A 144,179-nucleotide genomic window follows, 5' to 3' on the forward strand; every position below is an offset into this window, starting at 1 on the left:
ATTTTTAGCAGAGAATCTAGAGAAAAAAAATGGCGATTGTTGCAATATTTTATGTCACACAGTCTTTGTGCAGTGGTCTTTCAAACGCAATTTTTTGGGGAAAAGACACTTTCAAGAATTTAAAGAAAAATAAACAGTAAAATTAGCCCAATTTTTTTGTATAGTGTGGAAGATGATGTTATGCCGAGTAAATAGATACCTAACATGTCACACTTTGAAATTGCGCACACTGCGTACGTATTTAGGAGGCGCAGCGCGACCCCGGATGTGAAACCACAAGCTGTCACAGCCGGGTGCCCACACTTGCAATGTCGACGCCGGGGAGAGAACTAAGGGTTCAGGTGGCCGCATCGCTGAACCAAGGGACAGGTAAGTGTCTGTTTATTAAAAGCCAGCAGCTACACTTTTTGTAGCTGCTGACTTTTATTAAACACAAAAATTGTCTGGAACTCCCCTTTAAGTATGCTTTAACTGCTTGCCGACCAGCCGCCCCAGTTGTACGGCGGCAGGTCGGCTCTGCTGGGCGAGATCATGTAGATCTACGTCATCTCACCGTTCAGCCAATAGGGGCGCCCCTGACGCCAACGCACGTGCCCGGTGGGCGCAATCACCGCCGGGCACCCGCCATCGCTCATTACAGAGCGAGAACCAGGAGCTGTGTGTGTAAACACACAGCTCCCGGTCCTGTCAGGGGGAGAAATGCCTGATCGTCATACATGAATGTATGAACAGCGATCAGTCATTTCCCCAAGTCAGTCCACCCCCCCTTCAGTTAGAACACACCCAGTGAACATACTTAACTCCTTCCTCGCCCCCTAGTGTTAACCCCTTCCTTGCCAGTGCCATTTTTATAATAATCAATGCATTTTTATAGCACTGATAGCTATAAAAATGACAATGGTCCCAAAAATGTGTCAAAAGTGTCCAAAGTGTCTGCCATAATGTCGCAGTACCGATAAAAATCGCTGATCGCCGCCATTACTAGTAAAAAAAACTATCCCCTATTTTGTAAACGCTATAACATTTGCGCAAACCAATCAATAAACGCTTATTGCGTTTTTTTTTTACGGAAAATATGTAGAAGAATACTTATCGGCCTAAACTGAGGAAAAAAATGTTTTATATATATTTTTGGGGGATATTTATTATAGCAAAAAGTAAAAAATATTATTTTTTAAAAAAAATTGTGCTCTATTTTTGTTTATAGCGCAAAAACTAAAAACCGCAGAGGTGATCAAATACCACCAAAAGAAAACTCTATTTGTGGGAAAAAAAAGACACCAATTTCGTTTGGGAGCCACGTGGCACAACCGCGCAATTGTCAGTTAAAGCGACGCAGTGCCGAATCGCCCGGTGGCCCGGTCATTGACCAGCAATATGGTCCGGGGCTTAAGTGGTTAATGGAGAGAAGCAGTGTAGCTTTCTGATTGGCTCTCACAGTGATCACATAACGGAAAACTCATCCTATGCCTCCTGATCAGAAGCCTTGACAGAGAGCCGTCATCGAATGCTAAGCCAGTGTACTGACCCCGCATTCTCATAACACAACCAAATAAATACACGTTCACCAGCACACCATGGATCTTGAATTGCAGTGCAAAACTTTTATTGCAGAAAGATCAAATTACAACAGGATAAGTGCAACGTTTCGGAGCCAGGCAGGACACAAAATGTTGGCTACGAATTGTTGCACTTATCCTGTTGTGATGCGATCTTTCTGCGAATCTGCAATAAACATTTTGGACTGCAATTGAAGATCCATGGCGTGCTGGCGAATGTGTACTTATCTGTGATATATCCAGTGTCCAGCTTGTGATTGCTGCAGTACACACTACAGAGGAGCCTTTAATCCAGGAATGTGTGTGATGTAGGGTGACCACATTTCCAAACTACCATTCAGGGACACCCCCCTTCCCAAAAATAAGCTTGTGGTGTAACGAATCACAGCACAGTGATTGGACACAAGAGGAGGGATTTATGATTTCTCCAATCACAAGCAGGGGGTGGGGACTGTGCTCCTCCAGGCATTCCCGGCCAGGACAACTACTGTCAGTGAGTAAAACGGTGATGTGGCGGCCTTTTTTGGGGGCATTTGTTTGGCTTGGGGGGTGGCTGTGTCAGTTTCATTCCGGGACACTGTATTGTCCTGGAATGAAGTTGCCCGGGACAGACCTGTAATGCAGGACTGTCCCGGGCAATCCGGGACACGTGGTCACCCTAGTGTGATGAGAATATAAAGATGGATGCTAAGGCCCACCCTACCTTTTGCAGTATACATGCGTTATGCGGTCTGGGAAGAAGGTAAAAAGACACCTGTAAACACATTGCCCGAAAAAAAATATATATATATTTATAAATAAAATGGCCTGATGCTTTTGAGAGGCACAGGCAGGGCTGCTGTTAGAAATCATGGGGCCCCCTAGCTGAAAGTGACTGGGGACATCGATTTATCAGTACCTTTCTCTGCAAGCTCAGCTGCACAGATGAAACAATAGGAAGCCCTCTAAGGCTTCCTGCTCATTCATAGACTGAAGCATAGTAATTAGTAAATACAATTTACTATGCATCAGTAATAAATGGACACAGGGGTGATTGGTAACAATCGCTTGCTGTGTTCGTTTAGGAAAGAAAGGGGACAGAAAATTACATATTTATCGGTCCCTTCCTACGCTCTCCATCCTCAAATATCAATCTGTGTGCCTGCAGTAGCTGCCAGCAGGAAAGGAGAGCAGGGAAGCTGGCAGCGCTGCAAAGGGGCACAGACAGCAGACGGACGTGTGCTAGAACAAATCCCCCCGCAGTGCAGCCAGAGGGAGAAAGAGGAGGAGAAGCTGACAGTGCAATAAGACAGTACAGACAGCCATCCTGGTCAGCAGGTACCCGGGCCCCGCTTTTAAACTGATGGGGCCTGGTCCCAGCACAGAAGGGCTGGCTGTACTGCCTGATCAGCGTCCCTGGGCACAGGTGACATCACAATGTATTCCTGCAGAGATGAGAGATCCAAATGCACAGGAATGCATTCCAGCTCACAACAAGAGTGCATTCTAATGGAATTGAGGTCTCTTTCACAGGTGTTTTAGCGCTAAAAATAGCGCCTAAATACCGCCTGAAAAACTCCTGTCCTGCAGTCTCATTGTGAAAGCCCACATGCTTTCACACTGAGGCAATGTGCTGGCAGGAAGAGAAAAAAAGTCCTGCTAGCCGCATCTTTGGGGCGGTGAAGGAGCAGTGTGTATACCGCTCCTTTACCACTACTGCCCATTGAAATCAATGAGACAGCGCGGCCAAACCACCCGCACACCGCTGCGGTTTTAACCCTTTCACAGCCGCTAGCAGGGGTTAAAACCGTACCGCTACCGCCCAAAATGCGCCGCAAATCCACCCATAGCATCGGCGGTAAAAATATTGCTGTTTTACCACCGACTCTATGGGCGCCCCAGTGTGAAAGGGGCCTAAGTGCTCAGCTATCCTGGAAGCGTCACACCCCAGGGCCAAGCTTCTTTTTTTCTTTTAGAGATCTGTTTACAATCCATTTTTGCTGGGAGGACTGGAGGCTTGCAAAAAAGTATAAGACCTTTTTGTTTGGCATGGAAGGTCTGGAGTAAAGTACAGAATAACAAAGGCTGAGTCCCACTTTAGTGATCAATTACTTCTTCAAACGAACACGCAATGTGAGAGATGTCACCAGGGGCGGACTGACAACTCATGGGGCCCCCGGGCAATAGAAGATTATGGGGCCCCTGGGCTTACAGATGGCCACCACGCCAGGAGGCAGTGCAGAGGCGGGGCAGCTAAAATCTTGGGATTTTCACATCAAAAGCATGTCGTGTCGCACATATCAGGGACAGATGTAAAAAAAACATAGATTTTTACATCTTGTCCCTGGTTTTACTGAGCATGGCAACCCTGATGGGGCCCCCTAGTGGCATGGGGCCCTCGGGCAGTGCCCGAGTGACTCAATGGTCAGTCCACCCCTGGTTGTCGGTAACAGGCCCTTGTTCTCATCAACATGGGGGCAAGGTGCTTTGGGGTGGGGGCGCTTGCTCATCCCCACCCCCTTTCCTGACCAGTTGGGCTCTATGCTCGGATAAGGGTTTGGTATAGATTTTGGGGGGTTACCCTTAAAATCATGTCAGACAGAAGGGCCTGGTATGCTCTTGGAGGGGGAACCCATTCCGTTTTTTTTTTTTATTTGGTATAGAGTTCCCCTTCAAGATCATCGGAGCACAAGTCGCATGCCAAAGTTGAATAAGTTAAGACGGCGATCCGACTTTAGTGATATTCAATTGGCTGAAGTAGAATCAAAGTCAAACCAAAGTAGAGCAGGGAGAATTTTCTACGTTGGACCAACCTGTGTCAGACCCGCTAAGACAGCTTTCATAGGGAAACACTGATTTCCACACGTCATGCGACATGAGCTCCCAATGTCAGAGCGTTTTTTGTACCAGTGTGAACCCCCCCTTATAGAGTATCATTGTAAGTGCTCACAGATTGCAGATCCCAGTGCTCACACAAATAACCATTGTTAAAGGGGTTGTAAAGGTTTGTTTTTTATTTTCTAAATACGTTCCTTTAAGCTAGTGCATTGTTGATTCACTTACCTTCTCCTTCGATTTCCCTTCTAAACGTTTTTTTTTTCTTTGTCTGAATTTCTCACTTCCTGTTCCTCCTCAGTAAGATGTTCAGTAAGCTGTTCTAAATGACTTTCCACAAGCTCAGATGATGGTGGAAAGCTTACTGAGGAGAAACAGGAAGTGAGAAATTCAAACAAAGAAAAAAAACCTTTAGAAGGTAAATGGAAGGAAAAGGTAAGTGAACCAACAATGCACTAGCTTAACCACTTAAGACCCGGACCTTTAGGCAGCTAAAGGACCTGGCCAGTTTTATTGCTCGGTCGTGCGACGTGGCTCCCATACAAAATTGGCGTCCTTTTTTTCCCACAAATAGAGCTTTCTTTTGGTGGTATTTGATCACCTCTGCGGTTTTTATTTTTTGCGCTATAAACAAAAATAGAGCTATAATAAATATCCCCCAAAAATATATTTAAAAAAAAAATTTCCTCAGTTTAGGCCGATACGTATTCTTTTACCTATTTTTGGTAAAAAAAAAAATCGCGATAAGCGTTTATCGATTGGTTTGCACAAAATTTATAGTGTTTACAAAATAGGGGATAGTTTTATTGCATTTTTATTAATTATTTATTTTTTACTACTAATGGCGGCGATCAGCGATTTTTTCATGACTGCGACATTATGGCGGACACTTCGGACAATTTTTGGGACCATTGTCATTTTCACAGCAAAAGATGCATTAAAAATGCATTGTACTGTTATTCTTTGCCATGCCTGTATATATTTCAATGGGAATTATCCGCAAATGTAGTGCCTGTTGCACTAGATATCCATTTGTCCGTATATTTTCTATGCTCAATAAACGTTGTTTTGATTAAAGTTGATTTACTAAAGGAAAATATGCTGTACACTACAAGTGCATTTGCTCTAAATCTTAGTAAAGGAGGGGAAGCTCTGCTGATTGTTATCATCCAATCATGTGCAAGCAAAAATTATGTTTATTTTTTTCCTTGCATGTGATTGAGTATTCTTTGCAAAGTGAATCTTTACATTTACTAAGCTCTGGAACAAGTGCACTTGCAGTGCACAGTATATTTGCCTTTAGTAAATCAACCTCAATGTTTATATGTTAAATATTTTGTTTTTTTCATACAAACATAATCTACAATTAAAACTCATGATTGGATCTTTTAAAATAGCAAGGAGCTTACCTCTTTCATTCTTTGGATTTGATCTACTAAAGGCAAACAGGCTGTTACTTTGCAAGAAAATTTGCTCTAGAGTTCAGTAAATGAGGTGAAACTCTGGGGACTTTCATCAACCAATCAAATGCAAGCAAAAATGCATTTTTTTTCCCCTTGCATGTGAATTGGTATTCTTTGCAAACTGAAACTTTGCCACATTTACTAAGCTCTTGGGAAAATTCGGACAGCCTATGCTCTTTAGTAAATCAACCCCTGTTATTGCTCACTCTTGTGTTCTTCGACGTTAGATAAGCAATCAGGTTCATGCTTTTAATGCACAAAAATCTTGAAAAGTTTCAGCAAAATGTTTATTTAAAAAAGGTTACAAATTTTCTGATACAAAATCACGTGTTTGTGAAAAGCTCTTGTTTTTTTAAATGGCTTCTCCTCGAGTGATTTGATGTTTACAAAATTATAACTAAACTAAGAATGCATATGTCTTCTTGCTTGTAAGTATATGGTCAAATGTAAGGGTACCATCTGATGAAAAACACAATTTGTTTATCTTTTAATTTCCATTGCTAATCCCTGAATCAACAGGATATCCCACAATTGAAGGGGAAATGACTGGTTTTGACCTAACCAGTCTTGATAATCTGATGCCAGCTCCTGTGTTCTGCCGAATAAGTTCTGCCTGGCGATAAGCATACCCCTGTACTGCGCAGGCGCAACGCTTGTGCAGTACAAACCTCAAATGAGCTGAACATGTAGAGCTGAGAGTCAGCTCTACACGGCGCCTGCGCGATGAGTATGACACATGCCGCACGCTCCCGATGCTAGTGCTACTCTGCAAGGGGCGGGGATGATTTTACTAATAAATTACACGTCTTAGCGGAGGGTGTTAAAACAAAAGATTTTACAATGTTTCCCGTTAAGACGGGTACTTTATTGGTAAACCCACGCCCGCCCCTTGCAGAGTAGCACTAGCATCGGGAGCGTGCGGCATTAGTCCTAGTCATTGCGCCGCGTAGAGCCAACTTTTAGCTCTACATGTTCGGAGGCTCAGTTAAGGTTCGTACTGCGCAAGCGCGGCGCAGTACAGAGGGGTCCTAATCCGCCGGAGGAACATATTCGGCAGGACACCGGTTCTTCAGTCCTCCCTCTGTCTTCATAGGAACTGCTTGTAACCCTTTTAAAGCCAAACTTGCATGCCTGTAGAGTGCCTTACTGCAGTTCAGTGCTCCGATGATGGATCATGCCTTCACGTTTGACCTTCTATTGTATATGGCAGGGGTGGGTAACTGCGGCCCCCCCAGCTTTTACAAAACTACAAGTCTCATTATGCCTCTGGGAATAACTGTCTTCCCATAATGCCTCATGACTCGAGGAGTCAATGATTGTAGCCGTCGTGTTGCAATGCATCATGGGACATGTAGTTCCACAACTAGAGGGCCGTAGTTGTCCACCACTTGTCTAAGGAATATTACAAGAAAATCTACAGGCATGATCTGACTACTAGACATGTGTGTTTCATTATTTGGATGAAAATGTAATTGTTGGAAGTTGAGATATACAGTATCTCACAAAAGTGACGACACACCTCACATTTATGTAAATATTTTATTATATCTTTTCATGTGACAACACTAAAGAAGTTACACTGTGCTACAATGTAAAGTAGTGAGTGTACAGCTTGTATAACAGTGTAGATTTGCTGTCCCCTCAAAATAACACACAGCTATTAATGTCTAAACTGCTGGCAACAAAGGTGAGTACACCCCTAAGTGAAAATGTCTAAATTTGGCCCAAAGTGTAAGTATTTTGTGTGGCCACAATTATTTTCCAGCACTACCTTAACCCTCTTGGGCAGGGAGTTCACCAGAGCTTCATAGGTTGCCACTGGAGTCCTCTTTCACTCCTCCATGAGGACTTCACGGAGCTGGTGGATGTTAGCGACCTTGCACTCCTCCACCTTCCATTTGAGGATGCTCCACAGATGCTCAATAGGGTTTAGGTCTGGAGACATACTTGGTCAGTCCATCACCTTTACCCTCAGCTTCTTTAGCAAGGCAGTGGTCATCTTGGAGGTGTGTTTTGGGTCGTTATCATGTTGGAAAACTGCCCAGCAGCCCAGTCTCTGAAGGGAGAGGATCATGCTCTGCTTCAAATTTGTCCCAGTACATGCTGGCTTTCATGGTTCCCTCAATGAACTGTAGCTCCCCAGTGCCGGAAGCACTCGTGCAGCCCCAGACCATGACACTCCCGCCACCATGCTTGACTATAGGCAAGACACACTTGCCTTTCTACCCCTCACCTGGTTGCCACCACACACATTTGACACCATCTGAACCAGGGGTCAAGTCCTAGGAAAAAAAGTGCGGGAACTCACTCAAGATTCCCCACCTCCAAAAATACAAAAAAAGTGTGCGTGTGTATATATATATATATATATATCAGGGCCGGTGCATTGCCATGAAATGAGATTTGCCATGGAATGAGATGGTCCGCCTCCATCTCATCCTATTGGCTTACTCATGTCACGTGACAAAACATCAGTCACAGCTAGGCTATCATAGGGAGAGGATCTCCTCTCCCTGTGATAGCCCGATAGCACTGTCAGCAGCGTGCCTCCCGCCAGCAAAATAAACTTAAATATTGCCAGCGCTAAGTACACCCCGCAGCTCTACTCCCCGTCCCCCACAGCTCTACTCCCGTCCCCCGTTAAGGCTCAGGGAACGGGGCGAGTCTACGCTATTAGCGTAGGCTACGTTAGTAGCGTAACGTAGCCAACGCTAGGTCTACGCTAATAGCGTAGACTCGCTCCGTTCCCTGAGCCTTAACGGGGGACGGGGAGTAGAGGCGCGGGGTGCGGGGGACGGGGAGTAGAGCTGCGGGCACGGGGTGTACTTAATCGGGGAGTAGAGCTGCGGGCGCGGGGTGTACTTAGCGGTGGCGGGTGGCATGCTGCTGACAGTGCCATCGGGCTATCACAGGGAGAGGGGATCCTTTCCCTATGATAGCCTAGCTGTGACTGATGTTTTGTCACGTGACATGAGTGAGCCAATAGGATGAGATGGAGGCGGACCATCTCATTCCATGGCAAATCTCATTTCATGGCAATGCACCGGCCCAAGACATTGTACTGCCTGGGCCCAGGAATGAAGTGCTGCCCCCCTCCAAAAAAAAATCTTGGCCACCAAAAGGCCCCCACATTAATTATTTTATATCATTACAAATAAAACCTGAATTCAATTTATCAGTAAGTCAGATTTACATGCAACAATGATAGTGGGGTTCAGACACAGGCAGCAGTGGTGGTGGTGGGGGGGGGTTCAGACACAGGCAGCGGTGGTGGGGGGTTCAGACACAGGCAGCGGTGGTGGTGGGGGGTTCAGACACAGGCAGCGGCGGTAGGGAGGGTGTAAGACACAGGCAGGGGTGGTAGGGAGGGTGTAAGACACAGGCAGGGGTGCTAGGGAGGGGATAAGACAGGGGTTGTAGGGGGTGTTAGACAGAGGCAGGGGTAGTAGGGAGGGGTTAGACACAGCCAGGGGTGGTGGGGGGCTAGACACAGCCAGGGGTGGTAGGGAGGGGGGTTAGACACAGCCAGGGGTGGTAGGGAAGGGGTTAGACCGAGGCAGGGATTGTAGGGAAGGGGTTAGACCGAGGCAGGGATGGTAGGGAAGGGGGTAGACCGAGGCAGGGATGGTAGGGAAGGGGGTAGACCGAGGCAGGGATGGTAGGGAAGGGGGTAGACCGAGGCAGGGATGGTAGGGAAGGGGGTAGACCGAGGCAGGGATGGTAGGGAAGGGGGTTAGACACAGCCAGGGGTGGTAGAGGAGGGGTTAGACACAGCCAGGGATGGTATTGAGGGGGGTTAGGGGGGCAGTGTGTCAGGTGGAGGGGAGCAGTGTGACAGCTGGGGGAGTAGTGTTCAGGGGGAGCAGTGTGACAGGTGGGGGGAGCAGTGTGACAGGTGGGGGGGAGCGGTGTGACAGCTGGGGGGGAGCGGTGTGGCAGGTGGGGGGGGAGCGGTGTGACAGGTGGGAGGGGAGCGGTGTGACAGGTGGGAGGGAGCGGTGTGACAGGTGGGGGGAGCAGTGTGACAAGTGGGGGGGAGCAGTGTGACAGGTGGGGGGGAGCAGTGTGACCAGTAACATATAATGAAAAAGCTGCACTCAGCTCACCCCACATCACACACAGCTCTCTGTGCACCAGCCTCACCTTCCCCCCAGCAGCTGCAGCACTGCCTCGCACAGCTCTCCCTCCACCTCTTCACAGCTCGGGCTCAGCCTCCCGTTCTGTCATCTTGGGTGTCCCTCTGGGGCAGCCAGGTCCCGCAGCACCACCACCAGCAGATTCCTCCCTGCCAGTGACCTCCTGCTCCAGCCGACCACAGTGTGAGGAAACCCGGAAGTAGCGCTGAGAGAGGAGGAAGATGTTCACCACCAGCAGATTCCTCCCTGCCACCTCCTGCTCCAGCCGACCACAGTGTGAGGAAACCCACGGAGCTGGGCGCTGAAAGAGGAGGAAGGTGTCGCATACATGCCAGTCTAGACTCTGATCGGCACGGGCGGCTCTAGTCCTGCAACGGGAACGACGTTCCTGCTGTGAAAAAAGTGCAGGGACGTCGTTCCCACGCGTTCCCGCAGGACTCGAGCCCTGATCTGAACCAAATACGTTTATCTTGGTCTCATCACACCACAGGACATGGTTTCAGTATTCCATGTCCTTAGTCTGCTTGTTTTCAGGAAACTGTTTGTGGGCTTTCTTGTGGATCATCTATAGAAGACGCTTCCTTCTGGGACAACAGCCATGCAGACCAATTTGATGCAGTGTGCAGCGTATGGTCTGAACACTGACAGACTGACTCCCCACCCCTTCAACCTCTGCAGCAATGCTGGCAGCACTCATCTATTTCCTAAAGACAACCTCTGGATAGGAGGTTAAGCATGTGTACTCAACTTCCTTGGTCGACCATGTCGAGGCCTGTTCTGAGAGGAACCTGTCCTGTTAAACAGCTGTAGGGTCTTCGCCACAGTGCTGCAGTTCAGTTTCAGGGTCTTGGCAATCTTCTTATAGCCTAGGCCATCTTTATGTAGAGCAGCAATTCTTTTTTTCAGACCCTTAGAGAGTTATTTGCCATAAGGTGCCATGTTGAACTTCCAGTGACCAGTATGAGAGAGTGAGAGTGATAACACCAAATTTAACACACCTGCTCCCCATTCACATCTGAGATCTTGTAACACTAATGAGTCACATGACACCAGGGAGGGAAAATGGCTAATTGGGCCCAATTTGGACATTTTCACTTAGGGGTGTACTCACTTTTGTTGCCAGTTTAGACATTAATGGCTGTGTGTTGAGTTATTTTCAGGGGACAGAAAATGTACAGTTAACAAGCTGTACACTCACTACTTTACATTGTAGCAGTGTGTCGTTTCTTCAGGGTTATCACATGGAAAGATATAATAAAATATTTACAAAAATGTGAGGGGTGCACTCACTTATGTGAGATACTGTATACACATTTCCAAATCACAATAGTAACGAATTTCAATGAATCTGAAAAAAATAAATAAGCAAAAGAACAAATTTGAATATGGAAAATATGAAAAATGTAAAATGGGAACATATTGCAATAAATACAGTAAGGTATAAAAGTAAAATAAGACGATGACAAGAATAGAACAAAATTGAATAGATTATAACAGTATAGTATAGAATAAAACAAATATAGTGTTCTTCTGAAATTCAAATCAATTTGAAAAAATTACTGGATTATACTAACCAAATCCGAATATATGAAACAAATTCCAAAAAGGAATAATTCTAATATAATGAATATGACTAAACTAAATGATTAAACGTAATAAACGGATCCTAAATGAAACAAATGTTTCCGTTGTGCACATGTCTACTCTACTACGATATCCAACTTGGCCATGCATTCATGTTTATGCCTCACAAAGCGAGGAGAGGTAGAATGTGCAGGTAGACAGCAGCTTTAATAATAAAAGCAATCAGAACGAGATTAATAAACCTGCCCAATTAACAATTTTGTAGTGGAATAGTTAGCCATAGGAAGTCTGCGTGATTTTTGGACATGTAATCAGGTGATGTGATCAGCACAAAATTGCTAATCGGTCATTTCAAATCCATGTCTACTTCAAATTTGCCCTTTGAAGAGTCAGATTCTAAATATGTTAGCAATTTCTTTTACCATAGTGAAGATTATTGAACTGTGAATGACATTTAAAGTACTGGACTCGTCTGAAGATAGAAAAGTATTTATCTTCTTTCTCTTTAGTGTGTAAGTCGTTCTTGAATGGTTCCAGATCACTTCTCATAGCCATAATACAAATATGGCTCTTCTCCAGTATGAAACTTCTGGTGAGAGATCAGCTTTACTTCGGTAACAAAATATCTATGGCATTTGGAGCACAAATATGAATTTTCTCCTGCTTGAACCAACTGATTTATTAGATTTGCTCTGTGCGAGAAGCCCTCGTTACATTGTGGACAAATAAAAAGCTTCTCTCTTGTATGAATCATACAATGTTTCGTGAGTGCAGAGTTTGTGGTAAAGGACTTGTCACATTCTAAACATCTAAATGGCTTTTCCCCTGTATGAGTCATACAATGTTTTGTGAGTGCAGAATTTGTTGTAAAAGACTTGCCACATTCAGAACATGAAAATGGTCTTAGTCCCGTGTGAATCCTCTCGTGGTCTAAAAGTTCTTGCTTGCTTCTAAAAAATTTGTCACACTCAAGACACAGGTATGGTTTCTCACCTGTATGAGTCTTTTGGTGTCTCATCAGATTTGATTTGGCTTTAAAACTCATTTCACATTCGGAACATGGATAAGGCTTCTCCCCCGTGTGGACTCTTTGGTGTCGAATAAGATTTATCTTTTGCGAGAAGCACTTGTCACATTCTGAACATCTGAATGGCTTCTCACCTGTGTGAGTTCTTAGATGACAAATGAGGTGTTCTTTATATACAAAAGACTTGTCACACTCAAAGCATGAAAATGGTTTCAGTCCTATGTGACCTGCCTCGTGTCTAATGAGCAATGTTTTACTAGAAAATCCTCTGTCACATTCAGAGCATGAAAATGGCTTCTCTCCTGTGTGAGTCCTCTGGTGAATTGCAAGCTGTGACTTATAAGCAAAAACTCTTTCACACTCAGGGCATGAATATGTCTTGTCTTCTGTGTGACTCATCATCATGTGTTGATGAAGACCAGTGTGGAACATTTTAACACTTTGTATTTAGCAAGAATTCCGCTTATTATTCCACCTGTGAGAAAAATAAAGAAATATAAATATTTCATAGAATAATTTTAGCAGAAAGATGTACTTGTAAGGACAAGTTTATGAACCCTCTACCAAATCTCATCATCTATGAGGAAGATATCTGCAGCCCAGCTTCAAAAACCCTAACTGTGTGGTACTAACCAAGATAGGCCATGCTACTACAACACAATTATGCCATAAAGCTGTATAGGCTTTTCTACAAAGCAGTCAAAGATAGGCCATGCTACTGCAATGCCATAATCCCTGTTCATATTCAAGGCTCTGAACTCCATTTGCAGAATCATTGCGTATACATCCACAGAATAGAAAAGGGACCACAACGGTTGCAGGACCTGGATAAACTGTTTTCAAGAACAAAAACTTGAAGAGCATTACTGTGCCCATATCTCAAAAAAAATAAAAATCATTCAAAGACAGATGGAGAGTCAAATAGCCATAGTTACCTAGTATGATGTAGTATTGGTCGCTTACTATACTAATGACTATGCTCTAATACCGCTCATGTTATATTTACTTCACTACCATCCAAATCAAGTGACATTGCCTAGCTTGAAACTATGCCTAGTCTACTCCAGGGGGAAGCAATTTTGTAACCAGTCACAAGATGATTGGCTGGAGCAGGGACTATTTTATGCTAGACATTTGTAAACACTGCCATGAACTGCACAGGCACTAGGATTTAATGATGGTGGCATCACTGTGGTGATAGCTCAACCAGTAAGTAGATTATGACCCTGGATTACACTTGAAAAAAGATGGCTCCATTATTCAGGAAAGGAAGAATTGCAGGGGGAGTTCCGTGATCTCAGTGAGAAGTAATACATACCTGTAAATGTTAAACTTACACAGTACTAAGCATGCATGAACTTAACAAACTCTTTATTACTTTAGTCTTCATTCACTACTTGGAGATACAGTATATTGACCTGGAATAAGAATGTGCATATCAAGGGTCAGCTCATGATGTGAATGTGCGAGTTTCTGGGTCAACGATTTACCAAATTTGTAAAAACAAGAAAAAATATCCAATTTAAAAACCTTAAAATTGCACCTTTTTAAAAACAGAAACCATTGGCAGCTTCCATACTGAGAGATTTGCCTTAAATATTATGTGTTGAGGAAACTGGAAAAATAGACCCATAAAGGCTATTCTTATTCGTATCGTTTTTTTTTTAAATAAAGCATAGATGTTTGGCAGCCAAACCAGCTCCTGAAATGGCATTATACTTAAAGAAACAAAAGGTCCAGCTCACTTCTAGTTCATTTGCATTGTGTTCAATCGAGCCTTGATTAGGGTGGGCATTTTTGGACCACCAAAATGCATTGAATACTCTTTAGATTGACCCCCTGACTTTTATTGGTATAAAGTTGTATCTGGACATCTTAGCATTGATGCGGCTCTTCAATTTTCATTTGTTACATTAAATATTGTGGTATTGTTAAAAGAATGAATACAGATTTTATTTGTGACATGTACGTCATTTAGCTTTAAAGTGGTTGTACCTGGGATGATGACTGCAGCTACAGGCATTATCCTGGTATCTTTTAAAGCCGACGGCCAGCTTTTATGTAAAAGCCATCATAGCAGCTAATGAGCCGATAAAATTTTACAGGCAAGGAGAGGGGTGTTCCTCTCTGGGAGCTTCCATCCCAGCGGCGAGCCCGGAATGAAAGGAAGCAATTCTACCGGCTTACCATAGAAACCATGGATGACCAGAAGGTCCTTGATGATCTCTGTGGTACAGGAAACGTCACTTCTGATTTCCGGGATATAAACACCACCATTTTTAGAAGGGCAAAACATCTCAGTTTTTGCAGAGGATACAAAAATAAGCATTGTAATAACTTTACAGCAGGATATAGAAATTTTACAGAAAGACCTGAACAAAATAATGGAGTGGACAACTACATGAGAGAGAACGGGGAGAAGGGTGACCGCTCCGATAGACCAAAAGAAAACTCTCACTAAATCCAAAACCCTGGGTGCTGGCAATGCAATAGCATGCAAAATTTGTTGAAGAAGATGAGGACAGCCGCACTCCAAAAAAGCGTTTATTTTTAATAAAATAAGTCACAAAACGGACATGTCACAGCAAAAATCAGAAAGACCCAGCTGACGCGTTTCACACTGTCATACAGTGCTTAATCATGATTAAGCACTGTATGACAGTGTGAAACGTGTCAGCTGTGTCTTTCCGATTTTTGCTGTGACATGTCAGTTTTGTGACTTATTTTATTAAAAATAAACGCTTTTTTGGAGTGCGGCTGTCCTCATCTTCTTCAACAAATTTTGCATACATGAGAGAGAACGTGGAACTCTCTTCCACAAGTGGTGGGGTCAGCGGGGAGCATTGATATTTTTAAAAGACTCTTGGACATGCATCTTGCATCTTCACTCATTGGTCAAAGCGACATTACCTTGCGTTGCTTCGACTTTTGGCCACTAGGAACGCGTGTGGCTCGCCGCCGATGCAAGTGCCTGCCGGGCACACGGGATCCCTCGTGACAGAGTGAGAACTAGGATCTGTGTGTGTAAACACATAGATCCCGATTCTTTCAGGGGAAAAGAGACTGATCGTGTGTTCATACAAACGTATGAACACCGATCTCTCTCTTCCCCTAGTTAGTCCCATCCCACCTACAGTACGTTTAGTTGTACCCTGAAGTGGCTGTTTATTGTGCCTATTTTATGTACACCTTGCAAGGTTTGTTGGCATCTCGGATGTGACTTATGTTTTTTTTTTGTAATCTGTTGCTATACATATGAAGCCTATATTACATTGTATCTCAGGGGTTGACAAATTTGCTTGGAATCTAGGAGCCAGGTAAAAAAGTTAGGAGCCAGAAAACGCGCCCCGTCCCGACGAGCTTGCGCGCAGAAGCGAACACATACGTGAGCAGCGCCCGCATATGTAAACGGTGTTCAAACCACATGTGAGGTATCGCTGCGATTGGTAGAGCGAGAGCAATAATTCTAGCCCTAGACCTCCTCTGTAACTCAAAACATGCAAACTGTAGATTTTTTTTAAACGTCGCCTATGAAGATTTTAAAGGGTAAAAGTTTGTCGGCATTCCACGAGCGGACGCAATTTTGAAGCGTGACATGTTGGGTATGAATTTACTCGGCGTAACATTATCTTTCATAATATATAAAAAAAAAAATGGGGATAACTTTACTGGTGTCTTTTTTTTTAATTAAATTTTAAATTGTAATTTTTTCACAAAAAAAGTGCGCTTGTAAGACCGCTGCGCAAATACGGCGTGACAGAAAGTATTGCAACGATTGCCATTTTATTCTCTAGGGTGTTAGGATAAAAAATATATATAATGTTTGGGGGTTCTAATTAGAGGGAAGAAGATGGCAGTGAAAATAGTGAAAAACAACATTAGAATTGCTGTTTAACTTGTAATGCTTAACTTGTAATACCAACGGCCACCACCAGATGGCGCCAGCTCACATCTGGTGGTAATAACTTGTAATACCAACGGCTCACCACCAGATGGCCCCAGCTCAAAAAAAAAAAAAAAAAAAATTTTTTTTTTTTTTGCCCCCTTCCAATTCAAGTCGCCAGGACCCTATTTCTAGTCGCCATGGCGACCTGGCGCCCGGGATTTGTCGAGCCCTGGTATCTGATGCATACCATAAATAAATAAAAAAAAAATATGCAAGATTTCATTTTTACAAAACATAAAAGATATATTTTTTATAATAAATTATAAACTATACAAACAATGCCACCTAACTGTACATTTCCTTTAAATAAGCTATTGAAAACACTTGGCATTTTTATATTAATACACACAAATATTGACTTTTAGATCTTTCTCAAAACGGTTTGCTTTTCATGTCCTGACATCAAATTGAGATGGAAAAGCTTGTCACATTTTGAACATCTAAATAAAATCATCTGTTTTGTTTGTTGAAAAAGCATTATTACTGTACATTCAGAACAAATATGTGGCTTCTCTCATGTGCATTTTGCGGGGGTCCTCTGTTCAGAAGGGAGAGTTGTCTTCCTTGAGATGAACTTATGATCTGAGCATCTAATTGGTTTCTGTATGAGTCCTCTCATGAAAAGCGTGTTGTGAACGAAAATGAAAACATTCTATGCATTAAGAGCATGAAAATGGTCTTTCCCTTGTGTGAATCCTCTGGTGTTTAAGCAATTCTTGTTTGGTTCAAAATCATATACAACACTTAAGACACTGAAATGGCTTCTCTTCTGTGGATCAAGTGTTTGTTGAGATTTCCCTTCATTGAGAAGCATTTAGAACATACCAAAAATCTAAGGGCCAGATCCACAAAGAACCGGCGTAACCTAAAAATTACCATTTAAGTTACACTGCCTTAAAATTTCTACCTAAGTGCCCGATCCACAAAGCACTTACCTAGAAATTTTCGGCTGTGTAACTTAAATTCCGCCAGCGCAAGGCGTTCCTCTTCAAATGGGGGCGATTCCCATTTAAATTAGGCGCGCTCCCGCGCCGGCCGTACTGCGCATGCTCGTGACGTCATTTTCCCGACGTGCATAGCGCGAAATTACGTTACGCCGAGCTTTGTGGATCGCGACGGGTCAATAAAGTTGCGTCGAAAAAAAAAAAAAGATACGGCGAAAAAAAAAAAATGTAAAACAAAAAAAAAAAACGCGTCGCTGGACAGAAGGGTCTGCTTTTACAAGGTGTAAACAGTTTACACTTTGTAAAAGCAGCCCTAATTTTACGATTGCAAACTAAAACTTACGGAGAAAAAACGAAGCTGAAAAGCTTCGTAGATCTCCGTAAGTGCTAATTTGCATACCCGAGGCGGCATTTTGACGCAAAATGCCCCCCAGCGGCAGATGTGGAACTGCATCCTAAGATCCGGCAGTGTAAGTCCCTTACACATGTCGGATCTTCTGTCTATCTCTTGGAAACTGATTCTGTGGATCAGTTCCAAAGATAGAAACAGGGATACGACGGCGTATCAGTAGATACGCCGGCGTATCCCTTTTGAGGATCTGGCCCTAAATGTGTTCTCATCTGTGTGGGTTCTCTGATGGATAACCAGGTGTGCTTCAGTTCTAAAAGATTTGGTACACTCGGAACATGAATATTGTCTCTCTCCTGTGTGAATCCTCTGATGCCGAGTAAGATTTGCCACTTGTGTGAAGCAACATTCACATTCTAAACAGATAAATGTATTTTCTCCTGTGTGAGTCCTCTGATGATACCATTGTAAATGACTTGTGGCACAATATGGTTTTTCCCTAGTGCGATTCTTCTGGCGTTGATGTCTCTTGTATGTAAAGTACTTGTCACATTCTGAACATATAAATTGTTTCTCTCTCTACGGCGGCGCAGCGTATCGTATTTACGCTACTCCGCCGTAAATTAGAGAGGCAAGTGCTGTATTCACAAAGCACTTGCCTTCTAAGTTACGGCGGCGTAGCGTAAATGGGGCCGGCGTAAACGCGCGTAATTCAAATGAGGATGAGGGGGCGTGTTTTATGTTCATTCTTGGTGACCCGACGTGATTGACGTTTTTCCCGAACGGCGCATGTGCCTTCCGTGGAATTTCCCAGTGTGCATTGCTCCAAAGTACGCCGCAAGGACATCATTAGTTTTGACGTGAACGTAAATTACGTCCAGCCCCATTCACAGACGAGTTACGCAAACAACGTAAATTTTTCAAATTTCGACGCGGGAACGACGGCCATACTTAACATTGCGTGCGCCTCCTAATAGCAGGAGTAACCTTACCCCGAAAAAGCCTAACGTAAACGACGTAAAAAAATAGCGCCGGGCGTACGTAATTTTGTGAATCGGCGTATCTAGGTCATTTGCATATTCTACGCCGAAAACGACGGAAGCGCCACCTAGTGGCCAGCGTAAATATGCACCCTAAGATACGACGTGTAAGAGACTTATGCCAGTCGGATCTTAGGCTAATGTCGGCGTATCTTGCTTTCTGAATACAGAAAAAAGATACGCCCGCGCAGCTTTGAATTTACGTGGCGTATCTATAGATACGCCGGCGTAAATCAATGCTGAATCTAGCCCCTTGTTATCTCTCGCCTTGACTATTGCAACTCCCTTCTTATTGGCCTGCCTCTCTATAGGCTATACCCTCTTCAGTCTATTATGAATTCTGCTGCCAGACTTATCCACCTTACCAACCGCTCAGTATCTGCCAAACCTCTCCTCCAATCCCTACACTGGCTTCCCATCACCCAGCGAATTAAATTCAAAATACTAACCACAACCTACAAAGCCATCCACAACTCTGCCCCAAGCTACATTACCAATCTTGTCTCTAAACATATCCCAAACTGTCCTCTCCGCTCTTCTCAAGACCTCCTACTGTCAAGCTCTCTTGTTTCTTCCTCCCATGCTCATCTCCAGGATTTCTCCAGAGCCTCTCCCATCCTCTGGAACTCACTACCTCAACCTGTCCAGCTATCCCCTACTCTTGCTACCTTCAGGCGATCCCTGAAAACTCAACTCTTCAGAGAAGCCTATCACGTCTCCAACTAATCTTTTACCACTTCCATCAGCTCATTCCCCACAGTTACAAACTTTTGTACCACCTGCCCCACCCTATTATATTGTAAGCTCTTCTGAGCAGGGCCCTCTGAATCCTCTTGTATGTTATTGTATTGTAACTGTATTGTCTCCCTTTTATATTGTAAAGCGATGCGTAAACTGTTGGCACTATATAAATCCTGTATAATAATAATAATAATAATATTATTGCAACTACTTAGTGGATTATACCCATTTTTTTCAGGCGAGATTGGGCTTTGCGTTGGTGGGAAATGTTAAGGAATACCTCCTGATTTTGTTTGATCATAAAAAGAAAAACTGACCAAAAATAGTAAAAAAGAGACTTAGTTAGACTTAACAATGACGGTATTTCTAAGAGCCTTTTAGAACAACCTTGGAAAGAGAGCACAGCTCCGCCCATTATCCAGAAAACACATGCACCCTTTAAATCCCTCCTCTTCCACCTACGGCTGACAGCCAGTCCAACCTATAATGTCGGAGTAATGTCGAGTAGTTGGACCAAGCGTCAGCCTTGCAAATTTGTTCAGGCGTAGTACCGGCCCTTTTGGCCCAGAAAAATGCTGTTGATATCGTAAGAATGAGCAGCAATACCTTAGGAGGTATTTATCCCTTAGCTTTGTAGGCCTCCGTGATTGCCGATCTAAGCCACCTGCCCAGCGTACTTTTGGAAGCTTTCTCCCCTTTATGTGAGCCCAAGAATAATACAAAGAGAGCATTTGACTTTCTGAACTCTTTGGTGACTGTTAAAAAGTGTAGCAGACACCTCACATCTAATGCGTGGAAAGCATCTTCTGGATTGTCAGGAGCTGAGGAGAAAGTGGGCAGGACTGTTTCCTGTGAACAGTGAACAGTCGAAGAAACCTCGGGTAGAAACGCTGGGTCTGTTTGAAGGATCACTCTGTCTGAAAAAAACTTTAGAAAGGGTTATGTAATTGCCAGGGCCTGAAGCTCGCTGACCGAGAAACAATTTCCTTCAGTTCCCACCAATTTGAGGACTTTTGGGCTTCCACTTAGGAGCAGGCCCCCTGAGAGGTCTGACCGTCCAGGTGGGCTCCCCGGCCCCAGGAACTCACGTCTATTGTTAGATGCTTGTCTAGGGGAAAAACCCAGGAAAGACCTTTTGCCAGGTTGGTTGAATTCCTCCACCACCAGAGTGCCCGTTTTACATTTGAGGTAAGTTTTATCTGTTTTTCTAGCAACTCCTGGTGCGCTAGAAAAACAGATAAAACTTACCTCAAATGTAAAACGGGCACTCTGATGGTGGAGAAATTCAATTGATTAATCCCTCTTGGCTTCAGAGGTTGTAGGGCTTACGCCATTATCTTTGTAAAGATTCTGGGGGAGGATGAAAGTCAGAACTGCAGGGCTCTGAATTGGAGATGCCAGACTGAAGTCCCCAAGTTGAGAGCCAGACGTAGAAAGCATTGTGTAGCCTGAGTTATCGGGACATGTAAATAAGCATCCCTTAGATTTAGGGATGCCATGAAACAGTCTGGAGTCAGTAATTTTGTGATTGAATGGATGCTGTCCATACTAAAATGTTTGTAGCGGATCGATCTGTTCAGGATCTTTAAGTTCAGAATCAACCGATACTTCCCTGAAGGCTTTTTCACCAAAAAGATATGGGAATAGAAGCCTCAGCCTTTCTGATTTTTTAGAACCTGGATAATTCCTGTTGAATCAGATCATGCAGCAGGCTCATCATTGCGGAAGCTTTTTCCTGATCCCTTGCCAGGGCCATAACATAGAATCTACTCGGGGTGGGGAGGGGGCTCTGAAGACTTCAGACTGTATCCCTGGGAGATGATGTTTTTCAAGAACAGGCTTGAAGTTGTTTTGTTCCACTGTAGGTGAAAGGCAGACAGTCTTCCCAGAAAGAGAGTCACCGCTCTAGGTGGGTCTGCTATATGGTCACACACTTAAAACAGGATTCCAAGGGTGCTGGCAGTGCACTGGGCAAGCATGAAAAGTAGATGAAAGATGGATAGCCTCACTCCAAAAAATAAAAAAAAACGTGCAGGTTGTCTTTTATTTAAATGAATAGCAAATACATCACCAAATCATAAAACAGGAACAGGGGAACAGCCGACATTTCGCACAAGATTAGTGCTTATTCATGGCTTACTGGGGGTAAGGCTGTCATTTGTTTATAGGGGGCTGGTCTAGGGGAGATCTGAAGAGAACTCCTCTTCCCTTTCCTCTTTGGGAGACCCAGCGGCTCTTGTGGTCTTGATCCCTATTTTTATGGTGCTGTTCAACAGCACAAAAACTCTTTTTGATTGGTTGTTTCATCTTGGAGGGGAAAGCCTTTTTCTTGTCGGCTGTCCTGTCCAAGACTGTTTCAAGGTCTGGACCAAAAAGAAGATCACTGGCAAAAGGTAGGCCACACAGCTTTATCTTGGAAACTGTGTCACCAGATCAAATTTTTAACCAGACAGCACATCTGGCTGAATTCACCAGCGCTAATGACCTTGCTGACATCTTAACCGATTCGGCAGATGCATTATACATGTACTTTACTGCCTTCAGTATCAATAGAAAGCACACCAAAAGATCTTTCTGCGACGTGCCTGCCTCTACGTGGCTTTTCAGCTTCCCTAGCCAGCATTCAAGGTTCCTTGTGACAACTGTGGAAGTCATATCGGGTATGAGGCTGGCCGATGTGGAATCCCACTTTTTTAGGAGGGAGTCTGCTCTTTTGTCCATCACATCCTTCAGCTCCCCCATATCCTTGAATGCTAGGTCTGTGCGACGGGAAACCTGTGAGAATGCGGCATCTACCTGTGGTTTCTTATTCCATACCTCTGACTCCTTATCTTCGAAGGGAAACCTTCTCCTAAGGTTTTTTGAAAAGAAGGGGCCTCTCTCAGGGTCCTTCCATTCTTTCTTTACCTTCTCTGAGACGATTCTATGGACTGGCAACACTCTGTTTAGTATCATCTAGTCCTTGTTACATTTTGTCGTGAACCGACAATTGCACCTTTTCTTCCTGGATTTCGAGGGTAGTGTAGATCGCTCTCAAAAGGTTGTCCACTTCCTCCAAGCATAGCTTGTACCTAGAGGCTCGGCTATAGTCTTCCTCCTCGTCTTAATCTCTGAGGGAAGGAAGAGTACTTGCCCCCTCATCCCCTGAGTCCACAACCTCTACTGCTCTAGAGGTGGATGCCCTCGGGCTGGATGGTGGCTTCTGGGGCTCAACCTGGACTGCCGGGCTCTGTATTAGCATGGACTTGACTGAACTCATGAACTAGATCGGCAATCACTGAGGCCTACAAAGTTATTGTTGGGATGTTGCCTCTTCAACCAAGTCCTTAATGCAGGACCTGCACATTGCCTTCTGACATGAATCTCTAAGAGGGTTCTTGCAGGAGGGCCATTTTTACTGACTTGGGGGATTTGAATGCTTGGAATTTCCTAAAGCCTCGAGCAATACAATCCCCCCAGAAACCACCCAGTCCACACTGTAGGGTCTAAGCAGAGTAACCTCTGACCGTGCAGTCACAGGCTCCCTGCAGGGAGGATCCAACAAAATAGCCAAGACATAAGCCTATATGGAGAAGAATAAAGGCACCACTGTACCCCTCTTTCCTGGGCCTGACCGGTGCTTGGGGCGCTTACATCCGCCGCAGCTGTCGGTCTCTCCTCCATCTTGGCAGAGAACACAGCAGGGAACAGAGAAAAACCATCTGGTTTTTAAATTACCCAGTCCCAGCATCATCGAGGGCCAGAGGCGCTGGTCGACAGACCCACCCCCTAGCCTCTGTGTTCCAGACGCTTGGAACCACTTGCGCTACGCCCCCACAGGAAAGCTGTGTCACTGGACATGCCGTCACCTGCCGCCTGGGACCCAGAACCGACATGTGGGACCAGCAGCGGCACCCGCCCGGCTACCAAAGCCATGCCAGCAGACCGTGGGCACACAGACACCACCGCCTCCTGCGGGTGCTTGCATCCCTTGAACTGGAGAGACCGGGGGCTTATACTGGGATGGTCACTTGCAAAAAAACACAGAGGTAAGTCTACCCACTCCACCTTGGAGAGGGCGCAAAAAAACAAAAGAACAAAAGCTGGACAGCGGCACTTCAAAATTTTCTTTAAAAGAGATGTCTTTATTTTCAACTGTGCATACAGTCACTGCAAGCCCACAAAAATCAGTATGGCCAACGTTTCGCACTGGCGTCAGTGCTTAGTCATGACTAAGCACTGACGCCAGTGCGAAACGTTGGCCATACTGATTTTTGTGGGCTTGCAGTGACTGTATGCACAGTTGAAAATAAAGACATCTCTTTTAAAGAAAATTTTGGAGTGCGGCTGTCCAGCTTTTGTTCTTTTGTTTTTTTGCTATTACCGCATTGCCAGCACCCTGGTGGTTCAACAACCCCTGATCATCACGAGGCTCACCTGGAGCGGTGAGAATTCTGTCCTTGGAGAGGGCGCAGCTCCCTGGTCCCAGCATGCGCTTCCACTATGGTGGAGGAAACACAATAACCAAGGCCATGGAGGAAGAGGAGGAATTTAAAGGCTGCATGTGTTTCCTGGAAAATGGGCGGAGCTGCGCTGTCTCCAAGGTTGTCCTGAAAGGCGATTTGAGAAAATATAATTTGTAAAACTGTAGCTGTATTTTTTTTGCAATTACTGTGACCCAGTGCTTAAAAAAACCCCCACAAATTCTTCTACTCCTGATGATTGCAGGGATACCACATACATAGAATGTGTGCATTATTCATTATTTTTACTAGTAGTAGGGCCAAGAGACAATAGTATATATTTTGCATGTTTTTTTTGTGCTACCTAAACATACTGATATAGGGGTCCATTAACTAAAACAATAGAGTGCAAAATCTGGTGCAGCTCTGCATAGAAACCAATCAGCTTTCAGGTTTTTTGTCAAAGCTTAATTGAAGAAGCTGAAGTTAGAAGCAGGCTACAATGCACAGCTGCACCAGATTCTGTGTGCTCCAGTTTTAGTAAATCTCCACCAATGCATCTTTTCCTCTTCACAGAGAACCGGTACTGGGGAGGGTCTTCACTGTAAGGATCACTGTAATTGGCTAATTGCAATGATCACATGATCAAAAGCCATTTCTCCTGGCTCCTGATAGTTAGAATAAGACCCAGGGCTTCTGGTAACAGTTTGGCCTCAGTGTTGGGAGCGTGCGATCAAATGAGCTTCCAGCATAAACACAGGAACGGAGCACATGTATGCAGCACCCAAGATTAATCACTTGCAGGCAGACCTATAGCACTGTTAGCCGGGGTTCACACTGTAGTGATGTCAGACATTGCATGTGATTCGCACCCACACTGCCGTGCCGATCACATGCAAAGTCTGTGCAGTGCAAGTTCAGCTGTATGGATAAACTCGCATTGGATTTGCATTAAAAAAAAAAACGAAGAAGGTGCAGTAACTCCCCCTCCCGCAATGGAATTGGATCCAATGGGTGTTCTCACCCATGCAGTCCGAATCCACAGTTTGCACTGCGATCTGCGAACCGATCTGGGGAGATATGCGGTAACCCGCACTTGAATCACGCTGGTTCCCACATTGCTACAGTGTGAACCCAGGCTTAATGCTACAGGGCAGCAGCTGTGCGCATGATCACGTAAATATACGCGATCCTGAACTTTCGCCTGCAGGGGTCTTGTGCATGCTGCCAACAGGCCTCTTCTGATGTGATGATTCTCAGCAGAAGCTGATCTGCGGGTGCCTTGCACTCAATGTCCTCTGGCACCCAGCAATCTTCAGTAAAACACAGAGAACTGAGATATGCCTAATGTAAACAAGGCATAACTCAGTTCTGACAGGGTGGGGAGCAATATATTATGTGTCTCTGCAAAGCAAGGAATAGAATTGATCTCTTTCTTTTGTGAAAACACCACACAGTGTACACAAAAACACAGACTAGGCACACAGTTAACCCTTTGATTGCCTTAGATGTTTAACCCCCTTCCCAGTCAGTGTCATTAGTACAGTGACAGTGCATATTTTTAGCACTGATCACTGTATTAGCACTGTATTAGCAGCACTTCCTGCAAAGTGTCTAAAGTGTCAGTTAGGGTCCAATTGTCCGCCACAATATTGCAGTCGCGGTAGAAGTTGCTGATTGCCGCCATTACTAGTAGGGGTGCGCATCTTCACTGACCTCACGATTCGATTCGATTATCCTGTCCACGATTCGATTCGATTCCGCGATGCATCACGATGCATCAAGATTATTGCGCTCGGTTTTCATCCAAAAAATTCAAGCCGTCAGAAGAACTCAATTTTTTGTAATTTAATCTGTTATTAAAAAAAAAAAAAACACAACACTCCTTGCATGTAGCAAAGCGTAAACACAGCAGACAACTTAAAGAGGAGCAGACTGCCCCAAAACACTACAAGAGAGGGTCAGAGACGGCAGACATGATACAAGAGAGGGTCAGAGCCTGCTAATATGATACAAGAGAGGGTCAGAGCCTGCAGACATGATACAGGAGATGGTCAGAGACTGCAGACATGATACAGGAGAGGGTCAGAGCCTGCAGACATGATACAAGAGAGGGTCAGAGCCTGCTAATATGATACAAGAGATGGTCAGAGACTGCAGACATGATACAGGAGATGGTCAGAGACTGCAGACATGATACAGGAGATGGTCAGAGACTGCAGACATGATACAGGAGAGGGTCAGAGCCTGCAGACATGATACAGGAGAGGGTCAGAGCCTGCAGACATGATACAGGAGAGGGTCAAAGCCTGCAGACATGATACAGGAGAGGGTCAGAGCCTGCAGACGTGATACAAGAGAGGGCCAGAGACTGCAGGCAATGTCCCCATAAAATCCCCCCAAACGATAATGTATGCCATTTCATTAATTATGGTTTATGTATGTCTTATTGATTGATTCACATAACAACTTTATTAATACCTTTTTTTTTTGGAATGATTTATGGTTTCGCTCATCACAGATCCCACACATGCAGCCAGCAAGGTATTAATGAAGTTGTAATGTGAATCAATCACTAAGACAATAAGACATACATAAACCATAATTAATGAAATGGCATGGTTACTTGTTAGGTCCGACATCAAGTTTAATTGTTTTAAAGTAATTTACTTGTGCATACAGTAACTAACGATTTCTGCAGAAGCACACAGGAGCCAGAGAAGACTACCTGCCTCCAATGGGGGGAAAACAATGCCAGTGGAGTGGCAGAACCTGGGGGTGCTCAGGGAAGTAGCATTGGATCCAAGTGTCAACCAGCCCCCAGCCTCACAGTACAGAACGCCAGGAAATGGAACAAGGGGGGCCAACCATGTAGCATTGATACTATCTGGGGAGAGCGGCAGCAGTGGCTTCACTAGAGTTGGTGTCACCTGGTTGCGGAAAAGATTGGAGACACCCCCCTCCACCAAGTATAGTCACCCCTCAGTACAGACCTCCCTCCACTAACTACAGACCCCCCTCACTAAGAACAGACCCCCCCTCCGTTAGTATAGACCCCCTCAGTATTGACCCCCTCCCTCAGTAAAGACACCCCCATCAGTGTAGAATCCCCCCTCTTAGTAAAGACCCCTGCATTATACACCCCCCCCTTAGTACAGACCCCCGCAGTATAGACACCCCCCAATTTAGTGCAGACCACCACAGTATAAACGGACACCCCCCATGAGTATAGACTCCCCCCTTAATACAGACCCCTGCATTATACACCCCCGCAGCATAGATACCCCCCATCCCACTTGGTGAAGACCCCAATCGGCATAGGCACCCCTCTCCCACACGTTCATCTACATAAAGTTTTGTTTATGGTACAGACCTCAGACCAGCGGTGTGTGTCCCTAGGGCTCCTCCTCCTCACTGGATGTAAACAGAGAGGAGAAGGAGGAGGCATTGGCGGCTTCAGGACCCAATGACTTGAGCGAGGTGTAGGGCAGTGGGCGGTTTTAGCTGTGCTGCGACACCACTGCCGTTGGCCAGGGAGAGCGGAGGAAACATCTTGCGGCTCGACTTCCGGATTACGGGAGCTACGGTCACCTGACCACAGCCGCGTCACACCCTCACACATGCTTCAGCGAACACTGGCTGGGCATGAACTCAGCCAGAAAAGAGGGCGCGGCTAACACCCACGTCTCAGTGTGGAGACGGAGGCACGGCTAAGCTCTTTCAGCTCCGTTCGGAGGGGCGGGGCATAGCGTGGCGCTCAGGAAAAGAAACAAATAATCGATTTTTAGCAGTCGCAGCATCGATGCCGAATCGCGATGCATCGATGCTGCGATTATATTCAACACCCCTAATTACTAGTTTACAAAGTAAAACAAATCTATCCCATAGTTTGTAGACGCTATAACATGTGCGTAAACCAATCAGTATACGCTTATTAGGATTTATTTTTTTTACCAAAAATATGTAGCAGAATACATATTGGCCTAAGTTTAAAAAAAAAATTTGATTTTTTACATTTTTGATTGGATACGTTTTATAGCAGAAAGTAAAAAATAATTTTTTTCAAATTGTCAGTTTTTTTTGGTTAATAGCGCATAAAACAAAAAAACAAAACAAAAAAAAAAGCAGATGTGATCAAATACCACGAAAGAAAGCTCTATTTGTAGGAAAAAAGAACATCAATTTTATTAGGGTACAGTGTTGCATGACTACGCAACAAAAGTCAGTTAAAGTAACGCAATCCCCTATCGCAAAAAATGGCCTGGTCATGAAGGGGGTAAATCTTGTGGAGGGCAAGTGGTTAAAACCCATTTCCTGGATGGTGTTAGGTGGTGGTAAATGGGTTAAAGAGGTTGTAAAGGTAATTTTTTCCCCTAAATAGCTTCCTTTACCTTAGTGCAGTCCTCCTTCACTTACCTCATCCTTACATTTTGCTTTTAAATGTCCTTATTTCTTCTGAGAAATCCTCACTTCCTGTTCTTCTGTCTGTAACTCCACACAGTAATGCAAGGCTTTCTCCCTGGTGTGGAGTGTTGTGCTCACCCCCTCCCTTGGACTACAGGAGAGTCAGGACGCCCACTAACACACAGCTCCTTTCTCTATCTGCAACGTAGAGAGCGTCCTGACTCTCCTGTAGTCCAAGAGAGGGGGCAGGCACGACACTCCAGGGAGAAAGCCTTGCATTACTGTGTGGAGTTACAGACAGAAGAACAGGAAGTGAGGATTTCTCAGAAGGAGGATAAGTCACAGTAAGATACGTCGTTTACGTAAGGCGTTTTCAAGCGTAAAGATAAACCACCAAAAAGATGGCGCAGCCAATCTTAAGTATGTACGTCGGGACAGCCGTCGAATTTCACGCAGTTTACGACGTTTACGTCGTTTGCGTAAGCCGATTCAGAATGGTGCTGGGCGTAGGTTACGTTCACTTCGAAAGCATTGACTATTTGCGACGTGATTTTGAGCATGCGCACTTCGTTAGGCGCGTCATTTACGTGAGGTCACAATTCATTACCATACAACACGCCCACTACAGCCTACTTTGAATTACGCGCACACTTACGCCGGACCATTTACACTACGCCGTCGTAACTTAGGACGCAAGTTCTTTGTGAATACTGTACTTGCCTCTCTGACTTACAGCGGCGTAGCGTATATGAGATGCGCTACGCCCGCCTAAAGTTAGACACATCTACGTGAATCTGGCTATTTATATTTTAGCAGAGACCCTAGAGAATAAAATGGTGGTTGGACTGCAAAATCGCATGACAAGTCATTCTCCATGATTTTGAATGACTACCATTCATATTGGCATGACTTTAAGTCGTGCCGACTTCAAAAGTAGTTCCTGCACTACTTTTTTACTGAAGTCGGATTCCGTATTAACAGATCCGACTTTGGCATGCGACTTGTGCACAACTTGTTCATGAAGGGGAACTCCACACCAATTTAAAAAAAAAAAAAAAAATGGAATGGGTTACCCCTTCATGAGCATTTCGGGCCCATCGGTTTGGTAAGGAGCAGCAATTAAATACCACCAAAAGAAATCTCTATTTGTGTGAATTCTTTTCTTTCTCCACACCAGGAAGAAAACCTCGCATTACTGTGTGGAGTTACAGACAGAAGAACAGGAAGTGAGGATTTCTCAGAAGAAATAAGGACATTTAAAAGCAAAATGGAAGGATGAGGTAAGTGAAGGAGGACTGCACTAAGGTAAAGGAAGCTATTTAGAGAAAAAATAAATTTACCTTTACAACCCCTTTAAGTGCCCAGTAAGCAAGTTGTTAAACATCGGTTTCTAGCTGTCAAGTAAAATCGTTCAGGAGAGGCTTCAAAACGTCCCGTGTACATTAAGAATTAAAAGGCAATTACCGGTACTGTCAAATGTAGTCAAAATGCAGCTAAATGCGAGTTACGGCGTTTACAAGCCGTTACAGGCGTTTGGGGTTTCAAATGCCTCTGAGCATCTGTCCTGAACTCATTTTTTTGGGGCTTTAAAAAAAAAAAAAAGCTTCTAAACTGCCTAAAACAACTATTAACGACCCTGTGTACATGTACTGATAAGATAACCTAGAGTAGAGTTCAGGGGCACCTGAAAAACAAACACCCAACTGCTCCTAAAATGTCCGTTTACCAGCAGTAGTGTACAACACAACAGGGATTCCACTCTAAAACAAAAAAAAACGTTTTGCCTTTAGTTATACTTTAACCGAATGCAAACATGCAGGACAGAGCACGCAGGCGAATGCAAACATAAATTGTGTCACACAGGTATTGCAGCGAATGTCAGAGTGAGAGAAATTATTTTAGGGCAATAAATCAATAAAGTGAAACTTAGTCAGAAAATTAAGTCCTGCTTGACCACTGCAGGTATAGCTATGTAAAAAAAAAAGTTTCCATGCTGTTTAAAAACCAATAATACACTGTTTCACCCTGCTCTGTACATGCTCAGTTGCTTTCTATTTTTAGGCACTGTGCAGAAAACGTAGAGGTTGATCTGCTCACAGCCGAAAGATTTACTGCTGTTCAGGGGCTCTGGGCTTCAGCAAAATGGCAGAATAATGGCAGAATCCAAGAAGAAACAGGAGCAATTTTGGCAGAATAATTATTAAAGCAGTAGTAAAGTCTTCTTTTTCACTTTTACCTACAGGTAAGCCTATAATAAAGCTTACCTGTAGGTAAAACGAATATCTCCTAAAACCTGTATGGTTTAGGAGATATTCCCTTTTCATGCAGCCACTGACTTCAGCGGCGCATTCGCGCTGAGTGCCAGGTTGAAGTTCCAGCAGATGCTGCCGGACCTTGCAGGAAAGAAGTCTCCGGTGCAGCACCGGAGCCGCAATACCAAAAAAACACACCAAGGGAAAATGTCAGCTCCCTCGGCGTGGACTGAGATCACCTGCCGACGCCTCGTTCTAAGGTAAGTATTTCATAATGAGCTAGTACACTGCGCCTTACGGAGGCGCAGTGTACCCTTTTTACCCTGCGCCTACGCAAATTATTTGTGCTACGCTTCATTCATGAAGCAGTAGCCACGGAATTTGCGTGGGCGCTCTTCAAAAATGCCCTGAGTAAGGGCGCCTAATGTAAATGATCCCGTAGGGGGCGGGAATCATTTAAATTAGGCGCGTTCCCGCGCCGAGCGTAGAGCGCATGCTCCGTCGGGAAACTTTCCCGACGTGCATTGCGGTAAATGACGTCGCAAGTACGTCATTTGCTTCAAAGTGAACGTGAATGGCGTCCAGCGCCATTCACGATTCACTTACGCAAACAACGTAAAATTTAAACCTCGCGACGCGGGAACGACGGGTATCCTTAGCATTGGCTGCCCCTGCTTTTAGCATGTGCAGCCTTACGCGAAACCCGACGTACGCAAACGACGTAAACTGCGTACGCAGGGCTCGCGTAACGTTGTGAATCGGCGTAAGTATGCAATTTGCATACTATACGCTGAGCACAACGGGAACACCACCTAGCGGCCTGCGTAAGAATGCAGCCAAAGATATGAGGGCATAAGAGCCTTATGCCACGCATATCTTAGGCTGCAGTCGGCGTAACGAGCTCTCTGAATCAGGAGAAGTCGTTACGCCGGAGCAAGTAAGCAATTGCGCTGCGTAACTATGGTTACGCAGACGCAATTGCTTCTTGAATCTGGGCCAGTATTTTTATGAAGTTGTTATGGGTAAAGTTCCATTAAGGCTTTTAAAGGGTTGCCTATGGATTTTAAGTATCACAGTTTTTTTTTTACAATTTCATAGACACGCGCAATTTTAAAACTTGACATATTGGGTATCTATTTACTCAAATCCATCTTTTCTATTTTACCAAAAATTGGGCATTTTGAGTCTGTGGGCACAAAAATAAGTTTTAGTGTAATTTTTATAACCGAATATTTGCATTTGAAAAATAGTTGCACAGAAAATATATAATGGCTGGGAGTCCTCACACTTTACAAGAGGAGAGATTAGTGAACAGAATACTTTTATTAATCCCAAAGGGAAATTGTTACGACACAGACACACTTAACAAAGACAACACAAGATCACAACAATAAACTGAACAAGATGCAAAAACACGACAAACAACACTGGAATCCCCCTCCCCCATCTCTGAGCGTCCTCCTCTGTAGAAGGAACATTTTACATACCAAGCACAGGACGGTCTGCACTGATTATAACAGGACAAGATGTCACTTCCTGCCTTTCTCTGCTGCTGTGCACTCCGGAAATCACTCCCCACTATCCTGACCTCCCAGGTTCCTCTTCTCTAAAGTTCCTAACTTCCTGTTTAAAAATAAATAAATAAATAAAAAATAAAAAGATATCCTCCTGTTCAAATCCAAATAGCTTATACATATTTAAATGTTTGCAAAGGAAAAGCGATACCAACTGCGGATAAGGATGCTGCACAAACCTAATAGAACTTGGAAAAAGGAAAAATAACCCTAGGGGCTTTGAATTGCAGCAGTAGATGAAAATCATAATAAAGATGAAATTTATAAAAAAAAGTATACATTTTATTGAAAGCCTATCAGTCACCTCATCAGTGCATCACATCAGTGCCAACTAGTGCATCACATCAGTCCCATCTTATCAGTGCCCACCAGTACAGCTCATCAGTGCCCACCAGTGCCACCTCATTAGTGCCCACCAGTGCAGCCTGTCAGTGCATCCTCATCAGTACCCACCAGTGCAGCCCATCAGTGCCACCTCATTAGTGCCCACCAGTGCAACCTATCAGTGTCCATCAGTGCCACCTCATCAGTGCCCACCAGTGCATCACATCAGTGCCAACCAGTGCATCACATCAGTCCCATCTCATCCTTCCCATCTCACCAGTACAGCTCATCAGTGCCCGCCCATCAGCGCCCACCAGTCCAGTACATCAGGGCCCACCAGTCCAGTACAGCTCATCAGTGCCCACCAGTCCAGTACAGCTCATCAGTGCCCACCAGTACAGTACATCAGTTCCCACCAGTCCAGTACAGCTCATCAGTGCAGTAACAGCCAATCGGCGGCCGCGCTGCAGACTTCCTTTACTGGGGAAAAAAAAATCAGCAGGCAGTGGCCGTTTAGAATAGACGGTGGGTGGTCGGGGGGGGGGGGGATTTCCACCCAGCACACCCCTGCCTCAGATCCCTCATAAAATCTGCCTTTTTTCACATAATAATTTGGCTGATGCCAGTTTCTTTAAAAAGGCGAAATATCGGTCGACCTCTATATTATTCTTGCTCATCTGTGGAAGCCTTTTATGCCTACTGTACCTGCTACCGACTTCCTTTGCCTATATATTCATGTACAGTATCTCACAAAAGTGAGTACACCCCTCACATTTTTGTAAATATTTTATTCTATCTTTTCACGTGACAACACTGAAGAAATGACACTTTGCTACAATGTAAAGTAGTGAGTGTACAGCTTGTATAGCAGTCTAGATTTGCTGTCCCCTCAAAATAACTCAACACACAACCATTAATGTCTAAACCGCTGGCAACAAAAGTGAGTACACCCCTAAGTGAAAATCTCCAAATTGGGGCCAACCGCGCAATTGTCAGTTAAAGCGACGCAGTGCCGAATCGCAAAAAATGCTCTGGTCATTGAGCAGCCAATTCCTATAGGGGTTAAGTGGCTAAGAGGTACAGTGAGTCTTTTTAAACAAAGTTCCACTCATCTACAAGTGGCAACAAAATAATTATCTTTGTTCACACACTTTACAAACTGATTGAAAAAAACAAGCAGATTTGACTTGCATAAGTTTGCTCACACTGTGCAAAGACGTGCATATTTATTACGTAGGTCTCTGCAACTACACAAAGAAAATCATTGTTTTTCTATGAGGCCTGTTCATGCCACAACACTGCTGTCATATGAGTTTTTTTCTATGCAGAGACATGTAATACAAAATTGTTCTCCGTTTGCACCACACCATTAGGCCGCGTACACACGGTCGGACAAAACCGATGAGAATGGACCGAGGTTCAGTTTCATCGGTCCAAACCGACCGTGTGTATAGCCCATCGATCTGTTTTCCTTCAGTCCAAAATTTTAAAACATGCTTCAAAACCGAACCGATGGACCGCTGCCCGATCGGTCCAAACCGATGGTTAGCACAGAAAAGCATCGGTTCAAAACCCGCGCATGCTCAGAATCAAGTCGACGCATGCTTTGAAGCATTGAACTTCTTTTTATTCAGCACGTCGTGTGTTTGACGTCACCGTGTTCTGACCCGATCGTTTTTTGGAACGATGGTGTGTACGCACATCAGACCATTAGGCCACTTCAGCGGGGCCCGTCGGACCATTCTCATCGGTTTGGAACGACCGTGTGTACGCGGCCTCAGTGTCAGTTAGGAAATACACATTGCAGATTTCTGTACATGATACCAGTGTTGTGGCGTGAACAGGACACAGAGAGCAATTGTTTTCTTTATGTCTTCCCAGAAACAAATGTAAAAAAAACTCGCATCTCTGCACATGTGTGAACGAGGCCTACAAAACGATCTCCATAATGACAGACGAACCTAAAAAAAAAATCTGTATGATAAGCTGGCAAAATCTTTTTTTTTCCCCTTAATTTCTTCAAAGGATGTACATCCACTGTCAAGCAGTTACAGAACAAGTATCCTCACTGAAAGATTTACCATCTATGCATGTTCTGTTGCCAGCTCAATATTTTGCATTTTCCCTACTTACAGAGACCATAGTAGCCAGTGAATCTCCCCAGCAGGGGATAGACAGCAAAAAAAAAATCCAAAAAATGTCAAGCATATCAAATGATATGCAGTATCCTTATAGAATTTTAACTGACAGTGCACCCCCTCCTCAAATGACACCACCATGCTACCCCAAGTTTGCACCCCCTATCCTTTGCTTGCTAGGACACTGGTATAGCAACTGATGATGCTGTGGCCTGACCAGCGGCCTATGCATCGATTGCTTGGACACACTGAACTGTTGGTTTCCAGGATACCGATACAGCAACCAATGGTGCTGCAGCCCAGCAGCAAGTGTCCTAGCAACCAGCACAGTAAAGCTGGTCATAGATTGATTAAATCTTGGTCGGTTTAGCACTGACCAGTCAAAGGTTTATCACTATGGGCAGGCTATGCGATCACTTCCAGCAGCTATAGTCTCCAGCAGTGATCATTGTGTTCCCCTGGCAAGGAAGGCTCCCCGCCGGCAGAAGATAAAAGTGCTTCCTCCATCAACGCTGACTGTGTTGATTGGGGAATTGAGATGGGCTGCGTTAGGCCTTGTACACACGGCCGAACATGTCCGATGAAAACGGTCCGCGGACCGTTTTCATCGGACATGTCTGCTGGGAGGTTTTGGTCTGATGTGTGTGCACACCATCAGACCAAAATCCCAGCGGACAGAGAACGCGGTGACGTATACGACGTTCTCTAACACGGAAGTACAATGCTTCCACGCATACGTCAAATCAATTAGACGCATGCGCGGGAATTCGGGCCGCTGGTTATACGTCATAACCAGCGGAAATGTCCGATGAGTCATACTAACCATCGGACATGTCCGACGGACAGCTTTCCAGCGGACAAGTTTCTTAGCATGCTAAGAAACTTTTGTCTGCTGGAAACCTGTCTGCTCGGCCGGACAACTGTCCGCTAGGCCCTACACACGGTCGGACATGTCAGCGGACATGTTCGGTCGTGTGTACGAGGCCTCACTCTGCTCTGTATATACAGGGAAATGTTACTGAACCGGATGGAGTGTCCAGGATGGATATTCTAGCTTCAATGCTGCCCCCTCCACCAAGTGTTGCCTGAAGTGGTCTCCTTGCTTTGACTCATTGGAGGCACGCCCCTGTGTTTATTTAGCAGTCTATGTTGTGTGCCTGGAGTACAACATTAATTAGGTGTTGCTAGACCTGCATGATTCTGGCTAAAATAAGAAATTACTATTTTTTTGCTTAGAATAAAGATCACGATTCTCGCAGTGCAACATCATCTTTCACATTATACAAAAAAAATTGGGTTTCTTTTTTTTCTTTTTATTCATTAACCACTTGAGGACCGCCGCACGACGATATACGTCGACAGAATGGCACGGCTGGGCACAAGGGCGTACAGGTATGTCCCCTTTAAGAACCCAAACCGGTCCGAAGCTCCATGATGGTGCCCGCGGGAACTGATCGCCGCCGGTATCCTGTGATCGGGTCACAGAGCTGAAGAACGTGGAGAGGTAAGTGTAAACAAACCTTTCCCCATTCTTCCTAGTGGCTTGTCAGTGATCGCTGTATAAATGACAATGATCCCAAAAATTTGTCAAAAGTGTCTGATGTGTCCGCCATAATGTCGCAGTCACGATAAAAATCGCTGATCGCCGCCATTAGTAGTAAAAAAATAATAATAATAATTATCACCTATTTTGTAGACGCTATAACTTTTGCGCAAACCAATCAATAAACGCTTATTGCGATTTTTTTTAACAAAAATATGTAGAAGAATACGTATCGGCCTAAACTGAGGAAATAATTTTTTTTTAAATATAATATTGGGGGATATTTATTATAGCAAAAAGTAAAAAATAATGATTTTTTACTTGTAAGCAACAAATGTCAGAAAAGATTTGGGGCTAGATTCACATACAATGGCGGATCTTTATGCCGGCGTAGTGCATCTTTTTTCCGCTGCACCGGACCAGCGCGGAGAGGCCTGTACATGATTCACAAAAAAAATTCTCACCCAGATGCACCAGCGGGGCGTATTTTAGACGGCGTAACTGTAAGTGGGCGTCACCCTATGCTAATGAAGCTCCGACGGTGGCGCAGGGAGATACGTCGGGCGCAACTTTTACCGCACATGCTCAGTGACATCGACAGGCTGACTGCCCCCATCTGCACATGCTCAGAACTGCGCCCCGGCGTGACCCCTAAGATACGCCGGCCCACTGCCTCCGCCCAGTCCATAAATACACCCAGACATGCGCCCTACAAGTGCAAAAGTACCCAAGCATTTTTGGTTCCTGCTAGGTCTTTTGCACTTGTTTTTTGGGGGAATTATGGCTGCTGGAGATCCTCTCCCGTGCCCTTCTACGTGCCCGTCGACGCAGTAGTGCTATGACCACGGCTGCCCCTGGCATGTTGGCACACAGATGTGTTGTCCAGCAAGTGTGGTTGCTCAGGTCGTCTGTAATGCCGCATACACACCATCACTTTATGTGATGAAAAAAAACGACACTTTCTGTGAAGTAAAAAATGACGTTTTTGAAACTTCAATTTTCAAAGACGAAGTTGCCTACACACCATCGTTTTTCTCACAATGTTCTTGCAAAGTGAGGTTAAGTTCCACCACGTTTTACCATTGAAGCTTGCTTCTGGGCTTGCGTGGATGAAAAAACGTCTTAGAAAACGACGTTTTTTGCTACACACGGTCAATTTCTGTGAAGTAAAAAGTGCACTTTTGAAAAACGACACATAAAATTGAAGCATGCTTGTATTTTTTTGGGTCGTTTTTTACAAGACATAAAATGACGTTTTCCCCCACACACAGTCAATTAAAGTGACGTTTTTGAAAACGTCATTTTTTTCCATCACATAAAGTGATGGTGTGTACGCGGCATAACAGTGCTGCTGCAGCTGCTCTCCAGCTGACCTGTGCAAGTCTGGTGCAAAGTTACCCCTGCTTTATGAGGGGTAACTTTGCGCCGGAATTTCCAGTTACACGCACCGGGAGTAGCCTGCGCCGGCCAAACGTACTTTTCTGAATCGGCGTATCTCCCTCATTTGCATATTTAAAACCAAAAAACCATGGCCGCGCCAGATCCGTCCAGCATAAATATGCGCCAACGCCGCTCCGGCGTAGAAAAGTTACGCCGGTAGGAAGAAGTCTATTTTGAGGCGTATCTGGTTCTGTGGGTACGGCGCAGAGATACGACGGGGCACATTTAGACTTACGCCACGCATCTCGAGATACGCCGGCGTAAGTGCTACATGAATCTGGCCCTTGGTCTTTAACTACTTAATCCCCGGACCATTTTGCTTGTCAATGACCAGGCCACTTTTTGCGATTCGGCACTGTGTCGCTTTAACTGACAATTGCGCTGTTGTGCCACATAGCTCCCAAACAAAATTGACGTCTTTTTTTTCCACAAATAGAGCTTTCTTTTGGTGGTATTTGATCACCTATGCGTTTTTTATTTTTTGCGCTATAAACAAAAATATAGCAACAATTTTGAAAACAATGCAATATTTTTTACGTTTTGCTATAATAAATATCCCCCAAAAATATATAAAAACATATTTTTTCCTCAGTTTTGGCCGATTTGTATTCTTCTACCTATTTTTGGTAAAAATGAAAAATAAATCGCAATAAGTGTATATTGATTGGTTTGCGCAAAAGTTATAGCATCTACAAAATAGTGGATAGAATTATGGCATGTTTATTATTTATTTTTTTACTAGTAATGGCGGTGATCTGCGATTTTTATCGTGACTGCGACTTTATGGCGGACACATCGGACACTTTTGACCATTTTTGGGACCATTGTCATTTTGCTATAAAAATGCACTGATTACGGTGAAAATGGCACTGGCAGTGAAGGGGTTAACCACTAGGTGGCACTGAAGGGGTTAAGTGTGCCTAGGGATGTGTTCTAACTGTAGGGGGGATGGGCTTACTGTAACACGACTGTGACCACAGCTTTTGATTACAGGAAGCTGTGTACACTGTCCTGTCCCTAGAAAGACTGGGGAAATGCTTGTTTACATAAGCATTTCCCCCCTTCTTTCTCATCGTGACACGATCGCGGGTATGCCCGCGGACATCAAGTCTGCGGGACCCGCGGTCGGAGTCATGGAGCTCCCGCCAGCGTGTGCACGCCCACAATGTCGGCTTCTTAGGCCTCGTACACTCGACGGGACATGTCCGATGAAAATGGTCCGTGGACCGTTTTCATCGGACATGCCCGCTGGCGGATTTTGGTCTGATGGCTGTACACACCATCAGACCAAATTTCCCACGGACAGCGAACGCGGTGACGTGGCCGCGACGATGACGCGGCGACGTGCACGACCCTGGAAGTTCAATGCTTCCACGCATGCGTCGAATCACTTTGACGCATGCGAGGGCTTTCGGCCGAGAGGACATGTCCGGTGAGTCGTACAGACGACCGAACAGGCTTCCAGCGGACATGTTTCTTAGCATGCTAAGAAACATTTGTCCGCTGGAAACCTGTCCGATCCGCCAGAAAATTGTCCGGTTGGCTGTACAGACGACCGAACATGTCCGCGGAAACTGGTCCGACGGACCAGTTTCAGCAGACATGTTCGGTCGTGTGTACGAGGCCTTAAAGGGGATGTATATATATGTCCTTCTGCCTGTCCGTGTCATGCTGTTGACGTAAATAGTCGTGCGCTGGTCGGCAAGCAGGTAAATGGTTAAACTTCCTTCAGCTACATGCCAGAGTTCTTTCCTTTAATGAAAGAACAAAAAGATACTTTGTTTCTACTTATTCGCGTGTTGTAATAAAACTTGTCAGGCTGCCTGGATTTTGTTTTTTTCAACTCTCTGCACTTGTTAGAAAGATCGTGACATGCTGGTTTGAAGATCGGGAAGGGAAAAAGATCGAGATTTTGATTCTCAACGATTAATCGTGCAGCTCTAGGCGTTGCCTAAATTTAGGTGAAATTCATAACATATAAACAGATTCTGTCCTGTGTGAATGTTCTGCTGAAAAATTATATTGCGTCTCTCCCATGTGACTCTTTTGGTGTCTAGTAAGATTTCCCTTTTCTGTGAAGCACTTGTCACAATCTAAACATCTAAATGGCTTCTCCCCTGTGTGAACCCTCTGGTGTTTGATCAGATCCGATTTGGCTATAAAACATTTATCACACACAGAACACAGGAACGGTTTCTCTCCTGTGTGAATCATCTGGTGTTTAGCAAGATTAGCTTTTTCTGTGAAGTACTTGTCACATTCTGAACATCTAAATGGCTTCTGTCCTTTGTGGGTCCTCTGGTGTTTGGTCAGATTTGATTTGAACCTAAAACGTTTATCACATTCAGGGCACACATATGGCTTCTCTTCTGTGTGAATCTTCTGGTGTATAGTAAGATGTGATTTTTCTTTGAAGCTCTTGTTACACGCTAAACAACTATATGGTCTCTCCCCTGTGTGAATCCTCTGGTGTTGAGTAAGATTTCCTTTTTCCGCAAAGCTTTTGTCACATTCTGAGCATTTAAATGGTTTCTCCCCTGTGTGAATTCTCAGGTGACCAATAAGAATTTGCTTTTTTGCAAAACACTTGCCACATATCACACATTTATATGGGTTTACCCCTGTGTGAGCCCGCTGGTGTTGGGTTAGCTCAGATTTGGACCTAAAATATTTATCACACTCGGAGCATAAATATGGCTTCTCGCCGGTGTGAATCCTCAGATGATTAGTTAGACTTCCCTTCTCCGGAAAGCACTTGTCACATTCTGGACATCTAAAAAGCTTCTCCCCTGTGTGGATCTTCTGGTGTTTTCTAAGACCTGACTTATCGGTGAAGCTCTTGTCACATTCTGAACATTTAAATGGCTTCTCTCCATTATGATTTCTCTGACGATTAATTAAATGCTCCATAATTCTAAAGGACTGCTCACAATCCGTAGAAGAAAATGGCTTTTCACTTGTGGAGCTCATCATTTGGCGAGATACTGCCTCACTCTAAATCCTTTTCACAATTCAGTTTATTAATCCACCTGTAGGAAACAACATGTTTTGTAGAATCACAGAGTGTGGACAGTATCAAAGTTGAGGTAGAAATGTAAAAATGTATATTCTAAATAGGAAGTAACCATGTTTTGTAGATTTAGTATTTTACCACAATTGACTAAATAAAATGTGAGTTTAACCTCCCTGGCGGTACGATAATGTCAGACTTTAGGTGCTGAAAGCAGTAAAATGTTTTGCATGGAAATTTGGCGTTTTATATTGTAGGCCTATAATTCTTAGGAATAACTCACTTAAATCTGTCCAAACAAGAGTCTAGTAGACATCCCAGGTATGATAAAGTTTGAAACACAAAATCATAAATTATAATAAATAACTATAAATAATTATAACAATTAATATAATATTAATAACAATTATTCAATATATGTAATCAAATACAAATAAAAAAACACTGAGATTTGCTCAGTTGCAGAATTGTCGCTGTCATTACTTTCAGTGTTTGATGATGAATTTCCCCACAAATCGCTATCGCTCAATTCTGCAAGTGATTATAATTTATCATCGCTGTTTTCTAGCTGATCTAAAAGCACTTTTGACCTAAAGGGACACTTTTTGTTTGCTATGGAAAATCTCCAGTTTCCAGGCAGAAAGTGCAGTATTGATAATATAAAATTGAATACAAGGCACTGGACACACCACTAGGGACAAAAGGGAGGTGAAACTATTTGATACAGTAATGTAATCTGTAAGATTACAGTGTACTGTATGTGTTGTGTGTTTTTAACTTTTTGGATTTGGTGCCGATCTCTGCCACCGTGCGTTGGAAAGCTCGCAGAGAATTGAGCTCGGCATTGTGAATGGGTTGCAGACACAGCGAGGAGACACAGCAGGATCCAGGGGACAAGGTAAGTAAGCTTGTACATGGATCCTGTAATGCAATCCCGAGTGTGGCTCGGGGTTGGTTACCGCTTTCGGTACTGAAAATTCACCCTGAGCCACACTTGGGAATACCACTAAGGAAGTTAAAGAATAATTCTAGGCATGGCTATACTGGACCAATATTGTGCTTTCTTCTTTCTCCTGCAGCGGCTGCTGACTGATACAGGGGATCATGTACACGAACCAGAACGGGCTGAAAATAGTATTATTACACAGGATTTATAAAGCGCCAACCGTTTATACAGCGCTTTTCAACATGAGGGTGGACAGTACAAATACAATACACTTAATTACAGGAGGAATCAGAGGGCCCTACTCATTAGAGCCTACAATCTAAGAGGGAGGGTCAAGAGATACAAGAGGCAATAACTATGGGGGATGTGCTATGGAATAAATAAATGTATAGTTGTTAGGTAGGGGCCAGATAGGGTTCTCTGAAAAGATGAATTTTCAGGGTACATCTGAAAGTAAACAGAGTAGCTGAAAGTCGGACAGATTGGGGGTAGAGCGTTCCAGAGGATAGGAGAGGCTCTGGAGAAGTCCTGGAGGAGAGGATGGGGTGACAAGGTAGCTAGAGAGGACGAGGTCTTAGGTAAGTATGCCAATCTTTTTTACATAGCTTAGGCAGCATAATTAGCAGGAGGGAGAAAGAAACATTTTTAGGAGGATTAGTTAGGCTGGAATTTAAATTTATATCAATAAATTCCACTTAAAGTGACAAACAGGTATTCAGTTAGCTATTGTACGGATAGCCTCCATTTTCAATCTTACCCCCACTTTACCTTTGTACAACATAAGTGCAGTTGTACTGGATGTCTACATATTACTATGCAGTCCAAAAAGTACCATAGCTTGACTACGTTCACTCGGTAACCAAACAGTCCAAATCAGATGAGCCGCCTCCCTACAAAGAGTTAAAATGTGTGAACCTTTGAGAGTTTTGTCCTTTTGAGAACTTGTTGCATCAGATACCTACTGTGGTTTAGCCCTTGTTCACATTGGAGAGAGAGAGGTCAAATCGCATGACAAGTCACACCCTAATGCTGGCCATAACACTGTTCAAACCGGCATGACGCTGACTTTGTGGCGCGGCAACAATTTGAAAAAGTAGTGTCTGCACTACTTTTGGCAAATCTGGGTGCAGCTTGCATAGACATCTGTAAATGAAGCCTCACAGATGCCTTCCAAGTCGCACTGACATGCAACTTTGAAATTGCTTGATTTCTGGTGAAGTTGCACTATTTCAAAGCTGCAGTCAATGTGAACGTGAGCTTAAAGTGACACTAAACTTAACTTTTAGAAAACCAAGTAAGCAGCTTTTAATTGCAGAAGAGATAAGCTATGTCTTTTCTGTAAACCCATGTGTGTACCGACTCGCTCGGGACCTGAAGGCACCTGCAGGGGAAAAATAAACCACTACCAATAAAAATTATATATATACACAGTACAGACCAAAAGTTTGGACACACCTTCTCAATCAAAGAGTTTTCTTTATTTTCATGACTAATATATTTCATATTCTAGGTTCTTCAAAGTAGCCACCTTTTGCAGCAGACACATCTCTAGAACTGGTAAGAGGAGACTGTGTGAATCAGGCCTTCATGGTAGAATATCTGCTAGGAAACCACTGCTAAAGAAAGGCAACAAGCAGAAGAGACTTGTTGGGCTAAAGAACACAAGGAATGGACATTAGACCAGTGGAAATATGTGCTTTGGTCTGATGAGTCCAAACTTGAGATCTTTGGTTCCAACCCTCGTGTCTTTGTGCGACGCAGAAAAGGTGAACGGATGGACTCTACATGCCTGGTTACCACCGTGAAGCATGGAGGAGGAGGTGTGATGGTGTGGGGGTGCTTTGCTGGTGACACTGTTGGGGATTTAATCAAAATTCAAGGCATACTGAACCAGCATGGCTACCACAGCATCTTGCAGCGGCATGCTATTCCATCCGGTTTGCGTTTAGTTGGACCATCATTTATTTTTCAACAGGACAATGACCCCAAACACACCTCCAGGCTGTGTAAGGGCTATTTGACCAAGAAGGAGAGTGATGAGGTACTGCGCCAGGTGACTACCTCTTGAAGCTCATCAAGAGAATGCCAAGAGTGTGCCAAGCAGTAATCCAAGCAAAAGGTGGCTACTTTGCAGAACCTAGAATATGAAATATATTTTCAGTTGTTTCACACTTTTTTGTTATGTATAATTCCACATGTGTTCATTCATAGTTTTGATGCCTTCAGTGTGAATCTACAATTTTCATAGTCAAGAAAACTCTTTGAATGAGAAGGTGTGTCCAAACTTTTGGTCTGTACTGTGTATATATATATATATATATATATATATATATATATATATATATATATTCCATATTTTTAGCACCATAAGACGCACTTTTTTCCCCACAAAAAGGAGGTGGAAATGCTTGTGTGTCTTATGGAGCGAATATAGACCAGTGCCCCCCCCCCCCCTTGCCAAATACCAAGCCAGCCGCTCGGCTCCTCAGCTGTGGGTTGCCTGCTTCTCCCTGTCAGGACAGGAGCACCTGTGTGTCTGTGACAGGGAGCGTGTTCCCCCTCCTTCTCCAGGCAGAGCAGCCATTCTATTCCCCCTCCTTCTCTGGGCAGTGCGGGCTTTGTGTGCTCTCCCCCCCCCCCCTTCTCCGGGCTCTGTGTGTTCGCCCCCCTTCTCCGCGCAGTGCAGGCTTTGTGTGTTCTCCCCCCCCCCTTATCCAGGCTCTGTGTGTTCGCCCCCCTTCTCCGCGCAGTGCAGGCTTTGTGTGTTCTCCCCCCCCTTATCCGGGCTCTGTGTGTTCGCCCCCCTTCTCCGCGCAGTGCAGGCTTTGTGTGTTCTCCCCCCCCCCCTTATCCAGGCTCTGTGTGTTCGCCCCCCTTCTCCGCGCAGTGCAGGCTTTGTGTGTTCTCCCCCCCCCCTTATCCAGGCTCTGTGTGTTCGCCCCCCTTCTCCGCGCAGTGCAGGCTTTGTGTGTTCGCCCCCCCCCCCTTATCCGGGCTCTGTGTGTTCGCCCCCCTTCTCCGCGCAGTGCAGGCTTTGTGTGTTCTCCCCCCCTCCCTTATCCGGGCTCTGTGTGTTCGCCCCCCTTCTCCGCGCAGTGCAGGCTTTGTGTGTTCTCCCCCCCCCCCCTTATCCGGGCTCTGTGTGTTCGCCCCCCTTCTCCGCGCAGTGCAGGCTTTGTGTGTTCTCCCCCCCCCCCTTATCCGGGCTCTGTGTGTTCGTCCCCCCCCTTCTCCGCGCAGTGCGGGCTTTGTGTGTTCTCCCCCCCCCCCCTTATCCGGGCTCTGTGTGTTCGTCCCCCCCCTTCTCCGGGCAGTGCGGGCTTTGTGTGCTCTCCCCCCCCCCTTCTCCGGGCTCTGTGTGTTCGCCCCCCTTCTCCACGCAGTGCAGGCTTTGTGTGTTCCCCCCCCCCCTTATACGGGCTCTGTGTGTTCGCCCCCCTTCTCCGCGCAGTGCAGGCTTTGTGTGTTCTCCCCCCCCCCTTATACGGGCTCTGTGTGTTCGCCCCCCTTCTCCGCGCAGTGCAGGCTTTGTGTGTTCTCCCCCCCCCCCCCCTTATCCGGGCTCTGTGTGTTCGCCCCCCTTCTCCGCGCAGTGCGGGCTTTGTGTGTTCTCCCCCCCCTTATCCGGGCTCTGTGTGTTCGTCCCCCCCTTCTCCGGGCAGTGCGGGCTTTGTGTGTTCTCCCCCCCCCCCCCCTTATCCGGGCTCTGTGTGTTCGTCCCCCCCTTCTCCGGGCAGTGCGGGCTTTGTGTGTTCTCCCCCCCCCCCCCTTATCCGGGCTCTGTGTGTTCGTCCCCCCCTTCTCCGGGCAGTGCGGGCTCTGTAGCAGCAGCACAAGCCAAGTAGGAGATCAAAGACACAGAGAAGTCTGTGTGTGCATTCCATATCCTCTGACTTCTTCTGTCAGCAGAGGGGGACACTGAATTGCAGGCAATAAGTGTGCAGTAACCACTAGCAACTGAATGGTGAGTGCCAATGTGTAGCAACCTCTAGCAACTAAATGGTAATTATGTAGTAACCACCTCAGAATATATTTTTTTCTCGGTTTCCTCCTCTAAAACCTACGTGCATCTTATGGAGCGAAAAATACGTATATTATATATAAATAAAAGATATAAAAAGTCTACACAAAAAAATAGACAAAGATAAATCATTTCCACCTTTAATGTGACATATAAACTGTTCAACGCAATTATAAAACAAACATAAATCTTTTAGAGGGGGGGTTTGGAGAGTAAAAATAAAAAAGTAATGTGGTTGTATATATATATATATATATATATATATATATATATATATATATATATATATATATATATATATATATATATATATATATACATATACACACATACATACATACACACTATATGGCCCAGATTCACGTACAGTGGCATATCTTTGTGCGGGCGTAGCGTATCCTATTTACGTTACGCCTCCGCAACTTAGACGGGCAAGTGCTGTATTGTCAAAGCACTTGCTCCGTAAGTTGCGGCGGCGTAGGGTAAATGGGCCGGCGTAAGCCCGCCTAATTCAAATTTGGAAGATGTGGGCGTGTGTTATGCAAATGTTATGGGACCCCACGTAAATTACGCTTTTTACGAACGGTGCATGCGCCGTCCGTGGACATATCCCAGTGTGCATTGCTCCAAAGTACGGCGCAAGGACATATTGGTTTCGACGTGAGCGTAAATTACGTCCAGCCCCATTCATGGACGACTTACGCAAACAACGTACAATTTTCAAAATTCGACGCGGGAACGACGTCCATACTTAACATTGGTACGCCGCATGTACGCCTCATATAGCAGGGGTAACTTTACGCCGGGAAAAGCCTAACGTAAACGACGTATCTGTACTGTGTCTGCCGGGCGTACGTTTGTGAATTTGCATATCTCGCTGATTTACATATTTCTAGGTGTGAATCAGCGTACACGCCCCTAGCGGCCAGTGTAAATATGCAGTTAAGATCCGACGGCGTAAGAGACTTACGCTGGTCGGATCTAATACAAATCTATGCGTAACTGATTCTAAGAATCAGCCGCATAGACACGACGGCTCGGACTCAGAGATACGACGGCGTATCTGGAGATACGCCGTTGTATCTCCTTTGAGAATCTGGGCCTATATGTCCAACTGTAAAGGGGAAGAGGCAGGGCAACATTATTTATACTTTAGGTTGAAGGTCTGCTTTAAAAATAGCAATTCACAAATGCAGTATTCTTGAATATTATAAATTATCAATAAAACAACTAAAGCCTCTTTCACACTGGGCGGATCAGTAATGATCCGCCCCGTGCACCTCCGCTTGCTCAGCGGGGATCGCTCCGTTGATCCCCGCTGAGCCGGCAGATGACAGGGCGGTCCCCGCACACTGTGCAGGGACCGCCCTGTCTTTTCTCCGCTCTCCCCTATGGGGGATCGGATGAACACGGACCGTATGTCCGTGTTCACCCGATCCGATAGACGGAAGGAAAAGTAGGTTTTTCCTCCGTCGCACTTTGGCGGATCGGAGCGGGTCGGATGTCAGCAGGCATGTCACCGCTGACATCCGCGGCTCCATAGAGGAGCACGGAGCGCCCGCAAAAAAAACTGACAGATGGACCTGTACGGGCGCTCAGTGTGAAAGAGCCCTTACTTTTTATAATCAACATAAAACATAAAACTAAAGAGATATGTTTGCTAATATATACTGCACATAAAAATAAAAAAATAAAAACTCACCCTTGCTCGTAAAGCTGCCAACAGACACGAGCTGGCCATACATATGCAACCCCCCTGCCAAACAATTTTTCTAGCGAAAACTCTTTCTAATAGTTGAACCTGGGGGCACAAACATGTTCATTTAAATGTATTCCTCAATGACCATAAAGCAGTGGTTCTCAACCTGGGGGTCGGGACCCCCTTGGGGGTCAAATGAGGATTTGCCAGGGGTCCCCAAAACCTGGGGTGTTCCTGAAGCCTGCGGCAGCCCACTCAGCCTCTTCACAGCCGCCCCTTTAGTTCACGGCATAGCTGGGGGGCAGGGACTAGAGGTCAGCTGACTGGTGAGAAATGTGAAGTGGGAGGGGCTGGAGGAGACCCTATCTGCTGATTTCAGCATAGGTGTCACTGCTACGAGAAACCACAACGTCGGAGACACAGTGAGTAACACTACCTGTGATTAGGGTTGCCCTTAAAAGTCCCCACTACAGTTCTCAGATCAGCAGGTGACCTTGATCAAGAGCACCTAAGTTGGCTGATCCCAACTCCCCACCAGCACTGCCACTGATCCCATACACCCCAACAGGGAATAAGAGAAGGAATAAAAATAGACTACATGGAAGGGAGAGGAAAAGAGGGGGAGGAACAAAGAAAAAAGGGAGAGAAAGAATAAGAGAAAGAACAAGAAAGACATCTAGAGATGGATGGGGATAACAAACAAGAAATTAGGATAGAGAGATAAAAGGGAAAGAAAAGAGGAAGAGAGAGTGGTACATCCTAAAATGTACTATAAGGGGTTTTAATACTGAGTATTCAATTCAGGGAGCGCTAAATGTCCGTGGGTTAGGGGCGCAAATTACTTGTCTGCCGACAACCCACGATAATAATTTTTTACCGTTAGGGGTCCCCACAACTTGGGACATTTTATCAAGGGGTCACGGCACTAGACAGGTTGAGAACCACTGCCATAAAGGATATAAATCCAATTTGTGTGCACCAAATGCTTTGTGGGCAAAACGTGCTGCAGGTCCATGCATGTGCAAGATATTGCGCTGAAATACTGATGTTGTGTTGACATTGCTGGGCCTACATCATCCTTGCCTAGCGGAGAATTCAGGAAGTGGATGATTGTAATAACTGCTTTGCTTCTAGCTCATCGCTCTGCCCCTGTGCTTCCATCTTGCAATACGATTCCATGCATATGCGGCTCACTGCATGTCTCTCCCAGGCCTCTAGGACCCACAGCATGGATTATGTGCAAGGGGGAGCATGTGCGTAGACTATCATGGTTTACTGGTACCCACAGACAGGCTCTTTGCATGTAAAGCTCACCATAGATGGACAGAATATTACGAAAAGCATAAAGCCTCATACACACAATCAGATTTTCATCGAACAAAGCGCAGGACTTTTGTCCGAAAGGCGTTGGCCGAGAACTTGTCTTGCATACGAACGGCATTTAATTGTCGGGCAACAAACACAAAACTATGCGGTGTTTCAGCTCTTTAGCGCCACCCTTTGGGCAACTTCTGCTAATGTGTTATGGTGAGCATTGCTTCTGAGTATGCGTGTTTGTACTTTGGAGTTTTGTCTGATGAACTTGTTTACATACGATCGGATAATCCGACAACACATATTTGTTGGACAATTTTAAAGCATGCTATCCCACATTTGTTCACGGAAAAACCGACAGCTGTCAGATGGAGCATAAAAAACGGTTGGATTTTCCAACAACAGCTTGCCATCACACAATTCCCATCGGATAATCCGATCGTGTGTACGGGGCTTTACAGAGATTTTCTTGTCACTGTGGTAGAAAATGAACGTCGATTTGACCCCCTCCCCCATAAGATCAGAAAAACAAACTTTCTTCGAAAATTATTTTCCCAAAGCTGGGCACGCACAATCACGAATATCAGCCGGCCAACACTCGAACAATATGTACAGATGCCTGTCCAGCGTAAGATGGTCCCACGAATGGCTTCTGTGGAACCGTCTTACTGGAAAACCAGCAACTGACCAGCCGCTGATCAATGCTGGCAGCCAATGGCTGCCAGTGCTGATCAGTGTGTTCTGGCGGAGGGGAGTCCCCGTCAGAACACAACAGTACAGTGGGGGAGATAGCCACACTAATATCTCATGTTGGTATAGAGATCTGTCAGGCTTCTTTGTTCAGCCTGCTGAGTTGAACGAAATAAAATTTATAGCGTGTACTCAGCTAAGGAAATTTTCATTCGAAATTCTACCAATCTATGTCCAGCTTAAAGTGGAGTTCCACCTATTTTTTTATGTTTGTCTGTGCTGCATGCCCTAATCTCATAGTGTTCAGAATGGACAATTTTTATTTATTTTGTTGCTTGTAAATACCTTTATTTTGTAGTCCTTCATCACTTCCTCCTCCTTATTAGCCTAGGCTATTAAGTCACAAGGCTAGTCGCAAGGGTTTCTGGGATAGGCATCATGTATCCCAGTAGTCCTTGCAAATGGCCTATTTGCATAGAGAAGGGGCGGCAACTTCCTCTGACACTCCCGTTGCTATGGAAACCTGACTGAAACCTATTACATCGCTTGTGCAGCACTGAGCATGTGCGAGATCTGCAAGGCTGAAATCCAGGAAGTCATACAGTCTGGCTTCATGATGCCCACACTTAAGATGGCCACGATCTATTTCTAGATTATAAACTAACTAAATGCTCTAACAACCTAACAAAACGGACCTTAGTTTACGGACTAACTTTACTAGACTACATTAACCTCCCTGGCGGTATGATTCTTTCAGAAAAAACATGCTGAAAGCGGTACCATTATTTGCAAGGAAATTTGGCGTTTTATATTGTAGGTCTGTAATTTTTAGAAATAACTCACTTAAATCTGACCAAACAAGATTCTAATAGGCATCCCGTGTATTACATTTTTTTAAAAACAAAATTATAAATTATAATATAATAAATAATTATAAATAATTATAACAAATAATAATATAATTATAATAAAAATTATTCAATAATGTAATCAAATTAAAATCACTGAAATTTGCTCAGTTGCAGAATTGTTGCTGTCATTATTTTTTTTTTTTTTATGACGAATTTCCCCACAAATCGCTATCGCACAATTCTGCAAGTGATTATAATTTATTATCGCTGTTTTTTAGCTGATCTAAAACTATTTTTGACATAAAGGGACACTTTTGGTTGCTATGGACAATCTACAGTTTGCAGGGAGAAAAAAAGGTTTTTATTATATAAAATGACATGCAGGACACTGGGCAGACCACTAGGGACAGGGGGGGTGTGTTTTTTTTACATACAGTACTGTAATCTATAAGATTACAATATACTGTATGTAATGTGTTTGTTTACGTTTTTGAATTTGGCGCCGTTCTCCGTCCCCGTGCGTCGTAACGTCGCAGGGAACGGAGATCGGCGTCACACGGAGGCACTATGTGAATCGAGCGAGGTCCCGCTCGCTCACACAGCGCGGTGGCATCGCTGGATCCAGGGACAAGGTAAGTAAAAAGTGCCTGTGGATTCAGCGAGGCGAGCCCGAGACTGACTCGGGGTTACCGATAGTAGCAGGAAAATCTAACCCCGAGTCAGTCTCGGGAAGACCGCCAGGGAGGTTAAGCTTGTGTATTACAGGGGTATTTATATTTAAAAAGTGAAATTGTGGGTGGAACTCCGCTTTAAGAGATCTCTTGCTGAAACATTGAAATGCTGTGGTGGCTGGAAGTTGAATGGTTCCTTCACACTGTGCGTGGTGATCTGCATTTTTCTGCTTTCTATGTGTCCCATCCACACTACAATGCTTGTGTAATACACTGCGGAAAAACACAGCATGCCAGTGCATTGGATGGCACCACATCACTGTGCTGCCACAAGAAGAGTCACAAGAATGTAGTGTCACTGTGTGACACTTTAACCACTTCAGTCCCGGAAGAATTTACCCCCTTAATGACCAGGCCATTTTTTGTGATCCGGCACTGCGTTACTTTAACTGACAATTGCGCGTACGACGTTGTACCCAAACAAAATTGTTTTTTTTCCCCCCAAAAATAGAGCTTTCTTTTAGTGGCATTTGATCATCTCTGCGGTTTTTATTTTTTGCGTTATAAACAAAAAGAACACTGACAAGTTTGAAAAAAATATATATATATTTTTTGCTATAATAAATATCCCCCCAAAAAAAATAAAAAATGTCTTCATCAGTTTATGCCAATATAAGCTTCTACATATAAAAAAAAAAAAAAAAAACGTAATAAGTGTATATTGATTGGCTTGCGCAAAAGTTATTGGGCCAGATCCACATACATTTAGATAGGCACAGGGTATCAGAGATACGCTACGCCGCTGTAACTTACTTTTTCATTCTTTGAATCCACACAGAATTTGCACCGTAAGTTACGGCGGCGTAGTGTATTTCTGGCGGCGGAATTCAAATCGGCGGGTAGGGGGCGTAATTCATTTAAATGAAGTGCATCCCGTGCCGACTGCGCATGCTCCGTTTCGAAATTTCCCGCCGTGCTTTGCGCGAAATGACATCGCAACAACGTCATTTTTTGAACTTGAACGTGACTTACGTCCATCCCTATTCACGGACGACTTACGCAAAAAATAAAAAACATTCAAATTTTGACGCGGGAACGACGAAATACGAATAGCAGCTTTAACTATACGCCGGAAAAAGCCGACTAGAGACGACGTAAGAGAATGCGACGGCCGCGCGTACGTTTGTGGATCGTCGGAAAAAGCTCATTTGCATACCCGACACGGAAAACGACGCAAACTCCACCCAGCGGACGCCGCAGTATTGCATCTACGATCCGAAGGCGTACGAAGCCGTATGCCTGTCGGATCTTACCCAGATGCCGTTGTATCTTGGTTTGAGGATTCAAACTAAAGATACGACGCGGGTAATTTGAAAGTACGCCAGCGTATCAGTAGATACGCCGGCGCACTCTCTCTCTGGATCTGGCCCATAGTGTCTACAAAATAGGGGATATATTTATAGCATTTTTATTATTTTTTACTAGTAATGGCGGTGATCAGCGATTTTTAGCAGGACTGCGACATTGCGGCGGACAGATTGGACACTTTTTTGGGACCAGTGACATTATTACAGTGATCAGAGCTAAACAGAGCCACTGATTACTGTATAAATGACAATGACAAAGAAGGGGTTAACACTAGGGGGGTTGATCAAGGGGTTAAGTGTGTCCTAGGGAGGTGTTTCTAACTGTGGGGGGAGGGGACTGACTGGGAGTACAGAGAGATCGCTGTTCCTATTTACTAAGAACAGACAATCTCTCTCTACTCCCCTGACAGAACGGGATCTGTTTGTTTACATTGACCGATCCCCGTTCTGGTTCTCCGTGAAGCAATTGCGGATGGCCGGCGTATATCGCGGCTGCCGCCACGTGTGTCTGCCTGCTATAGCCGTTGAAGGGATCGCCGTACCGGTAAGGGGATTCACACAGCTGAGCCAACCTGCCGCAGCCAGCCAGCATGAGGTTAATAAAGTTTAAAAGAGAAAAAAAAAACACTTAAAGTGGTTGTAAACCCTCCCACGAAAGTTACACCTACAGGTAAGCCTAGATTAAAGGAGTTGTAAAGGGAAAAAAAATGTTGCCTAAAATTAATGCCTGCAAGGTAGACAGACAGAATAGTGTAATAATTCTGTTAAAAAACGAGTAAATACCTATTAAATTCCTTCATCTATATCACCTCCGGCGTTCTAGTTTCTGTTCTCTCATTCACTTCCTGGTTTGCGGTGCTCGTTCATGTAAGAACTACATTTCCCAGTATGCATTGCGGCACGCCCAGTAATTCACACCTCCTTGAAGTCTCTAACACGTAGAGAGCGTCCTGCCGCACAGATGTAGTTCCCAGGAGGGGGTGAGCACGTCACTGACCACCGCAGTAAAGCCTCCCTTCACAGTGGTCAGTAACAATCAGACAAGCAGGAAGTGAACAGAACAAAGAAGAAATACAGCAACTTCTGAGCAAAAACGAACAATGAGGAAGTGAAAAGAGGATTTTTTTTCCTTTACAACCCCTTTAAGGCTTACCTGTAGGTGTTTGCAATACCTCCTAAACCTACACGGTTTAGGAGATATTTGCCAAAAGGTATACACCGTTGTCTATGGCGCATGCGCGCTGTAGACAACGGCGAAGTCAGAATCCCATTCATAAAAACGACAATGCCGGATTTGACGGCTCCCTCGCGCATGCACGGAATGACGTCTTCGTCGCTCCGCCCAATCACAGCGCCGGAGCGGAGATACCCGGAAGTAACCTTCCGGGTATCTGTGGAGAGATGTCTGTGGCCAGAGGGGGAGACGAGGATGGCTTCGAACAAAGGTAATGCATAATGAGCTAGTATGCTAGTCCTACTAGCTCACTGTTTTTTGTTTTTTTTTCCATGTTTACAACCACTTTAAGCAGTGTAATGCATTAAAAAGCACATCGCACTACTCTCTACCAAAGCTGACATTGACACTAGAATGCACAGTAAAATGAAGAGTTAAAGCGGAGTTTCACCCAAAAAATAAATTTTTAACATTACATTCAGCCGAGTTGTCATAATGACAATCGGCTGTTTTTTTTATTTTTTTATCCCCGTACATAACGTATTTTCACCGCCGCTTCCGGGTTATGTCTTCTGCGGGACTGGGCTTTCTTAATTGATTGACAGGCTTCCGACCGTCGCATACAGCGCATCACGAGTTGCCGAAAGAAGCCGAACGTCGGTGCGCAGGCGCCATATAGAGCCACACCGGCGTTCGGCTTCTTTCGGCAACTCGTGACGCGCTGTATGCAACGGTCGGAAGCCTGTTAATCAATTAGGAACGCCCAGTCCCGCAGAAGACATACCCGGAAGCGGCGGTGGAAATACGGTATGTGCGGGGATAAAATAAAAAAAAAAACAGCCGATTGTCATTATGGCAACTCGGCTGAATGTAATGTTAAAAAATTTTTTGGGGGTGAACCCCCGCTTTAACCATGCAGGCTAGTGTGAAAGTAGCCTCTGTCAGCTTTTTATTCTAGTCTCTATCCTCTTTTGTAAACAGCGTCACCAAACGTGGCATGTCAGGGGGTCCCCTGTACTTAAAATGGAAGTTCCATTTTTGGGTGGAGCTCATTGGGCAGGGGCTTTTTGGAGCGCTTTTTACAGCGCTCCAAGCACGTCCAAAAGATGCTGCTTGCAGGACTTTCTACCGCCCCGCAAGCACACCGCCCCAGTGTGAAAGCATCCATTCGAATGAATAGAAGGCAGTTTTTCAGGCACTATTATTAGAGATAAAACGCATAAAAACTGCCTCAGTGTGAAAAGGTTCTTATAGACACAGAGCAGGGCACGGGAGCAAGCAAACTCAGGCTACTTTCACACTGAAGGCGTTTTAGTGCTAAAAAAAGCACCTGAAAACTGCCTCCCCAGTGTGAAAGCCCGAATCCTTTCACACTGGGGCGGTGCTCTTTTGGGAAGGGAAAAAAAGTCCTATAAGCAACATCTTTGGGGCGGTGTAGGAATGTTGTTTACAGCGCTCCTACCCCCACCCCTGGTCATTGGAATGAATGGGCAGCGCTTTTTTGCAGCACATGGGAATTTATTTTGTTTGTTCTTAGTATACACTAGGCATATATTTTGTGATTAAATAACATTTCTAATCATTTATTAAGTTAATCCTTTCCAAATTGATAGCTGTAGAAAGACACTATTTGGCCTTTGAAAGACTGTCTGTATACAAGGGTCAGTGTCACTACCCCCCCCCCCATAATACAGGGTCAGTGTCACTACCCCCCCCCATAATACAGGGCCAGTGTCACTACCCCCCCCCCATAATACAGGGTCAGTGTCACTAACCCCCCCCATAATACAGGGTCAGTGTCACTACCCCCGCCCCCCATAATATAGGGCCAGTGTCAATACCCCCCACCCCAATGATACAGGGACAGTGTCACTACCCCCCTCCCCCATAATACAGGGTCAGTGTCACTACCCCCCATAATACAGGGCCAGTGTTACTACCCTCCCCCCCATAATACAGGGTCAGTGTTACTACCCCCCCCCATAATACAGGGTCAGTGTCACTACCCCCCCCCCCCATAATATAGGGCCAGTGTCAATACCCCCCACCCCCATGATACAGGGACAGTGTCACTACCCCCCTCCCCCATAATACAGGGTCAGTGCCACTACCCCCCCCCACATATCACAGGGTCAGTCTCTCTACCCCCCCCCATAATACAGGGCAGTGTCACTACCCCCCTCCCCCAGAATACAGGGTCAGTGTCACTACCCCCCCCCATAATACATGGTCAGTGTCACTACCCCCCTCCCCCATAATATAGGGTCAGTGTCTCCCCCCCCCCCCATAATACAGGGTCAGTGTCACTACCCCCCCATAATACAGGGCCAGTGTCAAACCCCCCCCCCCCCCCCCCCCATAATACAGGGCCAGTGTCACTACACTGATGTGAGACACGGATAGGCGGCAATGATGGCCACAGATAGGCGGCAAAGATGAAGTGTCACTTATAGGGCTGCGTTGATGTGAGGCACAGATAGGCGGTAATGACGGGCACAGATGAAGTTTCACTTATAAGGCTGCGCTGATGTGCAACACTAATAAGCAGCAATGATGGGCACAGATAGGCGGCAATGATGGGCACAGATGAAGTGGCACTTATAGGGCTGCACTGATGTGTGGCACAGATAGGTGGTAATGATGGGCAGAGATAGGCGGCACTGATAAGGAAGGGGGCATTGGTTACCACACATTAGATCAGCAGTCAGTACCCCCTCTTAGAAACCCCCATTAGCTCACAGCCCCCCTTCCTTAGAGACCTCCAGAGATAAGAGAGCCCCCCCTCTTATAACAGCGCTCCCTGCCCTCTTTAAGACATCCATTCATGTCTTACCAGCGGGACCCGGGAGTCACTGCAAGGAGGGAAGTGTGAGAGTCAAGCTGGGGGAGGGGCAGAGCTGCTCTTGGGCTCCTCGCACTATGCAGACAGTGTGTGTGAACAGATCATCTGGCAGGTTATTACTCACATGCACACTGTTCCCTCACAGCACCGGAAGCACTTTATTCTCCTCTTCTATCCCACCTCCCGAGCCTCTGAATGATGTCACAGCGGGGTGGGCACTAGAAGGCATCTGTCGGGTAGAGCTCATTCCACCTGACAGAGAAGAGAATGTGCCGGGTGCAGGAGTAGTATGTGCGACGGCCATATGAGTGCGGCAACATGCAGCCATCTCTGTAATGTGAGGGATTTTACCTGCGCCCCCCTCCCCCAGTAAATTGCTCCGCTTGGGTATCCTTCCACTTTCCACCGCCACTTGTGCCGACCCTGTGTCTGGGTAACAAGCGGACTTAAAGCGGAGGTCCGCCAACAATTTTTTTTTTTAAAGTCAGCAGCTACAAATACTGCAGCTGCTGACTTTTAAAATATGGACACTTACCTGTCCAGCGTGCCCGCGATGACGCACCCAAGGCCGGCCCGTGCCTCGGATGCTGCTGCCGCCATCTTCACTAAGGGAATCGGGAAATGAAGCCTTGTGACTTTACTTCCTGGTTCCCTACTACGCATGCGCGAGTCGTGCTGCACAATCGAAATGGTCCCTCCTGTCTCCCAGAAGACAGTGGGGAACAATGGGATGCGGCGTAGACCCCCGCAGATTCTGCAGGGGGTCTATAACCAGAAGTGGGTGCAAATACTTGTATTATACAGGTATCTGCACCCCCTCCCCCCTCAAAGGTGCCAAATGTGACAACGGAGGGGGGGGGGGGGTGTTTCCAAAAAGCAGAGATTCAATTTTTGTGTGGACCTCCGCTTTAAACTGGGCACAAGTGTCTAAACCCGGACTGTCCGGGTCAATACCGGACAGGTGGCAACTCAAGCTGCAACATGGACGCCATTAACCCTTTCTTCAGCCGTTAGCAGGGGTTAATGTACCTGCCGCCGCCCCAGTGTGAAAGTACCCTCACAGGGAGGTGGAGCCAGGAGCGCCGGTGGGGGACCCCAGAGGAGAAGGATCTGGCCAGCTCTGTGTAAATAAAACATCACACAGAGCAGGTAAGTATAGCATATTTGTGACTTTAAAGCAGGATTCCACCCGCAATTTTTTTTTTAAAAGTCAGCAGCTACTAACAGTGTAGCTGCTGACTTTTAATAAGGACACTTACCTGTCCTACTTGCCCGCGCTGATGGCCCTTCCGATGCCGATCCCACGATCGATGCAGGTCCCGCGCCACCATTCACACTAGGGGAAACAGGCAGTAAAGCCTTACGGCTTCACTGCCCATTTCCTACTGCGCATGCACGAGTCTCGCGCCGACTTGTGAATGGGCGGCTGCTCTCTGAGAACACACACAGTTCCCAGAAAGCAGCGCGCCCCATTCACTAGGAGAAGATGAAGAAGAAGACGGACCGCGGCTACGAAGAGGCAGATTACGAACTTCCGCATAGCAACAGGTATTTTGGGTGAGTATAATTTTTTTTTTTTTTTCACATTTTTTTTTCAATTTTTTTTAAGATTTTTGGGCAAATGTTGTTTTCCTGGGTGGAACTCCACTTTAAGAAAATAAAAATGATTATATTATTATTATACAGGATTTATATAGCGCCAACAGTTTACACAGCGCTTTACAATATAAAAGGGAGACAATACAGTTATAATACAAGAGGATTAAGAGGGCCCTACTCAGACGAGCTTACAATCACTTTAATGACAATGCAAGTTTTTGTTTTATACATTGTACATGCGTTACCAGAACTCGCAGGTTTGAATGTGGCCTAATCTCTATTCATATGTTGTGCGAACGCTCTTTTTTTTTTTATTATTATTATTTGGAGCGAACACACATAAAAGGCGGCCCATTTACATGCAAAAAAATAAACAAAAACGCATCATTGAATGCAAATCACTGGGTGCAAAAATGCACTTTGGGCTGCCATTAACAATTAAGCAGGTTTTTCATGTGTTCCAAAATTGTGCAGATGCGAGTGCAGCCTGAGGAGATCCAATCCTGTCAGGGATGGCACAAAGCTGGGAGTCCTCACACTGTACACACATCACCTACGGGAGGAGATAATGGCGAACAACACTAAAATCCATCACACAGATCACTGTCCCCCCTCCCCTCCTCCATTATTTACATACCAAGCACAGGACGGTCTGCATTGATTACAAGACGTCACTTCCTGTCTTTCTCTGCTGCTGTGCACTCTGGAAATCACTCCCCACTCTTCTCGCTTCTCAGGTTCCTCTTCTCAAATTCTCCGAGTTCCCAGCTTCTTGTACTGATCCCTTCCTTACCATTCACCTCACATTCCCTGCAAACCTCTTTTCTGTTCTAGAGGATTTCTATTTATCTGTATATAGTATGGTCGGGACTGAAAATGCAGTAAAAAATGTTCTTAATTTGATACAAAATGAATGCTGTTTGTATTCTGCTTTGCAACCAGCTGGACGACTTTTAGACTATTTATAACATAGACTTCTATGGGGCTCATCTCCCCGTGCCTCACAATTCATACTATTTTGGCGCAAAATTTTGCTGCGGTTTTCATAGATCATGTGACACAAAAAGCGCATTAAAAATGCAACACAGGTGCGTTTTTGATGCATTTTCATGGGGAGGTACATACATAGAATTTAAAGGAATGCATTTGTCTTGTGCTTTTTTTTTTTTTTAATGCAAAAGTGCTTTAAAAACTATTAATTGAAAATGCTCCCGATAGCGAAACCATAATTTTGCAGTGCAATGTGCGTCCATACAAAATGATTGGGCACAAATTGCCCTGCAAAGAATCACATGCAATTTGAACAAGAATGCGTTGCGTTTCCTGTCCGAATCGCATGTGATTTCCCACACCGCTACGATACGTACTCAGGCTGAAATCATCATGACAAGCCTGGGTTTACACAGAAGCAGTGGGGAAAGCACAGAAATCACACCACATTACATTGCAAATCGCATGCGATTCTTTGCGGTGCAATTTGCTCCCATTCATTCTGTATGGACGCAAATTGCACCGCAAAATATTGGTACTCAGTATTGGTGAGTACTTGACCGATAGTATCGGTACTCGCCGATAAGAATCTGGTATCTGACTTGGTGATATTAACATCTATTAATGGATTTTATTGACTACGATATGTAATGCCATACCGTTTCGTTCAATCAGGTCACAGAGCTGAAGAACGGGGAGAGGTGAGTGTAAACAAACCTTTCCCCGTTCTTCTCCGTGGCTTATCACTGATCGTCTGTTCCCTGTCATAGGGAACAATGATCAGTGACGTCACACGTCCAGCCACGCCCCCCTACAGTAAGACTCACAAATTAGGGCACACTTAACCCCTACTGCGCCCCCTACAGGTTAACCCCTTCACTGCTATTGTCATTTTCACAGTAACCAGTGCTTTTTTATATCACTGGTCGCTGTAAAAATGACAATGGTCCCAAAAATGTGTCCGCCATAATGTCGCAGTTACAATAAAAATCGCAGATCGCCGGCATTAGTAGTATAAAAAAAATATTAATAAAAATGCCATAAAACTATCCCCTATTGTGTAGACGCTATAGCGTTTGCGCAAACCAATCAATAAACGATTGTTGCAATTTTTACCGAAAATATGTAGAATACATATCGGCCTAAACTGAGGAAAAAATATGCTTTTTTATATATTTTTGGGGGATATTTATTATAGCAAAAAGTAAAAAATATAGAATTTTTTTTTCAAAATTGTCGCTCTATTTTGGTTTATAGCGCAAAAAATAAAAACGGCAGTGGTGATCAAATACCACCAAAAGAAAGCTCTATTTGTGGGGAAAAAAAGACCTCAATTTTGTTTGGGAACCACATCGCATGACCGCGCAATTGTCAGTTAAAGCAAAGCAGTGCCGAATCACAAAAAGGGGCCTGGTCCTGTAGCTGCATAATGGTCTGGGGCTTAAAGTGGAGGTTCACCCAAAAATGTATTTTTAACAGTAGATTGGGCCTAATTACGGGAAGCAGAATCGGGTGTTTTGATTAAAATCAATGCAGTACTAACCTTTTTTGAGATAGATGTTCTCCCGCCGCTTCCGGGTATGGGCTGCGGGACTGGGCGTTCCTATTTGATTGACAGCCTTCCGACCGTCGCATACAGCGCGACACCAGTTTCCAAAAGTAGCCGAACGTCGGTGCGCAGGCACCATATCGATGTTCGGCAACTCGTGACGCGCTGTATGCGACCGTTGGAAGGCTGTCAATCAAATAGGAACGCCCAGTCCCGCAGCCCATACCCGGAAGCGGCGGGAGAACATCTATCTAAAAAAAGGTAAGTACTGCATTGATTTTAATCAAAACACCCGATTCTGCTTCACGTAATTAGGCCCAATCTACTGTTAAAATTTATTTTTTTCGGGTAAACTCCCGCTTAAAGTGGTTAACAATATTTATTTAAATAAAAAGAGATCCTTGCCGGGGTGCTCACATGCTGCAGGTGCGACAGTGCACCACTCTATAACAGGCTCGTAGCGAGGTGTACAGATCGGGATATGGTAAACAGTCCTGGCACAGACTCTCGTGTCGCCCTGTCCCCTCCCCTACGTGTGACGATACAGGGGGTGTCATATCTTCTTCAGGGGGAAATTTCCCCTTGAAGAAGATACGACACCCCCTGTATCGCCACGCGTAGGGGAGGGGGCAGGATGTCAGGAGAGTCTGTGAGGACTGTTTACCATATCCCGATCTGTACATCTCGTTACAAGCCTGTTATAGAGTGGTGCACTGTCGCACCTGCAGCATGTGAGCACCCCGGCAAGGGATCTCTCTTTTTATTTAAATGTTGTTAAATGTTACTTGCACCATTCAGGTTTTTTTCTTATATATTCTATAATCTGGAGCTGCCTGCCAAAGAAACCAGGAACCGAGGATTATCCGTTAGAACCCAGGTGTGGTTCATAAGCGTGCACAGATCAAGCTTAGTTGCAAGGTCGCACGCTCTAAGGTGAGCGCCCATTACCATAGGGGAGGACCTGAGTCACTACACCTTGGCATGACTTTTGGATCACTCCCTGGGCCGTGTGTTGCTGTATGAACTGTATTATACATCGCCCTTGGATTGCTGCTACTGATTACATGCACTACAGGGAGTGCAGAATTATTAGGCAAGTTGTATTTTTGAGGATTAATTTTATCATTGAACAACAACCATGTTCTCAATGGACCCAAAAAACTCATTAATATCAAAGCTGAATATTTTTGGAAGTAGTTTTTAGTTTTAGCTATTTTAGGGGGATATCTGTGTGTGCAGGTGACTATTACTGTGCATAATTATTAGGCAACTTAACAAAAAAAAATATATATACCCATTTCAATTATTTATTTTTACCAGTGAAACCAATATAACATCTCAACATTCACAAATCTACATTTCTGACATTCAAAAACAAAACAAAAACAAATCAGTGACCAATATAGCCACCTTTCTTTGCATGGACACTCAAAAGCCTGCCATCCATGGATTCTGTCAGTGTTTTGATCTGTTCACCATCAACATTGCGTGCAGCAGCAACCACAGCCTCCCAGACACTGTTCAGAGAGGTGTACTGTTTTCCCTCCTTGTAAATCTCACATTTGATGATGGACCACAGGTTCTCAATGGGGTTCAGATCAGGTGAACAAGGAGGCCATGTCAATAGCTTTTCTTCTTTTATACCCTTTCTTGCCAGCCACGCTGTGGAGTACTTGGACGCGTGTGATGGAGCATTGTCCTGCATGAAAATCATGGTTTTCTTGAAGGATGCAGACTTCTTTCTGTACCACTGCTTGAAGAAGGTGTCTTCCAGAAACTGGCAGTAGGACTGGGAGTTGAGCTTGACTCCATCCTCAACCTGAAAAGGCCCCACAAGCTCATCTTTGATGATACCAGCCCAAACCAGTTCTCCACCTCCACCTTGCTGGTGTCTGAGTCGGACTGGAGCTCTCTACCCTTTACCAATCCAGCCACGGGCTCTTCCATCTGGCCCATCAAGACTCACTCTCATTTCAGCAGTCCATAAAACCTTAGAAAAATCAGTCTTGAGATATTTCTTGGCCCAGTCTTGACGTTTCAGCTTGTGTGTCTTGTTCAGTGGTGGTCGTCTTTCAGCCTTTCTTACCTTGGCCATGTCTCTGAGTATTGCACACCTTGTGCTTTTGGGCACTCCAGTGATGTTGCAGCTCTGAAATATGGCCAAACTGGTGGCAAGTGGCATCTTGGCAGCTGCACGCTTGACTTTTCTCAGTTCATGGGCAGTTTTTCCACACGCTTCTTGCGACCCTGTTGACTATTTTGAATGAAACGATTGATTGTTCGATGATCACGCTTCAGAAGCTTTGCAATTTTAAGAGTGCTGCATCCCTCTGCAAGATATCTCACTATTTTTGACTTTTCTGAGCCTGTCAAGTCCTTCTTTTGACCCATTTTGCCAAAGGAAAGGAAGTTGACTAATAATTATGCACACCTGATATAGGGTGTTGATGTCATTAGACCACACACCTTCTCATTACAGAGATGCACATCACCTAATATGCTTAATTGGTAGTAGGCTTTCGAGCCTATACAGCTTGGAGTAAGACAACATGCATAACGAGGATGATGTGGTCAAAATACTAATTTGCCTAATAATTCTGCACTCCCTGTAAAGCACTGTGGAAATTGTCATACATGTTTTATCCACACTGAAGCACCTTAGAATCCTTTAATATGGACTTGTGTGTCATTTTTAAGGATTGGACTGTTTACCACTAATTTTTATTATGCATGTTTATGCACATTAGTGTGATGCGATTTTTTTGAATCATTATTTATATATATTTAAGTGTACCATTTGTTTGCACATATCTACATCACTTACCGGACACATATCCCCCTTACTTTGTATAGTGGTGTGTGCACTATCATGTTATTAGCACTGCTTTTTGTTCATTTTATTTAGTCTTTGGCACGATTTATGAGACGTGTTTCACGCTAGCAGCTTTATTTCTATACCTTAGCTGATAGGAGTGGTGGCTCGCAGGATTGTTGCATTACTGTAATAGTGAGTTGGCATGGCAACCAAAATGGCACCACAATATACTGGACTGCATTTCCTGTGTCAGCATATAGGCAGGTTGCCTACTGTTTTTTAACAACTTGCCGCCCGCCCACTGTCAAATGACGAAGGGCTCTCGATCTGGCTAAACGTCATACGATGGCGCGGCCACAGGGAAATCCTGGCTACGCACTGTTGCAAGGACACGGCGCGACCCCGATCTCTGTAAAGACCCGCCGACATGGCTCTTTAACCATGTGATCGACTGTGTCCAATCACAGCTGGTTACATGTAAATGCAGGAAGTGCTGGTAATCGGCTCTTCTCGCCTCACACTGACAGTGTGTTTGGTGAGGAGAGCCGATCAGCGGCATCTCCTCGCAGGGGACATCAGAACAGGTAATCAGGGCACTGATTACAAAAAAAGTGCAATCCATACCCACCAGTGCCAGCAATTCATGCCCACCAATGCCAACCAGTGCCCATTAGTGATGCCCATCAGTGCCACCCATTAATGCCCAGTGCCCATTAGTGCCGCCCTTCAGTGCCATCTATCAGTGCCCATAAGTGCAGCATATTATAAGCTCACCACTGCCACCTAATTAGTGCCCATAAGTGCTGCCTCATCAGCGCACATCAGTGAAGTAGAAACATTTAACGATAGAAACTAAGAAAAAAAAAATTTCCTTCAAAAAATAGGATTTTATACTCACCATAAAATCCTTTTCTCTTTCGTTCATGGGAGGACACAGCCTTAATCTTGACAAAGTGGGTATTATTCTTCCTAACAGAAAGTGTTAACAACTTCAAAGCTGAAAAGCCCCGCCCAGGGGGCGGTCCTAATGGCTATATCCCCTCAGCCTGCACCAAGCAGCTCAGTTCGTAACTAGCAGTACAAACGTAAAAAATGAGGGGTGAGTGCGGTGTCCGTCCATGAGCTCAGAGAAAAGGATTTTACGGTGAGTATAAAATCCTATTTTCTCTTTAGTTCATGGATAGACACAGCCTTAATCTTGACAAAGTGGGAAGTCCCAAAGTAGTGTCAAAATGAGGGGTGGGAACAGCATAAAATTAAACTTCACCCCAACACAAAACAGAGCTCCTCAACTGAGGAGTTGTAACTCTAAACAGCCGCCTGCAAAACTTGCGGCCGAAGAAGCATTCGAAGATGCACTCACATCAACTTGTAAAGTTTAGTGAAAGTGTGACCGGGCGACCAGGTCGCCGCCTTACACCCTGGGAAACAGACGCTTGATGTCAGAAAGCCCAAGAGGCACCATTGGCCTGGTCAAATGCATCGTGCCAGGGAGGTGCCTGACCCTTTATGGTGTAAACCTGATCACGATCTGTCGGATCCACCTTGAAATGGTGGCCGATGAGACCGCTGAGTCCCTCTTGGGACCAGCCACCGAAACAGTGAGTCTGAACTCTGGAACGGAGCAGTAACAGACAAGTATACTCTTGGAGCTCGGACAACGTCAAAGGAATGCCCCGTCGTCTGCTTAGGATTCGACGGAGGAGGACACAAGGATGGCAGTACAATGTCTTCCTTGAGATGGAAGGTTGAAATGACCTTAGGAAGAAAAGAAGGCTGCGGTCGCAGCACCACCTTATTCTTGTGGAAGATCAGATAGGGAGCCCTTCATGACAAGGCTGCCAGCTCAGAACCCGTCTTAACTGACCCAACAGCCACCAAAAGGACCACTTTCTGAGAAAGTGTCAACAAGGGAACTTCCCTAATGTTCTCAAACGGTGGTTTCTGAGGCACATAGAGGTCATGCCGTTAAGGCCATTGACTGTAAAGTAGGATGACGTATGGGACCTTGCGACCGCAGGTACTCTCGTAGGGGTAGACGCCAAGGGACGTCTGCTATTCAAATCCCCACGGAAGTAGTGGAGGACGAACCGGAGGGGCCGCATGCCGAACCCCCTGTACAAACGTTCTCACTAGAGTGAGTCGCCAGGGGTCGTTGAAAAAAAGACAGCCAGGGCAGATATCTGCCCCTAATTGTACTTAAGGCAAATTTTTGGTCCGCCCCACGCTGCAAGAACAGCAGGACTCTGGGAACCAAATAGGCACGTGGATGTCACCTCATTTCCTCATGAATGGATATGTAGGTTTCCAAATGCGATGGTAAATCTTCCTGGAGGACAATTTCTGAGCACTCCTCATGGTAGAGATCACTGTGTCTGGCAGGCCCCGGTCTCTTAGCACCTGGCTCTCAATAGCCCTGCCGTTAAGCCAGTGACTGTAAAACAGGGTGGCGTATGGGACCTTGAGACAGCAGGTCCTTTCCTGGCCACCTGTAGAGCGACGGCCTGTCGTGGACGACTCAGTGCGTAGCTATGGTCGGCACACGCTCGATCGCTGAAAACTGGGGGGACTACAAGGATCTGGGATACAGCCTGTCGCCCAGTCGGCAGTTGATTGAAGATCACAGGAAAAAAACAATTAAACCAAAAATCCAAAGTAGATTTTAAATAAAGCCTCCAGGCCTATGGTCCCGAAGGGAGCCATGTCTTCTCCTTAACTAGGCAGAAAAAAACTGAGCTGCTTGGTGCAGGCTGAGGGGATATAGCCAGTAGGACTGCCCTGGGCGGGGCTGTTCAGCTTTAAAGTTGTTAACACTTTCTGCCTAGTCACTCCTAAAGGAAGGCTAATACCCACTTTGTCAAGATTAAGGCTGTGTCCGTCCATGAACGAAAGAGATTTTTTTTTTTGTAAAAAAAAAAAAAAAAGAAATGCGGTGATCAAATACCACCAGAAGAAAGCTCTAATTGTGGGAACATAATGATACAAATGTAATTTGGGTACAGTGTTGCATGACCACACAACTATCATTCAAAGAGTGACAGTGCTGATTGGTGAAAAATGGACTGGGCAGGAAGGGGGTAAAAGTGCCCGATATTGAAGTAGGCCAGGTTAGCTGCCCAAGTCAGGGGGGAAGGGGTTAAGGTTTTGCTGCCTATTAAAAATTGATGGGCTTTAATGTATAAGGAATTAGCACATACCTACAAAAATGTACTTACTGTAAAGCCTTGTATACACGATCGGATTATCCATCGGGAATTGGGTGATGAGAGGCTGTCGGAAAATCTGACTGTTTGTATGCTCTATCCTGCAGACAAATGTGGGACAGCATGCTTTAAAATTGTCTGCCAACAAATGTGTGTTGTCGGATTATCCGAGCATGTGTACTCAAGTCCTTCAGACAAAACTCCAAAGTACAAACACGCATGCTCGGAAGCAAAGACGAGCCGGAAGCATTCGGTCTTGTAAAAACTAGCGTTCATAGTGGAGATATCACATTCGTGACGCACCAAATTATGAACTCTCGAAATGCAGTGCACACTCTCTTCTTCTTTATAAAACGGGATAATAATGAAGCTGCTTTGCTGGTGATACTGATGGAGTTCTGCCAAACGTATTTAAAACAGCTTTTTTGTGATATCAAGAACATTTTTTATTTTAGTTTTTTTGGGTTTACGTTACCACAACCCCATTATCCCCTAATATTTAAGGTCAAAGTTCCAATTATGTTGGTGTCCCTTGTTAATTTTACATTGTATTTTTGAAATTCAACTGCCTACTCCCAAACTGTCATTTAAAGTAAAAAAAAAAAAATAACCAAGCATTTTTCAAAAAAAACAAGTTTTATACAATAGGAAGCACAAGAAGGTCATATAGAAAAATAAAGAGGAAGGCAGCGATGGAGTAACTTTTGGAATTGGTGAAGCCTCTGTACCCCAGGGCAGATATCAATTATGTGAAGGCGTGCATTTAATAGGGAGCACAATATGGTTCTGGACTCAGAGATCGGCGGGGCAGCAGTAGATGACCAGTATGTCCCCAGGCTGTGGTCTTATAATAGACTGTGGACCGGATTCAGAAAAGAGATACGACGGCGTATCTCCTGATATGCCGTCGTATCTCTGAGTGCGGGAGGTCGTATCTTTGCGCCTGATTCATAGAATCAGTTACGCATAGATATCCCTAAGATCCGACAGGTGTAAGTGTCTTACACCGTCGTATCTTAGGCTGCATTTTCTGGCTGGCCGCTAGGTGGCACTTCCGTTTGTTTACGCGAGGAATATGCAAATTATTATTTACGCCGATTCAGAAACGAACGACCGCCCGGCGCTTTTTTTTTTTTGTCGTTTGCGTTCGGCTTTTTTCGGCGTATAGTTACCCCTGCTATATGAGGCGTAGCTAATGTTAAGTATGGCCGTCGTTCCCACGCCGAAATTTGAAATTTTTACGTCGTTTACGTAAGTCGTTCGCAAATAGGGCTGGACGTAATTTACGTTCACATCGAAAGCATGACGATTTGCCGACGTCATTTGGAGCATGCGCACTGGGATATGTCCATGGACGGCGCATGCGCCGTTCGTTGAAAACATAAAAATTGTGGGGTCACTACTATTTTACATAGTACACGCCCCCAACCAGCCTATTTTGAATTAGGCGGGCTTACGCCGGTCCAGTTACACTGCGCCGCCGTAAGTTTAAGCGCAAGTTGTATGTGAATACACAACTTGCTGCTCAAACTTACGGCGGCGTAGTGTAGCTGAGATATGCTACGCCCGCCTAAAGATAGGCAAAGCTCTCTGAATCCGGCCCTGTGTTTTTTTAACAGACCAGACTGAACCGTGCCCATTTTTTTTCTTGTGCCCCGTGTAAGGGGGCCATTTTTTTTTTCTTTTATTTTTTTTTTATGTTTATGGTGCCCTGTGTGAGCAGGCCATTTTTTTTTCTGGTGCCCTGTGTGAGGAGGCCATTTTTTTTCTTGTGCAGTCTTCACAAAAAAATTGAAATTAGACATGTTATCTGCCATCAAAATGAAAAAACAGAAACAAAAAGTGCATTCGATGCACACAAAAGGAACTAAAGTATAACATGAAATCATAATTCAAAAAATAAACAAAGAAAATTGATATTAGTAGGGATGAAAATCCCCAGCCCAGCTGCCTTTTTGGGGGTCTTGGGGCTGTATTTTACACTGTCCACCATGCTGCTGTGGTGGGCTGGGTTGCTGTGGAGGTGTCTCATCCAAAACACACAGCTGTGTTTTGGGGCAAATTTGTCCCCTTCTCCCCTTGTTGAGGAGCTGGAGTATTAGCTCCTCACACATGCACCTTTGTTCATCATCCATCTCTCTGAGCTTAGCGGCTGCCATACAGCCAAATGCCTCAGTTGAATCTGGGGCAATGCTGATGGCGTTTGTTGCATGGCTTAGGAAGGCAGCCGTGGCCTCGTCCAGGTTCTCGGTCTTCCTGGCCCTTTTAGTAGGAGGGCGTAGGGAAGGGATCTGTGATTCACTCTGGCTGCTGGGCCCGGGTTCCTCCTCGCTCCCACTATCCTGTGAATGAAAATGGAACATAATTTTAGATTTTTGACCATTATATAACACACAATTTTGAGCTCATGACTGTTGCAAACTGAATGTGGAGAAATAGAAAAGACTATCATTCTGACCCCAGCATTTTTAATTCTTGTCCCAAGCATTTTTGGCCACTACTGTCTATTGATATGGAATTCACTTTGCTAAGGCAGAAATTTAGGATCAATAACATCTAGTTAACATCATTCTATTTTTGGATACAAATATGTTCAACAATGCTATACCTGGGTCAAGCCTGGCTCCTCCGCATCTTCTTCCTGTGTAGGACTAGGGTGGACATCAGGATCTGCGGCCTCAGCTGATGTGGAAGGAAGCGTTGAGAGCGATTGGTGCGATTCGTTTTGGTCTGACAAAAAACGCAGGCTGTTGTAGTACCACAGCCTTGGGACATAGATCTCATCATCAGCTACTCCCGATCTCTTGGATTCCAGGACCTTCTTGCGCTCCTTATTGTATGTACTCCGAAGGCTACCAATTTTGCCCTTCACATAATTGATGTCTGCCGTGGGGTACAGAGGCTTCAGCAATTCCACAAGCTTCTGCAAAGCTGCCTTCCTCTTGCTTTTATTAGAGTAATCCCTACTCTTGACATTCCAAAGACACGTGAGCTCCCGGTACTGCTTGATAAATTCGAATTGCACACTGTATTTGTCCACCATTGTGAATTTTCAGATGCCTGCAAGACAGAACACAAAAAAAAACATAATGTCAGGCTCAACTCATAATCTGGTCACAATATAGTCCTCAATCCAAGCCGTATAAATGGAAAAAAGTGCATGTATTGAGAGTCCAAGGGCCGCGCACCCCAAAGAAAGCAAAAACAAAAATGGGAAAGTTCCCCCAGGGGGGTTTTTAGCGACATAGTGTGTTGAATTAAAACAATAAAAATATATTAAAATTAAATCTTTACTTTTATTATACAATGAATAAAGATACAAAATGGTTAGATTATTAAAAATTGTGAGCTCTGGTTACAAACAGTTTAGGAGATGTACCAACAGTAATAAAATAATCAACAATACAGTGCAGTACATTATGTGCCATTAGTGAATTGACTTCCATATGAGTATCCCAACGCTTTCGACCAATACTATCATGTAGGGCCGAAAAAACTAATCGATTAATCGACAACTAATCGATTATGAAATTAATCGATTACAATTTTCAAAATTGATTAATCGGCCAGTAACATAATGGGGTTAAAAAAAAAACTAAAATTAGCCCTTTATAGTACACAAAAGCAAAAATTGCTACTGTAAATATTACTTTCACTGTGCCACAGTAAAAAAAAGAACCCCTTACAGTAGCGATTATTTGCTCTTTTTGTACTTATTTTTTTTTTAACCCCATTATGTTACTAAACATCTCAGGCCGGGGTCACACCTCTGTTTTTTGGTGCTTTTTGCATAAACACACTACAGTTCATTTACATGTTTTCCTATGGGACACGTTCACATCCATGATTTTTTTTTCAGCTGCTGCGTATTTGGAAAGGGCAAGGACTTAACGCAAAACGGTGGCATTTTTTTTTTTTTTTTTGGTTCAATATACGTCAATGGAGGAGCTGCAGAAAAGCATGTAATGTGTTTTTGCGGCAATTTGTGTTTTGTAATCTGCACAACAACAAATTGGCCCAAAAAATGTAAAAATGCTTTTTTTTTTTAAAGGCTATTATCCGATTAATCGAAACAATAAATCGGCCAACTAATCGATTATGAAAATAATCTTTAGTTGCAGCCCTACTATCATGGTCTTCTTCAAGGGGATTTGTACTGTGGTGAGATATATCAGAAAAATAATAGAACTCTGATAAAATACTGACATCTGTTATAAAAATAATAGGGATATATCACAGTATGGATGACACCTGTAATAATTCAAAAAGTATTTTAATAAAGATAGTGTAAGATAATAGTACACTTTAGCAGCATGGGTAGCATCAAACAGGCTTATCCCCACATGCATATTAGGGTCTATTATGATCTTAGCATAAACATGTGTGGAAATATAATAATAATGTAATAGGGTATATTATATAGTATTATTATTACTATATCCGAGTATCATATTGTTGTTAATATTAATATACCAGAACCATTAGATATGGTAGGTACGATAAATAAATAAATACGGAGTGGACCTCATACTGATAACGAAGTGATTAAAATAGATGATAAAGAATATGTGTGTTAAATGGGTGATTGATGAATGTATGTGTGTATTGTGGAGTGTGTATTGAGTGAGCCATGTCAAAGTTTGTAGGTGAGAGTGTGTGAAAATATGTGTACCAACTTCTTGGGAGTATAACAGTGGAAACAAATGTGAAAAGAAGACTGCAAATGGATTAAAGTGAATGGAGTGAGTAGAAGTGTGCAAGGGTGGGGTGAATATCAATATGGATGTATGCCCCAATAATGTTATTTGTAATTAGATTATATTATATTCGCAATAATAAAAAGAAGCAATGGTGCCGATAGCCCTAGCGAGGTTGTAAAGCAGGGTTTGACAAATTTGCTTGGAATCTAGGAGCCAGCTAAAAAAGTTAGGAGCCAGAAAACGCCCCCCCCCCCCGTCCCGACAAGCTTGCGCGCAGAAGCAAACACATACGTGAGCAGCTCCTGCATATGTAAACGGTGTTTAAACCACACATATGAGGTATCACCGCGATTGGTAGAGCGAGAGCAATAATTCTAGCACTAGACCTCCTCTGTAACTCAAAACATGCAACCTGTAGATTTTTTTAAACATCGCCTATGAAGATTTTAAAGGGTAAAAGTTTGTCGGCATTCCACGAGCGGACGCAATTTTGAAGCGTGACATGGTGGGTATGAATTTACTCGGCGTAACATTATCTTTCATAATATTAAAATAAATGGGGATAACTTTACTGTTGTCTTATTTTTTAATTAAAAAAAGTGTAATGTTTTCCCAAAAAAGTGCGCTTGTAAGACCGCTGCGCAAATACGGCATGACAGAAAGTATTGCAACGATCGCCATTTTATTCTCTAGGGTGTTAGGATAAAAAATATATATAATGTTTGGGGGTTCTAATTAGAGGGAAGGAGATGGCAGTGAAAATAGTGATAATTTACATTAGAATTGCTGTTTAACTTGTAATGCTTAACTTGTAATACCAACGGCTCACCACCAGATGGCACCAGCTCACAAAAACATTTTTTTTTTTGCCCCCCTTCCAAGCCAAGTCGCCAGGACGCTATTTCTAGTCTAGTATTTCTAGTCGCCATGGCGACCTGGCGCCCGGGATTTGTCGAGCCCTGTTGTAAAGTATGCTCTGAGCATCATTAACAGAGGGAATAGGTATAGTATGCTGTAGATAGTACTTATATTGCCTAGATCGCAATAAGATCCGGGAAAGATATGGCGCTTAAATAAGGTCTAAGCCCATTAGTCACAGCTGTCATCTTCTCCCTCCCCCTCATCGTCCACACTGCCAATGGCGGCCACCCTGTGACTCCCTCGGCGTTCCTGTGAGCTGCTGCTCCGGCCACTGCCGTCACCCCTATCGCAATAGCGTGACCTCATGACGTCAGGGCGCACGCGGGGCCAAAGCCGCACATGCACACAGCACCATGCAACGTATAGCGGTGATCAAAGAATGAAGCAGACACAGTGATGCTCCCCCTGATGGCCGAAGATGGAATGGCCCATCATTGAGAGAGCATGGTAAAGGGGAGAAACGTGAAACCTTCCACGTTTCACCACCGTGCCGGGAAGCCTGTCAATCTAAGCAGTATAGGCCACCCACCGATGCCCAAATTAACAATTGGACCTTCATTTGATGGCTCCCTTTGGCAATATCGATCGGTCATCCTCCACTCACAGATCATTCTTACGGCCGTTACATCGACCGCTCATTATGGCTTTATGTACCCTGCGCATACGTGATACTCCATCATGGCGCTGGGGGGTGACCAGATTCTCTATTCTGCATGCGACACATGCGGTGGAACATTCAGGAGGGACGACATGGCAGATTCAGGGAATTCCAGGCAGGCATGCAGTGGTGGAGCCAATTATAGGAGGCACAAAGCCACCCCATGAGCAAGGGTGAGAGGGTGGAGATGTTGCGCTTCTCAACGGTGTGCACTTACGATTGCACTTACGATAAGCTGTGCAGCTACGAAAAGGCCCAACAGCCGAAAAGACCACATTTTGAAGAAGGTCTTTGCGGTTTTTGAGGGCTAAGGATCAAACCTGCAAGTGATGGTCTGATTTAAAGCACTACGAGCAAGAGCAGATGGAGTTCTATCACATACTTAAAAAAAGTAAGCAATATTTGTCTCTAACCAATATGTATATGTGTAAATTAGTAGGTCTGAAAAAAAAAAAAAAAAAAATCGAGATAATGTTTTCTCTAATCTTTGTCGGAATTTTTTTTTTAAAGATGACGTTAAATATAAAGCAGATATGAACATTCCTTTTTTTTGGGGGGGGGGGGGGTTTGGTTGAAAAGTATTTTTTACTCTTCTTTCAACAGGAAAACACCAAAAAATTAGGCAACAGACAAGCCACCAGAGGGAACAAAGGGAGGCTACCCTCGCCCGGGTCCCAACAGGAGCGACGACAAGAACATCTTGACCCCAAAATCGTAAGTGACAACTTCAAACACACTAATTTAGCAACCGACAGGGGTGATTCTAGGTGGTACAATGGGCATGGGCTTAGGGCAGAACTTAAGGGGTAAAGAACACTTTCTGGTTGCTGCCTTGCCGGGGTAGACATGGGTAGAGGAGAGGACCCGGGATCACAGTCACAACTGCTAGAATGATCCTTATATATCCACTATCCCGTAGGAGACAAGAGGGGTGGGGGGCAACTGCATGAGTATTTCAATGTTGGTACTTAACCATTTTTTTATCCTCTTTAAAATGACATCACCTTCCCTTTTCAATGGTAAAAAAAACACAGTGCAGCATGGTGGAGTCCACTAGTCAAGAGCCAACATTGTCCTAAGTGCAAGGTTGGCCAACTAATGCAGCATGTGACTTGGGGTGGCTTAATGAATGGTGTACCGTTTCTTTTTAGAGGAACGCGAGTGTAGTCAGCTCCCGAATTTGTAGGAGTGGGATATGACAGCTGGACCCAGCACAGAGCCTCCACTTGACGTAACATCTCTGATTGGAACGGTGACATTGCCTACAATAGGCTGTGACTTGTCATGCGATTTTATCTCTCAAATCTTATGACAAATCGGTCCAATGTGAACCTAGGCTTTTTTTAGTGTCAGAGTTGAGTATTTCTCCACTTCACTTCTCTAGGTGCACCACCAGCTACTGTTTTCTTTATTTTCTACATTATAAAAATGACTGTGTGAATTACTAACCTAGAAAATTAACCCATCACCTGTGCCAAAAGCAGAAAATAGAGAAAACAGGTCCTGGGAATGCATCTGGAGAAGGAGAGTTGGGAAACACTGCCCTGAGTAATGTTATTTGGAATTTGTATGTGTTTTTTAGAATCGCAAAGCCAAAAATTGAGGATGCACACAAATTGGGACAAATTGTATTTCCCTCATGATCCCATGACTTAAATGTGTAAATGTGTGTCTTTCCCTACATCGAGTTTACTAAAGCCACAACACACACAGTGGGGGTTATTTATGAAAGGCCAATCAACTTTGCACTACAAGTGCACTGAAAAGTGCACTTGCAGTACACTTGTAGTGCAAAGTGGATTGGCCTTTCGTAAATAACCCCCACTTTGTCAACATATGCTATCTCCCATCATGGTGTATCAATGGACGTGTTTCAGGGGTTCAACCCCTTCCTCTCACCTTCTTTAATTTTGAGAAATGGGTTTTGCACCCCCCAAAACGTGTACATTGATATCCTGTAATGGGAGATAGCACATGTTTACACATTGGGGTTATTTACTATAACTGGAGAGTGTAAAACTGCATGGAAACAAATCAGCATCCAGGTTTTATTGCCAAAGCTTAATTGCACAAGCTGAAGTTAGAAGCTGATTGGCTACCATACACAGCTGTACCAGATTCTGTGTGCACCAGATTTAGTAAATCTACCCCACTGTGTTTTGGGGCTTTAGAAACAAACCTGTTTGTACCTACACACATTTTAGGCAGGGGATCATACGAGACATTTAACAGTTATGCCTCTTCAAATTTGGGCTTTTTGAGGGTCGAAATCACCCTATCTGAGGAAGGCAACATCTACACAGTCTTGGAATACTAATGTCTATGGCCTTCACTTTAACAAAGTCAAACTTTGTAAGTTCCTGAGTTAGGGATGTGTATCTTCTGGTTTCAAACATGCCTGTTTAGCCCCAAAAAAGGCCAAATAATGGCATACATACGTGTTATACACAAATAAAGATGTTGGTTTGTTCTAAAACCTTAAAACGCACATGTGAATGTGCTTGTAGTAAAAATGTTTTTTACTAAATAATGTGTGGCTTCTTTTTTCAATGCTCAATACCAGTGTATTTGGTAAGTTGGTGTAGGTGCAGTGACAATGTGCTCTAAAATGTGGCAAACTCAAGCAATTTTATGGACTCAAAGAAATTAAAAGAGTTGAAAAGGTCTAATTGTTGTGACATTAATGCATTAGATACATCAGGGTTTGACAAATTTGCTTGGAATCTAGGAGCCAGAACACTTGCCCCGTCCCGCCGAGCTCGCGCGCAGAAGCGAACACATACGTAAGTCGCGCCCGCATATGTAAACAGTATTTAAACCACACATGTGAGGTATCGCCACGATCGTTAGAGCAAGAGCAATAATTCTAGCCCTAGACCTCCTCTGTAACACAAAACATGTAACCTGTAGATTTTTTTAAACGTGGCCTATGGAGATTTTAATTGTTTCTTTTTTTATTACATTTTATTTTTTCAGCATTTGTGCGTTGTTAATTATTTTCTTTACTCAAAAACTATTTTTTAAACTGTTTGTTTAAAAACGTTAGTCATGAAAACTACTGAAGTCTGTGAGCCAATACTATATAATGCAATCCAAGTATCCTAACAGCTACTCTGTAAATGCATTGCACACCCAAAGTGTCATCCAATACAAGCAGTATTTTTTGTGATGCCAACGTCCACCACCAGATGACGCCAGGTCACAGAAGCAACCTTGGGCCTTCACAAGGATGCAAAGCCGCGGCCTAAATTACCGGCGGGGGAGCGCGGAGACACAGGATCCTGTGCCTTCGTGCACCCCTGCCGCGCGATCGCGGTGGGCCCGCGGCAGCCAGTAATTGAGGCCGCGGCTTTGCGCCCTCAATTACCGGCGGGTGCAGGCGCCAGGTCACAATTGCGACCTGGCGCCCGGATATTGTCGACCCCTGAGATACATTAAGAACAAACACATTGTGTGTGTGTAGCAAAGCCACAGCACAACATAACAGTTGGCTGAAGAAGAGATTGTCACCTCATGTAGCAAATAAGTTTGTACTATTGTAGAAAATGTGGCAAATGAAGGCCATTTGAGAACCTAGGAGACAGATAATAAACACAGACAACACTAACTGAAATGAAATAGGAGTTTATGATCAAATAAAAGATTTATTCAGGATCAGCTACAGTTTGCTGCCATGCCACTGCCCCTCTACCCACAAAATAGTCCATGTATTGTTGCCGGACAACTCTGGCATTTTGGGAGGGCAACCCAGCACGGCCACTTTTAAGAGCAGTCATCACAGCCACTTTAGCTGGGCCTGACACTGTAGAGTCCACATCACTTGGCACCGAGGCAAGGTAGCTGCTAGCATTCCTCCATAAAAAAAATGTAGAGGCTGCAGCAGCACAATACCACACGATTGGTTTTATATTCGGCCCGGTTGATCGAGGTTAAAAACAGCCTAAACCGACGATGCCAAAGGCGTTTTCAACAACCCTTCTGGCACGAGAGCCTATAATTAAATATTCTCTGTTCTGGGGTGAGGTTTCTCATAGGAAAGGGCTTCATAAGATGTTCCCCCAGCGCAAAGGCCTCATCTGCCACAAACACAAAATTGAGGCCCCCCACATTGTCCTGAGCAGGTGGCAAATTTAAGGTGCCATTTTGGAGCCACTGGTAGAACTCGGTCTGCATAATCACTCCTCCTCCAGGTACAGGAACTCGTAGCTGGCAGACACAACAGTTAGCATTACTATTCTGCAAAAGCCCTTAGAATTAAAATAATAGGACCCCAAGTTGGGTGGTGGGACAATCCTAACATGCTTGCCATCAATAGCACCACCACAGTTGGGAAAATACCACTGCTTCTCAAACTGGGCCGCAACATCCTGCTTCACCAAAGTATTAGTATAAGGGTATTTATCTTTGTCTCATTTCGTTACATCACAGAAACCTGACATTTTAACAGGGGTGTGTAGACTTTTTATATTCACTGTGTGTGTGTATCTATCTATATACACACACACACACACACACACACACAGTATATGTCCAACTGTAAAGGGGTTGAGGCCGGGTTCACACATATGCGAATTGAATGCACGTTTCCTCACATCCAGTTCGCATAGCAGGAGAATGTGACTGACTCTCCATGGAGCTGGTTCACATATTTCCGCAGCGGGTCCGGTGCGGTGTCCCGAAAAATGTGTGCCTTTTTTGTTGCCTTTTAGGTTCGATTTTAGCCCAAATTGCAGGCAGAAATCGAACCTGAACCGGTGAAAAAGCATGCACCGGACCCCTGCTGTGAGCCGCATGCAGCTGCGGTGTGAACCCGGTCTGCTTTAAAAATAGCAATTCACAAATGCAGTATTCATGAATATAATAAATTATTAATAAAACAACAACTTACTGTTTGAAATGAACATAAAAAAGAAAACTAAAGACATATTTGCTAATATATACTGCACATAAAAATAAAAAATAAACCCTCATCCTTGAATGTAAAGCTGCCTACAGACAACTGCTGGCCATACATATACAACCCCCCTGCCAAACAATTTTTATAGTGAAAGCTCTTTCTAATAGCTAAACCGGGGGCCCAAACATATTCATTTAAATATATTCCTCAATGACCGTAAAGGAAAAAAATCTATACAATATGTATGCACCAAATGGTGGGCAAAATGTGCTGCAGGTCCATGCATGTGCAAGATATTGCGCTGAAATACTGATGCTGTGTTGATATTGCTGGGCCTACATCATCCTTGCCTAGCGGAGAATTCAGGAAGTGGATGAATGTAATAACCGCTTTGCTTCTAGCTCATCGCTCTGCCCCTGTGCTTCCATCTTGCAATAAGATTCCATGCATATGCGGCTCACTGCAGGTCTCTCCCAGGCCTCTAGAACCCACAGCATGGATTATGTGCAAGGGGGAGCATGTGCGTAGACTATCATGGTCTACTGGTACCCACAGACAGACTCTTTGCATGTAAAGCTCACCATAGATGGACAGAATATTCCGAAAAGCCTTAGGGCCCTTTCACACGTGCGGACCGTATGTCCACATTTTCATCTGTCCGTTGCGGATGAAAACGGGACATACATTGGTCCCTATGTGATTATGGGTGTCAGCGGATGACCATCCGCTGACACCCGTAATTTGTCCGCCTCCGCAACGATCCGCAAAATCGGACGGTAGAAAACCCTATTTTTCTTCCGTCTGCCGGATCGGATGAACGCGGACATACGGTCCGTGTTCGTCCGATCCCCCATAGGGGAGAGCGGAGGAAAGACAGGGCGGTCCCTGCATAGTGTGCGGGGACCGCCCTGTCAGCTGCCAGCTCAGCAGGGATTTTACGGAGGATCCCCGCTGAGCTGTACGGACACACGGAGGCGGATCATTACTGATCCGCCCCGTGTGAAAGGGCCCTTACAGAGATTTTCTTGTCATTGTGGTAGAAAATAAACATCGATTTGACACCACCCCCAAGGATCAGAAAAACACATGAACTTTCTTAGAACATTATTTTCTTAAAGCTGGGCACGCACAATCCGGATATCAGCGTCCAACGTAAGCTGGTCTCACGAACTGCTTCTGTGGAACGGTCTTGCCGTCAGCCAATGGTAGGGCTGGGCGATTTTGGGCAAAAAAATAGAAAATCTGCGATTTTTAAAAACAAAAGTCGATTCAAATCTAGTTTTTTTTTTTTCTGATGGACACCACGCCGGCAGGAGTTTTTAGGCGAGGGGAAAAGACCGTGGACTAGGCGTCTGGCCTTGTGCCCTTTTCCCAGGATTGCGGCGAGCTGTTGGCAGGATTTTTTAGGCGCGGCGCGGCTTCAGCCTAGTCCAAGGAGCGCCGGTCCTATGGAAAAAATAATCGATTTGGTCAAAATCTGAATCGATTTCCCCTTTCAACTCGATTCAGATTTTAAATCGATTTTTTCCCCAGCCCTAGCCAATGTCTAAAACTAGTACCTGAAAACCGCCTCTCATCCCTCCCCAGTGTGAAAGCTTCCGAAGCGCCGCAACATGGGTGCTGTTAACCCTTCTTTGGCTGTTAGTGGCGTTTAAAAGTGCCCTAACGGATCTGCCGCCGCCGCCCCAGTGTGAAAGGACCCTCATGAGGAGGTGAAGCCAGGAGCGCCTGTGCGGGACCCCAGAGGAGAAGGATTTGGGCAGCTCTGTGCAAAAATACATCACACAGAGCAGGCAAGTATAGCATGTTTGTGATTTTAAAGTGGTTGTAAACCCACTTTTTGACTTTTACCTACAGGTAAGCCTATAATAAGGTAAGCCTATAATAAGGCTTACCTGTAGGTATAAAGAATATCTCCTAAACCTATACGGTTTAGGAGATATTCCCCTCGCAATGCGCTGCTGATTGCAGCGGCGCATGCGCAGGAGGGAATCCACGGCGAAAGGACCGGCAGCCGCCGACCCTTGCCGATTTTAAATCTCCCGCGTGGGAGTGACGTCATCGCCGATCCAGCCAATCACAGCGCTGGAGCGGCGATACCCGGAAGACACGCCGGAGCAAGATGACATCTCGCTCGGCGTGGACCAGGTAAGTGTTCTTCACCTCGTTCCGAGGTAAGTATTTCATAATCAGCTAGTATGCAGTGCATACTAGCTGATTATGCCTTTTGCCTTGCAGGTTTGAAAAAAAATAATTGTTTATGCTGTTTACAACCGCTTTAAGAAAAAAAAATGATCCTTTACAATCCCTTTAAAGCGGGGGTTCACCCTAAAAAAAAAAATATGTAACATTACATTGGGCTCACTTCAGAGATTGACCATATGCTGAAATTTTTTTTTTTTTTTCGTACATACCGTAGAATCGCTATTCCCCGCCCCCCCCCGGGTGGTGAATCCGGCGGGACTGGGCGTTCCTATGCAGCAGGCAAGTGATTGACGTGATGGTAAATCTGCGGGACTGGGCATCCTATCCAGCAGGAAAGTGATTGACGTGATGACGAACACTACCCCCGTCGCATACAGAGCATCACGAGTTGGCAAAAGAAGCCGAACGTCGGTGGGTAGGCGCCGTATAGTGCCGACTCGCAGTTTGGCTTCTTTCGGCAACTCGTGGCGCTCCGTATGTGACGGGGGTAGTGTTCGTCATCACGTCAATCACTTTCCTGCTGGATAGGATGCCCAGTCCCGCAGATTTACCATCACGTCAATCACTTGCCTGCTGGATAGGAACACCCAGTCCCGCAGGATTTACCATCACGTCAATCACTTGCCTGCTGGATAGGAACGCCCAGTCCCGCAGCATTCACCACCCGGAAGCCGGGGGGGGATAGTGATTCTACGGTATGTACGACAAAAAAAAAAAGATCAGCATACGGTCAATCTCTGAAGTGAGCTCAATGTAATATTATACATTTTTTTTAGGGTGAAGCCCCGCTTTAATGTCAATGCAGTTTTTTTTTCATACATTTTCTATGCATTACTGCGTGCGTTACCAGAACTTACAGGTTTGAATGTGGCCTAATCGCATTTTTTGCGAACACACATAAAAGAAAGCCCATTCCCTTAAATGGTCTGCCCTACATGCAAAAAACAAACAAAAAAGCGTTATCATTGAATCTCCTGCACCGTTTGGGGTGCAAAAATGCACCTTGGGCCGCCATTAACAATTAAGAAGGTATTTCATGTGTTCCAAGATTGTGCAGATGTGAGTGCAGCCTGAGGAGATCCAATCCTGTCAGGGATGGCACAAAGCTGGGAGCCCTCGCACTGTACACACATCACCTACGGAAGGCGATAATGGCGAACAACACCAAAATCCATCACACAGATCACGGTCCCCCTCCCCTCCACCATCATTGTCTGTCCTCCTTTGTAGAAGAAACATTTTACATACCAAGCACAGGACCGTCTGCACTGATTACAGGATAAGACGTCACTTCCTGCCTTTCGCTGCTGCTGTGCACTCTGGAAATCACTCCCCACTCTCCTCGCTTCTTAGGTTCCTCTTCGCAAGTTCTCAACTTCTTGTACTGATCCTTTCCTTACCATTCACCTCGTATACCCTGCGAAGTGCAAACCTCTTCTATGTTTCTACGTATTATCTGAATATAGTATGGTCAGGACTGAAAATGCAATGAAAAACGATTGAAGTTGGATACAAAATGAATGTTGTTGTTTGTATTCTGCTTTGCAGCCAGCTGAACGACCTTTAGACTCTTTATAACATAGACTTCTATATGAGGGCTCATCTCCCTGTGGCACGCAAACCACGCAATTTTGCTACGATTTTACCGTGATTTTGTTGCGTTTTTCATAGGTCATGTGACACAAAAACCGCAACACAGGTGCGTTTTTGATGCATTTTCACGGGGAGGTACATACATTGGCCCAGATTCACAAAGCACTTACGCCGACATATAGGTTACGCCAACGTAAGTGCAAATGTGCGCCGGTGTATCTGTGCGCCAGATATGCGCCTAAAAACAGGCTACACCCTGCCGACGTAACTTGCTTACGCCGGCGTAGGGTGGGCGCACATTTAGGCTGGGCGCATGGTGCCACTCCCATTGATTAGCCATTCAAACATGCAAATGAGGGAAATACGTCGATTCACGAACCTGCGTGTGCCCAGCGCATGCTACGTGAGATGCGCGTAAGTTGTACGTCCGGCGTAAAGTTATTCCCCATAAAGGAGGTGCAACCCAGCAACAGACATGCTCAGGTCTGCACCAGGGAACACAAGTTGGCGTATTATGCGTTGGACGTGTGTCTGGCTGGGCGTACTTTACGTTCACGGCGTACGCAGTGATCCGAGGTAGCTTAGGCAGTTGTGCCGGCGTGGTTGTGAGCAGGCGCGGGGTGGTGTGCGCATGCGCAGTTTGTGATACATACATGTCTGGCGCTCGGCCCATCATTTGCATGGGGTCACGCCTCATTTGCATGGGTCACGCCCACTTCCACCTATGCCGGCGTACGCCTTCGAAACCCACGCCACGCCATACAACCCCTTAACCACTTGCCGCCCGCCAATGAAAAATTGACGTCGGCAAAGTGGTTGTAGAATCCTGACTGGACGTCATATGACGTCCTCAGGATTCTGAGCCGCTGCATCGCGCGGGGGCGCGCATCGCGGCGATCGTTGTTGCAGGGTGTCAGTCTGACACCCCGCAACACCGATCTCGGTAAAGAGTCTCTCACGGAGAAAAAAAAAAAGATGCCAATCAGCGCCCACAAATGGGCACTGACTGGCAACATAAGTAAATCAGTGCCGCCCCACAGTGTCCATCAGTGCCAGCCCACAGTGTCCATCAGTGCCAGCCCACAGTGCCCATCTGTGCCACCCCACAGTGCTGCCCATCTGTGCCGCCTATGAGTGCCCAGTGCCGCCCATGAGTGCCCATCAGTGCCGCCCATGAGTGCCCATCAGTGCCGCCTATGTGTGCCCATCAGTGCCGCCTATGTGTGCCCATCAGTGCCGCCTATGTGTGCCCATCAGTGCCGCCTATGAGTGCCCATCAGTGCCGCATACCAGCGCCGCCAATCAGTGCCACCTCATCTGTGCCCGTCAGTAATACCTCATCGATGTCCATCAGTGCCATCTCATCTGTGCCCATCAGTGCCGCCATATCAGTGCCCGTAATTGAAAGAGAAAACATACCTTTTTACAAAAAAAATTACAGAAAAAAATAAAAACGTATATTTTTTTCAAAATTTTCAGTCTTTTTTAGTTGTTGCGCAAAAAAAAAAATCGCAGAGGTGATCAAATACCACCAAAAGAAAGCTCTATTTCTGGGGAAAAAAGGACGCCAATTTTGTTTGGGTACAGTGTAGCATGACCGCGCAATTGCCATTCAAAGTGCGACAGTGCTAAAAGCTGAAAATTGGCTTGGGCGGGAAGGTGCGTAAGTGCCCTGTATGGAAGTGGTTAAGCAGGCAAATCCTTCCGGCCCTTAACGACTTAACGACCGCCGCATGTAAATATACGTCGGCAGAATGGCACGTACAGGCAGATGGACGTGCTGGTACGTCCCTGCCTAGACATGGGTCGGGGGTTCCCCCCCCCCCCCCGGTACATGCGGCGGTCAGTAATCGTCTGGGAGCGATCCGGGACGAGGGGGCGGCTATTCGTTTCTAGCCACCCCCTCGCGATCGATCCCAGCGAATAATCTGCCGCCTCTGCCCGCCCTGCCTGTGTAAGTGTAAACACAGGCAGGGGGAAGTGATGTCATCTCTCCTCGTGGTGGTCTTTTTCGACCGACGCTTGAGGAGAGAAGACACTAAACAGTACACTGACACAGTCACACATAGGCATACAACCCCCCCAGTCACCCCCTGATCACCCCCCCCCCCCCCAGCCCCCTGTCACAGTGTCACTGATTGCAGTGATCATTTATTTTCTGATCACTGCATTTAGTGTCATTTGTGACAGAAAAAAGTGTTAGGGCAGTTAGCTTTAGGCCCCTTTAGGTCCAGGGTAGCCCCCTACCCCCCCTAATAAAGGTTTAACCCCTTGATCACCGCCCTAGTTAACCCTTTCACCCACTATTGCCAGTGTCACTAAGCGATCAGTTTTCTGATCGCTGTATTAGTGTCACTGTTGCCGCTAGGTGCTAGTTTTTTTTTTGAGGTTCGCCGCCAGGTTTCTATAGCGTTAGGTGCCCCCATAAATAAAGGTTTTAACCTCTGATTGCCCCTAGAGTTAACCCTTTCACCAGTGATCACGGTATAAGTGTCACTGGTGACGCAGGTTAGCCAGTGAGTTATTTAGTTATTTTAGGTTCGCCGCCAGGTTTTTAGAAAGCGTCAGGTACCCCCCATATATTACCTAATAAAGGTTTTAACCCCCTGATTGCCCCCTAGTTAACCCTTTCACCAGTGATCACCGTATAAGTGTTACGGTTGACGCTGGTTAGTTAGTTTGCTGTTTATAGCATCAGGGCACCCGCCGTATATAACCCAATAAAGGTTTAACCCCCTGATCGCCCGGCAGGTGATATCAATTAAATTTTAGCGTCAGTCATGGTCTGCGTCGCCCCAGGCAGCGTTAGGTTAGTGCCAGTAACGCTTACACCCACTCGCAAAGCATACACCCCCCTTAGGCCGTGTACAGACGACCAAACAAGTACATGTCTGGCCGGGGCTTTCTGTACGATGGCTGTACTAACCATCGTACAGAAATCCAGCGGACTGTTTTAAAACAAGTCCAGGAATATTTGCCCGCTGGGAAAAGGCCCGGCGGGCAAATGTTTGCTGGAATCCTGCACGCTCGTGCCTACACACGACCGAACATGTCTGCTAAAACTGGCCCGCGGACCAGTTTCAGCAGACATGTTTGGTCGTGTGTATGGGGCCTTAGTGGTATAGTATCTGAACAGATCAATATCTGATCTGATCAGATCTATACTAGCGTACCCAGCAGTTTAGGGTTCCCAAAAACGCATTGTTAGCGGGATCAGCCCAGATACCCGCTAGCACCTGCGTTTTGTCCCTTCGCCCAGCCCAGCCCACCCAAGTGCAGTATCAATCGATCACTTTCACTTACAAAACACAACACACATAACTGCAGCATTTGCAGAGACAGGCCTGATCCCTGCGATCGCTAACATTTTTTTTTTGTAGCGGTTTCTTCATTTGCTGACAGATCTGGTGCTTTTTTACCTGTGAATCCTTACTAGTGTACCACTAAATTTAGAGCCCAAAATGGCAAAGCGAATGTGCACTAGTAAGCAGGCCTACGAGTTTATGAGCATGACAGATAGTGAAGAGGAGGTCACGCATCTGTCAGATTCTGGCTCAGAATTCGATCCTATTTACGACAGCGGCTCCATGCCAGATAGCTCTGACGACGAAGTTGTGGTCCCTGCTAAGGCCAGGCGTACCCGACCCCGTTCTGATGTTGTTGAGCAACAAGAACTGCAGGACCCTTGTATGGAGCAGAGAAGTACTAGCGCCGCTATTCCTTCTGGTGAACTGGCAAGCACCAGCGGCCTAGTACACCCTGGTCGTTCATCCAGCACTGCAGTATCACGTGGTGACGTGGCGAGTCCCATAAGTGCAGTTCAAGCTGGCGAGGTGGCAAGCACATGTAGTGTCCCGCTGCCACCAAGAAAAAGAAGACAAAGACAGACCCGTCGTGCCCATAGTGCCCTTCCTGCGGAATTTGTCTATCCTGATTGGGTCCCCACCACTTCTGCAGCACCCGTACTTCCCCCATTCACTGGCCAACACGGTATTCAGGTGGATACAGCGAATTTTATGTCAAGATTTCTAAGGACATCAATTTTTGATTTTACTCACATAAATCTTGAAGGCGGTGATTGGTTTTCGGGGTCGTGTACGCGGCTAGGCTCCCAAAAAGTCCCACACATGTGGTATCCCCCTACTCAGGAGAAGCAGCAGAATGTATTTTGGTGTGTAATTCCACATATGCCCATGGCATGTGTGAGAAATATATCATTTACTGACAACGTTTTGTAAATGTTTTATTTTTTTTGGTCATTATTCAATCACTTGGGGCAAAACAATTTAATATTCCATGGACTCAACATGCCTCCCAGCAAATATCTTGGGGTGTCTTCTTTCCAAAATGGGGTCATTTGGGGGGGTTGTGTGCCATCTTGGCATTTTATGGCCTTCAAAACTGTGATAGGTAGTGATAGGTAGTGAGGAGTGAAATCAAAAATGTATGCCCTTAGAAATCTTGAAGGCTGTGCTTGGTTTTCGGGGTCCCGTACGCGGATAGGCTCCCAAAAAGTCCCACATATGTAGTATCCATGTACTCAGGAGAAGCAGCAGAATGTATTTTGGGGTGCAATTCCACATACAACCATGGCATGTGTGAGCAATATATAATTTAGTGACAACTTTGTGGGAAAAAAAATCAGTTTGTCATATTCCCGCAACTTGTGTCAAAATATAAAATATTCCATGGACTCGACATGCCTCTCAGCAAATAGCTTGGGGTGTCTACTTTCCAAAATGGGGTCATTTGGGGGGGTTTTGTGCTATTTTGGCATTTTATGGCCTTCGAAACTGTGATAGGTAGTGAGGAGTGAAATCAAAAATTTGCGCCCTTAGAAATGCTGAAGGCAGTGCTTGGTTTTTGGGGCCCCGTACGCGGCTAGGCTCCCAAAAAGTCCCAAACATGTGGTATCGCCGTACTCAGGAGAAGCAGCAGAATGTATTTTGGGGTGCAATTCCACATATAACCATGGCATGTGTGAGCAATATATCATTTAGTGACAACTTTTTGTAAAAAAAATGTGTAATTTTTTTTTTTTGTCAATATTCAATCACTTGGGACAAAAAAAAATATTCAATGGACTCAACATGCCTTTCACCAGTTTCCTTGGGGTGTCTACGTTCCAAAATGGGGTCATTTGGGGGGGTTTTGTACTACCCTGCCATTTTAGCACCTCAAGAAATGAGATAGGCAGTCATAAAATAAAAGCTGTGTAAATTCCAGAAAATGTACCCTAGTTTGTAGACGCTATAACTTTTGCGAAAACCAATAAGTATATGCTTATTGCGATTTTTTTTACTAAAGACATGTGGCTGAATACATTTTGGCCTAAATGTTTGACTAAAATTTAGTTTATTCAATATTTTTTACTTTTTGTTATAAGAAAAATCTATTTTTTTTTCAAAATGTACGGTCTTTTTCCGTTTATATCACAAAAAAAATAAAAATTGCAGAGGCAATCAAATACCATTAAAAGAAAGCTCTATTTGTGGAAAGAAAAGGACGCAAATTTAGTTTCGTTACAATATTGCATGACCGCGCAATTACCAGTTAAAGCAGCGCAGTGCCAAGTGGATGTAAACCCACATTTTTTTATTAATTTTTTTGATGTCACAATGTAGAGTATAAGATTTCCTATCATCTGTGCCCAGTCTTGCCGGACAGAGTTAATCCAGCTCTGAGCAATTCTCTTTTATTTTTCAGTGAAAATTAACAGACTTAACCTGTCTAAATAAAAAGTTTTTTCCTCTCTCCTTGCTTTGAGTGACAGGTTATATACATATCTAGCTTGGACATGTTTATCATATGTTATGTAATGTTTATCATAATATGAGGTAATCCACAGTTCATTGTATACCAGGATGTGTTATGTGGGGGAGGGGTGGATTTCTCACTTTTTATACTGTGGATCACCTCATATTATGATAAACATAACATAACATATGATAAACATGTCCAAGATAGATATGTAAATAACCTGTCACTCAAAGCAAGGAGAGAGGAAAGGACTTTTTATTTAGACAGGTTTTTATCTGGAAGTCTGTTCATTTTCACTAAACAATAAAAGAGGATTGCTCAGAGCTGGATTAACTCTGTGTGGCAAGACTGAGCACAGATGATAGGAAATCTTATACTCTAAATTGTGACATAAAAAAATATTTTTTGGGGGGTTTACATCCACTTTAAGTGGTTAATCAGGGCTGGGTGGGGGGCGTGGCCTGACGAGGCATGTGAGCAGACGTGCTGCACGGAGCTCCGGTGATCCTAACTACGATCCTTCCCTTGCCGCTGTATTCGCTTGAAACCGCCGCTGAAAGGTGCGGACTGAGCCCGGGGTGCCTCCGGACCTTGTGGCTGTGTACAACACGGCATGATGACCCGTGGAAACCGCGGAGAAGCCGCGGTCTCAGCCTCCCAGGACTCCCAAGATGGCGCCTGGATGCTTCAGCCTCAGAAGACGCCACGAGGCCAGGATAAGAAAGCGGAGCAGGGGGGTAAGTCCACCAAGCCCCCTAAAGCTAAAGAACAGGCCAGAGATATGCTTTACTATGCCCAGAAGCGTGCGGGCCCCAGTGACTCCACACAGGCTAGCAATCAGCAGCGCTCTGCACTCACAGATCCCCTGCTAGCTATGCCAGTCACACAGAGGATAGCCCCCAGCCCACCCTGAGTGAAATACTGTATGCTGTCCACAATTGCACTGCTTCAGTGAATGCCTTGAAAGAACATTTTGGAGGGCTAGAGGAAAAGGTGTCTCTCCTCCGCCAGGACATACAAAAAATCAGGGAGCACACCACGGCTGTGGAGGGGAGAGTAAGTGACATGGAAGACCAGTTGCCCCATATTACCAGGGATGCACGCGGTGCGGTCCAGCAAGCCCGGCAGGCATTGAATAAGACTGACGAAATTGAGAATCGCCTTAGACGCAATAATGTGCGCATAGTGGGGCTCCCGGAGAAAGTGGAGGGCAGGGACCCTACAACATATGTCGAGGGCTGGCTGCAGGAGGTGTTCGGCAAAGAGGCGTTTTCCCCCTTGTATACTATTGAGAGAGCACACAGGGTGCCCCCGCGCCCTTTACCTCCTGGGAATCCACCCAGAGCAATGCTAGCGAGGCTCCTGAATTACAGAGACCGTGAGGTGGTGCTGCGACTGGCGAGAGAAAAGGGCACGGTGCTATACAATGGCGCTAAAGTTTCTTTTTACCCCGACTTCTCGGCAGAAGTGCAACGCAGACGATCGAAATTTGCTGGGGTCAAGAAGCGCTTGCAAAAGCTACAGCTTCCATACGCTATGCTGTTTCCCGCCAAACTCCGCATAACGGCTAGAGATCAGAATCACTTCTTTGAGTCCGCGCAAGATGCTGCCGGCTGGCTGGATTACAACGAACAAGATCTACGCAGACGAGGCCGTGACGGGGGAGAAGGATGATACTGCTTGGATTGTCCGCACCAGGCGTGGAGGGCGCGAGTTTTTCCACTAAAGTGTTCATTTGACCATTTGAGGGCCTGTTCCGAATTCATACTCAAGGCGAGTGAAATTCCTGCATCAGTTTTTGTTCCTTGTTTTTTTTGGTGTACACTTTTCTTTAACATTTTTACACCCCTTTTTTCTTTTTCTAAGTCCCTGAGAAAGGGCGAAATGCAGCGATACACACTGCGTGTATGGGGCCTTGTGAGTGTGATAGTGTGGCTCCAGTGTTGGTCTCACGTTGGAGTGCAAGGGGCTCATTCACGCCCTCCTTCAGGCCCTATTGAATGCCCCTGTTGCCCCTGTTGGGCCTATCCGATGTGGTGCGAGCCGTTAGCCGCACGCTGCAGCAGTTTTTCCAGTGCACAGTTGTTACTCCTACTGCAAAAAGGCATGCTTTGATGCCTTTGAAGATGCCCCTGCTCTGCTCACAAAATGATCACCGAGAATACTCGAGACTGGCCTCTGGACATGTGAGTTCCCCCTACCCCTCTAAATTGATGGCTAAATTTAAGCAATGTCTGATACACCTATAGTGACATGGAATGTTCAGGGGGTTAACGACCCCGTGAAGAGAACAATGATTACAGCAGGGCTAAAGAAATTCCATCCGGCCATAATAGGCCTGCAAGAGACTCATTTACAGAAAGATACGGTGGGGTTTTTGCAATATGCCTGGGTGGGGAAAGCTTATCACTCCACTTACTCTGCATTTTCACGCGGAGTAAGTGTACTGATACATAGGGCATTGGCCTATCAGGAGCTAGACTCCTTAATTGATGTGTCGGGTAGGTTTGTGTTCCTTTACTGTAAACTGTACATGATAACACTAATTTTAGCCTTTGTATATGTCCCCCCCCCCCCGTTCTCTCGGGAGGTGCTGCAATTGCTGCTGTCCTATTTGGTCAACAAGCCGAACATCCCGGTTTTAATTATGGGCGATTTTAATTGCTATCCAGATCCCAAACTTGATAGGCACCCTCCGGTGACTCCTTCAGGGGAAGCCGGGGTACAGCTCTTAGCCGGCTACTACTTGAGGTGGGTTGGACTGACATTTGGCAGATCCGCAATCCCCATAATAAACAGTTCTCATGTTTTTCCAAGACCCCCGGGTCTTTGTCCCGAATTGACCTATGTGTGGGTACCCCGAATTTGGTGGGCAGTGTGTCCAGGGTGGAGTATTATCCTAGAGGGGTATCAGATCACTCCCCGCTGGCCTTATGGCTGGTCACGCAGCCCCCAGTTCCTTGCCTAGAGCTCCATGGAAGCTAAACGCCTTTTGGCTTAAACTATTCACCTCCCAGGAAAGGGTCGTCTCCCAGATGCGGGAATTCTTTAGGACGCATGCCAGTCGTGGTGACAGCCCTCAAACATGGGAGACCTTTAAAGCATTCACTAGAGGGGTGTTGATTCACGAAATACAAATTGTTAAACATAACTCTTCGGCCCTGCTGGAACAGGTGGGCGACCAGGTGAAGCAGCTTGAACTGACATATGTGACTGATCCATCTGATTCGGCACGGGAGGCATGGATGTCGGCCCAGGACTCCCTGGACCGTCTGAGATCCTCCACTGCGGAACGTAAGAGATTTTTTACCAAACTAGCATTTTTTGAAGAGGGGGAGAAGACGGGCCGCCTACTGGCCAGAATTGCACGCTCCCAGCAGCAGTCGCCAGCTATTGGCGCTATCCGCGTAACTAATGGCAGAATTGTTAATTCGCCTGAGGAGATAGTATCCGAGCTGGCTACTTTCTATAAGGACCTATATGGGTCGAGAGAGGCTTACTCGGATGATGACTTAGCAGCATATATGTCCTTAATTACTTTGCCGTCGATGTCTGCCAGGGCACGTAAGCAATTGGACGCTCCTATAACTTTCCTCCAGGTGACGGCCGGCTCCTTTCCTACTTGTAAGGCCCTGGGGGAGGATGGTTTGCCTATGGAAGTGTTTACCCAATATGGGGAGCTATTGCTCCCTGAACTGTTAAAAGTTTTTAATGCTTCGCTGGAGGGGGGAGTACTCCCCGACTCTATGAATAAGGCCAATGTGATCCTTTTGTTTAAACCTTGGAAGGACCCGGTGGACCCGGGCTCCTATAGACCTATTTCATTGCTTCAGAGCGACGTGAAGATCCTGGCAAAGGTTCTGGCGCTACGAGTCAATGGGATAGTGTCCTCAATTATCCACCAGGATCAGGCTGGCTTCATGCCGCAGAAGTCCACAGCCACTAATCTATGTAGGCTTTACTTAAACATGCAAATACAGGAGGACAATGAGGGCCGCAGGGCCCTGTTGTCGCTTGATGCCAACAAGGCATTTGATAGTGTCAGTTGGAGGTACCTGTGGGCAGTGCTATGTAAGTTTGGCTTTGGGGAACGCTTCGTGGCTTGGACCAAGCTGTTGTATGCGTCCCCGCAGGCGTCCATTAGGTTGGCGAATAAGATGTCGCCGGTATTTGCTTTGGGCAGGGGGACCAGGCAGGGATGCCCCCTGTCCCCCCTGCTCTTTGCGATCGCTATAGAACTTCTGGCGGCCCTGATAAGGGCGAGCGACCAGGTTGAGGGCTTCAGGTATGGTGGCCTCCATGAAAAGATAATGCTTTATGCTGATGATATGTTGCTTTTCTTGGGGGACCCCAACCTGTCACTGCCGGGGGTCATGGATCTCATACAGAGGTTTGGCTACTTCTCGGGCCTGACCATTAATTGGTCCAAATCTGCCCTGATGATGCTAGATGAGGACAGGGAGGTGACCCTCCCGGTCTCATGTCCCATTCCTGTAGTAGATAGCTTCAAGTACCTAGGTGTACAAATCTCGCCCAAACTGTCAGACTACTGTTTGCTTAATGTGTACCCCTTGCTTTCCCGTTTTAGAGATAAGATTAACACGTGGAACAACCTTAAGATGTCCTTGTCAGGCAAAGCAAACCTAATCAAAATGATATTAATGCCCCAGTTGCTGTACTTCCTACACAACTGGTTGTACACTTGAAGGTTTTTAGAGTAGTGAACACCCTTTTCAGAAAGTTGCTGTGGAAGACCCCCAGGATCAGGCTGGAGCAGCTCCAGCGAGCTAAAGATAACGGAGGGTTGGCGGTCCCCAACCCTTGGGTATATCACATCGCGGCCCAGCTGCAGCATTTGGTGGGCTCCATGGCTCGGGACCCTGGTGGGATCAGCGGCACGGCTGTTGCTGTACGCTTCTGGAGCTGAGACCATCCCCCTGGGCCTGGAGGCACAAATGTTTCTCAAATCCAATAAACAACACCCGACATTAACACTAACCCCAAAAATTTGGAACAAGGGTAGGCAGCTTCAGGGGGTGAGAGGGTTCACTGACCATAGTCCAATTTGGAAAAACTACTCCTACACTGAGTTGGCTAAGTTGCAGCAGGGCTCCCGCTGGAAAACCCATGGGATACATATGTTGTCTCAGATATTTCATAATGGCAGGTTGCTGACATTTCCTCAGCTGCAGGCTAGATTTGATCTACCGGCCTCTATGTGGCTCTCCTATCTTCAGCTGAGACACGTAGTGGCGGCGCAGGGGAATGCAGTGGAGTGGACAATGTCACCCACCCCAGTATTCCGCTTGCTGTGGTCGGCCTCTGAGACCAAAGGAATTATTTCCCAGTGCTATCAGATGAAACTATCCGAACATCTGGACGCGTTCCCGTGTGGGGCTTTTTCTGCTTGGCAGCGGGATCTCGGCCAGGTTACAGGTGACCAGTGGGAGGAGGCCCTTCAATCCCTGACTACATGTTCCCTAAATGTTGCACAAAAGGTCTCACAACTGTACATACTGTTGAGGGTACACTATACACCGGTGAGACTGCACAGGATGGGTAGGCGAGCGGACCCGTTGTGCTGCCGATGCCAGCAGCATGAGGGGGACCTAATACATCTCCTGTGGCATTGCCCGAAGCTGCACAGATACTGGAGTGGGGTGGTGGAGACAATTAATTCTGCTTTTCAAACTAGGGTTCCGGTGGACCCTGTGTGTTGCCTGTTGGGGGTGCTGGAGGATGTGGTCCCCAAGAAAATGACCAGGGTGGCTGTATCTAGGTCACTGTTTCAAGCTAGGAAATTAATACTTATGGGGTGGAAGTCTGCCTCTCCGCCAACTCACTCCTCATGGATTACACACATGGGAAAGGCTTTAGTGATGGAAAATACATTTATCAACATAGAGGGTGTCCCGGCAGGTTTGAGAGAATATGGGGGATGTGGCTGGATATGCCGGGTTTGAGTCCCAGGGAGCTTGTTATGACCAGACTTCTGAGGTGTCTGTAAGTGAGTGCCACTGTGGGATCGTGAGGGCTTGTCTGTTGTACTATTGGTATTGCGGTGGGAGGGCATGTATATTTGTAAGAGAGGGAAGAATGATCTTGGTGGGTGGAGTAGGGGACATGTTTCTATTCATGTATGATGTATGCTTTGAAGGAATCAACCTCTGTTTGTGCACTGGAGAGTTGTACTGTCTGTATAAATTTGTTTTTGTATCAATAAAAACCTTTCTGATTTAAAAAAAAAATCAGGGCTGGGCAAAGCAAGTCCCTCTCAGGCTCTCATGTCTCATACAACTTGTGATTAGGGATGAGCCGAACATACCTGGGTTCGGTTCGCACCAGAACGTTCGAACAGACCGCGGGTTCGCGCGAACATTTAGAACCCCATTGAAGTCTATGGGGCTCGAACGTTTGAATTAAAAAACGCTCATTTTAAAGACCAATATTCAATTTAATGTTGGAAAACGTCTTTCAGAACCCAGGTCTTGCCCCAGGGAACATGTATCAATGGAAAAAAAAGTTTTAAAAAGGGACGTTTTTTCCGGAGCAGCGATTTTAATGATGCTTAATGTGAAAAAAAAAATGAAAAATTCCTTTAAATATCACACCTGCTGTGTGTCTATAGTAGTGGCACGTGTTTATAAATGTCCCTGCACAACATGAAATTATTATAAGAAAAAAGTAATTTAATACTGCTTGCGCACGTGCTGTGTGGCAACAATATCTCGATTATTTTAGGGGTGGTGGGGGGCCATTATTTTTTTGTGAAAGCAAAATTGTAGAAAAAAGGGCACCCCTCAAACATACTGTAATTGGAGCTCAACAAAGAGCCACGTGCAAAGTATTGCATCAAAAATTGTTATTAGACGCCCCTGTTAAACAGGGGCAGAAAAATTTGTCCTTAGGCACAACACAACACTGCAACCCCTCCCAATAACTGTAATTGGAGCGCAACAAGGAGCCACGTGCAAAGTATTGCATCAAAAATTGTTATTAGGCGCCCCTGTTAAACAGGGGCACAAAAATTAGGCCTTATGCCGCGTACACACCATCACTTTATGTGATGAAAAAAAACGACATTTTCTGTGAAGTAAAAAATGACGTTTTTGAAACTTCAATTTTCTAAGACGAAGTTGCCTACACACCATCGTTTTTCTCACAATGTTCTAGCAAAGCGAGGTTACGTTCCACCACGTTTTTCCATTGAAGCTCGCTTCATAAGTAGCTTCTGAGCATGCGTGGATGAAAAAACGTCTTAGAAAACGAAGTTTTTTGCTACACACGGTCAATTTCTGTGAAGTAAAAAGTGCACTTTTGAAAAACGACACATAAAATTGAAGCATGCTTCAATTTTTTTTGGTCGTTTTTTAGAAGACATAAAACGACGTTTTCCCCCACACACGGTCAATTAAAGTGACGTTTTTAAAAATGTCATTTTTTTTCATCACATAAAGTGATGGTGTGTACGCGGCATAAGGCACAACACAACACTGCAACCCCTCCCAATAACTGTAATTGGAGCACAACAAGGAGCCACGTGCAAAGTATTGCATCAAAAATTGTTATTAGACGCCCCTGTTACACAGGGGCACAAAAATTAGGCCTTAGGCACAACACAACACTGCAACCCCTCCCAATAACTGTAATTGGAGCACAACAAGGAGCCACGGGCAAAGTATTGCATAAAAAATTGTTATTAGGCGCCCCTGTTAAACAGGGGCACAAAAATTAGGCCTTAGGCACAACACAACACTGCAACCCCTCCCAATAACTGCAATTGGAGCACAACAAGGAGCCACGTGCACAGTATTGCATCAAAAATTGTTATTATACACCCCTGTTACACAGGGGCACAAAAATTAGACCTTAGGCACAACACAACACTGCAACCCCTCCCAATAACTGTAATTGGAGCGCAACAAGGAGCCACGTGCAAAGTATTGCATCAACATTTTTTATTATACGCCCCTGTTAAACAGGGGCAGAAAAATTGTGCCTTAGGCACAACACAACACTGCAACCCCTCCCAATAACTGTAATTGGAGTGCAACAAGGAGCCACGTGCAAAGTGTTGCATCAAAAATTGTTATTAGACGCCCCTGTTACACAGGGGCACAAAAATTAGGCCTTAGGCACAACACAACACTGCAACACCTCCCAATAACTGTAATTGGAGCGCAACAAGGAGCCACATGCAAAGTATTGCATCAAAAATTGTTATTAGGCGCCCCTGTTAAACAGGGGCAGAAAAATTGTGCCTTAGGCACAATACAACACTGCAACCACTCCCAATAACTGTAATTGGAGCACAACAAGGAGCCACGTGCAAAGTATTGCATCAAAGATTGTTATTATACGCCCCTGTTAAACAGGGGCAGAAAAATTGTGCCTTAGGCACAACACAACACTGCAACCCCTCCCAATAACTGTAATTGGAGCGCAACAAGGAGCCACGTGCAAAGTATTGCATCAAAACTTGCCCCAGGGAACATGTATCAATGGAAAAAAAAGTTTTAAAAACGGCCGTTTTTTCCGGAGCAGCGATTTTAATGATGCTTAATGTGAAAAAAAAAATGAAAAATTCCTTTAAATATCACACCTACTGTGTGTCTATAGTAGTGGCACGTGTTTATAAATGTCCCTGCACAACATGAAATTATTATAAGAAAAAAGTAATTTAATACTGCTTGCGCACGTGCTGTGTGGCAACAATATCTCGATTATTTTAGGGGTGGTGGGGGGCCATTATTTTTTTGTGAAAGCAAAATTGTAGAAAAAAGGGCACCCCTCAAACATACTGTAATTGGAGCTCAACAAAGAGCCACGTGCAAAGTATTGCATCAAAAATTGTTATTAGACGCCCCTGTTAAACAGGGGCACAAAAATTAGGCCTTAGGCACAACACAACACTGCAACCCCTCCCAATAACTGTAATTGGAGCACAACAAGGAGCCACGTGCAAAGTATTGCATCAAAAATTGTTATTAGACGCCCCTGTTACACAGGGGCACACAGATTAGGCCTTAGGCACAACACAACACTGCAACCCCTCCCAATAACTGTAATTGGAGCACAACAAGGAGCCACGTGCAAAGTATTGCATCAAAAATTGTTATTAGACGCCCCTGTTACACAGGGGCACAAAAATTAGGCCTTAGGCACAACACAACACTGCAACCCCTCCCAATAACTGTAATTGGAGCACAACAAGGAGCCACGTGCAAAGTATTGCATAAAAAATTGTTATTAGGCGCCCCTGTTAAACAGGGGCACAAAAATTAGACCTTAGGCACAACACAACACTGCAACCCCTCCCAATAACTGTAATTGGAGCGCAACAAGGAGCCACGTGCAAAGTATTGCATCAACATTTTTCATTATACGCCCCTGTTAAACAGGGGCAGAAAAATTGTGCCTTAGGCACAACACAATACTGCAACCCCTCCCAATAACTGTAATTGGAGCGCAACAAGGAGCCACGTGCAAAGTATTGCATCAAAAATTGTTATTAGACGCCCCTGTTACACAGGGGCACAAAAATTAGGCCTTAGGCAGAACACAACACTGCAACCCCTCCCAATAACTGTAATTGGAGCACAACAAGGAGCCACGTGCAAAGTATTGCATCAAAAATTGTTATTAGACTCCCATGTTACACAGGGGCACACAGATTAGGCCTTAGGCACAACACAACACTGCAACCCCTCCCAATAACTGTAATTGGAGCGCAACAAGGAGCCACGTGCAAAGTATTGCATCAAAAATTGTTATTAGGCGCCCCTGTTAAACAGGGGCAGAAAAATTGTGCCTTAGGCACAACACAACACTGCAACCCCTCCCAATAACTGTAATTGGAGCGCAACAAGGAGCCACGTGCAAAGTATTGCATCAAAGATTGTTATTATACGCCCCTGTTAAACAGGGGCAGAAAAATTGTGCCTTAGGCACAACACAACACTGCAACCCCTCCCAATAACTGTAATTGGAGCGCAACAAGGAGCCACGTGCAAAGTATTGCATCTAAAATTGTTATTAGGCGCCCCTGTTAAACAGGGGCAGAAAAATTGTGCCTTAGGCACTGGTGGCGGAGCCCAGAAACACAAAATGTCTTACTAGCTATCAGCAAGAAAAGTGAGGAGAAGGATATTCCATCAGCAGCATAACAGGACAGTCACTCAGCATCAGCATACGCAGTCTCAAAGGGATCTGACATTTCAACCAAAAATTCTTATTCAGTAACATCAGCATCAGGTGCTTGGTAGCTGGTGTTGATCCAAGCCTGATTCATTTTGATGAAGGTCAGTTGATCAACAGAGTCGGTGGAGAGGCGCACCCTGTGATCGGTCACAAAGCCTCCATCAGCACTGAATGTGCATTCTGAAAGAACACTGGATGCAGGGCAAGCCAGTAGCTCAATTGCGTACTGTGCAAGCTCTGGCCAGTGATCCATCCTCAAGACCCAGTAAGCCAGAGGATTTTCGGTGGGGAAGGTGTCCAGGTCGGATCTTGCCCCTAGTGTGGTGGAAATTTGAAGATGTATTTAATATGTATTGTCATAATGGCACCCAGTCTTAGTACTGTCACAACCCGCTCTAAATAGAACTGACTGGGGCAGTCTGAGGCTGGTTGAATCTCGTCTGGTAGTAGAAAATGTCTTGAGGTTGGAGTGTGATGTTTGCGGCGTGGGTGTATGTCCGCTAACGAGGGGCCCTCTGTGCATTTAGCACCGACGATCGTTGAGGAGGGGATGCGCTCACTCCGCGAGCACACTAGTGGTTATGGACAGATGTGCGCTCTTATCTGGGTCTTGTCTGATCAGCAGGGCTTGCGATTCGTGGCGTACGCCTGTAGATAGCTTCCTTTCCACCTTAATAAGGGTATAATCTGGATATGCATTATTCTATGGAATGGCGCAGATTAGGATTCTATCAGGCGATTAATATGAGAGCTTATGATCGGTTAGAGGCAGGGGGGGCACTCCCTGCCACGCCCATAAGCCTTTAGCAGCATTGTATGTACTTCTATGCATTGTATTGTATCCATTGTATTATATTCTATTCATGTATTCTATGGGACTTCCTGTTAGAAGGAACGTCCTTATATGGTGTTAGCTGTGTCAGTGGAACATCATGTGTTAACCACTCCCATGAGGGAGGTGTTTAATGGGTGCAGTGAGCACTTCCTGTTTTGGGTAAATAAAGGGGGCTTGGCTGAGCCTTTGGGCAGTCATGCTGGCAGAATGATATGAGAACAGGCTGGTGATGGTGTCTCTTTGTATGAATGGCAGAGAATGATGGTGAGTGAATCTATTTAGCTTAAATAAGCATTATTTCATTAAGACTGGATGCTGTGCTTTATAGCACAGGGCAAAATGGCGCTGTGCTCTGCGTACGGTCTATTTTGCCACCACAGATGGCGGGCCAAGGTAGGAGCAGACTGGGCCCCTTTGGGTATCGGTTATGTTCCGATGCGTGGGGGGACTCTGCGAAAAGATCAATTTTCTTGTCTTTTTGAAATAATCGATTGTATGTGTGTGTCCGATTGTACGCGTGTGTGTGCGATTGTGTGCTTCTGATTGTATGTGTGTGTGTTTAGGATTGGATATGTGTATGATTGCGTGCGTTTGTGAAATCGAGTGGATTTGATTGTACATGTATGTATGTATGAATTATGTGTGTATGCCTGAATGCTGTATGATTGAATTGATTGTTTGACCAGATTGAAACTGCTTGGAAAAGATACCTTTTGTGTACAGTTTGTGCAGCCAGGCATGGCTTTTTAAAGATGGCTTCTCTGACCATGTGCTTTAGTGTGGGAGGGGATGATTTGTTTGAGTGTGGCTGAACAGTTTGTGTAGGCAAGGCATGTTCCATTGTGTAAGGTGGCTTCTCTGGCCATGTGGCTTGGGGGAGGGGCGGACAGTGTTCTGATCTCTGTTTCTTGACTTTGCAACTTTCAGAACAAAGTTATATATAACATTTTATGATGCATATGGAACCTGTATATTGTGGATGATTTGTCTGTATAGAGGTGGCATTATTCAGCCTGCGATGTGTGCAGGGAGACATTTTGTATTTTCTGAATGTAATGTCCGCATAAGTGTGGCTGAACTGTGATTGAATTGTTTGGCTGATGAAGGAAACATGTGCTTTAGTGGGGGAGGGGTGATTTGTTTGGTGTGCCATGAGGCTTGGGGGGGGATGGGCAACCAGCATGGCTGTCCCATCACTGAGTCAAAGTTGGTAACCCTCTGTACGGCTTGTTACATGAGCATGAAAAGTTTTTTTTTTTTAAGGTTTTAAATGTGACCTCACTGTGAATTTCTTAAATGGCTTGTTATGAAAGGTGATGCCGCAGTTTGTACATGAGCTTTGAGGAAAAGTGTTTTTGTTTTAATGTTGCGCATGTATCTGAAATTTTTTGAATGTGCTGTGTTGGCAAAAGGTCCGATTTGAAGGAGCCTAAAATGTGTGCCTTGTTGGTTGGTTGTTTTTAGAAAATGTTTTTAATGTTCATATTTGATGTTCCATGTGTTGTCTTTGTGGAGAGATTCTAGGCAGGTTTTTGAAAACTGCATCTGGCAGCCATTTTGTTTGCTGCGATGGTTGTTTGGCGGCCATTTTGTGAGGTGCAGTCTGTTTGGTCTGTGGGTCATCTTTTGGGTGTGATACCATGTGACTGAGCAGTGGAATTTTGCAGCCTTTGGGGCAGATTTTGATGTTTAGTGCGAATTGAGTAGCGCAGTATTTTCTGTTGGGATCTGGTGGACAACATTTTTGTTTTCCTTTGTGTAGTACGGTCTGTCCTTTGGTAGACAGTGTTTTTTGCAAGCGTAAATGGCGCCATTGTTGCTGGCCATTTTTGAGATACAGTTTAAGCGCTATCTTTTGAATTGTGCTTGCGTGCTAGGGCTAATTTATATAAAAGACCTGACTAACCTACCGGCTGACTTTGCAGTATAAGAGTGGAGGCTTTTGTGTAAGAATTTCGTTTTTTGGTGAAAAGACTGCTTTGCATGCACTGAATTTTGTTGGTGTTTGAATATTGAATATTTGGGGTCCTTGGCAATTCATTTGTATTTGAAGATCGTAGGGTCAGGGGGGGAGATCAACTCCTATTCTGCAGATGGGAGGAGATTGTTTTACCTTTCCTGAACCAGCATACAACAGGAAGTCCTTTTTCGGCATTTATATATAAGCAGGAAGTCAGTGGGAGGAGTTTTTGAAGTCTTCCGAAAGATTAACAATGAGACTTGTGTCCTGAAAGGACAACGGAAAATATTTTGGCGTTTAAAAGAGTGTTTTAAAGTTTAATTTCAGTCATTTTTGTGAAGTGTTATACTGTAAATACAGTGTTGGGTATTTTAGAGCAAACAGGAGGGCTTCACCATTACTGTTGTAACATCTAGATGCAGAGAGAAGCCACATTATTCTGCAGGTGGTAACTGGGCGTAAGTGTTCCGTGTGGTTTAGTCTGGCGACGCAGTGCATGGGATGCATACACTGTGAGGGGTAGAGGCCTAATTTGGGGGTTGATCTGTGGTTGTTGACGAATCATTTGGCATAGTTACTCTGTAGTTCTGTGCCAGGAGGGTTGGGACAACAAGCCATAGAGATGATGCCTCGGTTAGGGTTTTCTAGTTGAGGGACTGGACCAGATAGTGGTTGTAGTCCGTCAATCCACCGTAGAAGAAGGCACCGGGCGGTGGTCCCCGAAATGGGTGCAACGGTTTCTCTCGGACGCGGGAAGTAAGACGATAAGTCGATTTGAATCGCGTGGGAAGAAAGGCTTCCCACAGTCAGACGGTTACACGGTGCACAAAGCTTAGTTTTGGGGGCAAAGGCCTTTAGACCCCTTTAAAAGATTGCCAAGGATACTATTTGGGTATCCCTCTGGAGTGGATGTGGTTTCGCTGCGGTTTCAGAAATCTGTAATGATGCGTGTGGATGGAGGTGTGGTACACGCTTTGGTGACCCTCAAAGGAGAGCTATACATAGCCGGTCTATGCAAGGCTCTCACGCTATTCTCATATTTTCCCATTGTATTTTCGTCTATTGCTGAAAGTGAAGGCAGATTTCCGGCTGGTTTTTGTTTTTTTTTCATTTTTGTTTTGGATACTATGAATATCTCCCCCACATTTGTATATGAATGTTTGTATGTAGTAACGTGAATATGTTCGAATTTACCGCGGCGATCCTCCGATGCGTCGCGGCTGTAGTATTTTTGTAGAAACGGGGAAAGTAAGGGTTATAGAGGGTTTTGTTTGAATCGGTTTTGAAAGAATGTCATTGAAAATTTACAGGAATGTCATTTTTGTTTGCCATTCTCTGCAGGATAATTATGAGGGATGAAGTAATGATTTCTGCTTATAAGTATTTTTCAGGTCCAAGAAGCTTCTGGAAGTGTTTGTACATAGAGAGCAGGTGTATATAGACAGCTGTACACATGGATAAATACGAGTCTAAGAAGGTTTAAAGGATCATAGGCTATTTCATTGTTTCTTCTTCCTCCAGTCTCTAATGAGGAAGAAAATGGAGGGATAAATAAATGTAAAAGTGACAGTTTTTCGAACTAATAACACTAATCTTTCTAATTCTAATCAAGTTTGTGCCAAGACTGTCTTTCTTTGATGGAATTTGAATCGGCAAGCAGCAGTCTAGCAAAGTAGGTTCCCATCTTAGATGCTAAGAACCTGCCAATGGTTCCAGGTATTACAGGAGATGGTAAGGTATTACAGGCGACGGGGAGACACGCACAGATTGCGCAGTGAACACAGTCCCGAGGTCGGGGTTATTGTCATAAGGTTTGTTTGGAGGTCAACCGAAACCAGGGTCGTACCCACCTCATCAGCTGTCACGTCTTTTCTCAGGTGATGGGGTGAGTGCGATCACTGTAACATGAACTTCAAAAGGGTTCAGGAGTCTCTCCTGGACCCTGACACGGTAATTGGTTTTCATTTTTCCCAACCAGGTGACTGGGTCGTTTGTAAAGAAACTCGATGGATGAGACCACGCCAGCCACTGCAAGAAGCGGCTCAACTACATCAAAGAAATTAGTAGTATCTTCGTTTATTTTGTATTTGTTTGTTTAGTAAATTTTAGCAGAGGTAACGATGAAATACATCCCAAGTTATTATTTAAAGTCTATTCTATGACTATTTAAGAAATTGAACGGGACGGATTGCGGGGTCTGTTCTGAGTCTCCACCGAGCTTTAGTGCCCAGCGATGACAGCGGTACATGCTATTTATGATGTTATGATTGGTATGAGGATTATTGACAAACTAGTGAAGACTCCGAGCAGACACTTGGCAATAGAATTTAATGAGATGTCTTTAGAGGGTAGAATTTTTATTTGTTTTTATGGCTCTGCCTCTTGTCGGTTGGGTATCTATAGCTTATAAGGTAATTCAAGAGGTTCATGTGTGGTGGTGAAGCTGTCCCAGCATCCTGTATCGTGGCCGATCACGAGGATCTGATGGCACAAGAGAAAGTAGGAATGGCAGGGGCGGCTAGACGGGAATTGTTCACCAACCCGGACCAGGTCTGGGCATGGTTTCCTGCATGTACAAGGTGGGGGGCTTGAGCTTATGATACGATTGAACAATTCACACCTATTGAGGATGGAATGTTTCATATGACTGTTGAAGCTACAAGGAAGTTCTCGCGGTCCAAGGGCGATTTCTGGGAATTTACAAGTAAAGATTGTTATACCTGGATCGGGGATACTGGGAATTGGAGTTCAGGCCCATATGGATAAGGTTTGGGTCCCTGCAAGGCAGAGCCAGAGCTGTAGCTAAGTGAAGGTTGGGAGTCCTTTGAAGGGTCTGGGAATCTTTGGGGATTAATTTTTATTTTACAGCGGATCGTGGTTGATGGAAATGGGAATATATATACTCATGTGGTTTTTATTTCTATTCTTTCTATGTCGTGATGAGGCGCTCCTGTTGCCTGATTGGACGCGTGACCAGAGCCGGAGCAGATGACCACATCTTCCTTGATGAGACGCCCCGAAGCCGGACCCACGTACAAGACACCCCAGACCGATCTGCGATTACTACAGCTCACCAAGTTGTGCCCTCCTTATAAGTCATCCCTCCTGAAGAACAGAGTCTACATGTCAAGCCGTGTTTTCCTTTTTATGGACTGTAAAGACTGATTTAGTTTCTAGGTGTAAGACGACTATCAAGATTGGAAGGACAAGTGGGAGCAATATGACAAAAAGGGAGGACTGTGGTGGAAATTTGAAGATGTATTTAATATGTATTGTCATAATGGCACCCAGTCTTAGTACTGTCACAACCCGCTCTAAATAGAACTGACTGGGGCAGTCTGAGGCTGGTTGAATCTCGTCTGGTAGTAGAAAATGTCTTGAGGTTGGAGTGTGATGTTTGCGGCGTGGGTGTATGTCCGCTAACGAGGGGCCCTCTGTGCATTTAGCACCGACGATCGTTGAGGAGGGGATGCGCTCACTCCGCGAGCACACTAGTGGTTATGGACAGATGTGCGCTCTTATCTGGGTCTTGTCTGATCAGCAGGGCTTGCGATTCGTGGCGTACGCCTGTAGATAGCTTCCTTTCCACCTTAATAAGGGTATAATCTGGATATGCATTATTCTATGGAATGGCGCAGATTAGGATTCTATCAGGCGATTAATATGAGAGCTTATGATCGGTTAGAGGCAGGGGGGGCACTCCCTGCCACGCCCATAAGCCTTTAGCAGCATTGTATGTACTTCTATGCATTGTATTGTATCCATTGTATTATATTCTATTCATGTATTCTATGGGACTTCCTGTTAGAAGGAACGTCCTTATATGGTGTTAGCTGTGTCAGTGGAACATCATGTGTTAACCACTCCCATGAGGGAGGTGTTTAATGGGTGCAGTGAGCACTTCCTGTTTTGGGTAAATAAAGGGGGCTTGGCTGAGCCTTTGGGCAGTCATGCTGGCAGAATGATATGAGAACAGGCTGGTGATGGTGTCTATTTGTATGAATGGCAGAGAATGATGGTGAGTGAATCTATTTAGCTTAAATAAGCATTATTTCATTAAGACTGGATGCTGTGCTTTATAGCACAGGGCAAAATGGCGCTGTGCTCTGCGTACGGTCTATTTTGCCACCACACTAGGTATTCCCGGACCATGTAAACCAGACTCTGGCGATGGTTGCTGGAACCGGTCAGACCTTGGGGCTGCGGACTAAAAAATTGTCTGAACGCATCGGTCAGACGGCCACCTTTTCCACCGCTCCTTCTCTGACTCACCGAAGCCTCAGCAAGACATTGTCCAGGGCCAGGTTTTGGTAATCCCCCCCTTTCTGGGAACGCATTGCACAGACCCTTCTGCAAGGCCTCCCGCAGAAGTTTCATCTTCTGCTCCCTCTGCGATGGCAACATAAGGTCCGCTACCTTACTCTTGTAACGTGGATCAAGGAGAGTTGCCAGCCAGTAATGATCCCTCTCCTTGATAGCACGTACACGAGGATCCTTACGCAGGCTTTGCAGGATCAGGGAGGCCATGCAGCGTAGGTTTGCAGAGGCATTCGGGGCACAGTCCTCTGGGTCACTGAGGACGACAGGATCCGCGGCCACCTCATCCCAGCCACGTAAAAGTCCCAGTTCCTGTAATTGATCCCTTGAAGACTGCTGCTGTTGATGCTGAGTGCTAGGCTCCACCTCCATGCTGCTGATACAATCATCCTGCTCCTCCTCATCCTCCTCCTCCTCTTCCTGTGTGCTAGGTGGGCAAGCAGGAACAGTGTCTGGATAAAGGGGGCCTTGAGAGGTAAGGAAGTCCTCCTCTTCCTCCCTCTGTTCTGCCTCAAGGGCCCTGTCCATTATTCCACGTAGCGTGTGCTCCAACATGTGAATAAGAGGGACAGTCTCACTGATGCATGCACTGTCACTGCTCACCATCCTTGTGGCCTCCTCAAATGGTGACAGGACAGTGCATGCATCCCTGATCAAGGCCCACTGGCGTGGTGAAAAAAAAACAAGCTCCCCTGACCCAGTTCTGCTGCCATATTGGCACAGGTACTCATTGATGGCCCTCTGCTGCGTGTACAGCCGCAGCAGCATGGCCAACGTAGAGTTCCATCTGGTGGGCATGTCACAGATTAGGCAGTTCTTGGGCAGGTTGTATTCCCTTTGGACGTCTGTCAGCCGAGCAGTGGCATTATATGACCTCCGGAAATGCACACAGACTTTCCTGGCCTGCTTCAGGACATCCTGTAAGCCCGGGTACCTGCCCAAGAACCGCTGCACCACCAAATTCAGGACATGTGCAAAACAGGGCACATGGGTGAGTTTTCCCTGTCGCAGCTCAGAGAGGAGGTTGGTGCCATTATCGCTGACCACCATTCCAGGCTTCAGCTGGCGTGGCATCAACCACCTCTGAGCCTGCCCCTGCAGAGCTGAAAGAACCTCTTCCCCAGTGTGGCTCCTGTCTCCCAAGCACACCAGCTCTAGCACCGCATGGCATCTCTTGGCCTGCATTCCTGCATAGCCCCTCGTACGCCTACGGAGCACGGCTGGTTCTGAGGAAACATCACCACAGGAAGAGGCCACAGAGGAAGAAGAAGAGGAGGGGGTGGAGGAGAGAGGTGTGTCACAAGCATTAGTAGTGTTTTGGAGGCGTGGTGGCGGAACAACCTCCAAAACTACTGTACCTTGCCCTGCGCCCTTCCCAGCTGCCAGCAGAGTCACCCAATGGGCCGTAAAAGACAGGTAACGTCCCTGTCCATGCCTGCTGGACCATGAGTCGGCAGTAAGATGCACCTTACCACTGACCGCCCTGTCCAGCGAGGCATGGACATTGCCTTCCACATGCCGGTAGAGAGCCGGAATCGCCTTCCGTGAGAAAGTGGCGTTTGGGTATTTGCCACTGACTACTGCACATTCCACAAACTCACGGAAGGGGGCAGAATCTACCAACTGAAAAGGTAGCAGTTGAAGTGCTAGCAATTTTGCTAAGCTAGCATTCAACCGCTGGGCATGTGGATGGCTGGGAGTGTACTTCTTTCGGTGCTGCAGCAGCTGGGGCAGGGAAATTTGTCTGGTACTATCAGTAGATTGCCTGCATGTACTACCACTACTACATTGTGACACACCTATTTCTACACCTTCAGTGCAGGCTTCAGAGAGGACTGGGGGTCTAGTGGGGTTGGAGGTCACAGAAGGGCAAGGGGAGGTCCGCTTCGGTCTTTAGTGTGGGTCTTTCTGGTATGCTTGACAACGAGCTGCATGGCAGATCGACATATGTCTGGACAAGCATGTGGTGCCCAAGCGGGTGATGTTTTGGCCACGCGAGATAGGCTTGAGACATATGTTGCAAATAGCAAAGGTACGATCTGATGGACATGTTTCAAAAAAGGCCCACACCAAAGAACTTTTGCTGTACCGTTGAGACACAGCAGCGCCATGCACAAGTGAAGATGTGCCACGTAATGCAGTTGGTGTGCTGCCCTTAAGATGACCCCTGGAGGGCATCCTGCCTCTTTGGAGATGTGCCTCTGGCCACAGGATGCGGATTGTCACTTGCCACACGTTGCAGGTTGTCACTTGCCACACGTTGCGGGTTGTCACTTGCCACACATTGCGGATGGTCACTTGCCCCACATTGCGGATGGTTACTTGCGTTACCTGCGGGTTGTCACTTGCCACTTCACATGCCACACGTGGTGGATTCTCACTTGCCACAACATCACCTGCCACACGTTGCATATTGTCACTTGCCACACGTTGTGTATTGTCACTTGCCACACGTTGCGTATTGTCACAACGTCACTTTCCACACGTTGCAGATGGTCACTTACATCAGTGGTCATCAACCCTGTCCTGCAGGGCCCACTAACAGGCCAGGTTTGCAAGATAACTGAAATACATCACAGCTGATATCATTTGCTCCTCAGTGATTGCAGTATTCTAGACTGCATCTCCCCAAGGTAATACATAAAACCTGGCCTGTTAGTGGGCCCTGCAGGACAGGGTTGATGACCACTGACTTACATCACCTGTGGGTTGTCACTTGCCACATCACATGCCACACGTTGCGGATTGTCTCTTGCCACACGTTGCGGATTGTCACAACGTCACCTGCCACACGTTGCGTATTGTCATTTGACAGGCTGACAGAGAGGGGTGGGCGGACAGAGGGATGGGCGGACAGAGAGGGGGGCTGACAGAGAGAGGGGCTGACAGAGAGAGGGGCTGACAGAGAGGGGTGGGCTGATAGAGGGGGAGGGGGGACAGAGAGGGGGGCTGACAGAGAGAGGTGGGCTAACAAAGGGGGGTGGGCTGACAGAGAAGGGGTGGGCTGAAAGAGGGGGCTGACAGACGGTGACAGAGAGGGGGGCTGAAAGAGGGGGGACTGACAGGGGGTGGGCTGACAGAGGGGGAGGGGGTGGGCTGGCAGAGAAGGGGGAGCTGACAGAGAGAGGGGCTGACAGAGGGGGAGGGGGTGGGCTGGCAGAGAAGGGGAGGGCTGACAGGGGGGCTGACAGAGGGAGAGAGGGGACAGAGAGGGGGGCTGACAGAGAGGGGTGGGCTGACAGAGGGGGGTGGGCCGACAGAGAAGGGGTAGGCTGACAGAGGGGGCTGACAGAGAGGGGGGCTGACAGAGGGAGGACTGACAGGAGTGGGCTGACTGAGAAAGTGTGGGCTGACAGGGGGACTGACAGAGGGTGGGCTGACAGAGAAGGGGTGGACTAACAGTGGGGACTGACAGAGGGTGAGCTGACAGAGGGAGGGGGGACAGAGAGGGGGGCTGACAGAGAGGGGTGGGCTAAAAGAGGGGGGTGGGCTGACAGAGAAGGAGTGGGCTTACAGAGGGCAACAAAAAGGGAGGCTGACAGAGGGGGGTGGGCTAACAGAGGGGGGTGGGCTGACAGGGCGGGCTGACAGAGAGGGGGGTTGACAGAGGGAGGCTAACAGAGGGGGTGGGCTGATAGAGAAGGTTGGGCTGACAGAGGGGGGCTGACCAAGGGGGCGGGGCTGACAGAGGGGGTAGATGAGAGAGACCTTGGAAAATACACAGCGCGCCAGGCAGAGAGGCGGGACTCCGGCAGCAAGTGGTCACGATCTCCACCAAAGACCAGCCCCGTCTGGCCGCATCCACACGTGATCAGCTCAGAAGAGCCAATTTCAGGGCGCTCCGTGGACTACGATTCCCAGAATGCCACAGGATGTGGCCACACACAGTGTTGTCTCACAGGTAGCGGCGCCTCACTCGCTGACTGCCCCCCCAGACTGCGAGTGTTCTGCCCGCCCGCCACCACTAGCGGCAGCGCCGCCGGCTCCTCGCAGGCAGCGGTGCCCGACTGCTCCTCACAAAGCGGAGGAACGAGCTGGCTGACGGGCGGCCCTGCCCGATAGCGAAACCAATACCTTGCGGTGCGATGTGCGTCCATACAAAATGATTGGGCACAAATTGCCCTGCAAAGAATCACATGCAATTTGAACAGGAATGCGGTGCATTTCCCCCACCGCTCCGGTATGTACCCATGCTGAAATCATTATGACAAGCCTGGGTTCACACAGAAGCGGTGGGGAAAGCACATGCGATTCAGACAGGAATCGCCCACATTCCATTTCAAATTGCATGCGATTTTTTTGCGGTGCGAATTGCACCCATTCATTCTGTATGGACGCAAATTGCACAGCAAAGTATCGGTACTCGGTATTTCTGGTATTGGACTTGATGGTATTAATGCCTATTAATGAATTTCATTGACTATGATATGTAATGCCATACCGTTTTGTTCAACCGCATAGCTTAAATAAAGAAAAAATTAAAAAAATATATATACACTTATTGGAATTTTTTTTAACCAAAGACGTGTAGCAGAATTAATTTTGGCCTAAATTTATTAATAGATTGGATTTGTTATGGGATATGTTTTATAGCAGAAAGTAAAAAAAAATGTTTTTTTTATCAAAATTGGCGGTGTTTTTTAGTTTATAAACTAGCTGAATACCCGGCGTTGCCCGGTCTTCCTATCTTAACCTTTTGGGGAGGAAAATGAAGAGACCACAGTCCCATATACTTGCATGGGACTTGAAACAAAAACCCATCTTTTATATAAGGGTGTAGGTAAGGGTTAATTTAACTGTCATATATTTTTATTTGGCATATAAGTAATATGTGTACCAGGTATTATTGAAATATCTCCAGGCGTACAGAAGTTATATGGGAACATACATTTCCCATTGATTTGCATGGGACTTTAAACAAAAACCCCGACCCTCACAAATGGGGGTAGTTAAGGGATAAATTAACTATCCTATAGTTTAAGTGGACATATAAGTAACATGTGACCAAGTGTTATCGAAATATCTATAGCCGTTATGAAGTAACATGTATTTCCCATAGAGTTGAATGGGACTTTAAAGAAAAACCCCGACCATGGCAAATGGGGGTGGGTAAGGGTTAAACCACCTATCCTATGTTTGTTGCTGACATATAAGTAACATGTGTGCCAAGTTTCATGTTAATATCTTTAGCCGTTTGGACGTGATGCTGGAAGTAACATGTATTTCCCATAGAGTTGAATGGGACTTTAAAGAAAAACCCCGACCATGGCAAATGGGGGTGGGTAAGGGTTAAACCACCTATCCTATGTTTGTTGCTGACATATAAGTAACATGTGTGCCAAGTTTCATGTTAATATCTTTAGCCGTTTGGACGTGATGCTGGAACATACATACATACATACATACACACACAGACACGTTGAGTTTTATATATATAGATTAAAAAAACAGGAGGTGATCAAATACCACAAAAAAAAGCTCTATTTGTGTTGGGAAAAAAAAATGTATACAGATATCCCAAGTCTCCCACGAGGTGCAGGAGTCTCCCGCATTTATGCTGCGGCTCCCAGACACTCGCAAGTGCTTCCCGATATCCCAGGAATGATCGGTGCGGCAGGAGGGACAGCTGTGAACACCGATCTCCCTGCAGTTTTTTTAGCTGACAGCCGCTTCTCCTTCTCTCCCTCCTGTAGCTGTTGGATAAAAAGCTATACAGGGATACCAGTGTTCACAGCTGTCCCTCCCGCAGCACCGATCATTCTTAGCTGCCTATAATGGCTGACACTTACTTCTGTATCCGGTGAATGCCTAATGTACCACCAGCCACAGAATACAAAGTTGTTTGCTGTCCGGTGAACGCCTGTGGCTGTGGGCTAATTTTTGGGGCCTGTAATGGCCAACACTTACTTCTGTATCCAGTGAATGCCTAATGTACCACCAGCCACAGAATACAAAGTTGTTTGCTGTCCGGTGAACCCCTGTGGGCTAATTTTTAGGGCATGTAATGGCCGACACTTACTTCTGTATCCAGTGAATGCCTAATGTACCACCAGCCACAGAATACAAAGTTGTTTGCTGTCAGGTGAACGCCTGTGGCCGTGGGCTACTTTTTGGGGCCTGTAATGGCCAACACTTACTTCTGTATCCGTTGAATGCTTAATGTACCACCAGCAACAAAATACAAAGTTGTTTGCTGTCCGGTGAATGCCTGTGGCCGTGGGCTAATTTTTGGGGCCTGTAATGGCCAACACTTACTTCTGTATCTGGTGAATGCCTAATGTACCACCAGCCACCGAATACAAAGTTGTTTGCTGTCCAGTGAACGCCTGTGGGCTAATTTTTGGGGCATGTAATGGCCGACGCTTACTTCTGTATTCGGTGAATGCCTAATGTACCACCAGCCACAGAATACAAAGTTGTTTAATATCCGGTGAACGCCTGTGGCCGTGGGCTAATTCTTGGGGCCTGTACTGGCCAGCACTTACTTCTGTATCCTGTATCTCTCAAAGTACCTGAGCTATATTGCCTCTCATACGCAATTAATACTTGTTACTACAAATACTATGGGGCTGATTTACTATTAGCAGTGCACTGCCACGGTTCATGGCTTAATTAGTGCGCCGGATTAATCCTTAATTAGGCGCATGAACCAGCGTAGCAGCGGGCGTAATGCAATTAATATGTAAAGCCGCCGCCAAACTCCCTTTAGAAGTCTATGTGAGAAATCAAAAGTGTTAGTTTTAAAGGTTAATATGCAATTTTTTGTCCTAAAAAGTGTTTGTGGACCTGAGTCCTGACCCAGGGGACATGTATCAATGCTTTTTTTTTTTTTTTTTTTAAACGGACGGTTTTTCGAAAGCAGTGAATATAATAATGCTTAAAGTGCAACAATAAAAGTGAAATATTCCTTTAAATTTCATACCTAGGGGGGGTGTAAAGTGAGCATGTGAAAAGCGCACATTTCCCGTAGAAACTGTCTCTGCACAAAATGACATTCTGAAGGAAAAAAAGTAATTAAAAAATCACTCGCGGCAATAAAAAAAAAAAAAAAGTAATTTAAAAATCACTCGCGGCATTAAAAAAAAAAAAAAGCATGGGGCCCCCCCAAATTCAATTACCAGGCCCTTCAGGTCTGGTATGGATATTAAGGGGAACCCCCGCCGTAAAAAAAATGACGTGGGGGTTCCCCCCAAATATCCATACCAGGCCCTTCAGGTCTTATATGGGTTTTAAGGGGAACTCCACCCCAAATGTAAAAAAAATGGCATGGAGTTCCCCCAAAAATCCACACCAGACCCTTATTCGAGCATGTTAACCTGGCCGGCCGCAGAAAAGAGGGGGGGACAGATTGCGGCCCCCCCTCTCCTGAACCATACCAGGCCACATGCCCTCAACATGGGGAGGATGTCCCCATGTTGATGGGGACAAGAGCCTCATCCCCACAACCCTTGCCCGGTGGTTGTGGGGCTCTGGTTGCAGGGGGCTTATCGAAATCTGGAAGACTCCTTTAACAAAGGGGACCCCCAGATCCCGCCCCCCTGTGTGAAATGGTAATGGGGTACATTGTACCTCTACCATTTCACCCAAAAAAAAGTGTCCAAAATGTAAAAAATTACTATAGTCAGTTTTTGACAATTCCTTTATTAATATCTTCTTTCCGCGCTTCTTCTTCTTCTTCTTCTTCTTCCAACTTCTTCTTTTCTGCTTTCATTCGGGTTTCTTCCTCCATCTTCTGCTTTTTCCTTTGCTTCTTTCTTGGGTCTTCTCGTCCGCATCTTGACCGGCGTCTTCTTCCATCTTCTCCTTCCATCGGCCTTCTCATCCGCATCTTGCTTCTTCTTCCCCAGACGCTGCGCTTGAAATTGAAGTTCCCACTGTGTGACACTCCTGTGACCCCGCCCCCCTCTGACGCCACGGGTAAACTCATAAGAAAGTCCCCGTGTGGTACATGTGCGTCAGAGAGGGCGGGGTCACAGAGCGTCACACTGCGGGGACTTCAATTTCAAGCGCAGTGTCCGGGGAAAAAGAAGCCACGCAAGATGCGGACGAGCTTCCAATTGAAGTTCCCGCCGTGTGACGCTCTGTGACCCCGCCCCCTCTGATGCACATGTCCCACACGGGGACTTTCTTACGACTTTACCCGTGGCGTCAGAGGGGGGTGGGGTCACAGGAGCGTCACACGGCAGGGACTTCAATTTCAAACGCAGCGTCTGGGGAAGAAGAAGCAAGATGCGGATGAGAAGGCCGACGGAAGGAGAAGAAGATGGAAGAAGAAGCCGGTCAAGATGCGGATGGGAAGACCCAAGAAAGAAGCAGATGAAGAAGAAGAAGATGGAAGAAAAAACCCGAATGAAAGCAGAAAAGAAGAAGATGGAAGAAGAAGCCGGTCAAGATGCGGATGGGAAGACCCAAGAAAGAAGCAGATGAAGAAGAAGATGGAAGAAAAAACCCGAATGAAAGCAGAAAAGAAGAAGATGGAAGAAGAAGCGCGGAAAGAAGATATTAATAAAGGAATTGTCAAAAACCGGCTATTGTAATTTTTTACATTTTAAGACATTTTTTTGGTGAAATGGTAAAGGTACAATGTACCCCATTACCATTTCACACAGGGGGGGCGGGATCTGGGGGTCCCCTTTGTTAAAGGGGTCTTCCAGATTTCGATAAGCCCCCTGCCTGCAGACCCCCACAACCACCAGCCAGGGTTGTGGGGATGAGGCCCTTGTCCCCATCAACATGGGGACATCCTCCCCATGTTGAGGGCATGTGGCCTGGTACGGTTCAGGAGAGGGGGGGCCGCACTCTGTCCCCCCTCTGTTCTGCGGCCGGCCAGGTTAACATGCTCGGATAAGGTTCTGGTGTGGATTTTTGGGGGAACTCCACGCCATTTTTTTTTAAATTTGGGGTGGAGTTCCCCTTAAAATCCATTCCAGACCTGAAGGGCCTGGTATGGATATTTGGGGGGAACCCCACGTCTTATTTTTTTACGGCGGGGTTCCCCTTAATATCCATACCAGACCTGAAGGGCCTGGTAATTGAATTTGGGGGGACCCCACATTTTTTTTTTTTAATGAGCAATGACTGTATTCTTTATAGCCATGAGTACTTTTAAATTACTTTTTTTTCACTTCAGAAATTACATCTGGTACAGGGACAGTTCTAAGCACGGGAAACATGCACTACTTCACAGGAATGTTATACCCCCTCCCCCCCCCCCCCGTATGAAATTTAAAGGAATATTTCACTTTTATTGGAAATGAAAAAAAATGCGCTAACCAAACAATAAATTAAATAAATGAATAAATAGGAAGGCAGCAATGGCGTGATCTAACACAAAATAATAGAAAAAAAGGGGAAAATTGCGCCAACCAAATAATGTAACAATCAAGACCTTTGTGAATCCACAAGTGAATAATCAAATAAATGGAAAAAAGATAAAAAATTGCGCCAACATAAGTGCAAATAAGTCCTTAGTGAGTAAACATATGCCATAATATAGTCCAAAAACTGTGAAATCCAGGACAAACAACACCCAGTGTGAAGATGATAATGTGAACCGCCACCACATGCACTGGGGCTTACCAAAAGGTAACTAAATAACAGCGTTATTTAAGTCACAGCAGGATACTCCAGAGTATAGGGTCACAGCTTGGGATGAAACAGGGATGTACACAGACCACAGCTCATAGGGGATCCTTGGCGGGATACAGCCAGATCTAATGTGAAGTACTCCTCCTCATACCGTCTCATACAGCCCAGTCGATAATAAACATGCAGGGAAGGAGACCGCACATAGAGTAGTAGGTACAAACAATTTTATTTAAAAATATATAAAATGCTACTTACAAACGAAGAGCAAAACGAGCATAAAACAGATGCCAGCTGGCATGTAACAGGAGCCCTTCCTGAACGCGGTGACGTCACTGCACGCCGTCCCAGACGCGTTTCGTCATAGATTGACGATTTCATCCCATTGAAAACGTCAATCTATGACGAAACGGTCTCCTTCCCTGCATGTTTATTATCGACTGGGCTGTATGAGACGGTATGAGGAGGAGTACTTCACATTAGATCTGGCTGTATCCCGCCGAGGATCCCCTATGAGCTGTGGTCTGTGTACATTCCTGTTTCATCCCAAGCTGTGACCCTATACTCTGGAGTATCCTGCTGTGACTTAAATAACGCTGTTATTTAGTTACCTTTTGGTAAGCCCCAGTCCATGTGGTGGCGGTTCACATTATCATCTTCACACTGGGTGTTGTTTGTCCTGGATTTCACCGTTTTTGGACTATATTATTGCATATGTTTACTCACTAAGGACTTATTTGCACTTATGTTGGCGCATTTTTTTCTCTTTTTTCCATTTATTTGATTATTCACTTGTGGATTCACAAAGGTCTTGATTGTTACATTATTTGGTTGGCGCAATTTTCCCCTTTTTTTCTATTTCACTTTTATTGTTTCACTTTAACCACTTCCATACCGCGCCTATTCTGGCACTTCTCTCCTTCATGTAAAAATTATATTTTGTTCCTGGAAAATTACTCAAGACCCCCAAACATTATATATATATTTTTAGCAGACACCCTAGGGAATAAAGTGGCGGTCATTATATTTTTTTTATTTCCAACGGTATTTCCGCAATAATTTTTCAAACGCCTTTTTTTTTTGCCAAAAATAAAGGTTTCATGAATTCAAAAATAACAAAGCAGTAAAGTTAGCCCAATTTTTAGGGATAATGTGAAAGATGATGTTACACGGAGGTAATAGATACCTAACTTGTCACGATTTAATATTGCGCACACTCATGGAATGGCGCCAAACTTCGGGACTTAAAAATCTCCATAGGCGACACTTGAAGTTTTTTTTCAGGTTACCAGTTCAGAGTTACAGAGGAGGTCTAGTGCTAAAATTATTGCTCTCGCTCTAGCGCACGCGTCAATACCTCACATGTGTGGTTTGAACTGTGTTTACATATGTGGGCGGGACTTACATGCGTAATCGCTTCTGAGTGCGAGCTACTAGGGACAGGGGCTTATTACATTTTTTTTTTTTACGAATTTTTTTTATTTTTGCACTTTTTTGTCCCTTTTTTTTTGGATCACATTTATTCCTATTACAAGGAATGTAAACATCCCTTGTAATAGGACTAATGTGTGACAGGTCCTCTTTATGGAGAGAAGCGGGGTCAATAAGACCCCACATCTGTCCTCCAGGCTGGAAAGCATGGAATTGGAAAAAAAACACTGATCTCATCCTTTCAGCCGCGATCATGTTCGTTCAGCACAGTGGTGTAGTGGATAGTACTTTCACCTAGCAGCAAAAAGGGTCGCTGGTTCGAATCCCGCCCGTGACACCATCTGCCTGGAGTTTGCATGTTCTCCCTGTGCCTGCGTGGGTTTCCTCCCACAATCTAAAAACACGCTGTAAATCGGATCCTGTCTAAATAAGCCCTAATATGCAGTAGTATATTTAGGTTTTGTGCTGCCCTAGGCCTGACTAAACTTCTGCACCTCCTAATAGAAAATGACCCACCCCTTCCTGTCAAGGCCACACCCTGTTTTTTTAGGACCCACCCAGAAATTTTCAGTGGGGGTACACACACACACACACACACACACACACACACACTAGTTCTGGGGGGGAGGGGGTCACTGGATTCCCTTAATTTGCATAGTTTTTCTCTCACTTCCTGTTTGGCTATGGGGCAGGAAGTGAAGGCAAATCTCCCAATTAGACAGGGATGTTACAAAATAAACCGACAGGGGCTATAACCCTCCAAAATGAAAGAAAAAAGTGTTAATTTTAGTTCTACTTTAAGCACAAATTTCTGATAATTTTATTGAGAGGACTAAGAAAATATAACCATGCCAATAGGCCAGGATATAGCGTTGCTAATATGTATGAATGTGTGTTAGGGACCCCCACAAACACCACCCAATGTTAAATAAACAATTTTCTTAATTTGCAAATACCGTATTTATCGGCGTATAACACGCACCGGCGTATAACGCGCACCCTAATTTTAAGAGGGAAGTTTCAGGAAAAAAACTTTCAACAGCCCCTTTTATATTCCAAAGCCCCCCCCTGCACATTACACAGATCTCATCACATTACATATAGATACCAGCACATTACACATAGATACCAGCACATTACATATAGATACCAGCACATTACACATAGATACCAGCACATTACACATAGATGCCAGCACATTACACATAGATACCAGCACATTGCACATAGATATCAGCACATTGCATAGATATCAGCACATTGCATAGATATCAGCACACTACGTAGCCCCCCCCCCCCTCCATACACTACACAGCATTGTCTCCCTTGCACAGTACAGCTCATTTACATTACACAGCCCCCTTGCACTCCCAGGAGACTGCCAGCATACTGTAACGTTTAAAAATAAAGCACTGCCAGTCCCTTCTACATACCGTAGCCTGTGTTCAGGCACGGACAGTTCCTCTCATTCATACAGTGTTCCCCAGCTGGTCACATGATCGCTCTCCTCTCATGTGACCGCTCTCCTCCTCCAATCTGAAGCTACACTCGGAGGGGGAGGAGGAGCAAGAAGAGGAGAGAAGGGACGAGCGATTCAGTACGCTCACGCTGGCGTCCCAGGACCAGGAGAGGTAGGATGGCCGGCATGACACCCCGGCCCAATCCCCGCTCCCCCCCATTGGTAAAAAAATGACATCGGCATATAACGCGCACCCCCGATTCCCCCCTGATTTTAGGGGGAAAAAAGTGCGCGTTATACGCCGATAAATACGGTAAGTATCATCTGCTCATTTTTTGGGGATGTCTGCACCCCTGATAGGGTGAAGACACCTCACAAATGTTGTCACTTTCTACTTCAAATTCATTCACTTCCTGTCACATAGCCAAACAGGAAGTGAGGGTAAAACCTTACTAATATCTTTTCTTGGGGACACAGAGATCAATCTAAATAGTTTCCCATTATGTAAATTGCACATTTTGCTGTGTACACCCCAAAGAACAAAACAAATTGCTTCTACAGGATTGGATGTTAAAACCATCAGTGCTTCCCCTCTGATTTTCAGCGACTACGCTTGTACTGCAGAGTGTCTTTGCCTTTACTAAACCCCAAACTAACTAATCATTTGGGGTGTACACAGCAGTGCTGGAGTGCAATTTGCTTAATGGGGACACTAGTTAGATTGACCTGCGTACCCAAGAAAAGACATTGGTAGGGTTTTAACCTCACTTCCTGTTCAGCTGTGTGACAGGAAGTGAAGCCAATTTTAAGAAAAGGGACACAAAGCCCAACCCAAAAATGGCAGAGGCTTAGGGCCAGATCCACAAACACCCGGCGCAACGTAACTTTTGTCATTTAAGTTACACCGCCGCAAATTACACAAGGTAGTGCCCGATCCACAAAGCACTTAGCTTGAAATTTGCAGCGGTGTAACTTAAAATCGTCCGGCGCAAGGCGTTCCTAATTTAATGGGGCGAGTCCCATTTAAATTAGGCGCGCTCCCGCGCCGGATGTACTGCGCATGCTCCCAACGTCATTTTCCCGACGTGCTTTGCGCGGTTTTATGTTGCGCTGGGTTTTGAGAATCGCGACGGGGCGTAAAAAAAAAAATACGAGTTTCGGCGGGAAAAAAAAAAAAAAAAGACACCGTCGCGGGAAAGAAGGGTCTACTTTTACATGGTGTACTAACTTTACACCTTGTAAAAGCAGCCCTAATTTTGCGATAGCAAACTAATACTTACGGAGAAAAAACGAAGCTGAAAAGCTTTGTGGATCTCCGTAAGTGCTAATTTGCATACCCGACGCGGCATTTCGACTCGAATACCAGCGGCGGCCGAGGTACTGCATCCTAAGATCCGACAGTGTAAGTCCCTTACATATGTCGGATCTTCTGTCTATCTATGTGAAACTGATTCTGTGGATCAGTTCCATAGATAGAAACAGGAATACGACAGCGTATCAGTAGATACGCCGGTGTATCCCTTTTGTGGATTACCCCCTTAATTACTAATCAACATCCTCCATTTTTAAACTTCCAGATGCCTTCGGCATCCACACCCTTCTTTTTATCCAACATGAAAAAAAGGTATAGCTTGCTTAGCCATAATCCTATACATTGTTTACTGTCTAACGAAACCTGTTTATATACGTACATTCCACAACACTTCCTTTAATGTACATAACACTAACCACAATACTCTCTGTTTAACTTTTTCTAGTTTCCCCAAGCCATACATCATCATTTTCTACTCACTCACCTTCACTCCTGTTATTTCTTTCTGGTAAGAAAAAATTGCGCTAACCAAAACAATTGTGATTAATAAGTGAATATATAGGAAGGCAGCAATAACGTGACCTAACACAAGCATATAGAAAAAAGAAAAAATCGCGCCAGCCTAGTTAAATAACGATCAAGTCCTTGTGAATACACAAAATAAATGTGATAATAAAGTCCAAAAAAAACACTGAAGTTCTGGAACAAACAACACCCGGTGCACTGATGATTGAGTGAGCCACCACCACATAGACTGAGGCTTGCCAGAAAATAAATAAATAACAGCGTTATTTATTAATCCACAGCAGGATATCCAGGGAGTGTGGTCACAACACAGGATGAAATCAGATGTGCAGCATAGATCCTTAAGCCATAAATCCACAGAGGGATATAGCAGACTTGGCACAGACAGATCCTCTTAGACCGTTTCAGGAGCCCAGCAGTATGTCATATAGGAAGAGAACCGCACATAGCGTAATACGTCCAAAATGATTTTATTTAAAAAGTAAAAACCTACTTACATCATTAAAGTGCAATACAGGCATATAGGAAACAAATGCCGGCCGGCATAGACAGGAGTCCTTCCTCCTCGTACGAACGCGGTGACGTCACTGCACGCCGTTGACCCAGATGCGTTTCGTCATACGTTGACGTTTTCAATGGGATTGGGCTCTGCAGTGATTCATAGATTTAAATAACCAAGCCTTGCTTTGATCGCCAGGAACCGGAAGTGACAGAAACTCCATTTTGAAATTGGGAAACTGTATTCTGGCCGCATAACGAGACATAAGTCTCTACGGCCAAAGACAGGGAGATCCATGCCCGTGAACCAGGACACGGATAATTAAAAAACTACAGAAAATCTATTTAAAGATGAATCAATTACAAAAATAATAAATGTGTCATAAATTATTATTAACGATATGTTGAGGCCAAAAATGTGTAAAAAGTGCCTGTGACAATAACGGCAGAAGCAATCAGTCCCCCCTCTGGAAAGGAAAGGAACTACATGCTAAAATTAACTGCATAAATAGGTGCTAACCCATTAACAAATAAATTGATATTAATCAACTGATAAGCCACATTGATAGGCCTTATAAAAATACATAAAAATAAATTATATATATAAAAAATATATATAAAAATATGGAAAAAATATAGAAAAAATAGTAAAAAGATATTTATAGTTTATTCGATATTTCCCTCACCAGGGAGCTACCCCTCCAATTGGGCTTAAGTTTGTCTATACCCAGAAATAATGTGTTCGATGGGTCTTTATTATGTTTCAAAAGGTAGTGTTTAGACACCGAATGGTTCTTAAAACCCATGATAATATTGGTGATGTGTTCGTTCAAACGGACACGTAGTGGTCGCTTAGTCCGGTCCACATACTGCAGGCTGCATGGGCACTGCAGTAAATAAACAACGCCTGTGGTCCCACAGGTAATGAAAGGCTTTATATGATGTTCCTTCCTGGTGACAGTAGATTCAAACACGGTAGTACGTCTACTCCTGCATGAATTATTAGAACAAACCCTACACCGTCTACATTGGTAAAAGCCTGTTAACTGGTCAAAAAAATTGGAAACACTACAGGGAGGGTTTAAAATTATTAGGTGCAATACGGTTTTGTAAGGAAGGTGCACCTTTAAAGATAACCTTTGGTCTTTCAGGCAGAAGTCCCTTTAGAACAGGGTCGTTTTTTGCCAGGTGCCAATGTTTGTTTATAAGTTGTTTAACACCTCCATGTTGAAGATGACGCACATCACTTCAACTAACTGCGGGTTGATAGAAATTAATTTTAAATGTTTATCAAGATGGTATATCACCCCAGATATTGCACATCGATTCCAAGGGGAGACTTCCGGATTCTGTTGGAGGGGTTGTACGGAACCCGGAACCATGTCACACCTTTGGTGGACGTGCCCCAAAATCAACAGATATTGGCATAAAGTGGTATCATTAATCAAGGAAATTACTGGAATTAAAATAGCAGTTGACCCGTGGGTGTGTTTGTTCCATGGGACAAATATGAATAGTAAACAGTATATGGGAACCTTGCTCCCCCATATCCTGAATGCAGCAAAGAGCCTGATCCCTAAACAGTGGAAAGATCCCGAGAGCCCAACAATGAAGAATTGTCTTGATAAAATAAATGATATTTATTACATTGAACACTGGCGCTTCCTGATGACGGATTACTGAAACGTACGTCGAGGCGACACGCAGATCACGCACAGCTTCCTGTCCAGCTGGTTCTCGGCTCCTGCGAGGTGGAACGCACGCCGTAAGACACCCCAGCGCGGACATCACTCTCTACGGAACAGGTCCTCAGGATCGTACTTCTCTGACTCAAGTCTAAAGCCTCAGTGCCGGGATGTGGGCACTTTTAAAGTAAGCCTCCACTCGTCACTTGCTTTGTTTTAATATTTTTAATAAATGATAATATGCTATGGCGGCATCTCTCTGCTTTATATTTTTTCATGATGTCCTACTAAGCTGACCCATAGGAACCTCAGACCATCCACAATCTGTCCAGGGTGACAGCAAAGCTTTATTTGATCTTTTTTTAGTTAAAAAGGTCAACTACATGCGGTAAGGGGCCATCCTTTATGCACGTTTGGGTGATAGGATTGGTGAAGGTGTAATTCCTGCTCCTCTGCAACTTACCACACAAGTAGTAAAGATTAAGGAATTTATGGACATTTACATCTTATGACTATGGACTTTTCTTTGTGATTCTTCACTGGTTTACAGTTTGCGAAATTTTCACATTTAAAAACATTCCTTTGGTTTTTTGTTTTTTACGCAATTTTTCTTCTTTTTTTTGGCACTCAGTGTACACATATTTTAACTTATTCACTGCATAGTTCACATATGTTCAGATTTTCTGTGATTTATATGCAAGGTCTATGCACCTATTTCTCCTGTTTATATAAATTGCACATGCACTTTATTTATTTGCTGTTTGGCACACATATGGCAAGTATTGTGATCCTCATTAGGAACTTTATTTATTGATAGTTCACGGTTCCACATATTTTTTTACATTTTTTGCATTGCTTGCACAGGCATTTTTTATTGCCACTTCCTATTGGATTCTTGTATTATAATCAGCGCCCCCTACCCACCTATTTTTTCTTCACATGTCCATTCTTATTTGAATTCATTCTTATTTGAATTGTTTGGGGAGCAGCAATTCTATATATTTTTTGTTTTAGTTCTATATTTATAGTTTGGCGCGAGATCTTTATTCCATTACATTGAACAGCTTAAGTTTATGGGGGAGGAAGGTGAAAGGGGATTCAAACTTAAATGGCAGGACTGGGTTGACTATAAGTCATCACAGAGTTATCTAGTCCGGATGGTATAGGACAGGAAGTGTAGTGAAGTAAAAGTTGATAAACTAAGAGACTTCGGAGAAAAAGGGGTGGGTTTGGGTACGGGGGGGGGCGGGGATGGGTTAGTCGACTTGGGTAGGGGCACTTTGGTTTTATGATATAATTTTTTTTTGTACTTTGCCATACTGTGGCCACGCTGGCTTAATATAAACACATAATGACATAGCAAACAAAGCAAAACAAAAAAAAGGCAAAAAAAAAAAAAAAAAAGACATTTCCCACCATGATGCGAACCAGGATGGAGACAGCATATGAACGCAAAATTGATTAGGTCTCCGGTAAGTGTTCTCTGAGTCGGAAAAAAAAAACACCTCCATGTTGGATAGAATAGGCGGTGATAAAAGGGGCACATCCCTGAAATTAATCACGTTCACCTGGGGGTCGCTCTACCAAGAGTTCCGCCCTAGGGATAGAGCTAACAGTCTCCAGAGTCTCTTCCAAGGAGTCTATGTCATAACCCTTTTCCAAGAATCGACTGGTCAACACCTTGGCCTGCTCAGAGAATTCAAGAGGGTCAGAGCAGTTCCTACGGAGCCTAAGGAATTGGCTCTTCGGAACTGATCTGAGCCACTGATTATGATGGCAACTGCCCAGAGGGATAAAAGAGTTGCGGTCCGTCACCTTAAAAAAGGTGGAGGTGTTAAACTCATTCCCTCTAATACGAACATTAAGATCAAGGTAGTGAACCTCTGATTGGCTGGCTTCAAATTTCAGAGGGCCATCCCATAGGAGGAGGATGTCATCAATATACCTAGCCCATAACATGAGCTCTGGCATATTGGCACTATAGGTGACATCCTCCTCCCACTTGGCCATAAACAAATTAGCCAAACTGGGGGCATATTTAGCCCCCATGGCCACGCCAGTTTCTTGTTTATAAAACTTCCCCTCTAACCAAAAATAGTTAGAGGAGGTGGCGAACCTCAAAAGTAACATAATAAAATCAACCTGTTTGGCAGGAAGGCCGGAATCTCGTGACAGATAAAAAAAGCACAGCCTCGAAACACAACTCATGACGGATGATGGTGTAGAGGGATGTCACATCTATAGTAACCATCCACATACGACTTTTAGGGGAGAGACCCGCCAAAAGGTTAATAATGTGCCTAGAATCCTTCACATATGATGGTTTAAATAAAACAATGCAGGAGGGTCTGAACCAGCTCTGTCAAAACAAAAAGTTGGTGGTCAGACCTGCCGATAAGGGGGGTGGGATTGTGGTACTCGACAGATCTGACTACTTACGGGAGATGAACAATCATAATCAGTGGCTCAGATCAGTTCCGAAGAGCCAATACCTTAGGCTCCGTAGGAACTGCTCTGACCCTCTTGAATTCTCTGAGCAGGCCAAGGTGTTGACCAGTCGATTCTTGGAAAAGGGTTATGACATAGACTCTTTGGAAGAGACTCTGGAGACTGTTAGCTCTATCCCTAGGGCGGAACTCTTGGTAGAGCGACCCCCAGGTGAACGTGATCAATTTCAGGGATGTGCCCCTTTTATCACCGCCTATTCTATCCAACATGGAGGTGTTAAACAACTTATAAACAAACATTGGCACCTGGCAAAAAACAACCCTGTTCTAAAGGGACTTCTGCCTGAAAGACCATAGGTTATCTTTAAAGGTGCACCTTCCTTACGAAACCGTATTGCACCTAATATTTTAAACCCTCCCTGTAGTGTTTCCAATTTTTTTGACCAGTTAACAGGCTTTTACCAATGTAGACGGTGTAGGGTTTGTTCTAATAATTCATGCAGGAGTAGACGTACTACCGTGTTTGAATCTACTGTCACCAGGAAGAAACATCATATAAAGCCTTTCATTACCTGTGTGACCACAGGTGTTGTTTATTTACTGCAGTGCCCATGCGGCCTGCAGTATGTGGGCCGGACTAAGCAACCACTACGTGTCCGTTTGAACGAACACATCACCAATATTATCATGGGTTTTAAGAACCATTCGGTGTCTAAACACTACCTTTTGAAACATAATAAAGACCCATCGAACACATTATTTCTGGGTATAGACAAATTTAAGCCCAATTGGAGGGGTAGCTCCCTGGTGAGGGAAATATCAAAGCAAGAACTGGCCTGGATACACCGCCTCAAATGCTACACACCCCATGGTCTTAATGTAGACACCGATGTGAATGCGTTCATTAACAATGCTTGATGTTATGTTTTTAAAGCTTTTTAATGTTTTAATGTATCCATTGGTGTTGGTCCGTATGGCTATTTTATGTATATATTGTTTTTTTTATTCATATTAGCCTTGCTTTCATCTCACCAGGATGGTAGCCTTTTTGTTTCATTACACAGTTGTATTTTATATTTTTTTTTTATTATTATCAAAATGGGAGAACATATATATTTTTTCACTATAAATATTTTTTCACTATAAATATCTTTTTACTATTTTTTCTATATTTTTTCCATATTTTTATATATATTTTTTATATATATAATTTATTTTTATGTATTTTTATAAGGCCTATCAATGTGGCTTATCAGTTGATTAATATCAATGTATTTGTTAATGGGTTAGCACCTATTTATGCAGTTAATTTTAGCATGTAGTTCCTTTCCTTTCCAGAGGGGGGACTGATTGCTTCTGCCCGTTATTGTCACAGGCACTTTTTTTACACGTTTTTGGCCTCAACATATCGTTAATAATAATTTATGACACATTTATTATTTTTGTAATTGATTCATCTTTAAATAGATTTTCTGTAGTTTTTTAATTATCCGTGTCCTGGTTCACGGGCATGGATCTCCCTGTCTTTGGCCGTAGAGACTTATGTCTCGTTATGCGGCCAGAATACAGTTTCCCAATTTCAAAATGGAGTTTCTGTCACTTCCGGTTCCTGACGATCAAAGCGAGGCTTGGTTATTTAAAGCAGTGAATCACTGCAGAGCCCAATCCCATTGAAAACGTCAACGTATGATGAAACGCGTCTGGGTCAACGGCGTGCAGTGATGTCACTGCCTTCGTAAGAGGAGGAAGGGCTCCTGTCTATGCCGGCCGGCATTTGTTTCCTATATGCCTGTATTGCACTTTAATGATGTAAGTAGGTTTTTACTTTTTTGATTAAAATCATTTTGGACGTATTACGCTATGTGCGGTTCTCTTCCTATATGACATACTGCTGGGCTCCTGAAACGGTCTAAGAGGATCTGTCTGTGCCAAGTCTGCTATATCCCTCTGTGGATTTATGGCTTAAGGATCTATGCTGCACATCTGATTTCATCCTGTGTTGTGACCACACTCCCTGGATATCCTGCTGTGGATTAATAAATAACGCTGTTATTTATTTATTTTCTGGTAAGCCTCAGTCTATGTGGTGGTGGCTCACTCAATCATCAGTGCACCGGGTGTTGTTTGTTCCAGAACTTCAGTGTTTTTTTTGGACTTTATTATCACATTTATTTTGTGTATTCACAAGGACTTGATCGTTATTTAACTAGGCTGGCGCAATTTTTTATTTTTTCTGTTATTTCTTTCACCAGATCTTGGCTCTTATTGATCACATCTTTCGCTACACCACACCCCCAGAACACATGCTCACTGTCTTCTACACCCCCACAATTCATTCTTGGACAAATATCAGACACACGCGGATCCCTCCTTTTCCTAAATGCTCTTGTAGCTAGTGTTGAGCAGAATATGCCATATTCGATTTCGCGATATATCTCGAATATATATTCGAATATTCGAGATATATTCGCTAAATTCGAATATTCGTGATATTTTATCGAAATTAATTGAATGCGATTTTTCGCTATTGCGAATGCGAAAATAATTGCGATTTTTTTAATAACTGCGGTAGGAGCGCTCTGATTGGCTTAGAATATTCGTGATATTTTATCGAAATATCGCAACATGCGAATGCGATATTTATTGCGGAATTTCGAGATATGCTGGAGGAGCGCTCTGATTGGCTTAGAATATTCGTGATATTTTATCGAAATATCGCAACATGCGAATGCGATATTTATTGCGGAATTTCGAGATATGCTGGAGGAGCGCTCTGATTGGCTCAGAATATTCGTGATATTTTATCGAAATATCGCAACATGCGAATGCGATATTTATTGCGCAATTTCGAGATATGCTGGAGGAGCGCTCTGATTGGCTCAGAATATTCGTGATATTTTATCGAAATATCGCAACATGCGAATGCGATATTTATTGCGCAATTTCGAGATATGCTGGAGGAGCGCTCTGATTGGCTCAGAATATTCGTGATATTTTATCGAAATATCGCAACATGCGAATGCGATATTTATTGCGCAATTTCGAGATATGCTGGAGGAGCGCTCTGATTGGCTCAGAATATTCCTGATATTTTATCGAAATATCGCAACATGCGAATGCGAAATTTATTGCAGATATTTCGAAAACTGCTGTAGCAGCACTCTGAAATCGAATATGTATGATATTTTAACCAAAATACATATTGCGATTGCGATTTTTCGATCGCGCATGCGCAATTGCGCGAACAACACGCGACCATTTCCTGGAGCCTTGCCAGTTTCCAACTTATGATCGCAGCGCAATCACACAGCAACATGGTTGGAAGCAATTTCACTAAGTCTGAGGAAAAGTTGCTGATTTGTGTAAGTATTTTGACCACTGTTATTTCATCATCTTCAACTGCATTTTAGTCTAGTTTAAAAGTTAGTATATATGATCAGATATTAGTATTTCACAAAAAATGTGTCTCCTGCTTTTACAAAACTACAAGTCCCAGCATGCCTGGACAGCTGCAGACACCCTGGTTGGCAAATGTGTATTTAGGCACTTTTCCTTGTTATTTAGCATAATGAATTTAACATTTTATTGGACATAGGACGTATGCGAACGTCCTGACTTCAGTGTCCTCAAGGCCCAAGGACGTTCGAATACATATTGCCCTTTAGATGTTGCAGAACTACAACTTCCAGCATGCCTGGGAATGCTGGCACTTCTAGTATTGTAAGTTCTGCAGGCCCACATTTTTCAGGCCTTTATGCACGGGTCTCTAAACTGTGGCACCCTAGATGCAGCAAAAGTAAAATTCTTAGCATGCACTGACAGACCGTGGCTGATGGGAGTAGTAGTTTTGCAACAGCTGGAGGTGGACTGGTCTTGAAACCCAGAGTTAGGTAACAAACCCGTAGTGTTTTGCAACCATTCTGCCTCCAGCTGGTTATTTTCTGTTGAAAAGCCTGTGGCGTGCAAAACACAACCCAAAAACTCCACCCGGTGCAAGGAAAAATTTGCACACACCTAAAGAGTGACATCACAAAAAACTGCGACGGTTGCATACGTCAGTGGTCCTCCGAAAAGGTCCCGTCTCTGACCCCCCGGGGCGTTAGGCTCCTGACAGGGAAAAGAGTTACTGTGGTCCATACAGCCGAAGCCATATGGACCCATCTCGGTCCAAGCAGCGCAATCAACACGCGAACAACACGCGACCATTTCCTGGAGCCTTGCCAGTTTCCAACTTATGATCGCAGCGCAATCACACAGCAACATGGTTGGAAGCAATTTCACTAAGTCTGAGGAAAAGTTGCTGATTTGTGTAAGTATTTTGACCACTGTTATTTCATTATCTTCAACTGCATTTTAGTCTAGTTTAAAAGTTAGTATATATTCATAATTATGCAAATGATAATGGCTGCTATATTTATGTAAAAAAGGTGGCGACGGAAATGGCAGTATATAAAATCTGTCATGTTACCCCTGTCATTGATTAATAAGGCGAGAATGCTTCCAATTGTTGAATAGCATACATTTATGTCATATATCCATAAGGCTGTCAACAAAAGTATTACAATATACTTTGTTCTTCATCTTGCAGAAGTTCCTGGAAACAGGATACGATGAGCTGCGGAGGCAGCAAGAAAAACAGGGAGTTATAAGCTCCCTGATTGAGGAACTAGGCGAAGAACACACTCGCATGGCGATCCTCAAAAAGTGGTCCGACCTGAAGAGGCGCCAGATGAACCGGGTCAGGCGTATCCGGAATAAATATCATCCTGGTAAGTTATTGGTCACAGTTATGTTTTTTTTTCCCTAAAGTGTATTTTGTGCGTGTACTCGAGAGAGGAGCCGGACTGCAGGAGTTGGGAGTAGGCAGGCCTCCCCCAGAGGTAATCTGCCACCTTTCTCCATGCCCCGGGTGGCAATGGCGGGTGTGAGGGGGTCCTCCCACACAGACCGTCCTACCTGCTCCGCTTCGAAGCCCCACGGGGCAGAGGGACTCCCTATAAGGGAGTGAGAGGATTTGCCCGCTCAACCAGCCCCGTTAGTCCTTCGCCTCTCTTTTTAGAGACCGCATGGTCAGAGTGCGTGCATGTTAACCCAATTGCGAGTGCGTGTGTAAGTGTGGTGGTTTTTGTGGGAGGGAGGTGGGCATACTAAGCGCAGGCTTACCTCGCATAGCACACCCACCGGGGGCCGAGCTGAGACCACCAAACTCAATTCACATGTAGCCGAGAGCGGGATCCGAACCCCTAGCTGCAGAGGTGAATGGCTTGTCAGCGCAGTGGCAATCGCGTTGAGCCAGCCCGGGTCCCTTGGGGACAGTTATGTAAGGTCATATGTAATTAATGTAAGGTCAGATGTTGTTAACCAAGACGCCATGTTGTTGTAACATATATCACCACCAGCCAAGGTATTCATAGTACTGTTGGAAAAAAACATGGGACAGCAGACAGGAACACAGAAGTTATGTGGGAACATACTTTTCCCATTGCTTTGCATGGGACTTTAAACAAAAAGCCCGACCCTCACCAATGGGGTTAGTTAATGGATAAATTAACGATCCTATACTTTAAGTGGACGTATAGATAACATGTGACCAAGTGTTATCGAAATATCTACAGCTGTTATGAAATAACATGTATTTCCCATAGAGTTGAATGGGACTTTAAAGAAAAACCCTGACCAAGGCAAATGGGGGTGGGTATGGGTTAAACCACCAATCCTATATTTGTGGCTGACATATAAGTAACCTGTGTGCCAAGTTTCATGTAAATATCTTTAGCCGTTTGGACGTGATGGTGGAACATACATACATACATGCACACACACGTTGAGTTTTATATATATAGATTCCCACTAAATTCCTGTGTTAGGCGTGGGGTTGTTATAGTAATCCTGCGTACTCCATCAAGTACTTTTTTTTAACATGAGATCGTCTGAACAAAACAAAGGAGACAAAAACAGCTCATTTTACCATGGTGGCAGCCCAGCTCACGCTCAGTCCCCTGTAGTGCCCACAAGACCCTTTAATATAACATTGTCCCATTGGTTAACTGTCTATATAAATTAATTTGTATTCATATACAATACAGTACACAGAATTTGCATACGTCATTAGAAAACATTTTTATAATATATGAACATTGTGTTATTATAGGAGCTCCGCTACCAACTGTGCGCCCCAAGCGCACAAGGCGACAGGCCGCAGAGGAGGAGCAGGAGGAGGATGTGGAAGAGGAGGAGAGGGATGAGGAGGAGCAGCCAGGGCCATCCACATCACCACCCCCAGTTCCTGTGGAGGAGCAAGAGGAGGAGCTGCACCCCCCCCCCCCCGAAACTTCTGGTGGAGTAGTGGGTGACGAGGAAGAGGAGCAGGATGAGACGGTTAATTATACCGTCAATCAGGAGGGTAAATATGTGCACATATATTAATAAAATTTCAACAATAAAATGTAGCTCTAAAAATGGACAGCATTTAAAGCAGGGCTGTGGAGTCGGTAGATAAATTTTTCGACTCCGACTCCTCAGTTTTATGTACTTCAGACTCCGACTCCCCGACTCCCCGACTCCCCGACTCCGACTCCTCTGTATTAATATGCGAATGTATTTTATAGATTCCTTGAGGGAAAGAAACGCAAACTACCACAGGACTACTGGCTGGGAAGCCAACAGTCTACTGTATTGCACAGTTTAAGCAAAAGACAAACACAATGAAAACAATCAAGTGACTGGATAGTAGCAGCAGGCTTAAACATCAGGAACATGATCTTTAACAGTTCAAAAATACAGACCACATTATTTGGCTGTTTTAGAACCAAAACAAAGCTTATCTATAATGAACCCAAAAAAAAAATATGAAAAACCTAGAAATGGTTTATATTAATCTTGAAATGTAGTTCTAGGCTTAGCAAATGCAAATAAATGCAATGTAGAGTTCTAAGGAAGAGAATTGCCTCTGCCAGATCCTCTTTCATAGAGTCTCTTAAGTCAGACTTTATTATTTTTATGGCTGAAAATAATCTTTCGTAACGGTCTTTGAAATCCAAATGTTTTTTTCTTATATCCTAACAGTTCTAAAAAAGCTAGAGGTGAAACAAGCTGCCATGAAAAACCTGACGAAGAGAGTAATGGCAAATGAGCAGCAGATACTGTTTTTGATGCGCCAAAATCAACAACTGGTGCAACAACTGGCGAAAAACATGGATGAGGTGACAGAGCTTCAGAAGTTAATGTCCTAATTTTTTTTTTTTTTTTTTTAATAAAAAATGTTATATTTTGCAAAGGTTTCATTTCTTATTGAAATTGTTAGTTTTTTAAACACATCTAACTTCACATCTAACACATCAACATCAACATCAACATCAACATCAACACATCTAGCTTAATAATAACCGAAAACATTTTATACTATTACTAGCTGAATACCCGGCGTTGCCCGGTCTTCCTATCTTAACCTTTTGGGGAGGAAAATCATAGTAATATAAATATACCCATCTTTTATATAAGGGTGTTGGTAAGGGTTAATTTAACTGTTATATATTTTTATTTGGCATATAAGTAATATGTATAGCGGGTATTATTGAAATATCTCCAGGCGTACAGAAGTTATGTGGGAACATACATTTTCCATTGATTTGCATGGGACTTTAAAGGAAAACCCCGACCCTCACAAATGGGGGTAGTTAAGGGATAAATTAACTATCAGTGGTATCAGTGAACAGCAGTGGTAATAGGAGTATATATAGAGTGGGAATTAACTTTTTACATAGGTGTCTTGACAGAGCAGCAGCAGCAGTAGTAGTAGTAGTAGTAGATACAGAGTCATATCACTTGGGCAGGAGGTGCCATGATGAACAGCAGTGGTAATAGGAGTATATAGAGTGGGAAATTACTTTTGACATAGTTGTCTTGACTGAGCAGCAGCAGCAGCAGCAGCAGCAGCAGTAGTAGTATTAGCAGTAGTAGTTGATACAGAGTCATATCACTTGGGCAGGAGTTGCCATGATGAACAGCAGTAGGAATAAGAGTATATAGAGTGTTAAACAACTGCTGACATAGGTGTATTGACTGGGCGGCAGCAGCAGCTGAAGCAGCAGTAGTAGTATTAACAGTAGTAGTTGATACAGAGTCATATCACATGGGCAGGAGTTGCCATGATGTACAGCAGTCTTAATAAGAGTATATAGAGTGTGAAATAACTGCTGACATAGGTGTATTGACTGGGCGGCAGCAGCAGCAGAAGCAGCAGTAGTAGTATTAACAGTAGTACTTGATACAGAGTCATATTACATGGGCAGGAGGTGCCATGATGAACAGCAGTAGGAATAAGAGTATATAGAGTGTTAAACAACTGCTGACATAGGTGTATTGACTGGGCGGCAGCAGCAGCTGAAGCAGCAGTAGTAGTATTAACAGTAGTAGTTGATACAGAGTCATATCACATGGGCAGGAGTTGCCATGATGTACAGCAGTCTTAATAAGAGTATATAGAGTCTGAAATAACTGCTGACATAGGTGTATTGACTGGGCGGCAGCAGCAGCAGAAGCAGCAGTAGTAGTATTAACAGTAGTACTTGATACAGAGTCATATCACATGGGCAGGAGGTGCCATGATGAACAGCAGTAGGAATAAGAGTATATAGAGTGTTAAACAACTGCTGACATAGGTGTATTGACTGGGCGGCAGCAGCAGCTGAAGCAGCAGTAGTAGTATTAACAGTAGTAGTTGATACAGAGTCATATCACATGAGCAGGAGGTGCCATGATGAACAGCAGTAGGAATAGGAGTATATAGAGTGTCAAATAACTGCTGACATAGGTGTATTGACTGGGCGGCAGCAGCAGCAGCAGAAGCAGCAGTAGTAGTATTAACAGTAGTACTTGATACAGAGTCATATCACATGGGCAGGAGGTGCCATGATGTACAGCAGTCTTAATAAGAGTATATAGGGTGTGAAATAACTGCTGACATAGGTGTCTTGACTGGGCAGCAGAAGCAGCAGTAGTAGTATTAACAGTAGTAGTTGATACAGAGTCATATCACATGGGCAGGAGGTGCCATGATGAACAGCAGTAGGAATAAGAGTATATAGAGTGTTAAACAACTGCTGACATAGGTGTATTGACTGGGCGGCAGCAGCAGCAGAAGCAGTAGTAGTAGTATTAACAGTAGTAGTTGATACAGAGTCATATCACATGGGCAGGAGTTGCCATGATGTACAGCAGTCTTAATAAGAGTATATAGAGTGTGAAACAACTGCTGACATAGGTGTATTGACTGGACGGCAGCAGCAGCAGAAGCAGCAGTAGTAGTATTAACAGTAGTACTTGATACAGAGTCATATCACATGGGCAGGAGGTGCCATGATGAACAGCAGTAGGAATAAGAGTATATAGAGTGTTAAACAACTGCTGACATAGGTGTATTGACTGGGCGGCAGCAGCAGCAGAAGCAGTAGTAGTAGTATTAACAGTAGTAGTTGATACAGAGTCATATCACATGGGCAGGAGGTGCCATGATGAACAGCAGTAGGAATAGGAGTATATAGAGTGTCAAATAACTGCTGACATAGGTGTATTGACTGGGCGGCAGCAGCAGCAGCAGAAGCAGCAGTAGTAGTATTAACAGTAGTAGTTGATACAGAGTCATATCACATGAGCAGGAGGTGCCATGATGAACAACAGTAGGAATAGGAGTATATAGAGTGTCAAACAACTGCTGACATAGGTGTATTGACTGGGCGGCAGCAGCAGCTGAAGCAGCAGTAGTAGTATTAACAGTAGTAGTTGATACAGAGTCATATCACATGGGCAGGAGTTGCCATGATGTACAGCAGTCTTAATAAGAGTATATAGGGTGTGAAATAACTGCTGACATAATTGTCTTGACTGATCCAAAGGAGTCATGGGAGAAAATCATGTGGTCAGATGAGACTATAATATAATTTTTTGATCATAATTTCACTAACCGTGTTCGGAGGAAGAATAATGATGAGTACCATGCCAAGAACGCCATCCCTAATGTGAAGCATGGGGGTGGTAGCATCATGCTTTGGTGGTGTTTTTCTGCACATGGGACAGGGTGACTGCACTGTATTAAGGAGAGGATGACCGGGGCCATGTATTGCAAGATTTTGGGCAACAACCTCCTTCCCTGAGTTAGAGCTTTGAAGATGGGTCGAGGCTGGGTCTTCCAACATGAGAATGACCCAAAGCACACAGCCAGGATAACCAAGGATTGGCTCTGTAAGGAGCATATCAAGGTTCTGGCGTGGCCTAGCCAGTCTCCAGACCTAAACCCAATAGAGAATCTTTGGAGGGAGCTCAAACTCCGTGTTTCTCAGCGATAGCCCAGAAACATGACTGATGTAGAGAAGATCTGTGTGGAGGAGTGGGCCAAAATCCCTCCTCCAGTGTGTGCAAAGCTGGTGTAAAACTACAAGAAATGTTTGACCGCTGTAATTGCAAAGAAAGCCTACTGTACCAAATATTAACATTGATTTTCTCTGATGTTGAAATAGTTATATTCAGCACTGTAAATACATCAGGTCCGGGGCTTCATCAGGGAATGCATGGCAAGGGACCCTTCAGCGCCCTGAACCGACGACGGGTGCCAGAAAGTCACCGCCGATCCAGGACTCATTCATCTTTATGAATGTGAGTCTGTCCACGGAGTCTGTGGACAGACGGGTCCTCTTGTCCGTGACCACCCCACCTGCCGCGCTGAATGTCCGCTCAGATAGTACGCTGGAGGGGGGGCAAGACAATAACTCCAGCGCATACTGAGCGAGCTCGCGGCAGGTGTCCAATCTGGCAACCCAGTACTCCATGGGGTCGTCGGTGCTCATACTGTCAGAAGCACCGACGGACGCCATGTAGTCTGCCACCATGTGGGCCAGCCGCTGGTGGTGACTGCTGCTGCTGCTGCTGGTGGTGGTACTGGGTCGCTCGGTTTGGAAGAACATCCTCATCTCTTCCATTAGGTCCCCTGCTCGGCTGCAGCTGGGTGCAGCCACCTGCTGGGTGAGATGAGGGGGGACAACTGGAGGCCGGGGAGTTGCCTGCTCCAACCGTCTGACAATGGCTGCCTGCAGTTCCTCCATCCGGTGCTGCCTCCGGCTGGCTGGGATGAACTGCTCCAGTTTCCCCTTGCACCTGGGATCCAAAAGGGTGGCCATCCAGAAATCATCCCTCGTCTTGATGGTCTTAACCCGGGGGTCCCTCCTGAGGCATCTCAGCATGTGGGCAGCCATGGGGAAGAGCACAGCCCGCTGTGACTCCTCAATGCTGGCCAGGTGAATGAGGTGCGACTCTTCTTCCCTGAGGCGCTGCTGGTCAAACTCAGACATGCCCAACCCCCGGACTATCGGTGCCCCCAACACCGGCTCTCCCTCCTGACCAGGCCCTGACTCCGGGACGACACCAGCAACCACCTCCTCCTCCTCTTCATCATCATCCTCCTCCTCCTCCTCCTCCTCCTGGTCCTGGCCCTGGTCTCGGTGGAGCATTGCTGACTCCTCCTGCTCCACCAAGGCACTCTCCCCAGCCTCGAGCAGGCGATCTAGTGTCCTCTCCAGCATGAACAGTATTGGCAGCACGCTATTGAGGCCAATTTGCTCACTGCTGACCATCTTGGTCGCCTGCTCGAAGGAGGACAACACTTGGCAGACCTGGTTTATCTGCCCCCACTGCGCACAGGCGATGAAAGGGAGTTGTGGTGAAGCCCTCTCAGTGCCTAGTTCCATCAGGTACTCCCTCACCGCCCTTTGCTGCTCCCACAACCTCTTCAGCATGTGGAGGGTGGAGTTCCACCGCGTCACACTGTCCACAATCAGCCTGTGAAGGGGCAGATTGTACTTCCGCTGCAATTTGGACAGGGACGCGGTAGCGGTTGGGGAGCGCCTGAAGTGGCTGGCAATCCTACGCGCCTTTGCCACAATGTCACTCAACCCTGGATAAGTGCGCAGGAACTTCTGCACCACCAGGTTGAGGACATGTGCCAGACAGGGCACGTGCGTCAGACTGCCAGCATGGAGGGCGGCGAGTAGGTTGCTGCCGTTATCGCAGACAACCATACCTGGCTGGAGCCTTCGGGGTGTCAGCCACTTCTGGACCTGAGCTTGAAGTGCTTTCAGCACTTCTTCTCCAGTGTGTCTCCGGTCCCCTAAACTAACAAGCTGGAGCACGGCCTGACAGCGCACGTGCCCCACACTTGAGTAGCTACGGGGGCGCTTGCTGGGAGGCTCAGCAGCTGCGGAGACAGTGGCTTGAGGGAGACCAGCAGTTCTCCCCTGGACACCCCGGGGCGGCACCACAAGATCGGTTGCCGACGATCCCTCACCGACGCCTCGGAGGGAAACCCAATGGGCCGTGAAGCTGATGTAGCGTCCCTGCCCATGCCTGCTGGTCCAGTCATCCATTGTCAGATGAACCCTGTCGCTGACAGCGTGATCCAGCGACAGGGTTACATTCTGCACAATGTGCTGGTGTAGGGCAGGGACACCAGTCCTGGCAAAGAAATGGCGGCTGGGGACACGCCATTGGGGTTGGGCCTGCTCCAACATCTGCCTGAAGGGGTTGCTGTCAACTATGTTGAAGGGCAGCAGATGTTGGGCAATAACCCTTGCCAGGAGCCCATTGAGGGAACGCACACGTCGGTCTCCAGGGGGGAAGGGAGTGGTGCGGTCAAAGGCGTCTGAAATCGACGCCTGGCGCCGGACGGCAGTGCGGGACACAGACGTGGAGGGTGCTGTGGAAGTAGAGGTCTGGCTGCCGGTACCAGTACCTCTACTAGAGGGAGCGGGGGGGCATGACCTGCTGGAAACAGATGAAGATGTGGCAGGGGCTGCTGTACCCTGCTCACTTGTGGTGGTGGCGCTGCTACCACCACCACGCTTCATCTCGTCATACAACGCCCAGTGGTTTATCCTCAGGTGCTGGTTCAGGGCTGTGGTACCCACCCGAGCCAAACACTTCCCTCTCTTCACCCTCACTTTACAAATCCGGCAGATGGCCACGGTAGGGTTGTCTGCCACCAGGGTAAAGAAATTCCAGACAGGTGACTTCAGCACCGCCCTCCTGTCAGATGGGGTGACGCTTACTTGCACCTGCTGGGACTCGGTGCGCACAGGTGGAGCTGCCTGCTGCTGCTGCTGCTGCTGCTGCTCCTCCTCCTGACACCTCCTGCTGCCATCACCAGTGGAGACCCTGACGATGGTCTCCCTGGTGGTGACCTGGCGCACCGTTTCACCAGGGTGCCTACCTTCCCCGTCGTCACTGACGTAGTGAGCCGACGCGTCAGATGGCAACCATGATGGGTCACCCTCTTCGCCCCCAGAGATGTCAGACCAAGGGCTGAGATGTGTTGGTCTGAGGGAACCACGTGACATGGAGCCTCTAGCCTGGCTCCGCTGTCCCCTCACCCACGCCTGGGTCTGACTAGGTGCTGCTGTTTCCTGCACCAAAACAGCAGCACCAGTTTGAAGGGATGTCTCTGGGATACTGCCAGCAGGTATCCCATCCTCCTCATCCATCCCTTCAAAAAGGTCCTGACCATCAGGACAGAGCTGGAGGTCTGCCTGATGCATGGCCTCCCCCAAGAGATCCCTCTCACTGTCGCTGTCGAACAGTAAGATGCTGGACTCTTGGGGGCTGGGGGGGGGTAGTACAGGCACCGGTGTAATGGTGGTACTACTGTGAGTCGGGACCGACGACTCAGTGGCACTGCTGTGCCCCATGTAGTCCACCACTACTTGAGCCTGAGATGGCAATATCGGGCGGCTGCCCGATGGGAAGAACTCCCGGATCAGGCGTACTCCCCTTGCACCCGATCCTCTACCACTAGTAGGGGCACGAGAGGTACCCCGTGCTGGCAGCGATCCAGCACTGGGAGTAACTCCCCTACCCCTGCTGCCACGGCCACGGATGCCGCTCATTATTGCTAATATGTGTGTGGGGGGGGTAAACTTTATTGGGGGGGGTAAATGTGAACAAAATGTGTTTTTGTGTATTTTTTACAAGACAGGCACGCAGACAAAGACGTACACAGACAGCTACTAAACTATAAGAAAAGTAGTACACCAGACAAGGACTACAAAATTAAAGAAAAAAAAAAAAGCACTAAACAAACACTAACTTTTTTTTTTTTTTTTTTTTTTTAAACACAAAACACAGACACTAAACACACACTAAGCTAAGCTAGATGAAATAAATGTACACTAACAGTGTGTACACTTACTACACAAAATTTAACTAAACTGAACACAAAACTTAGCTTTTATAAAAGCTCTTTAGGGAAAACTAAACAAAATTTGAACTGAGATGCCTATCAAATATCACTGAACAGCGAACCTGCAAGATCTAACAGTAACACAAGATGAACAAAACTTAGCTTTTAGAAAAGCTCTTTTATAAAGCTCAGCAAAATGTGTTCTGAAATCTCTTGCAAATATAACTGAACAGGGAGGATTGCAGGATCAAACAGTAACACAAATGAAAAAAACAGCACAAAACAGCACAAAACGTAGCTTTGAAAAAAGCTCTTGGGTCTATTGCTTTGAAAAAAGCAGTTGATATACTGGAAAAGATCCACTGGAATCACTAAATAGCAATGCTGGTGATGATCTAAATCAATCAAGAACAAAGACACAGGAAACCAGGAACACAGAAACAGCCTCCACACTCTATAGCCAGCTTCTGAATCTGCAATGAAATGGTGCTGGGAGTGAGCTTATATAATGTCCATGCAGGCAGGTTCCTATTGGTTGCTAACCTGTGACGAGTGTGGAAGGAGAACTCTGATTGGCTCTGATGCAAAAGGGCGGAGCAAATAATCGCGCAATATTCCTATTGCCGAATATTCGCATTGCGAATATTCGGCAATATAAAATGATCGCTTCAGCTACTCGGCCCAATGGCTCTAATCATACCAGCAATGCTTTCAGACGTCTATGGAGATCACTAGGATGTGATCTGTTTTAAAAATGAAACTGTAAAAATCGCTCTGATGCGGAAGATCGGGGCGAGGAAAATAATCGCGCGATATTGCGTTTGCCGAATAATCGCATTGCGATCTTTCTGGAAAATTCAATGAACGCTTCAGCTACTCGGCCCAGGGTCTCTAATGATACCAGCAATGCTTTTAGACGTCGATGGAGATATCTAGGATGTGATCTGATTAAAAAAAAAAATTGTAAAAAATCGAATATTCGGAATTGCGAATATTCACCGCGAATTTCGAAATATAGCGCGATTTCTCGAATATGCTATATTCGAGTCGAATATTCGCAATGCGAATATTCGTGAGCAACACTACTTGTAGCTAGACATTCATGTAAACTCATCCATACTATCTGTCTCTGCACATTTGTCACCCCATATATACTCATTTTCTTCCATACTTCCCCAGCCACTGACGCATTAATTCCCTTAAGGTTACACACATACTCCTTCTCTATCAACCACTTTCTCATTTTCACTTTATCCCTCTCCCCTTCTCCTAAATCTGCCAACTTAAACTCTACCCTAAACTTTTCTAATACCCAGTAGTCACGTGCCACCACGAAAGCCACCGGTATACTTGAATCCCTTCCCAACCACCCCCATCTCCTAAACAACCACCCACCTGAAAAGGCAATCATCCTAGCACACACTCCACCATTCCTCAAGACTTTCACCACGCAAAACCAATAATTCATTAACAAAAACACTCTCACATTCGGAAAACCCAACCCACCATTACATTCACGTCTACACACATATTCCCTCTTGACTCTGTCCATTTTCGACTCCCATAAAAAGGTAAATAATAACCTATTAATTTTCCTCAACCTTACCTCCCCAGGAGGGAAGATATTGCTCACATACAAAATTAAAGGCAAAATTACTGCCTTGACTACTAAAACTTTCCCATAAATCGACAATTTTCTTGGACACCAAGCCCTCAACTTCCTGGCTATTTTTTCTCCCACTTCATTCCAGCATGCTTCCCCTTTCATTCCATGGTCAAACACAATACCCAAAATCTTCACTCCATTCTCAACCTTCCCAATCTGATCATCCACACATTCCACTTGTCTCCCATACACACCCAAACTACACTTATTCCAATTCACACACATTCCCGCACACACACAAAAAATGGACAAAAGCAACTTCACCCTTCTTACGCCTACCACCGACTGACACACTGCCACCACATCGTCCATATAACCTAGGCATTTCACAATTTTCCCCCCACTCCCAGGCACCAAAAAGCCCCTCACCACCTTATCTCTCTGTATCATCCTTAACAGTGGATCAATAAAACAAATAAAGAGAATGGGGGACAGGGGACACCTCTGCCTCACCCCAGATTTAACCAAAAAGGCCCGCCCCAAACTCCTATTAACCAGAACCCGACTACTGGTCCCCCAATACAACCCTTTTATTACATTAATGAGCAACTGGGGTATACCCATCCGCTTCAAAACCTCCCACAAAAACCCATGATTCGCTTTGTCATATGCCTTCTCTAAGTCAAATGATGTCAGAATAATCGAACTATTCCTATCTTTACAAAAATGTATTATATCCCTAACTAAAATTAAACTCTCTGAGATCATTCAACCCGGTACTGCACAAGCCTGCATCTCGCTAACCATCTTACTAATGACCTTAGATAATCTCCTCGCCACCATTTTTGCAAAGACCATGTAGTCTGAATTAAGCAAGGAGATAGGCCTCCAATTCCGGATATCCTTCTTATCCCCCTTCTTATAAATTAATACCACTACCCCCTCTCTCATAGATCCGGAAATAATGCCTTCCCTCATCATGTAACTAAATACCTCAACCACATCCTGCCTAATAATATCCCAAAATACTTTAAAAAACTCACTTGGTAAGCCATCCCCTCCCGGGGTTTTATTAGCCTCCATGCTTATCACAGCTTCCCACACCTCCTCCTCGCTCACCGCTTTCTGCAAAAAAACCTTATCATCCTCATCTAAATTATCCTCTACCATATCAATCATTCTAGTATCTGACTCATCGACACACACTCCCTCATACAACCATTCATAAAATTTAGTCATGCATTCCAGCATATCCTCTCCCTTACATTCCCTCCCTTCTTCATCATACACACCCACAAACACTCTTTTTCCCTTATTAGCCTTCTTGAAAAAAAAAACTAGAACATTTTTCATCCTGCTCCAGGTGTTTAACTCTCGTTTAAAAAATAATTTGTTTTCCTCTTTCAGTTAATACCTCTTTAATCCTCTTCCTAACATGGACTATTTCATCGGCCATGTCAAAGCCCATATTCCTAAAAGAATAGGGGCCCAGATTCTCAAAGGCGTTACGACGGCGCAACACCATTTGCACCGTCGTAAGTCCTAATCTGGCCCCGGGTATCTATGCGACTGATTCTTAGAATCAGTTACGCATAGATACCCATTAGATCTGACAGGCGTAAGGCTCTTACGCTGTCAGATCTTAAATGCAATTTTTTTTCCTGCCGCTAGGTGTCGCCGACGTCGTTTTCCCCGTCGCTTATGTAAATTAGCAAATTACGACGATTCCCGAACGTACGCGCGCTCGACGCAGAGAATTTACGTTGTTTCCGTAGCCTTTCTGGCGCAGCCAATGTTAAGTATGGCCGTCGTTCCCGTGTCGAAATTTAAAAAATCTACGTTGTTTGTGTAAGACGTCCGTGAATGGCGCTGGACGCCATTTACGTTAACATCTAAGCAAATGACGTCGGTGCGACGTCATTTAGCGCAATGCACGTCGGGTAATTTACCCGACGGAGCATGCGCAGTACGCTCGGCGCTGGAATGCGCCTAATTTAAATAGTGCCCGCGCCATTTGAATTGGGCGGGCTTGCGCCGAGCGCTTTTACGATACACCGCCGCAAGTTTACAGGTAAGTGTTCTGAGAATCAGGCACTAACGCTGTAAACCTGCGGCGGTGTAACGTAAATCACATACGTTACGCTGCCCAGGAGCAACGTAATTGTATGAGAATCTGGGCCATAATGTAGCCAACCTGGCTTGTAACCGAGAATATCTTCTTTTCTCACTGCTACTTTTATCCCTACTCTTTTTTTGAAAAAATTATTTAATTTTCCATTTAACCCAATCCCACCACCCCAAAATATTACCAAAATCTTTTTTCCTATTTACCCATCTACTATATACATTTCTAAAATGGGCTTTGACATGCTCAGCCTGCAACAATAAGCTATTTAACCTCCATACCCCTAAACCAAACTTAATACTATTCCCCATATTCAAATCAACATACACTGCCACATGGTCTGAAAAAATTACCGGCCTGTGTTTAACTTTAACACATTTGAACGCATCAGAAAACAAACACAAGTCGATTCTGGATCTGGTGCGCCCACACTCCGAAAAAAAGGTGAAATACGGATCCACCAACCCCAGAACAATATGAGCATCATTGAGATTTAAGTCCTGAATTACCCCATTCAGCATAGTGCTACCTGCATCCAACTTAGCCTCTGCTGCTCCTATACGATCCTTCACAAATCGGATCGTATTAAAATCACCCACGATCACACTAGGTTTCCTTCCCACTGCGTGTAACTTCAAAACTTCAAAAAACTCAAGACGTTTCTGCTTATTCACAGGAGCATATAAATTAAAAAGCCTAAACTTCTGGTTAAACAAAACTAAATCTGCCATAATTAATCTGCCTGGCACTAACACAACATGAGACATAATGCGAATATTCCTATTTGTAATGATAATACCTACCCCAGCATTCCTATTATCCCCAACTGGCGACCATATGTAATCTACCACCCACTCCGGAGGCTTGGACGGTCGATTAAAAAAACACTCCTGTAGACAGGTGATGTCTCCTCCATTGACCTTCAAGTCCTCAAAAACAGCACACTGTCTAGCAGGAGACCCAAATCCCCTCACATTGAGGGACACCAGCTTGATGCTCATTCACATGTAGATGTGCATCATTCACCCCCAGATCTATCACTTAAGCCAGAAAACTGACATACATTCCTCAGGGCCACAACGCTTTCACCATCCAAAAACTCCTGACTTGGCGACAATATGGCTGACTGAAGCATTTCTGGAGTCCCTGGACTTGGTGCTGATGATTCTATCGGCCCCTCCAACCTCCCCCAGGACCTCAAAGGGGTTGCTTGTTACAATTCTGGCTGTCTCTACCTTCAATTTCTTAGCCCTTCTGTTCTTAGGGCTCTCCCAAGCGCCCACCTTAGTCTTGGCACCCAGTGTCTCCATTTTTTCCACCTCCTCTTCTTGGGCTTCCTGCACCTCCGGCTCCCACTGTAAGGCTGCTGCCAATTCCTCCATAGCCTCCTCCACCGCCCTCTCAACCTCTTCTCCACTCTCCATTGCTAATGGCTCCACACTTGAGGTTGGCACTTCTACTCTTTCCTCCACGTTCTCCTCCACACCCTGGTGTTCCTCCTCTTCCACCACCACCTCCTCCTCCTCTTCCACCACCACCACCTCCTCCTCCACCTCTTCCACCACCACCTCCTCCTCCTCTTCCAGCCTTTCAGGAGAGTCAGACAGCACCTGAGTGGACACTGGCCGTCCACCCTCAGCGGTGCGCCTGACAGCTTCAGCATAAGAGACATAGGCCCTTCTTACTTTTGGGCATTTTTTAACTGTGTGATCACGCTGTCCACATATATCACAGGCTCGTTTAACCAAGCAAGCCCTCATGTCCCTCGTCCCCACAGTTCTGACAGTGCATCTTCACATTACATTCCTCTCTGGTATGCCCAAACTTATGGCATCTTCTGCAGTATGTCGGTTGACCAGGGTAGTAGAGAAACCCTCTATTTCCTGCAATTGAAAAATTGGCTGGTGGATGCCGCACTCCACCAATCCCTTCAGAATCCACCTTCAGCTTGACAAAAAACTTTAATTTGCCATTAAAGATCCCCAGACGATTAGTCAGTCTGAAGCCTCCCTTCACTGAAGATCAGTATCTCCTCAAAAAGGCCACTACCAAGGCAATGTCCGTGAAGGAGGGATTAGGGCTACTGCAACTTATATGCGGGCCAACACATGCTTCAGGTCACACACTCGACCTAATTTTCAGACAAAATCTGAAAATAAGCATTTTAGAAAATGAACCATTGCCATGGACAGACCACCATGCAATCAATTTCATAATCTCCCAGTGATAAAAGCACCCAAGCCGGTGACAATACACTGGGCTAGATCTCAGAAGAAGCTCCATTCGGGACTCTTTAAATCTACCTTGGGAAACAGAATCAAAACAATCCATCCACATCAAACAGCCGCAGATACACTGGATGCCATAAACGCAGCCCTGCTACAGTCAGCCGATTTAGTAGCACCGAAACGCAAAGCCTGCATCCGAAAAAGAAAGTCTGGCTGGTTCAACAACCAGCTGTCGCTTCTGAAGCAAGAGCGCAGAAGGGCGGAAGCCGCCTGGAAAAGAAGCCCTGCAGAGGATAACCTCATCATCTACAAGGCAATAACAACACGATATAATAAAGAAATCTTCAAAGCCAAGAAACATCATTTTTCTATGGCGATTAACAGCGCCCTAAACCGCCCCCGCGAACTCTTCAAGATGGTCACCCAGACCATGAATCCAGGATGTCTTGAAGTCCCCAACTCAGACACCCAAGAGTTCTGTAATGAATTATCGGATTTCTTCATCAACAAAATTGAAAGAATCCGGGAAAGCATCTTGCAAAACAATACC

The 144,179-nt window shown here is 45.2% G+C and overlaps 3 protein-coding genes across 4 annotated transcripts; all 3 read right to left on the bottom strand.

Moving 5' to 3' along the window:
* Nucleotides 1–11,356: 11,356 nt before the first annotated feature.
* Nucleotides 11,357–58,900, bottom strand: LOC120933413 (gastrula zinc finger protein XlCGF8.2DB-like). 2 transcript variants are annotated; one of them, XM_040346628.1, is made up of 2 exons: nt 58,542–58,900; nt 11,357–13,058 (listed from the first exon to the last, which is right to left on the bottom strand). In XM_040346628.1, the coding sequence occupies exon 2, from the start codon at nt 13,013–13,015 to the stop codon at nt 12,095–12,097; it is 921 nt and encodes a 306-aa protein (XP_040202562.1). In that variant the 5' UTR covers nt 13,016–13,058; nt 58,542–58,900; the 3' UTR covers nt 11,357–12,094. The 2 variants fall into 2 exon arrangements, with proteins under 2 accessions (XP_040202562.1, XP_040202561.1); XM_040346627.1 differs by lacking the exon at nt 58,542–58,900 and adding an exon at nt 32,189–32,565.
* On the bottom strand, nt 39,689–40,693 carry LOC120930561 (zinc finger protein 501-like). Its single transcript, XM_040341736.1, has one exon. It carries the CDS (start codon nt 40,691–40,693, stop codon nt 39,689–39,691), a length of 1,005 nt encoding a protein of 334 aa, XP_040197670.1.
* A 9,372-nt stretch (nt 58,901–68,272) lies between the features above and the next one.
* LOC120933415 lies at nt 68,273–81,191 on the bottom strand. Its single transcript, XM_040346629.1, has 3 exons — nt 81,091–81,191; nt 69,070–69,521; nt 68,273–68,803 (listed from the first exon to the last, which is right to left on the bottom strand). Exons 2-3 carry the CDS (start codon nt 69,502–69,504, stop codon nt 68,381–68,383), a joined length of 858 nt encoding a protein of 285 aa, XP_040202563.1. The 5' UTR covers nt 69,505–69,521; nt 81,091–81,191; the 3' UTR covers nt 68,273–68,380.
* Nucleotides 81,192–144,179: the final 62,988 nt, after the last annotated feature.

Source organism: Rana temporaria, chromosome 3 (assembly GCF_905171775.1).
Source record: "Rana temporaria chromosome 3, aRanTem1.1, whole genome shotgun sequence".
Lineage (NCBI taxonomy): Eukaryota > Metazoa > Chordata > Amphibia > Anura > Ranidae > Rana > Rana temporaria.

Bases quoted from the DNA above. Each gene is read 5' to 3' on its own strand.
- LOC120933415 (XM_040346629.1), bottom strand. From the start codon at position 69,504: ATGGTGGACAAATACAGTGTGCAATTCGAATTTATCAAGCAGTACCGG. The intron at 68,804-69,069 runs GTATAGCATTGT...TTTCATTCACAG, and splicing joins AGGAGCCAGGCTTGACCCAG to GATAGTGGGAGCGAGGAGGA.
- LOC120933413 (XM_040346628.1), bottom strand. From the start codon at position 13,015: ATGTTCCACACTGGTCTTCATCAACACATGATGATGAGTCACACAGAA.
- LOC120930561 (XM_040341736.1), bottom strand. From the start codon at position 40,693: ATGATGAGCTCCACAAGTGAAAAGCCATTTTCTTCTACGGATTGTGAG.